Genomic DNA, 111,497 nt, shown 5'->3' with positions numbered 1-111,497 from the left:
GTGGACTGACAGTGATTGGAGACATAGATATTTACATGCACAGCTTGCCAGAATGATAGGGAAATGCATATAGATAGATAGAAAGACAGGCAGATAGCTAGATAGATAGACATGGTTAGCTTGATAACTAGATAGATAGAGAGATATTTAGATAGGTAGACAGATATTCTACTAAATGGTTGATAAACACAAAGTCATTATAGGTGTTTAGAATCAGGACTCAGTGTGCCATACAGAATGTATTGAGCTTCATACCTAGTAATTATTAATTACTTCCTCACCCCCTATCTATCAGCACAATTTTTACAGTCAGAATGAGAAATGATAAGTCACCGCTCTCAGGGCAAAGCGTGCCTGGACGCCCCTCCAGACGGCCATAAAACCATTTCCTGCACTCTCAGGGGTACAGTAAGATACATTTAGCACCTTTTATGGCTTTATGGTTCTGTGAATTGTTGATATATTCCCTTCGCATTTCAGGAGATAAGCTAGAAAGCCGATCTAAGGACTCTCTTGGTTTACAAGAGGTGATTGTATTATTTGTTAGCAAACTGATAATAAAGGCAGACTGCAATATTGTGGATTACACACATAGTGACGCACACATTTTTGCTGAGACTGGAACTCACTTCACTTCTTCCATTTCCAAATGGTAATGTCTTGCAGATCATAAATGTGTTTTCAACAACCTTACAAAACACTTCAAACATTTAACTGAAGATTTCATAGTACATGTTATTTGCTGATGACTGTTTCCTGCAGTTTTCTTCTTCTTTCTTCTTTTCCTGTCTAAACAGGACATAACTGTGGTTCTTCGAAGATGTTTGCCAGTTTCAGACAGGAATATGAAAATAAATGACTGATTTCATGTCTTGCAACAACGGCAGTAGTCGTATCATGCTTACAATCTGAAGGTCCGAGATCTCACTGACAACACAGCTTATGTTTATAAAACAACTATTTATGCTGCAAACTGTTCCCGCCTTGGACCAAGTGTAAGCCCATTCACCTAGGGAATTAGAGCAGAAACAAGTGATGAATGAAGCAGCTCATTATTAACTCTCAATCCGCAGCTCCTGCAGAACGACTAACATGCCAGTTATGTTTTCATCGCTGTCCAGTGCTGCTTTCGTTTGGCCATTGTTAACCCTAAGTGGTCCTGACAGTCAATTCACAAGCAGACAATTGGGCCCAGCTAGCAGATTTAGGCCACTTGTCATCAGGGACTTTCAATAGTTGGGTCCCTCTGTGTTTTCCAGTCCCTCCCAGCTTGAGAGCCACCCAGCCTTCATTTGTCTTAAATTTTGTCTTTAATTGTTCCAATGATATTACAAAACCCTGCCTTTAGGCATCTCTCTGATGTTCATTCTTCAAAGTATTTCATATAAAAGGTACCCAGCCAGAGACTTGTGTTTGTCTGTTCTGACAAACAAAAAATAAAATAGCAGTACACAAGTGTTGGTTCACATTCACTGGGTTTATTTTGCATTTGTACCACTGGCACATTTTAAACATACTTTTAAAATGTATTTTGATTAATGTCAGTTAAAGCCCAGAATAATAACATCAATCTGATATTTCTTTAAATCTGTAAATTCAAGAAGGATTTTATTTCAAATGCTTACTTAGTCCATACAGAATAAAGCTGTATTTTATTTAAATATGTTTGGCATCTTGATCAGTGTAAATTCTCTACAGATAATGTGTATTGATGTGTATCTCTGTTGCCTATAAACACAAAATGGTGCTGACCAGGCCTGACCATATCTAGGGTGGTGGTTTTACATGTTTCAGATTATTTCAACAGCGCACTCACATACATTCAATTTAAAGGCAGCAATAAAACTCCTCTGCAGCCCCAACACACCTGTAAACACATCCAGAAATCTAAATCATGCAAATATGTTACTTAACTGACATGATTCCACAGCCATAAACACAAACCGCTGGCACCAAATAAATACATTCCCAAAGGTCTAAAGATAAAGGGTTACAAGTTTGTTTTTCTCCACGTGAGCAGTCTCCCAAACATGTACCTCCCCATTAGAGCCAAAAACCAAAGCCCTGTTTAAGGGTCAACACAAAAATCTCTCTAAATTGGGAGCAATAAAAATACCAGGGATTTTAAATCCTGTCGTGGTCTGGCCCATTTAGGGATTTTAAAGCAGGTTCTCTGAAAGTGGCTTTCTCTTCAGGACATTCAATCCCTGGGCCCTCCTCAGTGATGCACAGTCCTCTCCACAGACACAGACACTGCTGGCTCCAGGTCCCTGTCAGAGACTGTCACAACAGTTTGGACAGAGGCCGGCAACATCACCACCAATCTGACTGTCCTGGACCAGGAGCAACTGGGGGGGAGGCAGAGAGGAAGCCTTCCGTAGCTGGTGGGAGACAGGCAGACGTTCAGAGGATGGGTCGCCCAAATGCAGACGCCTGGAACTCCACATTAGGAATGGACTTTATTAGCTGCTCCCGGGTGTAAGTGGGTCTTCTTAGTAGGTGGCAGTTTAGGGAATGCAGGAGAGAGGTGCGATCCTTTTTATATTCACATAGCAGGGGTTTCTGAATGCAGAACAGGGGGGCTCCTGTCTGCCACAGTGCTCTGATGATGATTTCTTAATTTCTGACTGCTGCCAGGAACAGAGGAACAGTGCGCCGCTCAGCTTACAGTGGACAGCATGTTATGGGACCAAGCAAATGCAATCCATGCCGAGGAAACTATTGTCATCCAAGTGTCAATCAGCTCCACAGAGTCCAGAGCCGAAGAAGCAGAGAAAATTAAATACTGTTGCTGAGTAGGCAGGGCTGATGTAAGTAAACAATTGCAATCAGCTGTGGTGTTGTCTTTGTATCAAATTGACTTTTGAACAGTGGTAGGACCTCATTGTAGAAGCATTGATAAAGGTCACCAACAATCGAATGCATTACATTGGAAATTCAGCACTCTACCTCTGAGTTTTTCTCTGTCTTCTTTTTAACCTACCATGCTATTAATAGTGAGGAGCCATCAGGTATGATTTGCAGTGTATAACGGTATGTGTCTTACACATATGGTATAAATAGCAAAGCATTCTAAGGTTTCTTTTGTTGTAGGAGATGAAATGTCAATAGGCTGTGAGCGTGAGTGTGTTCGTTTAAATGAAAAAGCCTGCTGCCTGCAGACGGCCTGTGTGTTATTACACAGCCATACTGAAAGTACCGCTTATGGTTCTAAAACATGGGCTTCCTACTCCCTAAACCTCATGGCTGGATTAGATCTAAATAAAACCTGCTTCTGTGAGTCTAATGAAACCATTGCTCTTAATAGAACAAAAAGGTCATTACAAATCATTTTGATCAGAGACTGATTTCATTACTGGAAAAGTTACTGCTTAAGTAAATACAGTACTGTGCAAAAGTTTTAGGCAGGTGTGAAAAAAGAATGCTTTCAAAAATAGACATGTTAATAGATTATATTTATCAATTAACTAAATGCAAAGTGAGTGAACAGAAGAAAAATCTACATCAAATCCATATTTGGTGTGACCACCCTTTGCCTTCAAAACAGCATCAATTCTTCTAGGTACACTTGCACACAGTCAGGGAGTTTGAAGGAATATAGTCAGATGTATGATGAAACTATTATACCAAACAGGTGCTAATGATCATCAATTCAATATGTAGGTTGAAACACAATCATTAACTGAAACAGAAACAGCTGTGTAGGAGGAATAAAACTGGGTGAGGAACAGCCAAACTCAGCTAACAAGGTGCGGTTGCTGAAGACAGTTTACTGTTCAAAGACAGACACCATGGCAAGACTGGGCACAGCAACAACACACAAGGTAGTTATACTGCATCAGCAAGGTCTCTCCCAGGCAGAAATTTCAAGGCAGACAGGGGTTTCCAGATGTGCTGTCCAAGCTCTTTTGAAGAAGCACAAAGAAACGGGCAACGTTGAAGACTGTAGACGCAGTGGGACCCTGGTACACCCATCTACTGTCCGGAGAAGTCTGGTCAGAAGTGGCCTTCATGGAAGACTTGCAGCCAAAAAGTCATACCTCCGACGTGGCAACAAGGCCAAGCGACTCAACTATGGACGAAAACACAGGAACTGGGGTGCAGAAAAATGGCAGCAGGTGCTCTGGACTGATGAGTCAAAATGTGAAATATTTTCCTGTAGCAGAAGGGCTGGAGAGCGGTACACAAATGAGTGTCTGCAGGCAACAGTGAAGCATGGTGGAGGTTCCTTGCAAGTTTGGGGCTGCATTTCTGCAAATGGAGTTGGGGATTTGATCAGAATGAATGGTCTCCTCAATGCTAAGAAGTACAGGCAGATACTTATCCATCATGCAATACCATCAGGGAGGCATCTGATTGGCCCCACATTTATTCTGCAGCATGACAACGACCCCAAACATACAGCGACGGACATTAAGAACTATCTTCAGCATAAAGAAGAACAAGGAGTCCTGGAAGTGATGGTATGGCTCCCTGCAGAGCCCTGATCTCAACATCATCGAGTCTGTCTGGGATTACATGAAGAGAGAGAAGCAACTGAGGCTGCCTAAATCCACACAAGAACTGTGGTTAGATCTCCAAGATGTTTGGTCCAACCTACCTCCTGAGTTCCTTCAAAAACTGTGTGCAAGTGTACCTAGAAGAATTGATGCTGTTTTGAAGGCAACATGTGGTCACACCAAATATGGATTTGACGTAGATTTTTCTTTTTCTTCACTTTGCATTTTGTTAATTGATACATATTATCTATTAAAATGTCTATTTTTGAAAGCATGGTTACTTTACAGCATTTTTTCACACCTGCCTAAAACTTTAGCACAGTACTATAGATTGAATTTTCTCTGTCTCTCACACATCAATATACACTGATCAGCCATAACATTATGACCACCTGCCTAATATTGTGTTGGTCCCCCTTTTGCCACCAAAACAGCCCTGACCCGTCGAGGCATGGACTCCACTAGACCTCTGAAGGTGTGCTGTGGTATCTGGCACCAAGACATTAGCAGCAGATCCTTTAAGTCCTGTAAGTTGTGAGGTGGGGCCTCCATGGATCGGACTTGTTTAGCCAGCACATCCCACAGATGCTCGATTGGATTGAGATCTGGGGAATTTGGAGGCCAAATCAACACCTTGAACTCGTGATTTATCAGACCAGGCCAATTTTGATAGGTACTGACCACTGCAGACCGGGAACACCCCACAAGAGCTGCAGTTTTGGAGATGCTCTGACCCAGTCGTCTAGCCATCACAATTTGGCCCTTGTCAAAGTCACTCAGATCCTTACGCTGCCCATTTTTCCTGCTTCTAACACATCAACTTTGAGGACAAAATGTTCACTTGCTGCCTAATATATCCCACCCACTGACAGGTGCCATGATAAGGAGATTATCAGTGTTATTCACTTCACCTGTCAGTGGTCATAATGTTATGGCTGATCGGTGTATATTTAACAAGCTGGCTAAGTGGCCTAAATATCCTGTACAAATACCTAGGAATCCAGCTCCATAAAGCAAAATCACTCCAGATCAAACACTTATAAACATTTAAACAAACAGTATAAACACATTTACACTGCATTTTTCCATTGGCAATTTTACATCATATATGTGAGTAAATATATTTTACAGCATCACGCTCCATCTGCTTTGTTGCAAGTTAATTTTATACTATATATTTTCATATTATATACACTGAGTATAAAACATTAGGAACACCTTTCTAATATTGAGTTTTTTCTTCCACCCTAAATTTGGAATCACCAATCTTGCTAATGCATCTCGGCTCGTCGCTATGACTCCTACCATGTTCACATGGGGAGGGTGAGGAGGTACAAGCAGGTTCCTCCAAACCTGGCCGTCCTCGAGCCCCCTGTCTCTATTCACTGTACAGGCTACTCAGCCCGCTGAGAGGTTCAGTGCCGTATGGGGAAGATATTTCCAGTTGTTTGGATCTGAAGTTTCTCTTTTCCATGTCACACACAATGTTTATTATTTAATCTTCTCATTTATTATGTGGTCATCTTCTAGGTATATTTTTTAATCTGTTGGTATCCTTTCAATAGCTGCCTTTGTCCATCTTTGATCTGTTCTTCTTGTAGTGTGTCCTGCCCACTGCCATTTTAACATTTAAATTTTTTCAACGATTTTATATTTTCATTTGTTCTTGGATGCATTCATTTTTCTATCTCTTCTTGTTATTCCAAGCATACATCTGGCCATGCTTCCTTGTGTCGTCCACAGTTTCTGTAACATTTTTGCTTTTAGTGACCAGGTTTCCGAGCCATAAATCAGCACTAGTAGTATTCATACTTTTCTCTTCAGGCAAATGGGTAATTATGTGTGCCGTTTCTTCCAAATGCACTCCATCCCATTTTTTTTTCTTCTATAAGATCTCCACCTGCACTATGTTTTCCTACAAGGTAGATATAACTTTTGACTTCAAGTATCTGTTGATCTATATCCATTTTCTTAGATTTGACAAAACTGTTAAACATGACTTTTTTTTTTTTTACTCCAATTTCTTTTTGGATCTGAGAGTCAGTGTCTTGGTGAAGTTGGATTTTTGATGTTGCATTTGTTGCAGATATATTTAATAAGTTATATATGTTTCCTTAATGTTTTGAATGTCTTAGAGCCCTAATGACTGAGTTTGTATATATTGAATTAAATGCTTTCATGTGTTCAATACATGTATGTAAATAAACACAGAATTGTATTAAGGAAATGCAGTAAACAATGACCAAGGCACATTTAATAATACATTACCAATTTATTTGTTTTAGGTTCTGTTAATGTAGCTTTATTACAATTCATTGTGTTTTAAAACAAACAGAATAAAATTAGTATCACATACATGGAAATAAGAATTTGTTTATCTTAAATATCTGGTAATATTTGCTCATTCAGTCTGGTCTAAGGTGCTACAGATATTTGACTATAATGCTGACTTAATAACAAGGCCATTGGATTTATTTTAGTTTATTACCAACATTAAGTTTAACATCTTACACTACTTATCTATTTTTGAAAATAACAATAATTGAAATATTTGGACCATGGCACATTTCTTAAGAAAAAATAAAATAAAATAAAATAAAATAAAATAAAATAAAAACACTGATTAACAAAAAATTAATGTCCATATTTCACATACAAAATATATTGAACTCAAATTACTTAAAGACTTAGAAAACATGACTTTAAATATTAGTGTTTCTGATCCAAGAATCTGTGACACAAGGAGTTTCTCAGTCTCACTGTCATGTTCTGTTCATTTGAATGTATTATAATTATCACTTTTTTTTAATCAGCAAATTAATTTTATAGCATTTAGCACAATTAAAAATGAAATAAAAATATAATAAAAATAAATACTACATTTCACATCACACCCAAAAAAAGGATTTAAAGTAATTTCTACAGATACAAATCTTTAGCATTTGGTGAAAATTCTATAACACAGCAGTACCTATTGATTAAGTTATTTTGATATTGTATTATATGATAATGTAAAATATATAGTGAACATTGACGTAAAAACACACTGCAATCATTTAAAAATCAAACAATACAAAAATCATATTTAACCTTTTAAATTTAGTAATAAAAAACAAGACCACCTTCTATTTCGGTATACTATTGACACTGACAAAATACTCATGAACTGTGCCACGCTCAAGGTAGAAAATTATCAAAAATATGTTTGTTTTTGTTAGGAACAGAAAATTTAGCAGGCTGGGCTTTGGTATATCATCGCCGGTCTTTAAACAAAACATCAGGCCTATGCAAACACACAAGTGTTTTTCTAAGGTGTTTCTCAAACAGGATTATACTTTCTCTTAGATTACTGTAACATTAAAAACCCGGTAAACGACAATGCTTAGTACATGTCTATGCCACTCTAAGGCTGGCACTGCTACTCAGCTTGCTCACACTGTCTTCCACTGGAGAGATGTACAGTGTGTATCGTATGCTGTGTCAGAGGTGGCACAGGTCTCATATTTCGTTCTAATAATCAGGTTCGAAGGCATTGTTTGTTTGTCCTCTTTTTGCGACGGGTTTGCCTGGGATGTTCGCTCTCTTTTTTCTTGCAGGCAGCGTCAGAAGCACCGGGTCAGATGCTGCAGCAGTATCACTAGCAGCTTGGGACTTGCTTTCAATGGACTTCTTCTTTTTCTTCTTCTTCTGGACACTACAAGAGATACAGATTGATGTTGTGAAGAAGGTTAGTGGTTTACAGACAGAAAGTCCATTATTTAGCGGGACAGTATTATTAATGGGAAAACAAACAAACATATATATGCAAACATATACTCTGCAGTCTGGAACTCCCTGTCCTTGAGAATCACTTGAATCCATGATACGGTCTACATTTTAGAGATGGACATGCACTTTTCTTAATTTTCTGGACTACATTAAGTAGTAATTACATGTGAATAAATATACTGATGGCAGCAAGAAAAGAACTTTGGCCATTCTTTAAGACAACTGTAAATATCTAATTTGAAATTTGTTAAAGTCGACAATCCGTTTTGACTTCTTCACACACTGGATTACAAAATTACCTTTGCAATGTATTGCACTTTGAAAGCAGCTCCAAATTTTAATATACAATGTTTTATGCAAAGTTATATAAATATAAATATATAAATCTATGGGTTATATTAACTCAAACCACTAAAAAGAAAGGAGCAAGTTGGAAAACCATATTTGCTTATAAAAGGATATATTTCATGTGTGTGTATTGTAGTCCTAAATTCTGTTATTGGGCTCAGGCTAACATACAGTGAGGGAAAAAAGTATTTGATCCCCTGCAGATTTTGTACGTTTGCCCACTGACAAAGAAATGATCAGTCTATAATTTTAATGGTAGGTGTATTTTAACAGTGAGAAAAAAAAATCCTGAAAAACGCATTTCAAAAAAGTTATAAATTGATTTACATGTTAATGAGGGAAATAAGTATTTGATCCCCTATCAATCAGCAAGATTTCTGGCTCCCAGGTGTCTTTTATACAGGTAACGAGCTGAGATTAGGAGCACTCTCTTAAAGGGAGTGCTCCTAATCTCAGCTCGTTACCTGTATAAAAGACACCTGTCCACAGAAGCAATCAATCAATCAGATTCCAAACTCTCCACCATGGCCAAGACCAAAGAGCTGTCCAAGGATGTCAGGGACAAGATTGTAGACCTACACAAGGCTGGAATGGGCTACAAGACCATCGCCAAGCAGCTTGGTGAGAAGGTGACAACAGTTGGTGCGATTATTCGCAAATGGAAGAAACACAAAATAACTGTCAGTCTCCCTCGGTCTGGGGCTCCATGCAAGATCTCACCTCGTGGAGTTTCAATGATCATGAGAACGGTGAGGAATCAGCCCAGAACTACACGGGAGGATCTTGTTAATGATCTCAAGGCAGCTGGGACCATAGTCACCAAGAAAACAACTGGTAACACACTACGCCATGAAGAACTGAAATCCTGCAGGGCCAGCAAGGCCCCCTGCTCAAGAAAGCACATGTACAGGCCCGTCTGAAGTTTGCCAATGAACATCTGAATGATTCAGAGGAGAACTGGGTGAAAGTGTTGTGGTCAGATGAGACCAAAATCGAGCTCTTTGGCATCAACTCAACTCGCCGTGTTTGGAGAAGGAGGAATGACCCCAAGAACACCATCCCCACCGTCAAACATGGAGGTGGAAACATTATGCTTTGGGGGTGTTTTTCTGCTAAGGGGACAGGACAACTGCACCGCATCAAAGGGACGATGGACGGGGCCATGTACCGTCAAATCTTGGGTGAGAACCTCCTTCCCTCAGCCAGGGCATTGAAAATGGGTCGTGGATGGGTATTCCAGCATGACAATGACCCAAAACACACAGCCAAGGCAACAAAGGAGTGGCTCAAGAAGAAGCACATTAAGGTCCTGGAGTGGCCTAGCCAGTCTCCAGACCTTAATCCAATAGAAAATCTGTGGAGGGAGCAGAAGGTTCGAGTTGCCAAACGTCAGCCTCGAAACCTTAATGACTTGGAGAGGATCTGCAAAGAGGAGTGGGACAAAATCCCTCCTGAGATGTGTGCAAACCTGGTGGCCAACTACAAGAAACGTCTGGCCTCTGTGATTGCCAACAAGGGTTTTGCCACCAAGTACTAAGTCGAAGGGGTCAAATACTTATTTCCCTCATTAACATGCAAATCAATTTATAACTTTTTTGAAATGCGTTTTTCAGAATGTTTTTGTTGTTATTCTGTCTCTCACTGTTAAAATACACCTACCATTAAAATTATAGACTGATAATTTCTTTGTCAGTGGGCAAACCTACAAAATCAGCAGGGGATCAAATACTTTTTTCCCTCACTGTATATGTTTTCAGCATATGGCCTGGCCAGTTAGGAGCAGCTCCTGAAGCGCTAACCATGATGAAGAAGCTGTTAGCTGTGTCGGGGAGGGACTTGGGAGCTTTTGGGCTCAACCTGTATTTAGCACCACAACAACAGATGTAAAACATGTCAGGTATGATTTTCCTCCAGCACTTTTTCCTATGACTTATATACTACATTCAATTGAAGATATTGCTTGCTTAAATATGAGCAATCTGAGCACATTTGTAGTTGTATATATGTATAAGAAGCACACAGTGATTCAAAATGTAAGCACAATAAACAATGCTTTGGTTTATGAATACAGATATGAAACAAACCACTTCACCCTGGCATGAATCCTCTGAATACAGTTTAAAGGTTTTGATTTTATTCTATAATCTTCAATTTGCTGCTTACTCCAGCTCTTCTAATACTCAGATCAAAGGGATCTGACTGAACAGGGATTGGATAAGAAAGCCATGACTCCTTCTGATATCATAGCATATTCCACAGTGTCAGCATAGCCTTAGGACTTGCATATGAGAGAACAAACTGCACACAGATTAAACCTTGATGTAGAAGAATTCCATCACCATTTGTGGTTAATTAATGGAGCAGAACTGATCTTACAGACCAATGACTGGAATGGAAAAACATTTTTTGTCAAGCAAAATATAACATTTGCAATAGAATTGTATTTTTATATTTTATAATGATTCGGAGGATACAAATTGAACAGTATGATTGCAGACATGTTATCTCTGAGTTGCCACATATGACAGTTTAAGTGCACAAACAAACAATTAAGTAAATACATTCATACATAAAAGTAAAAAAAAAGTATATATATATAAGAGCAAGAAGAACACTAAATTAAAATGAAAGAACAGTGTCAACATGATAAAATAATACAAACTTCCTTTTATACTTATTGATTTAGTAATTACTGAAAAGTAAAAACACCTGTACAGGGAATTATATTATACATAAAAAGATTACTAAACACCTGCCACTTTAAAAGATAAGAATTCTTATCAGGATTGTGAATTGCCCTTGTAATATTTTATACCCTCTATCAGGCCTGTTTTGCAAGTTCACTTAAAGCAAGCTGATGACAGTCACTCTCCTGTATCTTCCTTTTGTACATTAACTCACTGCATCATCTGCCCTCGTGTCATAAACCCAACACTGGACGTCTGTCATAAAACACATGAGGAATGTACGGACCAGGGCCTTTGTATGGAGAAGCTGGAAACTGGCTCAACTTTTCTACATATGGTCTCCCTGTATTACTTTACTGTTTTTACAGCCATCTTGAAAAAGGGTTAAAAAGTTTTGAAACATTTTTAAACACCTCCCAGTGATTTTTCCCATCCTTATATTACTTACACTGGCACTGGCGAATCTGTATCTGTATCGTGATCAGAGATGAATTTGAGGTCACCAGACGCACTGATCACTGCTGACATCTGCAAGAGAGAGAGAGGGTATCAAATGTAGAAAAGATACTCATGAAAAGGAAACAATGGGGAGAGTGCACTATGTGTGAGGGTGTGTACACAACCCTGTGACATCCTGTTCATTCTGTTTCTTTAGCTCTTATCACACGGCTGTCTGTCACCTATGGAGCTGTGCGGTTACAAACAAACATGCTTATAAACAATTGTAGAGAATATGAATCCTCCAAAAGTTTTCTTTTGGGGAGGATGAATAGGACGTGTCCTATTTTTCTATATTTCTGCTGGTTTAATACATCTGTGTTAGACCTGCAGCTTCAAATGAAAGAATTTGGATGTAAAATTAACTTCAGTAAAATCAAAGTCATATTTAACAGCTTTGTTAGAACTAAGAAATCTGAAGTAGATCAACAGATACTTGAAGAAATCAAACATTATGTTTGCCTTGTACAACAAATCAGCACAGGTGCAGATGATATGGAAGTAATAAAAAAAAGCATGTAAATTACATGGAGCTCATTTAGAAGAAACGGCATGTTGTTGAAAGAAAATCTGCCCATTTGCCTGATCACTTACAGCTCTGAAACATTGGTCACTAAATGCATAAATGTTATTGAAACTGCAAACAACACAAAGAAGCATGGCAAGATGTATACTTGGAATCCCAAGTGATGAAAAAAGACCTAGAAGATGACCACATAAATGATGGGAAGATTAAATAATAAACTTAGCAGGCATGACATGGAAATAGGAAGCTACAGATCGATGCAAGAGGAAACATCTTGAGGGGGCTTCATCCAGCAATGGATCGATATAGGCTGAAGATGATAATAATGAAATAGGAACGGCCAAATCCCATATGGCAAACCCAACTCATACAGCCAAAACCTGATGCCAAAGAAGCTGAATTATGAAATGCTTAGGAATACTGTATATATATATATCTAGATAAATACAATTACATCATATTTTTTTATTTGAATAACATGTTTTTAGTAATTGTGAATATTATTTATTTTTGTGCTGCACACATGATGTCCTGAACAACACAAAAGCTGCAATGCAACTACTTGTTACTTCAATCAGGCAATGACAATAAGTGTGGCTTTGAGGTCAGGTGTATTTTGCGCCTGGCTCTTTTAGCTTTATTATAATTATCACACTTGAGTGAAATGTATATTGAGAGAGGCTTATTGCTTGCATAGAGATCTACAGTCAGTAGAAGTTGTTTGTATTCAGCAATTATAAAAGGACATATTTCAAGATGCAATATCAATTTGCTAAAAATGACTAAATATGACACTGTGTCGGCAAACTGAGGATGTATGCCACCTTTCACATCAGTCATGTTATTTCTTTTCAGAATGATAAAACAACATCCTTGTAACAAGAAAAATAAGAATTAATATTAGTATTAACAATACTATTGATAATGATAATGATAGTAATCAAGAATGCCTAGGATGGTCAGGAAACCAAAAAGATGTCTGAAGACAATTGGATAAGGGTGTGACAACCATATGAATCAATGTGTGAATACTTCTGCTGGCAGAGAAAATAGAGAGAGGTTGTAAAAAGGCTGTATGATGCTGACAAACAAAAAAGTACATAAAACAAAAGTACAGTATTACTGCCTTCTTCACCATTTGGCAATACCCAGAGGAGGACAACTGGTGGATGAAGGGTTTCTATTTGAGCATGACAATGACCGCAGACATACAGCCAAACTACATCTAAATCCGAAGAATGAAAGAAAGAAAACAAAAGAAAGATAGAAAAAGTGTTTAGGAGGGCTCATTCGTTGAGCAGTGAAATGAAAGTGAAAGGAAAGCATGTAGACAAAAGGACGTGAAAGGATGAAGACAAAATTAGTTTACAGGTTTTTCGAAAAGTGATCAAGGACATTGTCGGAGCCACGACAATTTGATTAAACACCGGAAAACAGATGTTACTCGGTTGCTGAGAGATGTTGTATAAGGGTGATTAGCACTGGCAAGTTGCAAGGACAACAACAACAAAAAAACAATTAAAATACTTGTGAACCTGCTTTTTTGTCCCTCAATGATTTCCATCAGAGCTGATTCATGATTAAAGGTACAAAACTATTTTTCATGTGACCCTATAGTTATGGTAGCAAGAAAACTGACAAGCTACCGAGAGGAAAGACTCACATGGAGGAAAAGTGTGAGTTGATTTTAACCTTTACAGGACACTATCAAAGATTACCTCTAGAGTCTGGAGGACATTTCCCCGTACTTTCCAGGTGTGCCTGGATATGATATGCTGGAAAATTCCTCAATAATGGCAAGGCTAAAGCTCAACTAAAGCATTTTTAAAGATACCTGCTATTTACTATTGCCATGTGCTAAATTGGATAGTTGAGCTAGCCGATGAACACCATCAATCAAAGACACAAATAGTTAGCTTTACAAACATTAACAACTGGTTGTGGGTTGGGGGAAGTTTAGAATAATTAAGGCAGAATATGTAGCTTTATTACTGTATAAGAAAAAAAGTTACATCTGTGAGCTCATTTCTTTTTGTTAAAAGTGTAAGATAAATGTGGCCAATTCATTACGTAACGTTGATGTTACACATTCATTTAATTCAGAAATTAGAATAGTAAAAGCAAAATCAAGCTATCTGGGATTAACTGGGGTTAATTATGAATTTGCGTTTTAGACTGTCTGCTGTGAGGGACCTCAAGAGGTGTTTTGAGTATCAGTTGTAGTGCTGTACATAATAAATCGTCATCTCCTTTCACATAACCCAGCCCTGCTTTCCTAGCCCCCACCTCTATATTGAGCCCAACCCTGTAGACATCCCCCCACAGTGACAATATATATATATATATATATATATATATATAGATATAGATCTACATATACACTCACCTAAAGGATTATTAGGAACACCTGTTCAATTTCTCATTAATGCAATTATCTAACCAACCAATCACATGGCAGTTGCTTCAATGCATTTAGGGGTGTGGTCCTGGTCAAGACAATCTCCTGAACTCCAAACTGAATGTCTGAATGCGAAAGAAAGGTGATTTAAGCAATTTTGAGCGTGGCATGGTTGTTGGTGCCAGACGGGCCGGTCTGAGTATTTCACAATCTGCTCAGTTACTGGGATTTTCACGCAACAACCATTTCTAGGGTTTACAAAGAATGGTGTGAAAAGGGAAAAACATCCAGTATGCGGCAGTCCTGTGGGCGAAAATGCCTTGTTGATGCTAGAGGTCAGAGGAGAATGGGCCGACTGATTCAAGCTGATAGAAGAGCAACTTTGACTGAAACAAGCACTCGTTACAACCGAGGTATGCAGCAAAGCATTTGTGAAGCCACAACACGTACAACCTTGAGGCGGATGGGCTACAACAGCAGAAGACCCCACCGGGTACCACTCATCTCCACTACAAATAGGAAAAAGAGGCTACAATTTGCACAAGCTCACCAAAATTGGACAGTTGAAGACTGGAAAAATGTTGCCTGGTCTGATGAGTCTCGATTTCTGTTGAGACATTCAGATGGCAGAGTCAGAATTTGGCGTAAACAGAATGAGAACATGGATCCATCATGCCTTGTTACCACTGTGCAGGCTGGTGGTGGTGGTGTAATGGTGTGGGGGATGTTTTCTTGGCACACTTTAGGCCCCTTAGTGCCAATTGGGCATCGTTTAAATGCCACGGCCTACCTGAGCATTGTTTCTGACCACGTCCATCCCTTTATGACCACCATGTACCCATCCTCTGATGGCTACTTCCAGCAGGATAATGCACCATGTCACAAAGGTCGAATCATTTCAAATTGGTTTCTTGAACATGACAATGAGTTCACTGTACTAAACTGGCCCCCACAGTCACCAGATCTCAACCCAATAGAGCATCTTTGGGATGTGGTGGAACGGGAGCTTCGTGCCCTGGATGTGCATCCCACAAATCTCCATCAACTGCAAGATGCTATCCTATCAATATGGGCCAACATTTCTAAAGAATGCTTTCAGCACCTTGTTGAATCAATGCCACGTAGAATTAAGGCAGGGGGTCAAACACAGTATTAGTATGGTGTTCCTAATAATCCTTTAGGTGAGTGTATACACTACCGTTCAAAAGTTTGGGGTCACTTAGAAATGTCCTTGTATTCCATGAAAACATAAATGAAATGAGTTTGAATAGGAAATATAGCAAAATGAACAGGAAATATAGTCATTGACAAGGTTAGAAATAATGATTTTTAATTGAAATAATAATTGTGTCCTTCAAACTGTTGTATGAGGAAATTGGCTCCAATCAAGCGCCGTCCACAGGATATGGCATGGCGTTGCAAAATGGAGTGATAGCCTTCCTTCTTCAAGATCCCTTTTACCCTGTACAAATCTCCCTTTTTACCACCACCAAAGCACCCCCAGAACATCACATTGCCTCCACCATGCTTGACAGATGGGTCAAGCACTCCTCCAGCATCTTTCATTTGGTCTGCGTCTCACGAATGTTCTTCTTTGTGATCCAAACACCTCAAACTTACATTCGTCTGTCCATAACACTTTTTTCCAATCTTCCTCTGTCCAGTGTCTGTGTTCTTTTGCTCATCTTAATCTTTCCTTTGGCCATTTACAAGTTAAATTAATGAATAAATTAATACAGCAGATCTGGCTTCCCTCTAAAACATAAGGACTGGTTTAATAAATGCGTCCATAAACGCCATGACTGAGACGCACACTTTAGTTCAATTAAACCAGCTATATTGTATCTGGATGATTAATCGTGAAACGTGTATTTTGTTTCAACTGTAACTTGCTCGGGTTAAGGACGTCTGATAAGTACATTATAAGTAATACGACAAAAAGTGTTGTTTGCAGTTACAAATCTGTAGTAAGTGTAATAAATGAAGGGAGTCACGCTGTGCCGTTTAAAATACATATATACTAGCACAAATGATGATGATAATAATAACAAATCATATTCGCTATTTATTTTATTGTTGCGCATGGAACCGTATTCATATGTGAACATGCTTGTCTGAATATAATGTTGTCTCTACACGTTCAGCTCTTCCTAATATCTCTGAACAGAAACGTGTATTTATTACGCTGTTAAAGCACAAAGAATAAAATAGACACACAAGTCCTTTCCACGTCAGGCTGTGTCGCTCGTAGCGTTTCCTGTCTGTTTTTAAAACGAAACACAAACCTAACCCACAGTCGCTGCTCCTCCATCAGAGGGCCACACAGTAGCCTGGTTTTGCAAAATAGCTCTGGGACGCGTCTGAGGACGGATGCGTCCGGCACGGCATGGCACGGCACGGATGCTTAAGCCAGTGGAAAAGAGGCATTAGTGACTCCAAACTTTTGAACGGTAGTGTGTGTATATATATATATATATATATATATATATATATATATATATATACGCACACACACACACACACACGCATACACATAATTCTAACCTCATATTATACTGTGGTTTAATGAAGGATGTCCCAGTCTAGCAGTGTCGTGTATCGCTGTGAGGCCTGCCTAGCTAAGCTGCCTGCAGTGGATCCTCAGCACTACTTAGTGGCTTGTTTAGGTCCTGACAGTACCATTTCTGCCTTGAAAGACCATGGGGGATGGAAGATGCGGGTCTGGGGGCTTTTCCAGCAGTGGATTCCACCATTACTTCAATGGTGTTGTTGGCCACACTGAAGGATTTGTATTGTCCTAATAGACAGTGTTGGACCACTAAGGTGTTCATCAAGAAGTTGACATACTTGCCAACTTGAACAACCTCTTGGCTGTATTCAAAGCATATCAGAATTGGAGGCCAAGTGTGACCTCTGCACTACCACTGACTCCCTATTAGATGTCATGCGGTTCACTGGTATTGGTCAGGGGCCTGCTTAGACTCTCCATAGCCAGGGCAGATGAATGGAGAAAGGGGAAGGTTAATTGGAAGTGAACCAGGCTTGTCTGAGTGTCATTGGATACTCAGGAAGCCAGCAGAGGAGTCGCCTAACTCAGCCCAGTTAAGTGTCGTTTTTTCGCGTGTCTCCTAGTTTTGCCAAGAGATACATCAATTGTTTACGTGGTTACTTGTTTAGCTAAGAGTTAGCTATATTTTGCACCTGCATTGTAGTAATGACAGTGACTGTTTGTTAGTAAATTAGCAACTGACTTAATTCACTTTGTCCTTTGATTTGTCATCCTCCTTGATCTCTTTGCAGCATTTGACACTGTCTCCTGCCTCGCTGACCTTGGAATCTCTGGGACTGCTCTCACCTGGTTCTCCTAATAACTCAATGACCGGAACTATCAAGTGACATGGCGAGGTTCCTCATCCACCCCCCAACCTCTCCTCACAGGCGTACCCCAAGACTCCGTCCTGGGCCCCCTCCTGTTCTCTCTCTACACTCGCTCCCTGGGCCCCCTCATTGCATCCCATGGTTTCTCCTACCACTTCTATGCAGATGATGCCCAGATCTTCCTGTCTTTTCCCTCTTCTGACCCTCTCATCCCCTTCTCACATCTCTTCCTGTTTGTCTGCTATCTCCGCATGGATGCACTCACACCACCTCAAGCTCAACCTCTCCAAATCGGATCTCTTCTATTTCCTCCGCTCTTCATTACCTTCTGCTGATCTCTCCATCTCAATCCCCTTGGAATCTACGTCACTCTCTCCTTCTTCTTCCGCTAAGAACCTAGGAGTCACCCACGATCCTGCGCTCTCCTACACTCAGCACATCACCACACTGACACGCACCTGCAGATTCTTCCTGAGCAACATACTCTGAATCCGTCCCTTCCTCACCGACTACTCGACTCCAGTCACTGGTCCTCTCCCGCCTGGACTACTGCAACTTCCTCCTGGCCAGCCTGCCTGCATCTACTACCCGCCGCTCCAGCTCATCCAGAACTCTGCGGCTCGTCTGGTATTCTCTCTGCCCCGATTTGCACACGGTACTCCACTGCTCCGCTCCCTCCACTGGCTCCCGATACCGACACACATTCAGTTCAAGACACTGACCCTCACCTACCGCTGTCTCGACCACACTGGACCTTCAGACCCTCGTCTCCCCATACATCCCCTCCAGACCGCTGCGGTCTTCTGGTGCCAGAAGACTAACTCTGCCTCCTCTGCACTCTCCTTCCTCCAACAGCAGAGTCTCTGACCTCCTTCCGGCACTTACTCAAGACACATCTTTAATTTTGTCATTTACTCTCCTGTAAGATAGCACTTTACAATGTTTTATCATAATACTTGCCTTGCGTTACTAGTACTCGTATTGTTATTTTGATTTCCCCTTTGCTCCCTTTCCGGTGGCCCTTGACTGTGACCTAACATCTTGTCTGCTCTCAGCTCTTACAATCCAGGATGTAAGACCTCATATATTGTATACACTTGTGTAAATTGGAATTTGTAAAATGTATTATGCTTTGAATTGCACTGTATTTTTGCACTTTGTATTGCACTTATATTTTGTAAGTTGTCCTGGATAATGGCATCTGCCAAGAAAAAATATTAATAATAATAATAATAATAATAATAATAATAATAATAATAATAATAATAATTGGAGTGACTGCACACAGGGGCCTATCGGCAGCTTTGCTATCAGTTGTCAGCATTTCCAATGTGTGATGCAATATCTCACACTCCCTTTGCAAATTATTTTCTCTCTCAGATAACCAAGGTTGCATTTTGAATTCCTCATTTGTGTTCATTCTCAGTACAGCAAATTATGTGCTGAAGCAAATTATTTAAAAAAGCTATGTGGTTTTGTGGTGAATGGATAATATGCTGATTTATTGGTCAAATTTGTTATCGTAGATTTTCAGCTGTTTTTGGGATGTCCAAGAGATTCCTTACTCAGAAAGGGTTTCTTTGGTGGTTCCAGCTCCCCATATCCTATCACACAGGTGGTCAATGAAAAGTTACTTGCCACTATCCCACCAAGTTTGAATGGGGTATCCTATGCTGGGATGGACACACACAACCTGTGGAAAACCACCATCTTAGTAAAACAACGATATAGCTCTATTCATCTGCTTTTGCGCCATTTTGTGCCATTTTGCACTTAACTGTTTACAGATGTATTTTTATTTTAAAAACAATTTAGTTATAATTCCATTAATATTACCAATAACAATATAGCGAGTCAAACGTAACTGAACTAAAACGTAGGTTAGCCTAGTAACATTAAGTTAAGTAAATATATCTTTAAATTGGTGTGAATTGCTTGGCCATGAGCTGTGTAATCAACACTTCTGAAGCACATTTTTACACATCCTCTAGTCTTACAGTGCAAAGTGTTAACTCATTTTCCTGCTATCGAGTGTTTAAAAAAAAGGTCCACAGTGGCGTAATTAATACTAACGCTGATGAAAACACACAGGAAGAAGGACAGTAAAGTATGTGTACATGCTGTAAATAATATTAAGTCAATAAAAAAAATAAAAAAATATATGAATAGTTGAATTTTTTTTAAGCCCTTCACCCTCCTGAGGAGTTTTTCTAAAATTGGTATAAAAGCATCAACTTTTTCCATTCTTAAATTAATGTACTTTTGGGGTTTGTACTACGCTTAATCAATTTCTTTCCTGTCAGGAAAGTCTACATTACCACAGCACGGAAGTAATCCTGTGCAAGTACACTCCTGCAGTTAACTGTAAAAGCAGTTACAATTAATTTGTGAGAGAATCTTACAAGAAGCAAAATGCATTAAATAATGGGCTAAATTATTAGCTTCTAGATTGTTTCACGTAGGTGTTTTGAAATTAGTTGCAAAGATTAACTAATGCTGTAGCTACCAGATTAGATGACGCAAAGAACAAGGAGAAAAACTAAGTGTCGAGCATGATAAAATCACATGGCTAGGAAAACACGTGTGATAGCAAGTTGCATATATGTTCTTATTTAGGTGTGAAAGAAAGAAATGGCAATACGACAGACCAAATCATACTCATAAGTGGAACTCACAAAACACAAATCAAAAAGGAAAGAAAAAGCATGGACTGTACAATTAATTAACTAATTGTTTTTTATCTTCAAGCCTTGCATTGTAATTCTGATGTATTTTTTCACATCAGGCTTGGTTTAGGAATTAATGGATACTAATTTTTTAATGTTTTTTTAGAATTTAATATTTAAATCAATGTTTGGAGTTAATTCGGTTTACAAGGTAATTAGAAGCCATTTCGCTTCAGAACTCGGGAAATCTGTGCATACTTCAAAATCAAACTTGAGAATTGGTAATTGAGACATCTTTGGGATTATTGCATCCAGTCAGGATTAGTTCAATTAAATTAAAAATCCTATCTGATCAGATGAAAAGTTACTTGCCACTATCCCATCATGCACTATGTTGTTTTCACAACCTCAACACCCATGGACCTGCTACTGCAAAACATGTAACCCCTGTCAGCAGTAACTTCTATCTGTTTTATTTCCCAAAAACTTTAGTTTTTTTTATAAATGTAACTGAAAAATCAGTTCTCTGATTCTAAGACTCCATAACAACATTCAATAAAAACATGTTTTTTTTATATTCCTCTTTAGAATAACAGATTGTTTACTTGCACAAGCCATCTCCACTGTGCATTAACCTCCTCTGATTTTGGAAAGGAGAAAATAATAAATCTGTCTTCACTGTTTTTCCCACAGCCGTGGACACAGTCACACCGCAAGTTGTCTATAGAAAGTTTAATAACTATTAGGAGTAAGAATATGAAGCAAGAAACAATAACACTCAATTGACTTGATCATGATTTGAGTTGTCGGGGGGAAGACAAATCTGTTGTTTTTGTAGTTTTTCCGTTATCCAGGAAATTATGACACAACACATCCTGAAACCCTGAAGGAGCATAGCCTACATGCTGGCTTTTGACATCTGCCATTATTTGATTAGTTCTACATTTTATACTTTTAAAAGATGCTTAGGTCTATATGGTAGAATCAATCTGGAAGCATGCTATAAATCCTATTTGTACACCATTATACGCCATAAAAACACAAAGACACATAAAACAACAATTTAAGGAACTGCGCCAGTCTCTCTTTACTTAGATGTATACCCGAGTACCTCCTAAAGAGGTCTCTAGCATTAACCTGTATATGTATTAAAAGCACCAATTTGTGGAGTGGTTTCCATCACCAGGATGGACAAGGCCTTGTGAAGATTCTGCAGAAAATAAACTTGAAAAAAATCAGTCAGTCAAGAACCGATTTCTAACTGCTCTGGAGTATACTTATATTTCTCTGCCTCCTCATCCACACTTAATTGTTAACCACTTTTGCAAGTTAACTTAACTAGCCACGAAATGAATGATTTGCATTTAATTGGAATCCTGGTCATGCGATGTGCCAATCATAACTTCCACATCCAAACCGTCAGTTAAACATGCCAGTGAAAGCCGTTTTGTTTCCAGTCTTTACCTTTGCTGGGGTCGGAGATTGCTCAGCTGTTTCATTTGTCTGGTCATTGGACTCTGTGTGGGACAGCTCCTCTTCAAAACCCCCTGAAATAGCAGCACAGATGTTGTTTGAGTGCAAAACCACTGCGTCAGCATCAGCAGTTCTCACTAAGCGTAAAACCCACTCCCCCCCAGCCCACCCCCCCAAAAGTACTTACTTTCATCGGCCACATAATTAGCTGGGAAGTAGCCTTGTTGTCCATTTGCCAGGCAGCCAAACCACCAGTTCTCATTATCTTTGTACAACACTTGGATAATGTCACCACGGTGTATGGTTAACTCATCTGATCGATTTGCTGTGTAGTCATAGAGGGACACAACCTATGGGAGAGATAAGCGCACCACAGCTTTATCAGACCTGTGCCACAGAGAGAAACCCTTAACATTCACTTCCTCCTGCAGTAAAGCAGCAGAAACCAAAGCTGCTCTTCTGGTGAGAGCTGAGGCTGGCTAAGGTTTTTTGAAAGGGATTCAAGGTGGTGGGAACACAGCAGGAGTAGTGAGATAAAGAACTTGTGGCACTGTAGAAATAGTTAAAAAAAAGAAAGAGCCTAGCATTGCACTAAGATTAGTTTTCAGGCAGCTGCTGGCCTTCATTAAATGATTACATTTTGGAAAGTAAGATTAAAAAGCTCTAAGCACATACATTCTTAGAATTCTGACACCACCTCCTGGACCACATGCTTTTGTTGTCAATCTAACAGCACGGTTAACCCTTTACAAACATTGTCACATATGCTGGAGGATATTTTTGAGTTTAGATAATTATTTTTACAACTTAAAAACACACACACACACACAAACATACAACAAAATAAATTACAAAATACAACACTTGATTGCCAATTGGAAGTTGCCAGTGACTGATATTAAACTGTTAATTAACAAATATAACAGAGTAATTGCCAGTGATATAGAAACAACAGCACAACAATCTATCTCACATAGAGTTCATACTATAAGGCTCTATAATGTGTTGACGAGATTAGAACATGAACATAATATATCAAGCTATCAGCACAGATATAGCAATAGGCAACAGGCAATAGCAAACAGGGGTTTTCAAACCGGTCCTGGAGTACCCCCTGCCCTGCTGGTTTTTGTTCCAACTGAGGTCTTAATTGCTTAACTGAATCCTTAATTGACCTAACAAAGCAATATACCATTCAATTAAATAATTAAGAGCTAGGTTGGAACAAAACCAGCAGGGCAGAGGGTACTCCAGGACCAGTTTGAAAATCCCTCCAATAAGCTAGTCTGTCATTTTCACTTTATGTTGATTTGTTATTGACATTTGTTTAAACGCCCATGTGACAAATTCTGTCACCAGTGATGGAAAATCTGAGTCACTGTTTCAAAGTTTTGAAAAAATCCCTGCAAGTACAAGTAAATTACCAAACTCTGTACAACGCTTATAAACACTTATAAACACAGATTTACTTAAATTTTTATGTCTATGTACTGTATCTTTAAATCAAAGACTTAATTAAATATTTTAATATGAATTAAACATATCTTAAGAACAGCTTAGGCTACTAAAGTAAGAGCTGAGTCTCCATATGGAAACATTAAGCACGCATATAAAGCATTCATTAAAAACCAAACAATTAAAAAAAACTTACTGTATGCTGGACTGGCACAAAGGAATCGGCCTGTACGGTAAGAACTGAAGCTGAAGGATCACCAAAACTCTATGTAAAAAATGAAAAAGGGACCCTTGTAAACATTATGCAAAGTACTACAGAAAGTGGCATTGTAAGATCTCTATAGCGGTCATATACAGTAGCGTGCAAAGAGATTCGAACACCCTAACACCCCTGTAGTTTGGGTTGGTAGTGCCTGTGAAAATAAACTTAGTTTCAAGGTGAGTTTTCAAAAATAACTAATTTCTGTAGTACCAAGACATTTATTTTTAAGCAAGGCTCAATAAATTACTAAGCCTATTACAGGGTCCTACTACACGACAGTATATAAACCTAAAAATATCAAACAAACTATAAATCAGATAAGCACACCCAGCTAAATATAATCTCAGGTTTTAATATCTCCCCCCCATCCCCATGACATACACTTTAATACTGAATCTCTTATCAATTTTAGTTTAAACTCAAAGCAATTTTAGATTCCTGCTGGAACACAGGCTCCATTAATGCAGGGATGGCAAACTCATCTTGAGGGCCACAGTGTCTTCTATCAATTACTTAATTGCTATAGCATTAACTGGGTACATTTAGGTGCATCGTTTCAATCATTAGCTTCAGAAGAATCTTAAGTGTGTCAATTAAGTACCTAATTAGAATGACTGGAATGAAACCTGTTGCCCTCTACAATGGCATTAAGTCATGAGTAAAAGGATTCCTGTCTATATATTTTTATTGTTTACATTGTTTAATACATAGAAACACAGTTTCTTTAACTCTGAAACATTTCACTCAGTGTCACTCAGAAGATCAAAGCAAGCAACTAGGAGAGGGAGGAAGTGAAGTGAAAGGGAAAGTACCTTGTATTGTATGGGTATAAACAAAGACTATGTATGACATCTGTATATATAAAGAACTCTATGAAATAGCAATCACAAATAAACAAATACAGTATTATTAAATGTCCTTCCAAAGAAAATAAAGCAACAATTGATTACAGACTGCTGTTTAAAATGAGTGACTAGTGGGTTTTTAGTTATTGCTGGTTTGTATTTGTTTTTGTTTAGTTTTTTTTAAGGGGTGTGCTGAGGATCCCTCATAACATGTGCCAGCTGTTTTTCAGGCCATTTCATTTTTTTTTTATACATCTGAGACAAGAAAGTATATATAATTTTAGTATTTACATCCAATATAGCTTTTACCACTTTATAAATGTGAATGATTCAAGCAGATAACCTGCACTGTACATCCCCTGAAGCTGTGTGGAGAATCTTTAAAAACAAGTGGTGAATCAATATGGCACTCCTTTAGACTCAGTACTACAAGAAAGAAAACAAGGCCCATCAATACTTTGCATGGTTTTAAATCATTTGTGTAAGATATACAGTAGACACATATATAGTGGTAATCAAATGTATTCGCACCTTACACAGGTTTGTCTGTTTCCAATATTCCACTAATTAAAATTCCTTACCGTTTGTAGTTTAAGAGAAGGGGCACGACTGAAGCGTTGTCCTACAGGGCTGAAACCTCCTGGGGAAAAAAAGAGAGGAAGAAAAATATACTTATAATTAAAATTATCTAAAAGTTTAGTGTGTAGAAATCACCCATTTAAAGTTAATGAAAGTAAAGCAAACCTCCACATGTTCGAATACTAGTAAAAACCATAAGAGGACCATCTTTGTCTTTACTGATGCTGAACATTGTAACATGTATTGAAATTCCTCAACTGGCGTGAGTGTTTGGCTAAGATTTGTTGCTAAGTGACCCAGCCTGTTTTAGCCTCGTTTAAAGGCCGAGCAAAAGCTGTAAGCAACAGATTGAGAACTATTTTTTAATTAGACTGACCTTAATATTCCAGGGGAGGGTTAAGCACAATAGATAAATACAAATAAAACAACAGAGTTCGTTGTTGTTTTATTTTTCCACAGTACACTTGGCTTCCCTTATGAAATTTACTACAGTAAATAAGTAATTTCACCGTGATCTCTTTGCATTTCAATACCTTACTGTGTCTTTAACACTATACTACAGCCAAATATAATTTACCTTATATTTTAAAGAATAAAATGTCAAACTAAGATTTTTGAACACTTGTTTAGTAGAGTCTGTAATAATACGAACATGACTATGAATTCAAGTTTTCTAGATAATGTATATTTCTTGTACAAGGGTTCTCTGTTACAGTATTAACCTAACTACCCATAACTGTTAAGCACAAATAACAATTTCCATTGTAAATGTAACACTAACCCCACCCCTCCGGCATCTGAGATGAACCATAGCATAGGATTTTTAAGGCTGCCAATGTAGGCTAGTGACACAGTGAGACTATGTTAAAAACAGAAGTATATCTTGACCACAAAACTTGCAATGAAAGGTATGTGTGGATAGTAACACACAGTACTTGTTTCCCTCTAACACTGTAGTTAGTGGGCCTAAAAATAGGAACTCTTTTGATGTTAACATATTCTTCTCATATATATATATATATATATATATATATATATATATATATATATATATATATATATATATATATAAATATATATACACATACACACACACACACCTCTTTTTTTGAAACTGTCAAATGTTAACACAATACATGTTGCTCTCTTACATGCCATTAATACATTCACACATCTTATTGTAATCTTAATGGCAAAGGGTGGAATATGTTAAAACTACTTGTAATGCTTTATCTGATTCAATTATGAAACTGAAGTGCTAAAATAACACTGCCTTCATTAGCATGTATGCGGCTCCACCCTGGTGTATCATGTTTGGATAGGAAGGTGATGCAATTCCTTTGTTTCTGATATTGATATCCGAGTTTGAAAGAGTCAAATATGTCAACAATAAAAAAATTAATTGGTTATTTTGTTCAAATACGTAAATACTTATTTAGCCTTCTTTAAATACTTCCTCTGACTGAAGTTAGAGCCATGAGATACATCTATGAGATACTACTTTTTCACATCTCTCTGACTTGGAGTTCTTCTGCTTCAAGGCTACAAACCCACTGCTTGTGCTTGTGCCCCCTTTGATGCCCTCCACACTGGACCTGCTCCTCCCCCTTCATCTCCTCCCTCCTCAACACCTCCCTCCTCTCCGGCTGTTTCCCCTCTGCTTTCAAACACGCTTCGGCGATTGTACTTCTCAAAAAAACAACCCTCGACCCGACTTCTCTTCAGAATTAGCCTCCTGTCTCCCTTCTCCCTTATTAAACTTTTGTAATACTTTAAAATGTTTCTTGTGTAAACTATGTCACACTGGATAAGGGAATCGGCTAATAAATAAAAAATATATACATTTGGAAAATGTAGGCAAAAAGGTTTATTTTCAGAAATATATATATACTACCATATTCTTTGTGTAATAAACCACAGAGCATCTTGTGCTTAAAGTAAACACATGAGTATGTATTGGAATATGAATATAAATTTGATCATAGCTCTTTGCAAATATTTACTATGTAACAATTATAATTTTAAAGAGAATATTATTAAATATTATTAATAAGTATACACCTTCATAAGGAACATCAGCACCAATAACTGCTTACATTTGAAAACATACTACTTATTATATTATACAAGATCAAGCAAAAACATATAATTTACAAAATAACATTTTACATTTAATATAGATTAATGTGTTCTACTATTGTACAGACTGTTGAGGAATTTGTGAACTGTGCCAGAAACATTATAGTAACATAATATAATTGGAGAACACGTGTGTGCAGTTCACACTCTGCTGTAGATGACACGGCAGTGCCTGGAATAAAATAATCACGTAAAATAATAGTTCTGGGTGGTGAAAAACTTTTTATGACTACAACCAATGGATCTTTCAGAAAAATAAGGTGATGGGGCCATCAAACATTCATAAAATGTGTTGTTTTAATGATTTTCAACATTGGCTTCCAGCAGAGCAGCTCCAGAGTTAGCACTCTGGTGACGACACGGCATATTTTTCGATCTACGATTTCTGGTACATAGAATGAGCTGGACATGAAAAACTACTTACAGAATAACCTCATTAACATTGCAACTGTCTTTATGCTGCACAAAAGACTGGGTCCCCATTTCATCATGTTTACATGAGTGGGATGATGATCATCAGGAGTAATCAGAAGCTTTCTTGTGTCTTGATTTACAAAATGCACAAATTGGTAACAAACCAATTACACCAATTACTTTTTGCAGATTTAGGCCCATATGGCCAAAAATAAAGGCATCCCAGCATGGTACTGTCACCACAATGTTGTTGTTCACTTTCACAGATCTCAGATTTCTCTGCTATACATGTGCCCTAACATGATAAACTGATAAACATAAGGAAACCCCATCCTATATAAATATCCAGGAGGCTGTTGCCCATGCTGATCTGCCAACTGCTAGAGATTATTGATGATGTGATGGATTGACCCTCAATGCTCCAGTGACTTCATGTAGCAAAGTCCCTACCTGCAGTGTTCCCGGGCATGTTCCTCCTCTCTATTGCAGTATGATGGAAAAAACAAAACAGTGTGGTTTCACGTATGTACACCCTACATTGGTGGCATGCGGGATAGGCATTTGAAACCATGCCTGAGAATCCTGTTCGCACCATTTGGACTGTACACACTGCTCAAATATCAAAAACTATTTCATCAGGTAAATCACAGCCTTTCATAATAACATACTCAGTTGGTTGTGTTGCCAGGATTGGACCAGTGCAGGATTAACGTGAAAAAGATGTGCCAAAATGACTTCAAGATAAGAGACGTGCTAAGAAAAAGCGGTTGCTACTGTAACTATTAAGCACCCACATTTTAACACACTTGACCAGACAATGTACTGGACTCTCTTGAGAAAAATGAAACACCACCGGAAGTGAACCACACAAATTAACCCTAATCCATTTCCAAACAAACTCAGCACATTCGTACCCAAGGCAAGTGTAAACACTCAGTACATTTATAGATTGTTTTAAAGCAAACTAACCGAACTGAGAATGTTAGAAACACACCCATTGTCAATACTGCCTTCATGCCTCTTGTAAAGTGAAAACCAATCATAACTATACTCACATAATCTAAATATCCAGTTAAAAATATTTAGAAATTAAGGAAACAAAGCTCCAGACTATTTTCCCCCTGATGGAAACAAATGATACAATCCATTGAATATGTTTTTTTATCTGTCCAGTGTAGTATCTGTGTTCTAACATTTTTAATTTCTTACCTAGTGCTACTTTATACTTGGTTATCTGAGACTCGTTGCTTTAGAAAAAAAAAAAAAAAGGCTGGATTATTCTGCAACAACAGTGCTATTCTTTTAATTTCCCATGTCTAAGGTTGTTTGTTTGTGTTTTACTTTTGGTTTCAGTTTGCTGAACTGGAGCTCTTAATTTTAATACATCTAGTCTAGTTCTAATAAGAAATGGAAGCAATAAGAAACTCCACTCTTCAGCTCTCTCTAGCTTGAGAGGTGTTTCCCATTTGGCCGAAAAAACTGAATTTATTACTCACGGGACTATATTCGGAGATAAAGATTACAATGCATTTCTTATGGTTTTTGTTTCCACTGTGATTTCCGACATTTTAAATGTTTGCCAAGTATACAATTCTCTCATTATGTGCCTGATTTTCCAAGACTGGTAAAGATTTCCTATTGAGTAACGTTAGTACGTGTGCCTATCAGAGTTACTGTAACATTCTTACAGCTTAATTTCTCACACAAGATGGTTGCAAAAAGTCCCCACAAATTATCTAAATTTGAAAAACTTAAAAGTATAAGAAACTGAATTCAAAATGCTGATCTTACTCATGAGAAAATAATTCACAAACTATGGGAAAGCAGGCCCCTTGTCTTGTCTTGAATATAATCGTTTTACTGTAAGGTTTTAAACAATATCAAGGAGTGTTTCTTAACACAATGATTTAATCTGAGGTTGAACAAAGAGTGCTTCTAAGAAAAGTGCAAATACTTCAATAACGAGAAAAACTTTGAGAAACAATTGTGTGTTTACATTCAATTAATGTAATAACTATATTATTAAAACTATATAGACAAGGACACAGAAACAGTATCATTAATCATGAGGTAGTCATTTCCACTTATTTTAGTTAGTGTAATTGGAATATATAAAAAAATACCAAAAACACAACTAAATAGGTGGGAGGTATACGCACAAGTTAAAAATGAAACATAGTTATTAATCAAACCCATCGAAGAAAAAAACATTTGCTCATATTACAGCATACTTATTTTGCAAAGCATTATTAAAAAGGTGAGGAGATTGCTGATTGTAATGTATTTGTCCTCTGTGTATTCTAGCCTGGGCAGCCCTGACATTAGCCTTTTAGTAATGACAAACAAAAGTGCCACACTATTTCAAAATGGTTAACTTCTACTGTCTAATGCACACTAGGGGGGTAACAGGTAACCAAGCCATAAAATCATACCGATATCTTTCTTACAACCTGGTGCACAACACATAGGTCAAATCAGTGCAGATAAGATAAAAAGCACTTATAAAATAACCAATCCCTAGAAACATGACTACCGGTATATACAAAACTAGTCCTTCAACTGATTTTGAAAACAACCATCTACCATGGCTCTGAAAATCTGATCAAGCCTTATATGTGCCAATCAGTATCTGACAATTTAGGGGAATTACCACATTTTGTTTTCAGCGCAATTCGAATCGCTTCACACAGCGTTTTGCATTGCCCCAGATGTGGAAGGCAATAGGAGGCGAGGAAATGAATTTGACAAGGGGCGCCTACCTGATTTCTTCCATACATGCATGTGCATTTGAACATGTTATAAAATGAACGACACAAGAGATTTTGAGTACTGAATGCAGTAATGCTGTTGAAAAGAAGAACTTGTTTGGAAAGTTCATTGTGATTGCTCAACAGGAAACCAACCATTGATAAAATATATTTTTTTTTCATTTGGAGAAGAGGAGGCAGCAGCAAAGGAGTGAACTGCTCTATGGCGAGGCGTGTGCAACAGCCTCCTTCAAATTCAGAAACCAGTTCATCAACAGAGGAATTATTACTTAACTGGGAAAAATGTATGTTCCTTCCTGGAAGGAAGAACAGTGAATATTTCAGGTCTAAATAAGCTAAATACATAAAACAAAACTGAAAAAGTAAATTACAAAGCATAGTTTTTCATTAGGACACAAATTAAATGACTGAGGTTGTGTTACAGCAGTGTGCTTTCTGCATGTGGGAGTTAATGCTGTTGACAATGTTTGCACCTACTTTAATCCTTTGTCTCCAGTAAAAGCGTAAGCTGCAATGGTTTAAGTATTAATACAGTGCTGGGTGGGGGTGATAAAAAGGGGCCATTCTTTCAGCCTAAGCTGCAGCTCACCAATTCTCTGGCTGAGCCTACTTCATTTGCAATGCAAAAAGTATTGAGGTTAAGCAAATTTCTGGCCAGTACCTTAGTCTTTAACTTGTATTTGTCATCAGCAGTGATCAGTGCCTTACACTGCTGACTGAAATCACAGAACATTGATGTGCTGACTAAAACCTAAAAATTAAGAACAAGCAAAAGGTTTTTACACATTTCACTCATAGTCACTTGAGGTAAAAGCTTGAGTTTCTGATAACCAAAACGTCTTCTGGAAAGTTTGCATCTCATCTCAATTTCTCTGAGAATAACCTGCCACAACGGTGACCACTGCTTCATTGCCAAGTCTGCTTTAAGCACTGCATTTGCAATGTTTATCAGGAGAGTCAAATCGATTCCAAGGATTGAAACACGAAACTGATAAAGTTAAATAAAACTTACAGATGAGATGCTTTTGATTACTTTACAAAACAATGATTAGAAACACTCTAATGAAGGGCAAGGCTGATGCAACATTTTTGAAAAAAATAAAAAAAGTACTGTCATACCACACACACACACTTAGTTTAAAACTGGGGTCCTCTTTTTTGTAGGTACGTATTTGACTTTCTATGAATGAATATGAAAAGATGCACTGATTGTGAATTGTAACTGTATTGAAACATTCTTTCAGTCACCTACAAGCATCGAAGTACAAAAAAGACAAAGCACCCAAAGATGAAGTTTGATTTAGTTGTAAAGCTCATGTTATACTAAATGGACATTCATCAAGACAGAAAGAAGAATACTATACATCTGAGTGAAGGGGCAAGGCCAGGCAGATGTGTCTTTTCCTGAAGTCAAAGGAATCGCTAGTCCAGACGTATCTGAGATTCCTTTGGAAAAAGTCTTGAATCCTGGGAACACTAGGAATAGTCCCAGAGCTAGACAATTAAACAGACAAGCAGATAAAGTTATCCGATATAGGGCATTGCTAGTCATTACCTTACTAAGATGTGTTTCTGGTAGAACAAACTTCACTCATCCTCTCTATTAGTTTGGTTTCACTCATTCTCTTAGGCATGCACATTTATAAATTTACATAATTTTATTAGACCAGGGTGCTTCTTTTTACCCTAATAACCTGTCATTGCCATGTATGTCCATGGACCCCAGCAGGTGTTATGACAGTAACTGTTTAAAGTAACTGTGAATGCTAAGTTATTAAAAAATGCAGCAGAATAGAATGTAGGTACATTTAAGAGAAATGCAATGGGCATTTTCAATAAGTTTATCTGAAGATAGCTATCTGTTCGAAAAGCTTTGAAAGTTTTCTAGACATTGAGACTGCAGGGATGATTTCAGCTATGCAACATAAGTCAGTACCTGTAAGAATTTCAAATCAGCCTATATTGACAAATTTAGAATTTAATATTAGAAATTTCTGGTTTTAGAAAGTCTACACCCCCTTTCAAAATATTCACCTTTTGTTGCCTTATAGCCTGGAAATAAAATTATTATTATGTATTTATTTTTCTTGGCAGATGCCCTAATCCAGGGTGACATTTTATTACAAAAGTGCAGTAATACAATTTTCAAATTAAGAATTATTACAAAATACAATTAAAAAATTACAAAAGTGCAGTAAAATAGATCATATTTTTTGCATCTACACATCCTACCCCACAACTTCCAACTGAAAAAAATAATCTAGAAAGTTGAAAAATCAAAGGCCTTGAATATCCCTTGGAGTATGGTCTAGATGATTATTAATAAGTGGAAGGAGTATGGTAACCACCAAGACCCTGCCTAGATCAGGCCATCCCTCCTAACTGGATGACAGAGAGGAGACTGATCAGAGAGGCTACCAAAAGGCCAATGGCAACACCAAGGAGATTCTATAGCCATGTGACAAAATGTTTTGTGGTCTGATGAAACTAAAATGGAAGCTTTCAGCCTACATGGAAAGCGTTACATTCGGCACAAACCCAACACAGTGCATCACCAGAAAAAAAACATCCCTACTGTGAAGCATGGTGGTGGCAGCACCATGTTATTGGGATGTTTCTCAGTGGAAGGAACTTGACAGACCTTGAACAGTTTTGTTTAGAAGAATGCCCAAACATTATGATTATGATATTTCAGTTTTGTATTTTTAATATATATATATATATATATATATATATATATATATATATATATACACACTCACCTAAAAGATTATTAGGAACACCATACTAATACTGTGTTTGACCCCCTTTCGCCTTCAGAATTGCCTTAATTCTACGTGGCATTGATTCAACAAGGTGCTGAAAGCATTGATAGGATAGCATCTTGCAGTTGATGGAGATTTGTGGGATGCACATCCAGGGCACGAAGCTCCCGTTCCACCACATCCCAAAGATGCTCTATTGGGTTGAGATCTGGTGACTGTGGGGGCCAGTTTAGTACAGTGAACTCATTGTCATGTTCAAGAAACCAATTTGAAATGATTCGACCTTTGTGACATGGTGCATTATCCTGCTGGAAGTAGCCATCAGAGGATGGGTACATGGTGGTCATAAAGGGATGGACATGGTCAGAAACAATGCTCAGGTAGGCCGTGGCATTTAAACGATGCCCAATTGGCACTAAGGGGCCTAAAGTGTGCCAAGAAAACATCCCCCACACCATTACACCACCACCACCAGCCTGCACAGTGGTAACAAGGCATGATGGATCCATGTTCTCATTCTGTTTACGCCAAATTCTGACTCTACCATCTGAATGTCTCAACAGAAATCGAGACTCATCAGACCAGGCAACATTTTTCCAGTCTTCAACTGTCCAATTTTGGTGAGCTTGTGCAAATTGTAGCCTCTTTTTCCTATTTGTAGTGGAGATGAGTGGTACCCGGTGGGGTCTTCTGCTGTTGTAGCCCATCCGCTTCAAGGTTGTACGTGTTGTGGCTTCACAAATGCTTTGCTGCATACCTCGGTTGTAACGAGTGGTTATTTCAGTCAAAGTTGCTCTTCTATCAGCTTGACTCAGTCGGCCCATTCTCCTCTGACCTCTAGCATCAACAAGGCATTTTCGCCCACAGGACTGCCGCATACTGGATGTTTTTCCCTTTTCACACCATTCTTTGTAAACCCTAGAAATGGTTGTGCGTGAAAATCCCAGTAACTGAGCAGATTGTGAAATACTCAGACCGGCCCGTCTGGCACCAACAACCATGCCACGCTCAAAATTGCTTAAATCACCTTTCTTTCCCATTCAGACATTCAGTTTGGAGTTCAGGAGATTGTCTTGACCAGGACCACACCCCTAAATGCATTGAAGCAACTGCCATGTGATTGGTTGGTTAGATAATTGCATTAATGAGAAATTGAACAGGTGTTCCTAATAATCCTTTAGGTGAGTGTATATATATATATATATATATATATATATATATATATATATATATATATATATATCTCTTTCATAATAAAAACTAATTTCCCTCCTTAACATTGTGGAGTATGGTTTGTAAAAAAAAATCATTTAAATGCATGAAACTCTGAGGCATTGACATTGACAAACGTTCAAGGGGTTGTAAGACTTTCTATAGCCTTTGAAAAATAACTCCCTATGTAAACTCTCTCATCCTCATACAAAAAGCCACACAGTGATTGTGAATATACAGGACTGGAGTAACTTATTAGTAATATATATGCATGTCTAATACTAATGACCATTATATACGTATTCTAAACATCAGAAAAAGGAGCAATAATACTGAAACTATGAAGACTGATACTAAAGGTAGTACAATATAAATGATGACATCACATTAGAAATAATCTGCAATGAGTCAAGAAAGGTGGGAACTTGTCTTTCATATGTAGGCCTGCAGATATAACACGTGAAGTCTGGACATGTTGAGTCTCGCACAAAATCCTATTAATAAGCACATTGTAGTGCGTGACATGTGAACATGAGAAATAAAACTGGTTCTACAATTCAGTGGAAACCACAGTAAAACAGGTCTTTTTAGGTGTGAGGTAAACTCGACTGGTTGGTGTCAAGATGATGCTTTGACATATTAAGCAGCATTATATATCAATACGTATACAAACAAAAAGCAAAACAAATTTGAAAATGAACAGCAAGGCCAAGGTGATAATCATATCATAACATTTGGTGGTGAAATACAGGAAAACATATTTAGCTTGGTGCATAGCTGGAAAATTAATCATTTACACAGGCAGAAAAATGCCCTGAATGGTTTTCTGTAAACAGAAGTACTTGGCAAATGTATCTTTCCTTTTTACATACATTACCTAATTTGTGGCAAAGTTATTACATTTGAAAATGACTCAAGTGTCTCATTTCCATCATCTGATACTGAGCTGAACTATTCACTTTCACACTTAGACAGGCCAATAGTGGATCTGCACTTCTGCATGCAGTATCAGATGCTGACAAACAAAAAATAAAAAAGAACATCTCATCAAAATTGTAAAAGAACTGCATATATTCACAAAATTGTAAGTTTGCTACACATAGAGCAAAAAAGTATTGTTATCTATTACTTTTTTGACTTTTAAACTACAGAGCACATCCACATGGATCTACTGCTCAGGGACTTTTGCAACATGGTTTTATCAAAACCTGTGGCAGAGCAGGAAATCAAAAAACAACTTGAGACATTTACAGAACAAACTTGGAAATGTGTCATCCAAAGGTTATACATCCAAAATGGAAGCTTGGAGGTATAAATAAAAAAAAGGGTGTGGATCAATGTAAAACTTGTTTAGTGCTTTATATAATATGCCATATATAATAATGTACTCCATTATACTGCACATTACAAAAATTGTTAATATATAACAGCCTGAGAAATGTTTTGTTTGTAATAAATTATATAGTGGTATAGCATTATACATTCTAAAATATTATTTTTATAATATTTCTGAGCAGACACCCTTATCTGATTTGTTATATACTGTTACAATATATCACAATAATTTCACATACAATTAGCCACTTATACAGCTGGGTTGCTCTAGGGAACAACAGCAGTGTCCCCCACTTGGGATTGAACCCACAACCCTCCTCTCAGGAGTCCAGAGCCCAGAGCCCTGACCCCTACTCCACACACACATACAGGGCATGGTGACCTTGCCAAGCAGTTAAAAATGATCAAAATCTGATTTGGTATAACTAAAACTGTAGTTGAAAAGGTTCCACATATTGAATTGTACAGGCTCATAAAATGCGATAAATCCATGTGTGCTTCTCACAGAAAAGCGAGGGAACAGGGAGTGTCGTGGGGGGTTCCTTATCTTTATTAGTTATTTTAAATGATTCATTCAGTTGTCAAAATATTGCTGTTTTGCTAGTGAGTAAAACCAGGTAGACAAGAATGAAATATGTTTGTATGTGTATACATTCTACTAATTAGGACACAACCTTTAACCGGTTTAGCAAAAGAGGTGCATCCTATGAAACAAGAAAGTACTGTAAATGCAGAATTACTGCCAAATAGGAGCAGCAGGTGAGAAAGAAAGTTACATCACACTGACTTAAGTAACATTTATGGGGGATATCTGATATGACTGCCAAGTGGAATTATGGTAATGCATCATTTCATCCACACCCTTGTGTAGGCTGACAGATGGTGTTTCCCTTCACTTTAAACCAGAGCAACATCTGCCACACCACTGTTCACTTGTCCTTGTTCCACAATTCAGGAACTTTATAGTTCCTATGTCTGTCTTTTTTGTGTTCTACACTTCCCAATGCCAGTTTTGTGTTAGCAATGGGTTTCCTCATGTGGTCTTGACATTTTAAAACAAATACATTTACTTCCTTTAAGATTAAAATGCTAAAATTGCTTCTATTGGATCAAATCTGTTTGTTTTTGTGGGGGACCTGTTTGTTTATGTTAGGACAAAAAAAGCTGGTCTGACAGGAATCGTAAATGCATAAAGAATGAAGTAGTACTTAACCACATCACTGCCTACACATTAAATTACAATTAGAAACCAAAATCTTTTAATTTCAATGCCAACTTTCCCTGCCATGTTAATGTGACAGAGCTGGGTTTTGGAATGGACATTTCAAAATTAAACAAAAGCAAGCTACAAGGAGAATTCAGATACCTGCATCCACTCAAAACCTGCCAATACATAAAAAAACCTGCAGCTCCTTTTCCAGCCATGGATCCAAGTATTCAGTCACTCAAAGTTTGCCTAAGGTTTTCTCGTGGGAAAGTTTCTGGGAAGGTATGTAGCATAAAAAAGAAAAAGTAAGGTCCTGTTTGGAATCCTGAATTTCAAGTTACTCACATGTTCATTCCATACGTAATAATAAAGATTACTCAGAATGGCTCAAGTTTTAACATGTGAATTGTTGAGAAACATGTTGATAACAAATATGCATTTCGGGAAGAAAAATAAAAATAAAAAGTACTGACAAGTTGCACCTATGCCTGCTATCCACTTATATCTGCTTATACATGCTTCAACAGGCTTGCTCAATGCAACCTCAAGCTATCCTAGCCTTCTCATCCTTATATTATTTAATTAATGATATCTTATACTCTTTCCATATTGGAGTTTATAAGATTATTAACATACATGTGTTTGTTGTTCAAAACATGAAAATTTTAATATTTGATCATTGTTTGTTTTTCATCCTCTTATAGAAAGGTCTGCTTGGGTCGTATTGTTTAATTGCTGGTACGTCTTTATTAATACTGAAACTGAATCACTGTAAGAAGGAATTCTGAAACAGCTTAACTACTAAAACCAATCACAAGACAAAAACACATTTAAACTGCTTTGATTTTATCTAAAATATATTTCCTTTTAAGAATCCAGCTCCACTCTTGTTGTAGAAACTAATGAAACCTGCAAAAAGCTTTGGCTTCTATTTACTCGATGTAGATCTTCTGATAGATCCTCCAAGTGGCCAACAGGATCATTAAGACAGAATAAGGCAGGGTGATGTTTCCTTATACATGAAAGAGTGCTCAATTGTTGTACCGATCTTTATAGACGGAATTAATTTAAGCAAATACAATTAGTTTTATTTTTAAATAGCATTGTAAGATTCCCACAATGAGTTGATCAACAATGACATCTGTTCTCTACTTCACCTATTCCTCGCAGATTTAGCCCTCTCTCCTGACTCCACCTACCTAGACTTTCACTTTCCACTGTAGCCTGTGCGCTATCTGGCCTGCTGCTCTTGCTCACGTCCCTGTTGACTCTTTCAGCCCTCCTCCTTCCAGACTCTGTACGCTCCACCCTCCACACCCCCTTCCTAAGTCCCCTCACCTCTTGACCTACCCTCTCCTCCCCAACCCTGTCTTTCCTCCATCCTACGCTTTGCTAGATCCAAACTGAAGAGCAGCAAACTCCCTGTGGCCCTAGACCCCAATCGCTCTTTTATCTCCTCCTTCTCCTCTAGTCCCACCTGCGCTAAACATTTTTACATACAATCCATCTCGCCACATTCTTGTAACAAACCTCACAAACTATGTCCTACCTTCTCATAAACCCTTACCCCAGCCCTCTGTCCTCTCCTATCTCCTCCGATGACTTTGCATCCTTGTTCTCCACTAAAATCCAAAGTCCAAAGTCCAAAAGCTGCTCTGCACCACGTCCTGCTCAAACCCCATCACTGTCTACGCTTCATACTAAGACACCCTATTGGTTCCCTTTGACTTCTAGCTCTCCTACTTGCTCCGGGGCCACAAGCTCCTCACATGCACTCTAGAAGATTCTGCTGTATTCAGTGTTGACAATTAATTATTTTATTTATAAAAACATTCAGATGGTGTCATTTAAACCAAGCATGTGAGAAGGGTCAAGAGGGGAATTTGAACATTAGAATTAAATAGAAAAAGAGAAGAAAAACGAATTAAAATGCAGCAGTAAGGTATATTCCCAGAATGATTAAACACACTGTAACTAAACACTCTCCATGGTAGCAAATATTTAATCAATGTCCACATATGACTGCCAAAACCAACAATGGTTGTTATAGATACATATTCAACATACAAAAGCCATGCTTAACATTTAAATCATCAACAAAATATCAACATTATTTTTAATCATAAAGCAAATCATTTTAGCCATCATTAAAGTGATTTACAAAATATGGACAACATGTCCTTGAATGGAATCTCTGCAATTTATAATAGTGAATTGCAAAAATTACAACTATAAAATGAACAAACCAAAAAACTGAATCTGTAATCCTCTAGTTGGATCACTATTATTTTTTAATCAGCTGCTCAAATGTTGAATACAGAATACAGAACTTAACCTCAGATATCTTGCTATCTAGCCATTGGTAATAAATGCTGAACTATTTTGTTAATACTTTTACTATTTTTAAAGTGTAATTTGTAACACAGTAAAAACTCCAACCATAAACCTCAAATAATCTAAAGACACCCCCCACCCACCAAAAAACAAAAAAAAAAAACACGAAAACAACTCTTTCTTTAACTGTAGTCCTTTATTACTACTTAGACTGGAGTAATAACCTGACAATTGCAAACCAGAATCACATCATTTTTTGTTTGACAGACAACTCTTCCTTCTGTCTCATGCCTACCTGCACTAACATTGCATTCTTTTTCAAATTTGCTATTACTTTTTCTAGAAAGCTAGTATTGTGGAATATTAAATTAATGTGTCAATATGTAGACTCACTTTCTATTGCCACAGTGAGAATATAAAAATGTCTACAGTAGACAGTGCTCATGTGTTGTAATACCACTGATATTAAACATATTTTGCAGGCTCTCTCAATGCTGGCCATAAGGACCTATTCTGTTTTCTGTTCCAACTGTGTTCTTAATAAAGGTTAAATACTTTATTTTTAAAAGTCTGGCAACATTTCACATGAGAAAAAAACATCAAACCTATAAGAAAGGCAGTGTTTTAGAATTCCCCTTATTTCACTGGTTAATGTGACCAGGTGTTTGAAATTTAAGATGATGGACTGAAGACCTGAGAATGCTTATAAAAGGAGTGTTTTTACACAGAGTGATTGGAATTAATTTCAATGCAAACATATAAAGGCTTGTTTAAGTAGTTAGAAGAATAAGAGTTATGTTTGCTACATATCTTGAAAACGATACATCTAACACTGAGAGTATTCAAATTAAAAATAATTGCAATAAATCAAATAAAAATAAATAAGTCTCCTAAGTATTTTTATTCCATTGACTAGTATAATCAATTTAATATTCTTTAACATACTTTGAAGGGAACATTGTAAAAAACAGTAGTAGGCCTAAAATATCCAAAACCTCTGTTTACTCCTTGTTCGTTACTTTGTGCTTGTCCAATATAATTTTGCTCATCACCTGAACACCAATGATAGTGTCAAGTCTGGCTAATGTACTTGTAATAACTATTCTAATGGTAAATTAGATCTCCAAAGATCAGTACAGATTGCTAAAAAATAGTTATGCTACTGTAGTCTGCTACTTTTTCAGTAGCTTTGGCAGTACGTAAGCTTTTATCTTACTAGTGTAGCTTTTGATGCTATCAAGCTACTTTTGAAACTTTATTATTTATGTGTTTGTTTTGGAGGGGGAATCCACTACTGCAAGTAGCCTACATTAATATTTTTTCCATATTAACTTTTCATAACTTTCCCTGCTAACTTATACCACCTTAGTTATAATCAAATACTGGTTCAATTTAAAATTAAGAAAAAAAGGTAAAATAGTCAGAAAAGTTTAAAACAATAGCAGGGGCAACCTAATCTCTGAAAGCGCAAATTAAGTCCTGCGAATCTCGTCAGGAGCCAGAGTCGAACCTTGGCTGCATTTTAAAAAACTCAAAAAGTGCGTGTGTAATGAAAAAGTTGCTTGTGAGCATTGTAAACAAAATACAAATACCTGTAAATGCCAAAACTAATAGCACATATTACAGTGGTTTAAGCTTATTTTAAATAACATTCTTGATTCTGACTTTTTAAAAACATTTTTAAAATTGTATGTGCTGTGAATTATAGGTGTAGACTTGAGTCAAGTGACTTGGTACTCAAGTTAAGTCAAGTCAGAATTTATGAGACTTGGGACTTGACTTGAAAAAAGCTGAAATGACTTAGACTTGGCAATCACTGGCTTGTGACTTGACTTGACTTGGGTGTTTTACTTGGCATGACTTGAAAAAAGAAACTAACTTTTTAAATGTTTATGTTGTTTGTTATTGTACATTTTTTGTTACATTCAATTGGATGCATGGCAGTCCGCGGATGAATACGGCGCTAATTGTGTCAGGGCCTGTCATAGCATGTGTCCTTGCACACAGACTCTCAACAAAGACAATAGAAAGCCAAAGTGGTGTCGTCACTTTGTAGGCACTAGCTTATGCAAATTAATTTCCGTTTCCTAATGCAAAAATCCCAACAATTTTTCCCATAGATTTTCCCATTGATTCAGAAAAATCGCTCAAATAAGGTCTACAGGTTTAGGCCATTTTATACGTTTTGTTGTGGAAGTTACCGTCTTTCAATACATTCGGCCATTATAGGTCTTGAAGCACAAACTGACCGACAGCAAGGAAAAGCTAACAAAATGCGAACTTTTAGAAGAACAGGACTACAGCACAGGCGCATGCCTGTGATGTCCCCTAACGCGTCCTCGCTGTCCCAAGCACAATCACCTAGATAGCTAAGTGGCAACTTAGTACATTCTAGCACAACTGGGCAGTGTTTATTTTAGTAGTTAGCTAGCCAGTTATCTCTAAACGGAGTTATAAACTGTATAGTTGCTTAAAATATTAATCAAAATGTATCCCCTGCCTCTCAGCTCAGCCAGTAACTCACAATGTGTGAAGGATAAAACAGTCTCCTGTTCTGGGCTATGAATAGGAAAACTCTGCCATCACTCTTTAGTGTGGCAGTGAGGGCATAAGCTGTACCAGCAACAAGTGCACCTATTGAGTGGGTTTTCAGCCATGGTGGACTAATTTTATGACCACATTGTGCACAGATGAGTGACAGGGTTCTGTCCAACTTGATATTTTGCAAGTGCAATCCTCTGTAGTACAAGTACAATACTTCATTGATGCATGAAGACATCTAGCAACATGGTTGATGTAATTCTACTTATGTTCGAAGTAAGGCTCAGTTGTAGGAGTGTGCATTTTCTGCTATGGACCAAAAAGAAAACCCATATTCATATTTGTGCCTTGGATTTTGTCCCATAATTCACCAATATATATAGGGATATATCCTACTACTACTATATATACTATATACTATCGCACATTATTTTGGTGATATATGGACAATAAAAATGTTTTTGAAAATATGCTGTGTTATGTACTGTATTACTTAAAGTATAAAAAAGATCACAAGTGGTCATTAATTATAAAAGAGATTTGAAGACTCGAAGCTCAAAATTGAAGACTTGAGACTTGACTTGAAGCTCAGTTACTTGGGACTTACATGAGACTTGCTTAATACCGACTTGGGACTTATTTGGACTTGAATCAAAAAGACTTGGGACTTACTTGGACTTGCAAAATAATTACTTGTTGACACCTCTGCAAAATACCATGAATTACTTAATCATGTCCAAATTGATATGACTGAAAGGTGTGTTAGACCAAATTCTCAAAATATTTTAAAACGAAGGTAGCAGATGCTGTCAACTATGGTACAGAAGTTGTAAATGCAAACATCTAAATGCAAAGATATATTTTTAAATTAACATAATTAACCTAAAAAAGCTCTAGTGTGAGAAGAATGTGTTCATCAAGTTCCAGTGCAGCCTGTGAACACCTTCTCAGATTCCCGCTTTGAAAGGTTATGATGTTGCATAAACAAGAGCTTACAAGACTAGATTTTGAATCTCTGTACAGTTGGAGCTGTGTGACAAGGAACTATGGTTGCATTTTAAGTATCTTTGACATTTCACAACTTCTCCTATTGTAAGTTTTGTTAGTGTATTCAGGCATGGAATATTATAAAATCAGGGTCCCTGCAAATGCACATCATTCTTTGTGTGAAGGATTAAATTGCCTGTAATTACTTCACTGTATTATGCCTGTTATTGTTTTCAGTTTGATTTTGTATTTCAAAAACACTGCATATATATATATATATATAGTGTATATTCCAAAATTAAAAGTAGTTTTGAAAGTAGGTTTAACTTACCACTCCCCTCCCTCCCCCCTAAAGTAGCTTTAGCTAGCTTCTTTTTAAAAATAAGAAAATAAAAACAAATTACACAACGTTATGGAACAAAACCATCCTATTACAAAATTTAGCTAACTGGATATATTGAGATAATAAACATTGCAGACCCTTTAGGAACATTAATTCATAAATATGAACTGTTACTCTATGGCAAACACATTTCCCATTTTGATCATTAAGTTAAATTGCTTAAGTTCAAACACAGTCATATTTTCAATTAAGAATGTGGTTTGGGATTTATGCCATTCAAAGGGAAATTGGGTTTTTCATACTTGCAGTTCCTCAGCTAGATACAACTGAATACTTGTAAATCCTGAAGGTTTGGCACAATGTTCTAGAAGAACCAAAAAATAAACCATAAGTAAGGCATGACCTCACTGTAAAACCAGGGAGAAACCTCTTTGAAAGTCAAATTATATACGAAAAAAAATCAGGAAACAATTTCTGGAATTCAAAAGAGCATTGTTTCATTAGTAACATGTTAGTGCACTGATCGTCTTCTGCTGGGAAAATTATTGCTTAATTTACTGAAGGGCAAATATGTATATATATATATATATATATATATATATATATATATATATATATATATATATATACACACGTGCACACACACACATATATATATATATATATATATATATATACACACGTGCACACACACACATATATATCTATATATATAGACTTCACGCCAGCAAACCACAACAGATATATGCACCACCAGATGATTTCAGTGATTGACCATGAAACATAAATATATGTATTTGTGTGTGTGTGTATATATATATATATATATATATATATATATATATATATATATATATATATATATATATATACACAGCTCTGTAAAAAATCAACTTAAAAAAAATAACTCTGAACTTAATTGTCTACATTTTTTCCAGAGCTATATATATATATATACATACACATACACACACATATATACACACATACACACTCACACATATACATGATATAGTATTTACTTTCATAAGAACACACACAAGCATATGAATAAAGATGTTCACCAGCATTATACAGATATTCAGTTTTCTAGAGTTTAAAGTAGTTCTCTTACCCGTAGATGGACTGTCTATCGCTGCATGACACTGTCAGTTCAGGCAATAGCGCTGAAAAGGCATATGGCTGCCTGAAGTAATAATCAAATGAGAGAAGGTACTCACGGCTGTGTGAGGTCAGGGATGGCTGTGAAGTCAGCTGAGTGCCCAGAGAGCCGGGGAGCCTGAGCTTTGAGTGTGGTGAGAGCAGCGATGGAGCAGGAAGCGAGAGATTTGAGACGACCTGCAATAGGGAAGGCAAATAAGAGCACAAACCGTAATTTCCTGGGTCGCACACTGATGCAAGACTTGGGAAAAACGCAGAGGCTTACTGTAAATGACCGTGCAATCCAATTTCTAGGTGGACACAATAATCAATTATAATATTGCCTTATATATTATATGATTTATATATATATATAAGCCAATATGATAACCCCTCAATATATTACAAAGCAGAATGCTATGCTTCAGCAGGTATAACATCATTATCACTTAAAGTGTTAAACTGTACAATTGACTGAAAAGGAAGGGCAATCCAACTTAGTTGATCTGGTAAACCAGTAAGTGTAAATAAGGAGGAGTAAACTGGTCAATCACATTTTGTCTTGTATCTTCAATCATTCTTTATATGAAGCTTTAAGAGCAATCGGTAAGCATAACCATTTTATTTCAAATAAACGTTTATAAAAAAAAAATTCTGAAAGGCATATTAAGAACTACCAAATAAGTAAACTATGAGTTATCAAAAACGGGCTTATAATGTGGAGTACAGTACATCTGAAAAAGACTTGTATCTATGGTTAGATAGAACTGCTAATAGGATTAGACAGACAGAGACTTTACTTTGAATATAAGATTATTAAATATAACTTGACGGTTACATTAACCTTTACAAGGCAGAAGGGAAAAGAACTTCCTTCAGGCAAAGAGCACAACAGCTCTCTTGTGTGCTCTGTGCAGTCATTTTCATAAATGCCTAGATAAGATTACTATGGTTTGTGTTGCTAGGAGGAGACAAATATACAGGTTAAAAGAAATAAAACGAGGAAGAAATAATAAGAGGAAGAATGAGGTAATAGTACAAATTACATTTGTACTTCTTCAAATTACTTATTAGCTTTAAATACATTAGCTCTACTACTGATAGTAAAATACACTCATTAAAAAAATGAAGACAGAATAAACCATCTCAAAATACTAGTATATGATCGTAAATGTATGCATTCCAGGCCACTGGCTTAGCACACCACACTATTTCAGAAAACAAAACTTGACATAGTATTATAAATTAGGTATAAATCCCCTTGGAATAGTGGTTTAGAAAATAATCTGGTCAATAGCTCAGATGCTAGCTGATGCTGGAATTTAAAATTGTATTCAAGTTACTATATGATATATAACCTGAGACAAAATGGGAACATCATGAAGCTAACATGTAGACCTACATAAAAAAATAAATAAAACCACTGATATAAAAGTACAAAAAACGGAGTCATACTTAAAAGATTAACTTAATTTCCTGAATATATGGAAGTGGGACAAAGAAGAAATGCTTCAAGAACTGCAGTGTGTGTATAGATATGCATGCTGATGGTGAAATATATATCTATCATCGTCACCATCAGCCTATATCAATCCACTGCTGGATGAAGGCCTCCCCAAAATGTTTCCACTTGCCGATTTACAGCTTCTCTTTTCAAAGTCATGCCTGCAAAGTTTGTTTCAAACTTTTAATTTTTTATGTGGTACTCTTCTAGGTTTTTTTTTTTTTTCATCTCTTGGGATCCATTCAACAACTTCCTTTGTCAATTTTGTATCTACTCTTGCAATGTGTCCGGCCCATTTTCACTCTTTCAAATATGTCACATTTTCATTTGTTCTCTGATCCATTATTCTTATTCCAAGCATATATCTTTTCATGCTCCTTTCAGTCATCCACAGTTTCTGTAACATTTTGGCATTAAGTGACCATGTTTCACAACCATAAGTGAGCACTGGTAGTATGCACTGATCAAATACATTTCTCTTCAGGCAAGTGTGTAGATTTCCTTTAAATAGCATGTTGTTTCTTCCAAATGCACTACATCCCATTTTAACTCTTCTTAGGATTTCTTCCATTTAATTTCCATCTGTGCTGCTTTGTTGTCCAAGATAGACATAACTTTTGAGTAGAAGTATCTGAGTATCTGTTGAATTTTAAATTTCTTAGATGTAACAAAGCTGTTAAACATGACTTCTGTTTTACTCAGGTTTATTTTAAGTCCAGTTTTCTTGCTTGCATCTGAGTTTTTGAAATTAAAGCTGCAGGTTTTCAGGTGCTTTTGAAAATATGATGACATCAGCAAATCATAGGTTTTTAAAATAAGCTCTGTTTAACTTGATTCCTTTTTCTTCTTGTGTCTTCATGACATTCTGCTTTGCAGATCTTGATCTTGTCAGTGTCTTCGTGGAGTCGGTTGTTGATGTAGTATTGTTATAGATATATTAAATAAGAAGTGTATAGGGTTCCTCAATGTTTTGATTTCTTAGAGTTCAAATGACTGACCACACAGGCCAGCCTTCGCTCCCCACGTGCATCAATGAGCCTTGGCCGCCCATGACCCTGTCGCCGGTTCACCGCTTTTCCTTCCTTGGACCACTTTTGATAGGTACTGACCACTGCAGACCGGGAACACCCCACAAGAGCTGCAGTTTTGCCAGTTTTTGCACATCAACTTTGAGGACAAAATGTTCACTTGCTCCCTAATATATCCCACCCACTGACAGGTGCCATGATAACGAGATTATCAGTGTTACTCACTTCACCTGTCAGTGGTCATAATGTTATGGCTGATCGGTGTATTTCACAATATTCTCTAAGCAGTGGTTTCCCTATGTCAGCTACCTGTATGACATCATTGTGTATATTTAATGGAAATTTTCATTTTAAGAAAACTATATTTTTATACATAAACACTAAACCACGTGATACAGGCATATTCTATCATGAATAAAACTTTCTTAAAACATGCTCGAAATTAAATTAAAAAAAATACTTAAAAAATTGTAATGTGTGTCAAATTAGGTTGATAGGAAAAAGGAAGGGGTCATTAAAGGTTCAGGACTTTTTTTTTTCTAGTTGTTGTATGGTACATTTTGATTTGGAATTTGAAGTTTGAGAAAAAGTCTTGGCCCAGGGAGCTTGAATGAATTATATTATTTTACTAAGTAACATTCAAAGTATTTTTTGCCACTGATCAACACAGAAAATGTCCATAATGTCAAAGTGAAAAATATAATCTGCAAATTGTTCTAAATTAATTACAAATACAAAACAGAAAATAATTGTATGCATAAGTAATCACCTCCTTCAGTCAATATTTAGTAGAGGCACCTTTGGCAGCAATTACAGCCATGAGTCTATGTGTATAAATCTCTACCAGCTTTGCACATCTGGACACAGCAATTTTTGCACATTCTTCTTGGCAAAATAGCTCAAGCTCCATCAAGTTCGATGGGGACCTTTGGTGAACAGCAATTTCCACCTCTTTCCACATATTCTCCATTGGATAGAGGTCTGGGCTTTGACTAGGCCACTCCTGGACAGGGACGTAGCCAGGATTTCTGGGCCCCATGAAAGAAAACCTGCATGGGCCCCACCAATATGATGTGCAGGGACCTCTCTAGGGCCCTCTCCCTCTCAGGGCCCCCTGAATTGTCACCACCTTTCATCCCTTTACCACACCACTGCTCCACGACATTGACCTTTTTGTTTTTTAGTCACTCCAGTGTGGCTCTGGCTGTGTGTTTGTGGTCTTTGTCCTGCTGGAAAATTAATCTTCTCACAAGTCCCAGGTCTCTTGCAGACTTCAGCAGGTTTTCTTCCAGGATTTCTCTGTACTTCGCTGCATCCATTTTGCCTTCTATCTTTATAAGGTTTCCAGGCCCTGACACAGAGAAGCATCCCCATAGCATGATGCTGCCACCACCATGCTTCAAGGTAGGGATGGTGTTCTCGCCATGGGCCTCTTAGTGGCGTCCCTGACTAGTGCTCCTCTCACCGGATACTCAGTTTTTGAGGACGGCCTGATCTAGGCAGATTCATAGTTGTGCCATATTCTCTCCATTTCTTAATAATGGACTTTACTGTGCTCCGGGGGATAGTCAATGACTTGGAAATGTTCTTGTATCCTACCCCTGATTGGTACTTTTGAAGAACCTTATTCTGGATTTGCTTTGAATGTTCCTTCATCTTCATGATGTAGTTTTGTTAGGAATTGTACTAACCAACTGTGGGACCTCCCACCTGAAATCATGTGACACACCTTAATTGCACAGAGGTGGACTCCATTTAACTAATGACATGACAAATAACTAATGACAAATATTTGTATTTATAATTAATTTAGAACAAGTTGCAGATTATATTTTTCACTTTGACATTAAGGGACATGTTCTGTGTTGATCAGTGGGAAAAACTCATGATTAAATCCATTTTGATTTTATGTTGTATGTTGTTGGAAAAGTCCAAGGGGGGTGATTACTTTTGAGAGCCACTGTACAAATACAGTAGCCTCCAAAATTATTTATATAATATATTATATATATATATATATATATATATATATATATATATTTTTTTTTTTTTTTTTTCACTCAAGAATCAATTGTATAGCCAAGAATATTATATGCATCAATAACCTATCTGTCATTACATATATTTCTAATTACACAATGTTCACATTTATTCAGACCATGGCAGTCTGTATTTTGTGAATCCGCCTTCGGCTTTGATAACTTGGAGGAGGTACTTCCTGTATACTTTTAATAGGTTTCTCAGCTTTCTGAGAGGGATCTGCCCAGAACCTCTCCTGTTCCCCCAGGTTGAGTGACTTGCTCTTGTGGACTGCTTTTTAAACATTCAGTCTGTATGAAGATTGCAATTGCAAATAAAGACATAGATTTTGGATTCCCTTAACCACTGGTAGTGGATTTGTAATTGGGAATATTGTAGTTTCATTATAATGACAGATGATTATACAGTTAAGACTAGAAGCGTCGACATTTCAAACTACCTACAAGAGCCAATAGCTCTTTAAACGCTGTGGTATAATGAAAGGCAAATGATCAAATAAAACTAGCACAAATGGAGTAGTATTTAAATGTAAATATTAACATAAACATTAAAATGACTGCTATAAATAACAAAGCACTTTTTTAACGGGTACACAGTCAAAACACATAAATGAAACAAGTGTTTATTTGCAGCGTAATCACTCACTGTCTAATCAATCTGTGTACAGTTGTAAGAAGACCCTTGTAATGCTATACAATGCATGTGTTTCATGCACAAAGACCATAGACAGGTGAACTTGAACTTGATTTGCGTTTATGCAGCTAAAATTCAGTACACATATTTAAAACATAAATTTAGGAAAAGTCAAGAACGGTTATGTAATTAAATCGTTCAAACTGACCAGCTTAGTGCTTCCAGTGTGAAATTATAAAGGCAAATCACTCAAGATATCACATCAAGAGAACTACAGTACAGTATCAGCATACAATGGAGGGTGACCACTAAAGGAAAAACTACAGCTTTGGATTCAAACTGGATTCGGATGGAAACACTGAAGACAAAGTAAAGGTTTTCTGTTTCGTTTGCAAGCAATGCTTTTCTTACAAGGGCAGTGTGAGTAGTTTACAGTACAATTTGTGAGCAAAACATCTGTTTATTGCAGTGATTATAATTTAGTTTGATGATTATAAAGATTTATTTTCACCATTCCCGTTCAGCATTGTTATACTGTAATATCACTGCCTAGTATTTATTAAAAGTATTACTGTGTGGCACAACCACTTCAAGACTGTTACACTTATTTTAATAAGTGCCCGATTAATCTACCGATATACTGTCACTATTAGTATAATAAAATAAATAATGTAATAAACTAAATAAAAAAGATAGGGGTGTGGATAAGACCAGTCAGTATCTGGTGTGACCACCATTTGCCTCATGCTGCATGACACATCTTCTTCACATAGAGTTGATCAGGCTGCTGATTTTATCCTGTGGAATGTTGTCCCACTCCTCTTCAATGGCTGTAAGTTGCTGAATATTGACAGGAACTAGAACACGTGTGTCGCTGGCATGATTACGCAAGGTCTGATGTTCTGAGGCTGGTTGGACGTAATACCAAATTCTCTAAAACGACATTGGAGGTGGCTTAAATTCACTGGCAACAGCTCAGGCAGACATTCCTGCAGTCAGCATGCCAATCGCACACTCTCTGAAAACTTGAGACATCTGTGACATTGTGGCAAAACTGCACATTTCAGAGTGGCCTTGTATTGTCCCTAGCACGAGGTGCACCTGTGTAATGATCATGCTGTTTAATCATTTCTGGGATCCTTCATTTCAGCTCATGAAACATGGGACCAACACTTTACAGTTTAAATTTTGGTTCAGTATACACTAACCAAATAATCCATCAAAATAAATAATGCTTCTATTAAGAGGAAAGTCAACCCCACTTTGAAGCACTGAGGCATTTCTGTTTTGTATCCTGGGTCCCAGGATATTTTAGCTAATAAGCCTGGTGTCCTGTCAAGAAAGCTCAATCTTAGTTGCAACTTTCCATACCAATTATTATCCAACATAAACATCCAAGCCTAAATAAACCTTTAATTGCACCTCATCAAGGGAGTATACATTTGGCAAATATATGTATATATGACTGTATATATATGTACACCAATCAGCCATAACATTATGACCACCTGCCTAATATTGTGTAGGTCCCCCTTTTGCCGCCAAACAGCCCTGACCCGTCGAGGCATGGACTCCACTAGACCTCTGAAGGGTGCTGTGGTATCTGGCACCAAGACGTTAGCAGCAGATCCTTTAAGTCCTGTAAGTTGCGAGGTGGAGCCTCCATGGATCGGACTTGTTTGTCCAGCACATCCCACAGATGCTCGATTGTATTGAGATCTGGGGAATTTGGAGGCCAAGTCAACACCTTGAACTCGTAATTCATCAGACCAGGCCACCTTCTTCCATTGCTCTGTGATCCAGTTCTTTCGGCAGTGGACAGGGGTCAGCATGGGCACCCTGACTGGTCTGTGGCTACGCAGCCCCATACGCAACAAACTGCGATGCACTGTGTGTTCAGACACCTTTCTATCAGAACCAGCATGAACTTTTTCAGCAATTTGAGCTACAGTAGCTCGTCTGTTGGATCGGACCACACGGGACAGCCTTCACTCCCCACGTGCATCAATGAGCCTTGGCCGCCCATGACCCTGTCGCCGGTTCACTGCTTTTCCATCCTTGGACCACTTTTGATAGGTACTGACCACTGCAGACCGGGAACACCCCACAAGAGCTGCAGTTTTGGAGATGCTCTGACCCAGTCGTCTAGCCATCACAATTTGGCCCTTGTCAAAGTCGCTCAGATCCTTACGCTTGCCCATTTTTCCTGCTTCTAACACATCAACTCTGAGGACAAAATGTTCACTTGCTGCCTAATATATCCCACCCACTGACAGGTGCCATGATAATGAGATTATCAGTGTTATTCACTTCACCTGTCAGTGGTCATAATGTTATGGCTGATCGGTGTATGTATGTGTGTGTATAATGTGTTGCATGTGTGTATTTTGCTAGCTTTCAATATGATAAAGTCCTAGAAATGTGTAGTTACTATTACCCAGAATAAAGACTATTCATGTATGTTCTAGACTGTTCTTAAACTGTTTTCTTCTGTGAGTTCTTGTTGTATCCTATTAGTTTCAATTATAGTTTGGCTTTACCAACATTGAATTGTACAGAAAAATGTAGAAGAATTCTCTTAATATGGACATACGGGAGCTAGTTAGTCGTTTTAGCTATATAGAAATGCAGTCTTCAGCCTTATGTACAGAGTTGTAGAAAAGTTGTTGTTGCGAAGAAGTGAATTGAAGGCTGCAGAACTTCACAGTATAAAGAATATTAGTAACTGCCAAAGCAGCAGCTGACAGAATCAACAGTAATAACTATGGTAGCGAACACACTGAAAATTGCTACAGCTAAGATTCACATTTTAGAAGTTACTATTTTCATTTTGGGCCTCCTAGCCTGTTATTATGTGTTTATGTATTTAGAGAATTCAAGTTCCTCGTTTAATTTTATTAATTTGATTTAATCCCGATTGCATCTGAATATGTACAACTGGATAACATGTAATAAAAAGTATTAAATATGATGCATGTATGTTCATAACCTCCATCAGTATTTATTTTTAAATGATAATTTATTAAATAAATTTAGATTTTTCTATTGTTATTATTTAATAAAAATGAAAATCAGCAGTAACACTTGCAGAAGAATTGGATTAAAATCAACTAAACAGATATTGATAATATGTAGGATATACTGTAAATTAATAGGACTTAAAAACTGGAAACATTTTAACCAGGTAACAATTAATAAAACTTCCCCTTGGCTATTCAAGATAAGAATCTTTGCCACTACTGAGACTGTGCCACAGAAGAAAAAAAAAAAAAAAAAACTTCCTCCCACTTCCAAAGTACAAAAAACAAATAAAAAGATACAGTAATTCTTTTGCAGATTTGCAATTGTTAAGAAAAATATTACGTTGCTGTAATTAAACATTCGGAACCCGATGGCATGTTTCTATTTGTTAGAAACAAAATGCCACAGCTAAAGAGAAATCTGCCAAAACGTATTAGGTTTGTAATTTGTGATTGGAGGGTGGGATAAAGTTTTGATGTAATTTGGGCTTGTCTGAAAGTGTCATCACATGCTCTGAAAGTGAAAGAAATAAGCCACAGATGTACAAAGAGGTTTTCTTCAGTTCATTGCATTTCTAACATATACTTACATGTTTAAGCATTCTTGGGCTCAGATTCTAGCATTAGACTTTTCATACAATATATGTATGAAAAATAAGCCAATAAATGTATTAATAATGAATGCTAAATAGTATAGTATAGTAATATTATTATAGGAACTTAAATGAATCACATTCAATAGTTAAAAAATAAATAGTCTACTGTTTTTAAAGCATACTTAATATTATTCACTTCTCAACATAGAGAATATACAAAACTTCAAATGTTTTAAGACTTCCAAAAATAAATTCTTAGAAATTGTATTTCAGGGTTTACATTGTTAATGGGCGATCATGACTCGGTGGTTTTCAGTGCTGTTCTCGAAACCCCATAATGCCTCAGGCAAAGACTCATCCCAGTGAGGGAGAATGGCAATCTATATCTTGTACATGAGCATTTGAGTCTGTGCTTTAAAGTGTATGACAAGGGAGGTTGGTCTTGTGTAAAGATAGCTGTGACTGACTGAAGCTCTGACTAATGCCGAGTAAAGATTAAGTTCACACTTTGGGAAACATTTCTCAAAACTGTTATAAAGTTTTGATGGGAAACCATTACATGGTTTTATGCCAACTTCCCTTACCATTACGGAAATTAAAACTAATTACTATACTTGCATAATGTTTGTATTTATCTCACAAAGATTTAAAAATCCCTCCCTAGAAGGCCACCTTCCTACTGACTTTATTGGCATGCCAAAATTATCTGTTGTGTACCTTTCTGCAACCACTGTTCGTCATAAGGGAAGTCAGACCACCCCCTACTGGATTGAGTGGAGAATAAAACTTGTTTTGTTTCAATGCCCCCAGATAAATTTTGTATTATCATCATCATCATCATCATCATTATTATTATATTATTATTCACCAATCTAAAAAGTAATAAACTGCCATACACATCGAGAGCTCTACTCAACACATGCAACTTCTCAAAAATTGAAAGCTATGTACCATGTTAACATAACTTTGTCAGCCTCAGATGGCTTTTTCTTTTATTTTATTTTATTAATTGGAAAATTAATGTATTCTGTTTTCAGAGGTTTTTGCCAGGTTTCACAGCTTGACAGCATAACATTTCCCCTTAAGCACATAAGATATATGCCATTTTCAGTTTCAAACATGATGAGATCAAATAAAACAGTATGCTGCTGCAAAACCTTATAACATATTTCAATATTAATGTGTGTGTGTGTCCCAAAAAATGAGGAATATACTGTCACTGAGCAAAACAATGGTCAAAGCAATCTTTTATTGCACATTTCCCTAGCTACCCTTAAGCTTTTACAACTTCCTCAAAATCGTGCCTCAGTTCATGCTCTGTGATGAATGAATGAAGCAATGTGTGTTTCAAAAGCAAAAAAAGCTATGTAAAGATATTGCACTAAGAGAGGTAATGAGGGGCCTTCCCATTTCACAACGTGCAGTGAAAGGAAAAAAAAAAAAGACCACATCTTTCTCTGTTTACTAAAGGTCTGGTGTTATGCAACAACAGAGTATAATCAGGTTGCAATAAAAAGGAACAAACCAGTGAAAATAAGAAATCCTTGCCAACGTCTACTTTGCATTACTTTTCTTATCCACGTCAATCCTATGCAAATTATGTAAATATACGGATATTTCTTAGATACAACATTTCCATAACAAAACAATACTTAAAGTGTGTAAGGAGAAAAAAAATGGATTCAAACATGACCCAACAAGAAGGCATCAACAGAGCCCTCAATGAGCATTCTCGAGCCATGACCCTGGTATCACATAAAGGGTATTTGCATAAACATTTGCAAGCCAAATAAGATCACCGTTCCCACTACTTATCAGCCCATCATTTATTCAGTCTCTAGCAGGGGCTTTCTGCCTCCAGGTTATTCTGCATTCAAATAACCCCTGTAAAGTTGCATTCCTTTATTTAAAGTAAAAGGTGGCAAAAGAAGCCCAACAACAGAGAAATGTGCTGACCCAAAATAAAGGTTTCTAGGTTTCATTCCCACAAGAAAACATATTTCCATGTCACTTGTGGAAACCGCAGATAACTCACATCTTCTATGTAGCATCAGATTTAATATAGAAATAAATTATGAGTGAAAGATTAGTCTATATAGTATGACAGAAATGCAAAAAGAAGGAAGAAAACTCTAAGAAGCTTTTTCCTCTTCTTTAAAAAATATTTGAAAGTATATTTCAGTGTTTGTCTTTTTGAAATACATAAGGAAAAAACAAACAAAAAATATATCTATAACATTTACAATCAATAATTTCATACAAATATTTAGCCATTAACAAATCATAACCTTACATAAAATACCTAGCCTAATACTCATAACTTTGTTTCTAAATGTTTGTTTCTTATGTATGCTACTATAATGTATTATTCTGAAAACGGTAATGTGAACTAATAAAGTAATTTTTGACTGTGGTAATCTCATATTTTCTGCCTAGGTGCCCATCATTTCTCAAATATGATCTTAATAAAAGATATATAGGTATACAGAGTGTGGTATAGGTAACAAATGTGACTGTGCGGTTTTAAATGCATTGTCATATGAAAATTAATCTTAGTTGCAGCAGGGTTTTGAAATGGTAAAGCTTTTTATATTGTTCTATGAAATAGTGAGTTTAAACAATTTTTCAAATAAAAAGAACTGCATACAAGAGGTTTTTTTTGGTTGTATTATTAAAGATGGGTTTAGCTGTTTTTTGAATGCTCTGAAACTTACCGTGTTTATATAGGTACTGCTGATTGGACTTATGACTCCAGTCTCTTGGGTCAAATTCCTTGCTGTATAAGTAGCTCCACCTGGGTTTGAAAATGAAACAAGAGGAACAGCTGCTGATTGATAGGCTTCATGTCAACATGTTATGTGGGTTGAACATATAACAAGTACTTAATTTGAAAATAATAGATTGAAAAATGAAACACTAGAGGCAATTTCTGCCTTAGAGTAATTTCTATTTCAAATGAGTTTGAAAATATTTCATTTTTTTCTAATCATTATTAATATAATTTATCTTGAAAATATACATGGAAAAAGGGAATATCTGTGAACACCATCAACAACAAAACAATACTACAACTACAAAAAAGGATTATGTAAATTACTGCAATATAAAGCAAAAATGTTATTATTATTATTATTATTATTATTATTATTATTATTATTATTATTATTATTATTAAAATACCTTGATGTTCATACAGGTAATCCATTGCTGATGAGTTTTGATGCATTGGCTCCTAAAATTAAATAATAATACATTCAGGAATACATCTAAAATATATTCTGTAATGCAATGTAATGACTGAAAGCCATTTAGAAGACTAAAACTGACAAACAAGGTTTTACACTTACACAACATGACTAAGTAAAAATAGATAAATCTAAACATAATCCACAAAATTAAATTAATAAAATAAGAATTCTAGAAATGTAGGCATAAGAGAACAGATTCAGGTTTCAAGTCTGAAGCATCACCTACTTTTAAAAATAAATTCTATTTATGTATCCATTTTAATTTATATGTGCAAACTTTTTTTTTTTTTACTACAGTTATAAAAACAATAAATGAGCTGCTTTGTAATGTCTGATCACGTTTGTTTTCATAGTTTGCCGCAGACTGTATTACTTAGTTACGGTCACAGTGCTGTTTAGGAAAAGGCATTGAACCTGCCCATATAACTCTTAAATCAGCTTATTATATGATAATTTACATTGTGCTGTTTTCTGGAAAGGAAAATGATAGGTTGAGCATTTTTTAACAAAACTTTAATGTTATTTTAGATTGTTTTTAAAGCTTGTTAAAATATATATAACCATTACAATATGAAAGGAAATATTACAAGAGGAAAGTTCCAGTCGAATACATAGCACAATAAGCTTTAGTAAAATGCTGATAGAATCTTTTACTAATGTGAATAGAAAGCCTGTTTATTGTGGTTATAAAACACAAAGCCAGGTGCAGAAGCTGCTTCACCTGGCATAGAATCAAGTTAGTAATAAAATAGCAAGGGCTTATAAAATCCAGCTAAAGAACTGAGAGATAAGACAGCCATCACATATTGAGGGACAGACATGATTACAAAAGAAAATGCCAGCCATATTAAAATGAGCAGCCTTCACATTGAGATAATACAAAACACTAAGCACAAAATGGATCTGAAGAAAACATGCCCGCATATGATTGCTTGGCCTTGTGCATGCAGTAGGCATGTGTTTATACCACATTTATAGAAGTATCGTGGGGAAATGCGACATTTTGGGGGGGTTCTCATTTTAATAGGCAGGTTTATGCAGTAAGAAGAACCTGTTTTATAATTAATACACCCAAGAGACAAAAACATTCAAGATTCTAAATATTGTGTTAATGGCATTACAAAATTCTGTATGATTTCAGTAGGCATTTTATATCTATCTATCTATCTATATACACTGCTTAAAGGCCCGTAAATAAACACAAACAATCACAAGCATTAAGCATTAGGCCTACATCTTTTTGGATAGCTTTCAATTATATACATAACATTCTAGGTTGAGGACAGTTATTAGGCCTATATTTCTTACCAGACACTTTTATCCAGGGCGACTTACAATATATCACATTATTTTTACATACAATAACCTATTTTTACAGCCCGGTTTATACTGGAGCAATCTAGGTAAAGTATCTTGCCCAAGGGTACAACAGCTGTGGCAACTTAGAAAACAAACATCTTCCTAGGTAGTAAAATGAACAAATATCCATGATATAGCAAAATTATATAACATACATTTAACAAGCACAAGGAAGCCCAAAAGAAGCATATCATTCCATCAGGATTCTTGGGAACTTGCAATGCTTGATAAATATTGATTGGAAGGCATTACTAACCTTGTTCAAGGCTTCTAATTCAATATATTTCCTGTGTTCATGTAGCTAGATTTATTTTGGTTGGGCAGCAAGTGAAAGGATAGTGATTAAAACAATAATCCCCAGAAATAAGAGGGATACATGCTCCACTCAAGGCATGGGGTTAGAAGAATCATGTTTTCATCATGTTCACAATCATATTTTGCTGCCTGGAAGGCTAAGAGTCATAAGAGTATTAATATGACTCACTCAGTGATAAAACAGTGAATAATAAACACAGTGTAAGGCACATTACTCTCCAGTGTTTTTTTTTTTTTAACCTAGTTGTATGCCAGTGGCTTCCCTTGACTTCCCTCGTTTAAGTGTCTGTCTGTGCTAGGTGTGTGTAGTGTAGGGAGCAATATAGTGCATTAATTTCACTGACAAATGCAAAACCTAAAGAATGACCAAAATTAGCACCACATAAATTGGGAATTATTAGTAGTACACACTTTATCTGTATGTCAACCATAAATCTGGAAAACAAATACATTATTAATACTAATAAGAGCCACTACAGCTATGTTTTACCATGTCAAGAACATGGTTAAGAAAATATATGTATAATTTGTAAAATCATAAGTAAGAGGGTGGTCCATGTAGTGCATCCTGTTTGTGCAGCAGTTTAACTGTACTGAAAGAAAAATGATGGCACATTTTTATTGTATGAGTTAAATTTTTTTAAGAAAAAAGCCATGGGCATGTGGGTCATTTTTTTTAAATTTAATTACAGCCTTTTGTTTCAGTTTTTAATACAGCTTGATGCATGTTGATGTTATTTCCAATTACTTATTTTGATTGAAGTACCAAGATCTATCTTAAGATCACCAATTTATTATATTAAAATAATATTCTTCATGACTGCATTTCATATTTGAATCCAAGACCCCTGCTGGCCAGAAAGGCCTGTGTATGTCTATGTTTTGTATGAAGACACTGTCTGCAAAAGGAGCTAATGCAAAAGGCTGTGTTTCACTTACACAATGGGTGTTTCACGATTGAAACCCTCCAGTCATCACATTGGTGGCCATCTCAAAGCGCATTTCATCCCTGACATAGGGACGGTGCACATCGTGTATGAGCTACTGTGGTGCTTGATCGCCCACATTCCAACACGAGATTAATGTGACTAAGGCCAAACCTTCTCTAAAAAGATGTGTGTGATGGAGTCTCCTTCTGAGAAAAAAGGCCTAGAGCAGTTATGCCTATTTATGAAGACTTCAGCTCCAATCCTCTAACAGGGAACTCCCTCTAGTCTTTCCGACTGCAAAATCAACCCCACAGTCGGACAAGTAATGGAAAGCTTCCAGTCACACTTAGTTTAGAATGTTTACATGGCAGACATGCGTTCTGAAATGGACTTAAGTGATGTCATGTGTCAGACAGCACTATTCCCCTCTAAAAAAACAACAAAAAAACAACAACAACAAAATGATATAGCATGGTGACAGTTGCACTGCTGTGAATGGGAGACAGGTCGCCCTTGTCAAGGCAAGGCTGTCAGTGGGGGCGGTGGGATTGCGCTGCTGTGCCTCACCTTACTTAACTCCTCTCCTTTTTCTTCAGTAGACCAACACACAGTGGATGTGCTGGTCGTGCTTTTGAGCATCCAGAAAAGCCCCTGTCTGCAAGAAGCCCTAATTCGAGAGCCCCTGCCTTGTTTGTTGCTTTTGTCTTTCCTTTTTTAGTTTATTACTAAACTATTGTCGGGGTGCTTTGCAGAGGGTGGAACATGTGCGCTTGTGCTTTAAAGTTTATTTGTATTATTATTTTTTGTTCACGCATATGTTTGAATAGCACTGCGGGAATCCCTGAATCAATTTCTACTGAATAGAAGAGTATGTGAAATGCATTTGGTGTAAGTCAACCGTTTCAGCATGTGGGTTGTGACTCACCAGTGGGGCGTTAGGTATGGTTGTGTGGCCGTGGTTTGGCCATTGGGAAGATTACATTTGAAACCGTTTTATACTATATATTTATTGTCTTTCTCTGCAATCCTAGATCATACTTCAGTAGTAACTTATGCAGTTACTGTTGTTGCTTTGATCTACAGCAGTGTTATTTATGTTCAGAGCAGCTTCCTGTGCAGACATCATGACAGGTACTGTAGGCCACTAGCGTTCAAAAGAAAACTGACTTCACTTTCAAACAGCCATTGCTTTGTATAAATGTATCTAATCTCAAATTTGTCTAAAACTACACAAAGTTTATTAATGTTTAAATTTAAACGTAGCTTTTATTTTTGCTATTATAATCTGAACTATTCCTTAAAAACTATAATTTAGACATGTCTAATTCAGCTTCTGTCTTTAAGATTAAAAACCACTAGAATACAATACATACATTTTAATTTGCTTTAAAATGCATTTGACCCTATGTCTTCAAGTTGCTAAGATCATGACTTACATAAGACCTGATGTTACTTTTGGTTAGTTACAGTCTAAGGTGATTTGTAAACTAGAAAAAAATAAAAAATCACTTACCAAAACAGAATCTAGTTTCTGTTGAACTCTTTGCAGTTTTAAAGACAACCTTGCTGCACTTGCAAAGCAATCCACTGAAGAGATGGTTGAATCTTGCAAACCTGCAGCATCAGTGGTGCCGCATATTGTCTTCATCTCTTTTGACCTGAACAGCGTTGGCCCCTGCATGCTTTCAGCTTCCATTTGAGCAACTATGGCAGAATAGCAAAGATATGTATTATTTATTCTTATATAAAAGGAAAAGGTTACATAAAAAGGGACACATTATTCTTATTTTAACAGTGTCACTGAGAAGGTTTGTGTGTACTACACTGCATCACATAAACGTGTGTTAAGATGGGGACAGAGGTTAGCGCATCATTATCTACATAGAACAAAGGTTTCAGAGCATGGCAAACAGTATCTAAATACAGTCATGGATATTTTGGATCATTTGGTTTTGATTAAATCTAAAATACAAACATACACCTAAACGATTCCCTCAGTAGGTGGTCACAATCAGAATGATGACTACAATTGAACGGTTGAAAATAAAGTATTATAGATGATTAATGATTTGAGATTGCCTCTAAAAGTAAAGCAGTAAAGCAGAGTTACACCAGGATATCTTGATGTAGCACATGACTCCACATATTGTTTGGAATTAAAACATTAAGAGGCAGATGTAGCATCGCTTCTCTTGGGGATCACACTGCAGGGTTTTTCTTTTTATCAGAAAGCAGCTCAATAATAATGGATGGTCTGGGTGTATGTGGGTCTGTAAGGCAAATTTATGCAAACACTGTTGTTTTTTCATTATTATTATATTTTTTTTAGCAAATGAGAGCTCTCCTGTATTGTTATTAGTAGTATTAGTATAAAAGCACTAGTACTACCAATAGGAGTAGATGTATGTATATAATAAAGTCTGTAGGTCAAATTTCTTGATAACATTAATAAAAATGGCTATTTACACTGTATGTCAAACTGGATAAAGGCATCAGTCAAATGTATGAAGTAAGTCAAATGAGTATACTCAGCTGCGCATAATTTAGGCTTAATTTAAACAGAATAGAGTAATGCAGGAATGAAGTAAACACATCACCCTCTATAGTCTCCTTGCTAAGATTACAGTAGCAAAAAGTTTAATTAATACAGTTTAAATAATACTATCAGATGTTCTTAGAAAACTTTGCAAGTAGTTTTTAGTTTTTAGACTAAGTGTTTTCAACTGTCAGCAGCCTTAGTGCATCTAATGTTTACAATATTGACCCTATTTTAGCAACAGTACGGAGGAATGCCAATGAATACACAGCCCTCAAAGGACAAACCAGAAAGTTTAAATTATTTTTAAAAGAATTTCTAAAACTCTGGATAACAGTATTGCATTTAGTATATTTCATTCTAGTCTCATTTGCAACTATTTTGTGACTACAGTGATGTCCACAATATTTTAGAACATCTATCGCGCAAGACCATGACTGTGTTGAGATGTGCGTGCGTACACACACAGATTTTTAAAAGTAAACAGACAGCTCCTTAGGTAGGTACAGTATGCAGGTTAAATTAATAGCTATGCATTAAGCACAATGCATAAATGAGTGTTTGTTTAAAAAAAGCTTTAATGTTTGTGTAATATATATATATATATATTGCATTATTCTACCTTGCACTTTATTAAAGAGCACCTCATTATTTACCTTTAGGTTGAGTCTGGTTAAAAGTAACATTTACAACAGTTACGGTAACTTTATTCTTAAGAAAAAAGGGACAAATTTAATTAGCAATAGCAGTACATTAGTTAAATAAACCAAATGTATGGCAAAAGAAGGATGAGAAACATAAACCAATATATATATACTGAAATTATCCAACTGCAAACTAAGTTGGTATACATTATACATTTTACCACTTTCATTTAAGAAGGCCAACTCGTTTTTGAGAGTTTACCATAATATAGAATATCATTCCTGTTTGAGCCAAGACACAGAATGTTCATGTTTTTCTTTGATCTATCTGCTGTCCTTAAAATAGACATTGCAAAACCCGTTGGCTGCACAAGAAATCTCATTGCCTTTAGTCATTTGATGTTTTTTTACCTTCTGTGCCCTCACCCTGTTCACTCCCCACCCCCCAAAAAGCACATGACACATTTTCACTCTGAGAGCTTTGTATGGCGCCTTTTTCAAACATTACATTTACTGTTCATTATATTATTAGAAGCATTCAGAAATATAAATATGGAATGTGGGACATCTCATTTAAATTTAGTAATATAACATTTGTGTTAAATCTTAAAGAATCAATGTTAATTTAAACATCAATTACATTTTCTTTCAGACATCTTGTATGGGGGTGTTTAATGAATAAGATAATTCAATATAGAAAAATAAATTAACCCTTTAATTTCCCCACTGCAGTTATACAGTCATAGTAGAACTAACTTGCTTTCTATTCTTGTTCAGTTTACTGTACAATCATCTGGAAACCACCTGCTTCAGTCCCACAGGTCTTTGTCTGAGAAAGTTCAGCTCTAAAAGCATTCTTCCTCCTGAACATCTGGTCTTGCATGTATTGCCTCAGGCTCATATGAAAAACAACTAGCTGAAGAGCACAATATCTTTTGCAATTTCACAGAGTTTACTATAATAAGTAGCCTAAATGTATAATAAGGATCAGGATGCATCACTTCAGCTGTACTGACTAAAACCTTTGACACTACAAGCAATCAATGTGCATCGTGAATTAAAGGAGTATTGGAAAGGCTTGAGAGAAAATGTAACGAGACAAAGGCTAAGATTAGTAAAAACACCAAAGGAACCTAAGTTAAATTGATCTGATAAGGTTCAGAAGAGGACATAAAGGAAAACATATTCCTAACAGCTCTATAGTCCGTTATGTTTTTAAAGCTTTTGAAAACAGTTATTTTAAATTATATTCCATCAACAGTTACAAACTAATACTTGTATATTTTCCAAAACTTCCACAAATTGCTTCTGTCAGACACCAATAATTTGACAATGAATAGAAATGCTCAATTATGTATGCCAACCACTAAAGGTAACTTTACAGTTATAAACTGATTCATATTACTTACAAAATAATTGCAAAAAAGACTCTATACTTTCTTTCTACAACTTGTATACCATGCACGTCAATGGTTAACAGAGACGAGTCATCCTTTTTTGGTGTGCAGAATTCAAAACACAATTAATGCAAAGTCAACTTCATGAGCAGCAGCAGTAATCAGAAAAAGCCCTAATTTAGGTATTACTCATGACTAAAATTAGGAGTACTATATGATTAACCCTTTCAACACCAGACACATTTTAACTGTCTTCTGAAAGCAACTTCATCTTTTTAAATAATACAAAAATGTAAGATTTCTCTTGGCCAAGATGACCACAACTGTCACTAATTATCTATGCAAGAAATCCACACGTATTGCTTTTGATAAAGTAAGTAATAACGTGGGCACATTATGATGCATATTGCTTAGAATGTGGTACTTTGGGGAAGAAAAAATACTGGTAAAGAAAGAGTTAATCGTAAAAGGCATTTACACCTTCATAAGACGTGAAAACCAACTTTGCAGAACTGACGTAGAGAACATTTGGAGAAGTAATACAGTATAAAGATTTCAATAGCGTATCATTTGCAAATTGTAAAATGTGAAAATGAAGGGGGAACATTTTTTAATAGCTTACTTTATCTTAATATAAATAAATACATAAAAATCTATATTTTTTGTGAATATGGGGCCTTCATTTTAAAATTTTTCCCTTGTTTTTTAATCCCAGTTTTTGACACGACTGCTTACCTTTGCGGTCATAGTGGTACACATGCACTGGCTGATTCTGTCCAAAGGCACAAAAAGCCACCATGTGCTCATGAGGGTGAAAGGCTACATCTCGAAGGGCTGTAGGGTAACACAGCTCAGAATAAACAGCAACCTGGTCCCCTGCAATAAACCAAATATGGTAAGAGCAATTCTTCATTCTAATTTACAGGACAGGGCCTAATTTTGAAGTTCATCAAATAATATACTGTAGTTTCCCATGCTCATTAAAAGTGGTACAGCAGCAATAGAAAGTGTTAAAGACCATAACCTGATCAAATGTAAATTAAACAAATATCTTACTTTAATCATACCAGCATTTTTAAACTTGACACTAAAAACATCCCTTCCATAATTTCAATGAATGCACGTCAAGAAGTCTCTCTGCTAACAAGTACATTGCAAGGCACTATCCCACACTAATCATGGCTGTTGCTGTGCAGCGGTGCACTTCTATATTTAATAAGCAAGCATTAGAAAAATCCCACTACTAGGCAAAATGAGTCTGCTAAGAAATAAAAAAAAATGGCATGATGTGGTTTATGACTTAATAGAGGGATTGCCCCAAGATTTATATCCAAGCATTGATGGAAATTTAATAGATTCATGTTTTAAGGGAGAAATGAGAATAAGAAAAAAAAATCGTTTCAGCTTACTGGTAAAACTTGATTCAAAATAAACCTAATGTTGTTCTTGAAAGTTAATTTATAAATAAATATATATATTTTATGGTGTTGAAAAGCCCTTATTTAAAAGATGGCTAGTTCTATTTTTTCACAATCTTAAGTGCTTCAGGAAAGACTTCATCTTACCCGTCTCTGCATTCCAGACATAACACATCCCATCCTCACTACCTGAAAAAATAAAACTGCCACACGGTGTGAAGGTGCTGTGGATCTTCTCTCTGTAATTGGTGGCACCTGTGTATTTTTTGGTGGCCAGCCTATAAAGAACCCCAAAATACTACATTGTATAACACTGTTGATGATCAATTTGCATGAACAACACACACACAAACATAAATCTGTCAGTCAACAGTCCTGATCCTAAAGAATACACTATAAAATGTCATCATGCTCTTTAGAGGTTTTGTATTTTAGATTACAATTGCAACAGATATATAATTTCTTTGTGCAGAACTGAACCCATTCCAGGTAAAACTGTAACTGTATCCCAGATTGAAGGTGTATGCAGCATTTGTTGTAGGAAACGTCAAGCAGGATAACCATTTTCAACACAGTGAATTCAAGACAATACATAGATTAATCATCCAGGTGTTTTCAAGCAAGATGGAGTATTTGTTCTATTCTTGTGTAAATGAAATATAAAAGGTATTTACATTCTCAGATCCATGACTCTGACAAGACTGTCTTTTGCATGGATTAGTAAACGACGGCCATTAGGATGGATTTCCAAATGATTGACAGGAATACCCTTCAGATCACCCTCTATTTCCTGTGGAAAACAGATATATTAATAGAAAGACACATATACACTAAACTAAAAGCTTTAAATATCAAAAGTATAAAAAAAAGATGAAATCCTATAGACCACTGTGTGTGTGTGTATATATATATATATATATATATATATATATATATATATATATATATATATATATATATATGCCTTTGACATGTATTCCAAACAAAGCTATCTACTGAACATCTGCTTGGGTGAAGAGCAAAAATATTCAAGCATCCTTTTCAAATCATTATTATTATTATTATTATTATTATACCGTAAGTTGGAAGGGGGGGTGGACATTCTGATAAAGGTAACTCAATAGCCTCATAATGAACATTTTAGCATTCGAAAGAGTCACACCTGATGGAGAAGATATACTGGTAATGAAACCAAGTTTAATAAATTCTTCCACACTTCACAGGAATTTAACCAAATAACAGTAATATACAAACTGCGAGATGACAGAATTCACAGCTATTTTTATGCCAAGAATACTTATTTGTCTGAGTTTCTGTACTTATATTTAAAGATGAATCAATTCATCCGATTCATCAACCTGCAAGATCAGGCCCTACTGTTTACATGCAGAATTGCTGTTCTCTTCCCAAGCATGATAAAGGGCCCCAGCTGACAGTGAACAGGGATCAGATACCTAAGATTTGCACTTCGATTGAACTTTTTACAAAAGATGGTTCAGAAGGAACAATTCTGGAAGTTGTGTAATGTTTTAAACTAAAAGAACTACAGAGATGATCAGAAACTGGCTAAAATAATAGGAGCTTGCATGAATGAAGTTTAGATGTGAAAAGTCTCTAGGCATTTGACCCACAGCTGCAGTCTAAAGACCAAGTATTGGAGGGTTAAGCTATGTTGTTTCAACCTGCATATGCAAAATGCTACATATTGTGAAAGAGATATTTTCGAGGTGGAGTTAACGCCAATCAAAAGTACAGCATGCATCTGGTATCAGTAAGACCTTGTGGAAATCACAGCATCACATGATAAATCATGATTTTATTTTTCCTGACTAGGCAAAATAAAGCACTGTATTAAACTTTCACTGACATGCATAAGGTTAAAGTATACTTTTAGAGCACTAATGATTGCAGACAATCTTAATTCATACCAATAGCACAGCACTTCATTTTCAAGTTTTAGGGGAATTTCCTTTGTGATCTGTATACAGTACTCTAAAGGTGATTGTTCTCTCAGTTATTCACAAACCTGATTCCAGTACAAACCGAGCTGCTGGTAAGATTGTACTGGCTGATTTTCAGAGGTGTGCCAGGGAAAATAGGCCGGGGAACCAGGTTTGAGTCTGACCGTGGGTGTCTGTCTGGAGTCTGCATGTATTTTTTTTGCAGGCTGCTCTGGTTTCCTTCTATATCCCAAAGATCTGCTTCTTAGATTGACTGGCTGCTGTAAAACTGGCCTGTAGTCATGCGAGTGTGGTATATGCCTGTGTTCGTACTATCATGCGATGGGCTAGCATCCCTTCCAGTGTGCACCCTGCCTCCCACCCTGTGTCTACTGGGTTAAGCTCAGACTCACCGGGACCCTCAACTAGATGCAGGTAATTGAAAATGGATAGATGGATGGAATATTTTTAGTTTTTTTCTTAACTGTATGGAAGATCACTAATCATCCTGAAATTGAAATATTTATTAAACTAAGTTTCAAGCACCTAAAACCCCAGAAATGTCAATGTCACAATCCACCAACCTCCTGTTTATCAGGTTGTTACTGAGCTAATATAATACAACATATTGTATATTTAAATTGATTCATTTAAATGTCAAAAAGACATTAATTAAATTAAATATCTGTTTGTGTTCTTCAATCCTGAAGTAACTTGAATCATTGTCACCGACTCAAAGACGCCCAATTCAGAATGATTAGTCAGGTTTTTGCTTTGTTTTGCTCCACTGTACACGGCAGCAGACACCCTTCTGAAAAGAATGGCTCGCACAGGGTGTAACCCCTGACAGATCTGAACACTACATCCTTGCCGTGGTTTACCTTACCGAAACACTGATCAATATATTGAAACGGTGAACTTCTATTTCCAACCACAAAGGAAGAGACGGCGAGACACATTAGGTTCTAGGTCTGCAAAAGCATCCTAGGTACCTTTTCAATGCACCACTGCTGAGTTGGGTGTTGATCTGATCCTGCAACCACATTCCACATAATGATCAGACCTGAGCTGTCACCTGAAAACATCCGCAGACCTAACAAGGCAAAATAAACATGCATGGGAATTAGAATAATACTACCATCACTCCTGCTACCAATAAGATTAATAACAGACAGACAGATATGGAACAAGTAGCATTATTCATGTCATTTTTTTTTTTTTATAATAAGAGAAGGTAGTGACCAAATTGGATAGAATGCAGTTTATATTTTGTTGGTACATACAAAACATGTAGGTTCACATGGATGTCATGTTATCTGAAGCGAGAGGACTTATATAAATATATTTTATAAATATAAAATTGTAAGTATTTAAAAGCACTGGTTCTTACTGTGCACAGATCATGAAGTACACTGTAAACTATGTATCCTTTCCAATACTTTGTTGTTTTTAATGATATATCATTTAATATTGTTTTACTGTTTAAATAATCGGATTTGAGCGCAAGAAGGCACAGATTGTATGTTTTACAGCCACAAATCTGTTCAAATCTTGATTGTGCGTTCAGCTGCAGCAAGGACATTCCAGATTCAATATAAGACGAGTGTAGAGCAGAGAAGACTGTCAGGTGGGATTTAACTGGCATTTCATGCTCATGTGACCTGTGGGGCTCAACAGGGGAGCAAGGGGAACTATGATCTTCTTGAACCAATATCTAAGCCAAACCTTTTCCATACACGTGTGTGTGTGGGTGGGTGTTTGTGTGTGTGTGGGGGGGGGGGGGGGGGGGGAAGGGGCATGAATATATACAGCAGCTAAAAATTGAAAAAAGAACAAATCACATACCTTCTACATCAAAACACAGGGTATTAATGAAGCTCTTATGTCCTTCAAATTCCTGGAGCAACTGACCATTGATATCTTTTACATTCACATCCCATACACGGATGACACAGTCATAACCTCCCGTTACAACTAAATACTGTGCAGAGGGGTGATATCGCGCAGTGTAGATGAATGCAGGGTGGGGGAGAACCTTCTCAGCTAGGCCCTGCAGTGTTTCAACATTCCAGATTCTAAAAACACACAACAACAAAAGACATGCATTCATTAACATGGAATACAACCAAGTTTAACAAAACGTAATCCAAGCCATAAAATAAAGAGAGATTAAATACAGACAATTCAAATTGTCTGGAAAGTTGGCCTCCCCAGAGACTCAGTCAGTAAGAGATCTCCTACTAAGTCTCCTACTGACTTCCTGGGCACCTGCAGGCGTACATTACCACTGGGAGGGATGCGTCTCTCCTCCACTCGGCACTGAACCTCTCATGTGGACTGTGAAGCCGGCACCGTGAACAGACGGGGGGGCTCGAGGGCGGCCAGGGTTGGATGAGCCTGGTCGTACTTCCTCACCCTCGCCAATTGAGGTGGTGGGAGTCATGCTGACAAGCTGAGATACATTAGCTCAATTTGTAATTCCAAAAATGGGGGGGGGGGGGCGGAAACTACAAAAAGTAATTGGCGATTACAAATAATAATAATAATAATAATAATAATAATAATAAATAATAATGGGAAGTTGATTATTCTTAATAATTTTATTTCACCTTTTCATATCGTTTTTTGGTATTACATCTGCAGTCTGTACAATAATATTGTCTTTGTACCTAAATGCAAACATGTTTTGTACTTTGTTGATTTGCACGATTGACTCTTAAAAGGGCATTTATTAAAATGTTAGAATAAGCAGTGCATAACAAAAGTAAACTCTGGACTTCCTTATTTCACTCCTCTGGCATTTCCTTTTTGTTTCATTGTGCTTCTCTTTCCAACACTACTACAGTATAGAGGCTGGAAGACCTTTAATTGGTGGAGAATCTCCACTCCCAAAAAGAAGCCTTTTGTGATCCGTCCAAATCTGTGTCTAGCAAATTTACCTTGCAAAACAGCTCAAAATGCAAATTACACATACAGAGCTTAAAGTAGTCCCTGGTTCACAGAAACAATAATTCACATAAAGTAACCTAATATAAGTAGTAATTAGGGATTCACATTTGTGGGTTATTTTTGTATCCAAATGTGGGTAAATATTTTAAATTGACTGAATGTGAAATTGGGGTGTATTTTTTGATATTTGATTAAAAAGAAATATTAACTTGGAAATTGGGTCTTATTCAGAAATTAAAAGATAAGCACAATATGCCTAAGGAAATAAAGAGAAAACTGCTACACTAGGTTACAGATACCTCTAACACATAGCCTCCCAAATTCAACATAACCTCGATGAGGTGTTGAGAAGCATGAACATTCAGTAGCAAATCCTGCTAAATCAGAAAACAAACTACTACTATCATAACTCTTAGTAATAATGAGTGCCTATATGCCTTAAAGAAAGGCTGAAATCCTAAATAAAATATTTAATTTGTGACTAAAATTAAAACCACTGATTAACCCTTCATTTGAAGGTTTTTTATCATTCAAAATTACATCAAGATCAACATATATCTCAGAAATATCCCTTTAAAGGTGTGACTACCTTTTTCAAGCTGACTTATTAAACAATTGTTGCTCACAGAAGCATTCATTCAAGTTTTGACATTCAACAGGAATTATCTAAATTATATCATGATTCACAACCCTATTCACATTGCATGTATAGTCTGCAATGTATATATGAGATGCACTTTTAACCTTTAATATATTTTATTAATTTATAAATGTACTATTGGATGTACAAAGGCTATATATGAATTCCCAGCAAGTGAAGGTTAAATGTCAAATATTGAATTGGTTTGCTTTTGGTTAAAATAATAATAATATCATCCTTATGAACTTATACTGTTGTCTCTCCCATCCACCAGTTTTAGCAGGCATACATGAACAGGATAGCCATGTCTTTTCCCAGACGTAGTGACTCAGAGTGGTGGTATTAAATGGCTTTAAATTGATCATTGTGAAGCACTGATGCCCTCTACTGGTGGTCTGCAGTAAGGGCTGCAGGATGTGGGTGTTTAGTCTGCACCTCACACAGGTCTTTCAAAAGAACTGAGACAAAGTTTTGAAAGGAACAGATCAGGGGATGGGTCTAATAAAATATCAATGGCCTTGAATATCCCTTGGAGCACGGACGGTTATTAAGAAGTGGAAGGTGTATGGCACCACCACGACCATGCCTAGATCAGGCCGTCCCTCCTTATTGACCAAACAAGAAGGAGACTCATCAGTTATCCAGTGATGATATTTCAGTGTTGTATTTTTAATATTTTTGTTTATCATATTAAAAATGTTTTTCCCCTTAACAGTGTGGAGCATGGTGTTTAAATAAGTGGAAAAATGCATGAAACTCAGAGTCACTGAAAACAAAATGCGAAAAACATTCAAAAGGGGTGTAGACTTCCCATAGGCACTGTATATATATATATATATATATATATATATATATAAACATAAAAAATAACATTAGTTGCTGATAAAAGTTTAGAAATCTGTAATTAACACAAACCAAATGTATATTTCATGACAGATTCAGTGATTTTCTGATTTTTATTTAATTCCTGAAACTATAACAAGTTCTGTGGTTATTATATATTTTTTGTTATTAAAGGTTTGTACAAATGTTTAATGGAGCCACAATAACACCATACATTTTACTACAAATAATGGGGTTAAAAATATATTTACCTAACAGTTCCATCCGAAGATGCTGATAAGAGGTTCTTGTCATCTCTGGACCAGCAGAGATCATACACAATGCACAAGTGCCCATTAAAAGCGCCAAGAACTTTGCCTGAGGAGATTTCATACACTAAACAGTAAGAAAAAAAGGGTTAAGTAAGTAATGCAAGACACTGGAAACTGTGAATGTTAAACGCCAAGGGTAATATTTTATTAAATTTAGTAGCTACTTTCAGGGTTGGCATTAATTCCAATTCCCTTTTTCAGACAATTTCCAATTTCAATTATTTTTAGCTATTGACATAATAGGCTTTACTGGACTGAGAACATAATTAAAAAAGGAATTACAAAAACAATTGTAAAGGAAAAAAAATGTATTTGACCCCAACCCTGGCTACTTTAAAATTCCAATCACACTGAAAAAAGTTATTGCATAATATCTACCAATAATAGGGTACCCATCCCTATCAGCACAAGAAGTGGCTAGCATTCGTCCATCGTGAGAGAAACGCAAACCAAAACATCCCATCTGACCCCCTCGAAAACAAAACATAGGCTTGTTCGGTATTCGGCAAACCTGTAAGAAAAAAATATATATACAAATGAGATCCCAAAGAAGATACAAACAGTTCACATTTGTGTTTCATCAAGTTTTCCACTTGTTTCAATCTACAGCACCTCTTTTACAAAGATACTGCAGCAAGCTTTTTGATTTCCTGCTCCCACTTTCCATGTGGTCGCCTTTTTGGAAATTATTCATCTCTCATTCCATAACTTCTTGAATACGTCTCTGATCTGCTCTTCTTGCAATGCGTCACTGTCTGGCCCATTGCCACTTTAACTTCTTCACTCTTTCAATTATGTCACACATCTTACTTGTTCTCAGATTCATTTCTTAGTTTTTCTATCTCTTCTTGTTATTCCAAGAATGCATGTCCCCATGAAAAGGTTTCAGAGCCAGACCATTGGTAGGTTTTCTTAAAGCAAATGGGTAGATGTAATTTAAATATTGTGCTTTCTCTTCCAAATAGACTCTCTCCCATTTTTAAAATTATATTGACATTTAATCAAATACTTTCTGCTTTAAAGAGTCCTCACTATTTAAATTATAAGCATTTGCTGTACAGCTTCAATTTATTGTATAATTGATTTTCAGATGTATGTGTTCATGGTAATAAATCATTGATTTACACATTGTTTAAATAATACTGATTGCAATTAAATACTAACAAAAACATGATTAAATTAACATGTACTGCAATATGTGAATGCACACAAATTTGTAATAATAAACTAATGGGACAATTGATCATGATTGTTCAGTAAGTGGATAAATGAGGAGCTATACTGGCTGGGGGCAGTTTAAAAACCCTTATCATGAAAAATACCCAAAGGCCCAACATACCATGAATGTTTTAAAATCCACAAATACATGGTCAGTGACCTGTGTTTACTCAAATTATGAAATTGCCTATAGGGTTATTCACTGTGTGTATATCCTACTGTCTCAGCAAACACTTCCATCTATAAATATAATCACAATAAGCTGCATTTATTGTAAATACAATCATACCAGTCAACCTTAGTTCTATGCATGGATTCCCTTGTACTTCAGGATATCTTGAGATCATAGCACTATAATTAAAGCACATTAACACTCTGCGAAACCTGTTATTTTTCACAACATGGGTGTTATAACACAGGCTTTTTCAAAAATGGAACCAAGTCTGATGTGATAGGTGCCTTGTAGCTATTCCTGTTTCCATTTCTTGTCACCCCTCCCAGCTATGACTCAGAGCAGAATGTCTGCGACCTTAAACCTGTACTCTCTTATCCTAAAATTGAACGCAATAGCTATCATGAGGTGGAAACCACCGACTGTCTTTTGCAAGCACAGAACTGGCAAATTACCATTGTGTGATTCAGGCATAGCCACCCACACACACATTGTATATAAACATGCACTTCAGAAGTACAGATGATTCCACTGGCTATACACGCACAAATAATTCAAGCTAAATGGATACATTTTGAAAAAAGTCCACAGCACTAAACACCAAACAAAACAGATCAATATTTAAAAAGTGATTATGTACAGCATTCAAAAACTCTCATATGATTATGTCACATGGCCCGCATAGCATACTCAAACAACCTTGCAACTTTTGTACAGAATATATCTAAACAGTATTTTTTAAAATGGAAATGTTGCTATAAATTAAAAACAGTGACCTGTCCAGGCAATCTGCTCCACTTTAGAATATCTGTTCTTTTCTGTTCCAGAAGCTGGTGAGCTCCTTTCCTTGTGACCTCACTCTGGAGTTCACTGTATGAGGTACTGCCCCTCTCCTGCTGAAGGGCCATCATAGAGCGAACGCAAGGATCCACCTGGGGGAACACAGCATAGACTTGAATTTGTCATCACAAAAGCTCTTTCAAGCGCAGTGTATTCAGCTACGATAAAATATATGGCAATCTGCTCAAATTAGTCAAGGGTTTTTGACAGATATTTCAATTTGCATATTATACAGCAAAACAAAGGACTCAAAGACTGTTTAAATTACTGTTACTAACTTGATTAGTTTTAATTTAGGCAGATGTATAGAAATAGAGCTTTGGTATAATGCTGAAGGAATATCAATGTATTTAAAAGGAAATATTTTAATACATGTTTCATACAACATCTTTTGAAAAGATCAGTAAACATCTCATAACTCTGTTGTAGCAGTTAGAATACAATTGATCCTTTCCTGTGTAATTTGATTAAAACATCAATTAGCTGGTAATTGTTCTGCCCGTTTATTTCTTCAAAACAAGGAAGATTGCTCTAATACATTTAAAACAGAAACTCACATAATCAGGCAGCTTTAAGCCTTTGATGGTGACATATAGTGTTGATGAGTATCTTTGCCTTGGGAACTTTTTCCACCAGTTAAACACCTCCACAGTGTGTGACTGTTTTCTCACCCTAGGAGGTGGGCAATACAGCTGCAGTCTGAGTTTTCCATTCACATTAAGAACACCATTAGTACCAACAAGCTAGAACAAAAGAGAGAAATACAATGAATATAAAAGGTATAGGATATTTAAAGTTAAACTTCCAAATTAAGTTCAAGAAACAAGTCAAAAGTGACTAACTGCCATGCAATTATTTATTTTTAAATGGTTTATTATTGCTGTACTCTACCTTTAAAAATGCCCAGGAGATTTTTCTGAATCCCCGTTCATGTCGGTCTGCTTCAACATTGGCTCTTGCTTCATACATACTCATAATATCCAAAACCTTGAGCATAAAGGATTTTTGTATTTAAGATCATAATACAGAATATAAGGCCACATTAAGCCATAAAGCATAATTGCTTGTGTACCTGCCAGTCTACATTCCTAGTGATAAGTACTTTCATTTAATTTCATTAGATAATGTTTGTGCTTTGGTGTGAACTGTGTGATATAAGGGCTATGCACATCACTGAAAAATTAATTATGCTCCGTAAGTAAGATAAACTATTTTCCAGATATAACAGATCAGGTAATACAAACAAAACCTTCTGGACTTCTACCAGTTCCAACCTTATTTTAAGAATCTATTAGTGTATCCCAATATCAATGTAGGATCCTTACCTCGAAAAACAGCATGACTTTTGGACTTTCTTCAGTTTCTTGAAGGAAGTATCCAAATCGCTCATTGAAGACAATTTGTTCCTCCCATTCTGGCACAGTGGACTTATTTTTCTTAAAATCATAAGGTTGGGTCATGATAGGTAGAATATGATCCACTTTCTCTTGCTCATAAAATGAGGAGACTGGACGGTTACTGTTAAGCAAATATACCAGATATAACAATAAAGGAAGCATTAATTATACACAGGAATAAAGAAATCTTTAAAAAGTGTTGACAATTCCCCCCCACCCCCCACACACTTGTACAATTTACAGCAGATAATACATTATCAACAGGGCTGTGTGCTAAAAGACATTTGCTTTCAAAATGTATTTTCCCAAGTTAAATCACACAAAATTGTAATAAATGTGCCCATAAATTATCCTTATTATAATTAAGTAATTTGCTGTGCTATATTAAGTGCTGTGATTTGTTTGTGAGCCTAGTACTCTGAGGGTTAATTGTGAAGATATATTGCAGTTTATTATCTTGCTTAATCAAAAATGGACATTCAACACAGATTAAAAAACAAACAAGAAAAACACTAAATAATTTGATCAGTGACACGTATAATGTATGATCAGTTTGGCCAATAATGATATTTTCCACATATAGACATGGTGTAGAATTTAACCTTTACCTGTTTTCTTTTCTCACATACTGCTCCGTCATTTCATCAATCACATGAACTTTCACCATGGGATGTGAAACCAAAAGGTCTGTCTTCAGTCTGTCTGTTCGGTGAACATAAACGCCCAGAACAAGGCTGTCATCAAAAGCACGCCTCTGCAGACTCTGATGGGCCTCACTGTCGGCAGTGCTGACATCGTCGCTCCCCCCTTTATTTTCCTCTGCATCTGAGTCAACCAACAACAAATAAGAAGGGTTATATTTAACAAACTTAGGAGACAATTTAAGACAAGTTTGCCAATGAACATCTGAATGATTCAGAGGAGAACTGGGTGAAAGTGTTGTGGTCAGATGAGACCAAAATCGAGCTCTTTGGCATCAACTCAACTCGCTGTGTTTGGAGGAGGAGGAATGACCCCAAGAACACCATCCCCACCGTCAAACATGGAGGTGGAAACATTATGCTTTGGGGGTGTTTTTCTGCTAAGGGGACAGGACAACTGCACCGCATCAAAGGGACGATGGACGGGGCCATGTACCGTCAAATCTTGGGTGAGAACCTCCTTCCCTCAGCCAGGGCATTGAAAATGGGTTGTGGATGGGTATTCCAGCATGACAATGATCCAAAACACACAGCCAAGGCAACAAAGGAGTGGCTCAAGAAGAAGCACATTAAGGTCCTGGAGTGGCCTAGCCAGTCTCCAGACCTTAATCCCATAGAAAATCTGTGGAGGGAGCTGAAGGTTCAAGTTGCCAAACGTCTGCCTCGAAACCTTAATGACTTGGAGAGGATCTGCAAAGAGGAGTGGGACAAAATCCCTCCTGAGATGTGTGCAAACCTGGTGGCCAACTACAAGAAACGTCTGACCTCTGTGATTGCCAACAAGGGTTTTGCCACCAAGTACTAAGTCGAAGGGGTCAAATACTTATTTCCCTCATTAACATGCAAATCAATTTATAACTTTTTTGAAATGCATTTTTCTGGATATTTTTGTTGTTATTCTGTCTCTTACTGTTAAAATACACCTACCATTAAAATTATAGACTGATCATTTCTTTGTCAGTGGGCAAACGTACAAAATCTGCAGGGGATCAAATACTTTTTTCCCCTCACTGTATGTACCATGCAGAAATATACAATAATAAAATTGTGAACAGAAAAATGGGAATAAAACACCTGCTGAACATTCACTGAAAAGATTACAATTGTGTAATGGTTGAGAGCGTCAAAAAACTATCCATTCTACACACATTTTTAATATTTTAGTAACCTTTAGCTTTCTTTTTCTTCTTTCCTTTTGTTTTAGTTTGCACATCTCTCTCCTCCTTCTCAACTGTCCCATCTGCTTCCTCCTCAAGTCCTTCCCTCTCCTCGTCAGAGGTCACTATCTTCTGTTTCTTCTTTTTCTTTCTGCCTCCTCCATCCTGTTGACTGGTTTGCAGTTCAGAAAGGGACATTAAACTGAAAACAAACAAACAAATAAAAGGAATAAGGAAAATAAATGTTGGAATACAGGAATGGCAAGTTTAGGATAATACATGTATTAAGATTTTATTTTAATTTAGGACATTTTCAAAAACATAATGTCATTTAATAGAAGAATCGTCAAATACATCATACAAATTCAAATACAAAGCCATACAAGTGGGTTTTTAAAGTTAAAATATTTCAGATTTTTCCAATTCCCCAAAAACATTTATGTCACCTCCATCTACATTGCCTTGGTTTTACCTTGTTTCTTGTTCAGCTTCATTTGACTTAAGCGTTTTCTTTTTCTTCTTTTCCACTTGGTTGTTTAACGTGACATCTTGATCGAAATCCATCATAGCAGCAGCCGCCGACATCTTTTCAGCATTTTTTTTTCTTAGTTTAGTCTTCATCGCCTTCTCTTCCTCCTCGGCCATTTGCCTCGCATAATCTTTGATCAGTATTTCATCCTCATCCTCCAGGTCATTGTTTGAATCTTGTGTACTTTTAGGTTTTCTTCGTTTGGGCTTCTTTTCTGTGGCATCAGCCTGAATCCCAGTTTCAAACTGTTCTGTCATGGCATTTTGCTGGTGCTGTCCCTCTGTTGTGATGAAGCGCTGGAGTCCCTCAACCTGGACTTGATCCTCAGTGCTCTTCTTTTTCTTCTTCTTCGTCTTTGCTGGTTTACTCTCCCCCTCAGTAAGATCATTGTTGTTGACTTTTTCGACCACAGCTCCTCTCTCTCTCTGCTTGTTCTTTGTGTACCTCGGGCTTCCCTGCTCTCGGTTATACGTGTTGTTGAGGATAGTCTCAGCATCCTCCGCCTCCTTGTGCAGGTCAAGGTTTTTCTTCAAGCTTTCAAACTGGGATTGAGAAGATAAATGTGCAGTTTAAATATCAAATAGAACGAAGTTAATATGAAGTACCATTCCACATTTTGTTTTAGTTGACCATGCAATGGGCTTCTACAATGAAGTGCTTAAAACCTCACATTAGACAATAATACAAAATAAAACAATACACATTTCAGGTCAAAGAACAGGAAGCAAGAAAATGACCTCCATGGTGACTGGGGTTGAAAGCTTATAGATACTGCTAATGATAATGATGATACATTATGTCAAGCTTTTACCAGCAAAGTTTTACGTATTCGTAGTAGTGTACAGTCAGTCCATTTGTATGCAGTTTCTACTTTTTGTTTCTGCTTCCATATTTGTTCTTCTAGGAAACAAATATGTATGGAGTGGCCAGTGCTGAAATGCAAGTTCACAGTTACAGAGATCTAAAAAAGTAAATAAATAAAACCATGCTTACTTTAAATACATTTCTGTTTGGTAATTCATTAACATAACTTGGCTTAACAGAGACTGAACGAAAGTAAGAAAGTATTTAATAGTTTGTTTGCGCAAACCATTTCACAATTTTCATTGAAACCCATTTTCCTTGTTTCAAGAAAATTGTATTTATTTTACTGGTGAAGTACTTTTGTGACCAAAAGTGTGGACAACCACTGACATCATTTCTTGCAAAAAACAGGATTGTTAATTAAGTCTCCGTCAAGAGATCGTCTGATATCAATGTTACCATTTTGCAGAGGATTTGACAATTAAAAGGCATGATCTGGACATTTGACATATAAAGATCATGATAATGTAAAACATTATTAACAAAACACTGACCTTCCAGACATGATATATATATATATATATATATATATGTTTGTTTGTGTATGTGTACAAATAACAGATTGTGAAACACGGCTCTTTGGTCTTGGCCATGGTGGAGAGTTTGGAATCTGATTGATTGATTGCTTCTGTGGACAGGTGTCTTTTATACAGGTAACAAGCTGAGATTAGGAGCACTCCCTTTAAGAGAGTGCTCCTAATCGCAAAATGCGAATTATGTTGACGAAATGTGAATGCGACACGTTGTTGAGATTTCAGAGGAGTGCGCGTCTGCTCCTCTGCGAGCCTCTGCGGCTGCGGTAAACCAGAAACCCTACAGACACTACAGGTATCTACGCAGAAGCATAAATCGGGCTTTAGCAGAGCCAGCGCATTCGCCATTACTGAGCCTGAGAGTGAGGGTCAATCTACACATTCTACAGCTAGAATTTATATCTGAAAATAAGTAAAGTACCCAATGTTTATAGTATTATTTATAACGTTATTTTCATCAATGATCTAAAAAGGGTAATGTTGAATTTATGCAGCAATTTTTTCAAAAACCTAAATTCTTTATCCAATTTTCACAATTTTCCAGAATTTGGACGGTTATTATTTTGTCATTTATTTTGAATTGATCAATGTTATTTATGTTATTTATATTCATTTTATACTGTTTTTACAATAAAGTTCAAACTGTTGCAATTTTACATTAAGTGCTGTATATTTTATACAATATCTACATTTTATTGATAAAAAAATAAAAGTAATCAATAAAAAATAAAATCGTCCAATTAATCAGAAATTGGCTTTACCCCCCCACCCTAATTGTTACCAGTATCGGTTTTGAAAATCCACTATCGGTCGTCCTCTAGAAGAGAGGGTACACTCATAGCCTGGAACCAGACTCGGACCGTCTGTGCACCAACCAATCTTATTTCTGTATCAACAAAAGATGCTAAAGATTCTTTAGACACACTCCAAGGATATGCACATGATAATATAAATGCGGCCTTGCATATAAACAATATAGTTAAGCTGTAATATAAAAGATCTATATACTCCAGTCTGTGCTATTAATGGGAAAATATATTAAATTATTTGCTAATTCTTCATTAAGAAATGTTTCCTGGGATTATTTAAATAAAAAAAAGACAGCTGAAGTGATTGTAGCATTTAATTTCAAATAAAAAAATAATTAAAACAATGGACCACTAGGGTAAACAGAAAAAAAAAATATATATGATACTGCTTTTCTTTAAAACAAAAATAACGGTGTTACAAAACTAGTCATTTTCCAATTGGTTGTTAATTACTCAGTTTTCATAACTAAAAACAACTAGACCTCATAATGACAAGAATCAATAACTTCACCCATGGTGTGCCTTGGTTCCAAGCCAGACACAGATAAGCTGAAAGGCCAAATATTCACACTTTCACTTGGTTTGGTGCTAGTTCCTAAAACTGCTGTTACTGTTGAAAAAACAGCAGTACTGTGTGATCACTTGGTCCTCAAGTTTCAGATGCGCCAGTTGGGGGGCAGGGAAGGTGAATCTATTCAATAAAGGGTTAATTGGTCAAAGTATGTGTGGAACTCTCTTTGTTATTATATAAGCAATTGTTTTGAAAACAAGGAAGGCATCAACTATAACAGCTTACAATAAACTGTAAATACAGCCTCATTCAAAAAAATAAGCATTAGCTTATTATTTAAAGTTTTTATACTTTGTAGTTTACACATTTTATTACTGAAAACCGGTGGATCTTTTGGAAAAATAGGGTAATGGGGCCATTAAACGTGTATAAAATGTTATTTTTTTTATGATTTTCGTGACTTTTCTGATTTTCCCCATTGATTTCCAGCAAAGCAGCTCCAGAGTTAGCACCCCCGTGATGTCACGGCATATTTTTCTATCTTTGATTTCTGGTACATAGAATGAGCTGGACATGAAAATTTCACTCTGCAGAATATGTTTCTACTTATAGAATAACCTGAGAAAATATGGATTTTCGGTGGAGTTCCCCTTTAAACAGACTTAAAGAAAAAAAAGGTATTACATGACATAAAAACATTATATTCCTTTACAAAAAGGATAAACCACCGTGAGAATTAAAGTATATATATAAAAAAAAGGAATTTAAAGAATAAATGAACCATTGGTGTTTAACCCTTTCCTGCCAGGGTAGACCAAGCATATCCGTTTTGTGCAAAAGTTTGCAGACAATAGGATGTGGTTTCTCAAAGATGATAAGTGCAGATTTTCAGATAAGGCAATGGAAGAAGGCAAAATACAGAAAAATGATACATTTAAACAAATGGAAAGAATTTACTGAATAACCCCAAGTGGAAAATACAGTTTTGAAAAAACAGTGAAAGTTTGGCACTTTGAGCCTTATCTCAAGTTTTACAACACGTACAGCCATTCTCCATGTAGTACCAGTCAGTTTAATTGTATACAGGTAAACTGTATAAATACAAAGGTAGAGGCATGTCTTTTTAACTTTTTTATTTATTCACATGAATGCATTAGGCCGATATAATTGTTTACTGGTACTTGATTTTCTACACAGTTTGGGAGCAAACCAAAGTTATCATGTGCAGTTGCATGTTTCCAGTTATTTTATTGGTTTCTTACTGAATACCCTATTTTTTATAATTGTAATTATTTCTTGTTACTGTTACGTATAGTGTTATCTGATTATTCATTAAATATTAACCAAGATGATGAGTAACTGCTGTAATTAAAGCAAAACAGCACTGCATAATGCTAAAGAGAGACCACTACTTCCACATCCAGTGTTCTTACATTAAACTGAGACACATATAAAAGAAAGAACAGTAAAACATAAGTGAGTTTACTTATCTATACATATTAATATTTATTTAAATAAGTAATATGCGTATGCTGTGGGGTTAAAGAGACACCTACTGGACATAATTTAGTAAAGCAGGTTATACCTTGAATTACTATTACTATGAATTACAATTATATTCATTTTAACCCCTAAACTTAATAAGGTTTACTCAGGTCTTGAACTAATGACATATATTTTGATTAAATATTTTAACTAATATTATGTTTTTTCAAGTAATAAACATTCCTATTCAGCAGTAACTGATGCCTGTTTTGATTTGGACTCAACTTACCACAATACTATCGTCAATGTGAGTACTTTTCTTTTTAGACTTCTTTTTATCAGTAGGGAGGTCTGTATAGGACTTAAACACTTCTTCAAAGCGAGCTCTTGTCTTTGCTTTTGCTTCACTCTCCCCTAGAAAAGGAAATATCGTTATTATGAACAATAATATAGAGCCAATTTATAATCGGTAATAGAATTTCAAGGCAGCACAGTTCCTTACAATATGTTACACATTATACATCCCTACATTTTTCTGCAAGGGTTACATCAATTTGTCTTGTCATTGTTACAGATGTCAGACCATAGACATTGAATTTGTGCACCAAATGCTTGACTTTTGGCATCTTGACAATGTCATTAGCCTACTGTTGTAGCAGTGTCTTGGGAACCAAGATCAAGATAGAGTACTCCTTCTGCTCTCAATGAATTGAGGAGATTATGCTATGGCTGTTTGTTCAAATCAACAAATTAATCGAGATTTCTAAGAGAAATTTCTACATCAACAATCAAGACAGAGGGATACAACTCTGTTTCAATTCAAAATGTATACCCATCATATACAGTGAGGAAAAAAAGTATTTGATCCCCTGCTGATTTTGTACGTTTGCCCACTGACAAAGAAATGATCAGTCTATCATTTTAATGGTAGGTGTATTTTAACAGTGAGAGACAGAATAACAACATAAAAATCCAGAAAAACTCATTTCAAAACAGTTATAAATTGATTTGCATGTTAATGAGGGAAATAAGTATTTGATCCCCTATCAATCAGCAAGATTTCTGGCTCCCAGGTGTCTTTTATACAGGTAACGAGCTGAGATTAGGAGCACTCTCTTAAAGGGAGTGCTCCTAATCTCAGCTCGTTACCTGTATAAAAGACACCTGTCCACAGAAGCAATCAATCAATCAGATTCCAAACTCTCCACCATGGCCAAGACCAAAGAGCTGCCCAAGGATGTCAGGGACAAGATTGTAGACCTACACAAGGCTGGAATGGGCTACAAGACCATCGCCAAGCAGCTTGGTGAGAAGGTGACAACAGTTGGTGCGATTATTCCCAAATGGAAGAAACACAAAATAACTGTCAGTCTCCCTCGGTCTGGGGCTCCATGCAAGATCTCACCTCGCGGAGTTACAATGATCATGAGAACGGTGAGGAATCAGCCCAGAACTACACGGGAGAATCTTTGTTAATGATCTCAAGGCAGCTGGGACCATAGTCACCAAGAAAACAATTGGTAACACTACGCCATGAAGGACTGAAATCCTGCAGCGCCCGCAAGGTCCCCCTGCTCAAGAAAGCACATGTACAGGCCTGTCTGAAGTTTGCCAATGAACATCTGAATGATTCAGAGGAGAACTGGGCGAAAGTGTTGTGGTCAGATGAGACCAAAATCAAGCTCTTTGGCATCAACTCAACTCGCCGTGTTTGGAGGAGCAGGAATGACCCCAAGAACACCATCCCCACCGTCAAACATGGAGGTGGAAACATGATGCTTTGGTGGGGTTTTTCTACTAAGGGGACAGGACAACTGCACCGCATCAAAGGGACTATTGGACGGGGCCATGTACCATCAAATCTTGGGTGAGAACCTCCTTCCCTCAGCCAGGGCATTGAAAATGGGTCGTGGATGGGGATTCCAGCATGACAATGACCCAAAACACACAGCCAAGGCAACAAAGGAGTGGCTCAAGAAGAAGCACATTAAGGTCCTGGAGTGGCCTAGACAGTCTCCACACCTTAATCCAATAGAAAATCTGTGGAGGGAGCTGAAGGTTCGAGTTGCCAAACGTCAGCCTCGAAACCTTAATGACTTGGAGAGGATCTGCAAAGAGGAGTGGGACAAAATCCCTCCTGAGATGTGTGCAAACCTGGTGGCCAACTACAAGAAACGTCTGACCTCTGTGATTGCCAACAAGGGTTTTGCCACCAAGTACTAAGTCGAAGGCGTCAAATACTTATTTCCCTCATTAACATGCAAATCAATTTATAACTTTTTTGAAATGCATTTCTCTGGATTTTTTTGTTGTTATTCTGTTTCTCACTGTTAAAATACACCTACCATTAAAATTATAGACTGATCATTTCTTTGTCAGTGGGCAAACCTACAAAATCAGCAGGGGATCAAATACTTTTTTCCCTCACTGTATAGTTATAACTATCATATAGCCTATATATTATGTATATGTGTATATAGCATATATATATATATATATATATATATATATATATATATATATATATATATATATATATATATATGCTATTAACATATATAAATAGACTATGGCAAATATTGAAGAATAACTGAATTAGAAAAATGTTGATACTTATTACAATTTCTTTTTCAGTAAGGGCATTGTAATTTTAAGATTCTTGCTTCAATAATGTTTATAACATTTGGAGAATGTGTTTAAGATGAGATATTAATCACTTCTCTTTAAATGGCATGATTGTGTATCTCTTATTTGTGTATTCTACCTGCTGATATAAAAAATAAAGGAACTAATGTTTTTTCTATTACAAATATATCTATCTTTAACCAACAAGCTTAGCAGTTTTGTTTATTTTTTTCTTTGTGGATGTTGTGCTTATCAACTTATTTAAAACCTGATTTCTATCCAAATATTTATTCTACTTTTTATTTAAAAAATGAAACTTCCACCTGATTTCAACTCATTTTAACATTCTACCAGTTTTTTTTTTTTTTTTGGTGTCATTAACCCATATATGGAAAAGAACTTCACCCGAAAACCAAAACACACTAAGGACCCCCTAGGACTGCAGTTTGACACCCGTGAGTTAAACCAGGAATACTTACAACATCCACAAACATAAACATAAACCTCCTGAGCGCTTGTACAACTTAAACAAGTTAGTCTTTTTTTAGTTGTTTTCCACCGCTTGGGGTACAGCAATAACAGAAGCCAAAAGCCAAGATATTAAAAAATATATTGATCAAAGGACACACCCTAGTGCACAATACAGACATCTTGAAGAGATCTTTGTGATCAACTTTACATTTTTAACAGTGACAGGCACAATTTCTAATCAACAGGAACAAAAGAGGACATACAGCACAGTTGTTGGTAGAACCCTGTTATTTTATATTAAACATCAAGCAGCAACTGTTCTAAATGAATTCTCAACTAGCTAAGCAGGAAGTAGGCAAACCGTCAAGGGCAGAAAGTACATAATTAGAATGGCAACATTTAATTTAGATACTTCCTGTTAAGATAGATCATTGCACTTGTGCAGTAGTTAAATAATTTGCTGGTTTGGGGATGCTAATTCACTTTTAAAGAATGGTCTTCCCCCCAGAAAATAAAATACAAAATATGCTCATCATATCTTGGCAGATTATCTCATTCTTAATAACTGTTTTCATACACAACACTATATAGCCTATTAGTTACAGACCTGATAATGTGTAGTGCAGTGGTGTTTCAAAGCAACAAAAAACATATACAGTGAGGGAAAAAAGTATTTGATCCCCTGCTGATTTTGTACGTTTGCCCACTGACAAAGAAATGATCAGTCTATAATTTTAATGGTAGGTGTATTTTAACAGTGAGAGACAGAATAACAACAAAAAAATCCAGAAAAATGCATTTCAAAAAAGTTATACATTGATTTACATGTTAATGAGGGAAATAAGTATTTGACCCCTTCGACTTAGTACTTGGTGGCAAAACCCTTGTTGGCAATCACAGAGGTCAGACGTTTCTTGTAGTTGGCCACCAGGTTTGCACACATCTCAGGAGGGATTTTGTCCCACTCCTCTTTGCAGATCCTCTCCAAGTCATTAAGGTTTCGAGGCTGACGTTTGGCAACTCGAACCTTCAGCTCCCTCCACAGATTTTCTATTGGATTAAGGTCTGGAGACTGGCTAGGCCACTCCAGGACCTTAATGTGCTTCTTCTTGAGCCACTCCTTTGTTGCCTTGGCTGTGTGTTTTGGGTCATTGTCATGCTGGAATCCCCATCCACGACCCATTTTCAATGCCCTGGCTGAGGGAAGGAGGTTCTCACCCAAGATTTGACGGTACATGGCCCCGTCCAATAGTCCCTTTGATGCGGTGCAGTTGTCCTGTCCCCTTAGCAGAAAAACACCCCCAAAGCATCATGTTTCCACCTCCATGTTTGACGGTGGGGATGGTGTTCTTGGGATCATTTCTCCTCCTCCAAACACGGCGAGTTGAATTGATGCCAAAGAGCTCGATTTTGGTCTCATCTGACCACAACACTTTCACCCAGTTCTCCTCTGAATCATTCAGATGTTCATTGGCAAACTTCAGACGGGCCTGTACATGTGCTTTCTTGAGCAGGGGGACCTTGCGGGCGCTGCAGGATTTCAGTTCTTCATGGCGTAGTGTGTTACCAATTGTTTTCTTGGTGACTATGGTCCCAGCTTCCTTGAGATCATTAACAAGATCCTCCCGTGTAGTTCTGGGCTGATTCCTCACCGTTCTCATGATCATTGAAACTCCACGAGGTGAGATCTTGCATGGAGCCCCAGACCGAGGGAGACTGACAGTTATTTTGTTTCTTCCATTTGCGAATAATCGCACCAACTGTTGTCACCTTCTCACCAAGCTGCTTGGCGATGGTCTTGTAGCCCATTCCAACCTTGTGTAGGTCTACAATCTTGTCCCTGACATCCTTGGACAGCTCTTTGGTCTTGGCCATGGTGGAGAGTTTGGAATCTGATTGATTGATTGCTTCTGTGGACAGGTGTCTTTTATACAGGTAACAAGCTGAGATTAGGAGCACTCCCTTTAAGAGAGTGCTCCTAATCTCAGCTCGTTACCTGTATAAAAGACACCTGGGAGCCAGAAATCTTGCTGATTGATAGGGGATCAAATACTTATTTCCCTCATTAACATGCAAATCAATTTATAACTGTTTTGAAATGCGTTTTTCTGGATTTTTTTTTTGTTATTCTGTCTCTCACTGTTAAAATACACCTACCATTAAAATTATAGACTGATCATTTCTTTGTCAGTGGGCAAATGTACAAAATCAGCAGGGGATCAAATACTTTTTTCCCCTCACTGTATATGATGGGTATACATTTTGATAATGAATTGAAACAGAGTTGTATCCCTCTGTCTTGATTGTTGATGTAGAAATTTCTCTTAGAAATCTCGATTAATTTGTTGATTTGAACAAACAGCCATAGCATAATCTCCTCAATTAATTGAGAGCAGAAGGAGTACTCTATCTTGATCTTGGTTCCCAAGACACTGCTACAACAGCAGGCTAAAGACATTGTCAAGATGCCAAAAGTCAAGCATTTGGTGCACTGTTAAAATACACCTACCATTAAAATTATAGACTGATCATTTCTTTGTCAGTGGGCAAACGTACAACATCAGCAGGGGATCAAATACTTTTTTCCCTCACTGTAGCTACTATGCACATAGGCCTACCTGAAGCACCAACTTCTGCCTCTTTATTCTTTCAATTCAAATATTGTCTTGTTGTTATGATTAAAACTACTTTTTTAAAAGGTAACATTTTAAAAACACGTTACATCAAATCAAGTTTCAATATTTCATGATCTCACCTGATGGCATTTTCAAGAATTGAGGTGAAATTCATCCTGCACTTTTAGAGAAACACTGTGATGTCCATCAAATGACAGATGAAATTGCAAACTAAAAGAAAGAATGAAAAGAATAAGGAAATTCAAGATATAAAAATATTGAACAATATATTTGAATGATGCCTGCACAACCTCAGATATAAAGGCTGTTCCACACAGCTGTATATATTTTCTAGTTGTTTTAAAATGCTGTTATGCACACATTTTCCAAATAGCAGGAAGATGTAGGTATTGTGCTAACCACACACACTAACCATAAAAAGTGGTAAGAGCTTAATTTCATACAAACATCATTTTTAATGTTGTACACAACTTAATTGTTAAATCTTGAATAAGTCTTTATTCTACAGAAAATATAAGCTAATAAATTGGACTTTTATGCAAAACGTGAGGAAAGAAAGAAAGGTTAGCCAAACACAATTGCACACTACATTAAAAAATTAACATTTTCTAGCCTCTAATTAAGATAGAGTTCATTAAAGTTTTATTCAGATTTCTCAAATTATATTATATTATATTAAATACAGGTATTATTCATCTCGTGTTTATAATTAATATTTATTAATAATTAAAGGGAGATAAACGGTGACTTTATCTTTTTATTAATTGCAAGCAAAGAGGATGAATATGAATGTGTTATAAGCTTATGTAGCTACTCATATGCAACTCATGGCCTGATTAAAATGTTAATGCCTTTCGTTTAAAGGCTACTTTACAATCCCGTCTGGTGTCAAAGTGTCCCAGTCAACACAAAGCCTTATGATCAGAGCTGCCACAGACCACAGCTATTTCTTATTTCATACGAAAGTTTACAAACAAGAGGAGGCCATTTGACCCATCGTATTCAAGCCCTTTGCTGTGGCAAACCTAAAATAATTCAGGTGAACAAAAAGTGCTTAACGAGCCACACAATTAGTTGAATGGCCTCTGTCTGTGTAATAATGGCAATTTGCAAGATTTCAGGATACAAACACCTGTCTCTGTGAGGTTCCTTGATCTGGTAAGAACATAACATAAGAAAGCTTACAAACGAGAGGAGGCCATTTGACCCATTGTGCTCATTTGGTGTCCATTAATAACTAAGTGATCCAATTATCCTATCCAGTCTGACTTTAAATGTTCCCAAATTTTCAGCTTCAACCACATCGCTGGGGAGTTTGTTCCAGATTGTGATGACTCTCTGTGTGAAGAAGTGTCTCCTGTTTTCCATTTTGAATGCCTTAAAGCATTTGTGTCCCGGGTGCGTGTGTCCCTGCTGATCTGGAAAAGCTCCTCTGGTTTGATGTGGTCGATCCCTTTCATGATTTTGAAGACTTGGATCAAGTCCCCATGTAGTCTCCTCTGTTCCAGGGTGAAAAGATTCAGTTCCTCAGTCTCTCAGTAGGACATTCCCTTCAGACCTGGAATAAGTCTGGTTGCTCTCCTCTGAACTGCCTCTAGAGCAGCGATATCTTTCTTGAAGTGTGGAGCCCAGACCTGTACACAGTATCCAGATGAGCTCTAACTAGTGCATTGTACAGTCTGAACATTACTGCCCTTGTACTCAATTCTACACTTTTGACAATATACCCTAACATTGTGTTTGCCTTTTTTATTGCTTCCCCACATTGTTTGGATGGAGAAAGTGAGGAGTCCACATGGACTCCTAGGTCTTTCTCATGCGTTACTTCATCTAGTTCTATTCCTCCCATAGTGTAATTATAGTGGACATTTTTTGTTACCTGCATGTAATACCTTGCACTTGTCCACATTGAATTTCATCTGTCAGGTGTCGGCCCACAACTGAATATTATCCAAGTCCTCTGAATAGCCTGTGCTGCTGAGATTGTATCTGCTGAGCCACCTATTTTAGTATCATCCGCAAATTTGACAAGTTGGCTAACTATCCCAGAGTCCAGATCATTAATATAAATTAGAAAAAGCAAAGGCCCTAGTACTGATCCCTGTGGAACTCCACTAACAACCTCACTCCAGTTAGAAGTGACTCCTCTAATCGACACCCTCTGTTTCCTATACAGCAACCAGTTCATAATCCTTCTACTTACATTACCCTGAATGCCTACAGCTTCCAATTTGAGGATCAGTCTTTGGTGTGGAACCTTATCAAAAGCTTTTTGAAAATCTAAGTATATCATATCATATGCTTTCACCTGATCTACAGCTGCAGTTGCATGTTCAAAAAATTCTAATAAATTAGTAAGACATGATCTGCTTCGTCTAAACCCTTGTTGACTATCTCCAAGAATATGGTTTTCATTAAGATGCTCCTCTATTTTCTGTCTAATCATTTTCTCCAACATTTTACAGGTGATGCAGGTGAGACTGATTGGTCTGTAATTTCCTGGCTCAGTTTTGTCCCCTTTCTTGTGGATTGGTTTGACATTTGCTGTCTTCCAGTCAGTTGGCTCATCCCCTGTTCTAAGTGTCATTTGGAATATTTGAGTTAGCGGCCTATAAATAATTTCCCTCATTTCTTTAAGTACTGCTGGAAATATACCATCTGGCCCAGGTGATTTGTTTGTTTTTAATTCTGCTAGTCCCTTTAGTACCTCCTCCTAATTTATCCTGATCTCTCTTAGGGTATGACTGGACTTATTGTTAACCTGTTAATCCATTTCTTCTTTTGTAAGAACCTCCGTGAAATACTCATTTAGAACATTTGCCACATCTTGTTTGTTTTCCAAAATACTTCAGTTTTTGCCCTTTTTCTGTTTCACTTCCTCCTTTATTGACCTCTTGCTGTTGTAGTATTGAAAAAAAGCTCTTTGCATTAGTTTTAGCTCCAAGAGCTATGCGTCTTTCTATTTCCCTCATTGCTTTCCTGATCCCTTTCTTAAGATCTCTTTGCAGCTCAACATATTCTTTGTATTCTTTGTATCAAGCAACCAAGGACCTTCCAATGCAAGTCAGGGATAAAGTCATTGAAAAGTACAGGTCAGTAGAAGGGTACAATGAAAATACTCGGAATATCCCTGTGAGCACATTCTACTCAATCATCAAGATTTTATGGTGCATTGTATCACCCAGACACTGCCTAGATCAGACTGTCGCTCCGAACAGCAGCCTGGCAAGGACGAAACTGGTGAAGAATGCCACTGTGAGGCCAACGACAACTTTGAAAGGGCTACAGAGTTCAATGGCTGAAATGGGAGAATAAGAGCTTCAGTCAACAATATCTAGAACATTTCACAAAACTAGCCTGTAGGGCAGTGTGGCAAGAAAGAAGCCATTACTTAAAATAAACTATCTCAAAGCACCTGAGTGTTCCTGCAAAAATATGTCAAGCAGGTTTTGTGGTCAGAGGAGACCAAATTGGAAAGTGCTACATCTGGCACAGACCCAACACAGCACAGCTCCCAGTCAACACCATCCCTACAGTCAAGCCTGGTGGTGGCAGCATCATGCTATAGGGTTGCTTCTCAGCTGGGACTGGAAAGCTTGTTAGGATTGAAGGAAAAATGGATGGAGCAAAGTACATGAAAATACTAGAGGAAAACCTGTTTCAGTCTGTTAAAGACTTAAAACTGGGGTGAAAATTCACCTTTCAGCAGGACAATGATGCAAAGCACAAGGCCAAAGCTACACAGGAGCTTAAGAATAAGAAAGTGAATGAACTTGAGTGACCCAGTCAGAGTCAACATTAATTCTCTTTAGTCCTTGCTGATGTTTACTGCAACTTCTCTTACTTAAGTCTTCCGTTTGAGCACTCAGGTTTTGGGAGGATTTTTTTTTTGCATTTAGAAATTTCACAAAATGGTACTGGGACACCAAAGGAAAGGTCCGAATACTTCTACAAGGCACTGTATAAACCAATCATTTTAGTGTGTGCGCTGGTTGCCCTTTAAATTGTGACTTTGAACATCCTACCAGACTTGTTTTTCACTCTGCTTCAAAACTACCAGACTAAAGTTTAAACATTTCATAAAAGGTGAAAATTGAAAAGAACTAATAATGCAACGTGTTTGGGAACAATGTTAACAGTGTACGGACCTAGGACTAGTACTGTATTGTCAACATGCAAACCGTTAAAATGGTGCTTATGCAAAGAAATGAGTTAAAATAATCTAATTCATAAATAATCGGACCTGAGACCAGAGGGATCCTCTAATCTCATACTCTAGATAATAACGTCTGTAAAGCAACAAACTGTTCATTTCATTCTCGCTGAAATCCAGCTGGACTATATCTCTATATAGACTGTGCTTGGACAAATCAAGATCTTTATGTTGATGTGCGGTGTTGTTCTTCTGCAAGACAAAACTTAAGCTACTTATCAAACAAAAGCATCTATCTGATCTTACTCGCTATACCGCATCTCTTCATACTCGTGGCGTTTGGCGCTGCAGTTTCCTGGAGAAGCTGTCAAAACCACGTGGCTTTTCTCTCCCAACTTAAGTTTTAATAGGAAATGTGATGTGAGTAATGTTTTACCACAACACAGCTGCCGAGCTTCCTAGCAACAAAACACAAGCAGCCATGCCACTTCCCTCCAGCAAAGATGCTCCACGACAGAGCAATCAAGTGTGAAATCATTGCTCGTTCGTTTATTCTTCACATTGATTGCCGACAGTATATGCACATACCTGTAAATGCCGCTATGCTGGTTGCTTTTGTCTTGTATTGTATTGTCTTTAATGCGATTTAAATGCTAATATCAATGAAGTTCACTGTATCAATGGAGGCAAGGCTTTACGATGGTTATCAAACAACAACACAGAGTCCTGGCCCTCGGCGACGTTTCTGTTCGGATGCTGATGCTCAGCCAATCAAAATCCACGTTCCTTACGCAGCAGACGTGGTGACGTGTTTCCCTTCTGTAAAGTAATCCGTGCAGTTGGGCACCTAGCAAGCGACACAGCTGTTACAGATGTGGGGTTCGGCGCACTACAACATTGACAAAAATGCTCTGGAGGGAGAAAAAAAATATTACTTAAGGAATATTATTTCTTCTGCAGATTTATTTATAAACAATTAGTAGATAATTACCCCCCCCCCCCCAACAATTACAAGCAAAGATAGATAAATAGATAAACAGACATATACACAGTAGCCTTCAGATTTATTCTTGTTTGGATGTGGAATGGTGATATGAAAGGTGGAATTAAACAGCCCCTCTGTGTTTCTCCCCAAAAACAGAAACATTTCATAAGATTGCACTATTGTGTTATTTTGTTGGGGAAACACATTTAAGATTAATCTTCTGTTCCTTAAATTCAATATCAATAGCAAATCTGTCAAAAATATTCACACATTTAAAAATGCAGAATGTTCAAATATATTCATGCCCTGTCATTCAGTACTTTGTAAGTCTACCTGTGACTTCCTGTAGCCTATTGATAGCCTGTTGATAGCCTGTCAATTTCACTTTTTCAATTCCATTTTTTTTCAGATCCATTCCACACTATTTTTGCTGTTGACATAATAGGCTTTACTGGAATTGAAATTGTATTGAAAAAGTAATTGGAATTGAAATAATTGGAATGGAAAGTTATAAAACCCTGATTATAAAATGAATCGTAGATTAATATGTTTAGCATCCCTCCATGCAGAATGTCTTCAGATCCCAGGTTAATTTGAAAGAATTATGGATTTTTGGAAATCTTACATGTACTACTCTATGCGAAAAACAAAAATAAAATGGTATAATTATAATGTATCCTTTTATGTAATGTAGTACTAAAATGTTTGTACATCTGTAGCCACCAGAGGGTGGTCAAGGATTACAAAATGAAGAAAGGAAGTGAATGATATACACTCACCTAAAGGATTATTAGGAACACCATACTAATACTGTGTTTGACCCCCTTTCGCCTTCAGAACTGCCTTAATTCTACGTGGCATTGATTCAACAAGGTGCTGAAAGCATTCTTTAGAAATGTTGGCCCATATTGATAGGATAGCATCTTGCAGTTGATGGAGATTTGTGGGATGCACATCCAGGGCACGAAGCTCCCGTTCCACCACATCCCAAAGATGCTCTATTAGGTTGAGATCTGGTGACTGTGGGGGCCAGTTTAGTACAGTGAACTCATTGTCATGTTCAAGAAACCAATTTGAAATGATTCGACCTTTGTGACATGGTGCATTATCCTGCTGGAAGTAGCCATCAGAGGATGGGTACATGGTGGTCATAAAGGGATGGACATGGTCAGAAACAATGCTCAGGTAGGCCGTGGCATTTAAACGATGCCCAATTGGCACTAAGGGGCCTAAAGTGTGCCAAGAAAACATCCCCCACACCATTACACCACCACCACCACCAGCCTGCACAGTGGTAACAAGGCATGATGGATCCATGTTCTCATTCTGTTTACGCCAAATTCTGACTCTACCATCTGAATGTCTCAACAGAAATCGAGACTCATCAGACCAGGCAACATTTTTCCAGTCTTCAACTGTCCAATTTTGGTGAGCTTGTGCAAATTGTAGCCTCTTTTTCCTATTTGTAGTGGAGATGAGTGGTACCCGGTGGGGTCTTCTGCTGTTGTAGCCCATCCGCCTCAAGGTTGTACGTGTTGTGGCTTCACAAATGCTTTGCTGCATACCTCGGTTGTAACGAGTGGTTATTTCAGTCAAAGTTGCTCTTCTATCAGCTTGAATCAGTCGGCCCATTCTCCTCTGACTTCTAGCATCAACAAGGCATTTTCGCCCACAGGACTGCCGCATACTGGATGTTTTTCCCTTTTCACACCATTCTTTGTAAACCCTAGAAATGGTTGTGCGTGAAAATCCCAGTAACTGAGCAGATTGTGAAATACTCAGACCGGCCCGTCTGGCACCAACAACCATGCCACGCTCAAAATTGCTTAAATCACCTTTCTTTCCCATTCAGACATTCAGTTTGGAGTTCAGGAGATTGTCTTGACCAGGACCACACCCCTAAATGCATTGAAGCAACTGCCATGTGATTGGTTGGTTAGATAATTGCATTAATGAGAAATTGAACAGGTGTTCCTAATAATCCTTTAGGTGAGTGTATACCTTCCACTGTTACCTTGACTATAACATTTAGTCCAACACATTTCATAGGTCAAACGGATGAAATGTTAATGCCAAATTTGAATACTAAAAGTAATGTGCAAATTAAGTGTTTGTTTTTCCTATTGTTTAAAACCAGTATTGTTAATAATACATTTTGTAACTACTGGTGATGGATAAAAACAAAACAACAAATAAACACAAAATCTAACAACAATACAGCAAAAAAGGTTAAGACTAACATGAATATGTTCATTGTTATGTGTAAAACAACTCCAGTGTTAACTTTAATCTGATTTAAACTGCTGTTTCAAGGAGATAATAATCTAATTTGAAAAAAGAAAGGCTACTGTGAAATGTCAGATGTATTACATTATTATTAATAATAATAATTATATTATTATCATTACTAATATTGTTGTTGTTGTTGTTGTTGTTATTAAACAATTTACTATAACACTGACTTTAATAAGAATTGGTCATACTGTGAATTGGTCATACTGGTCATGGTGTTGTAGCAATTTGCTCCTTTCAGTGAGAGTGAAGTCATCATCAGCATAGTTCAAGTAATACTTGAAAAATACACACATTCAGTTTATTGCTATCATTAATGTATGGTTTAATTAAATAATGTAATCTAATGGCAGTTTCTAAAGACAAAGCAGTCAGAAATATTAACTATAGCTGTACTGTGGAGAAATAGCCAAATTATAATGTAATGATCAAGAGTAATCAGAAGAATCATTCTCTTCTGGCAGCATAACTCACTTTCCAAGGCTGTAAGTGTGTGCTTCAACTCCTTTCCTATTTTAGATGTGTTATGTTTCTAACAGCCTGCAGGAGATCTCACCCCCCTGTACTTGAAAACAAAATGTAATTCTTGTGTGGCTTCTGACAGCAACGCTCATGGAATGCCTTGCTGGGTAGACAACCAACGGAGACCTAGCTGTGCCAATGAAAGGTAGGCCTGTTTGTGCTTAAAGAGAACGGATGGTGTTCAGGGCCTTGATTTAGCCATTGCTAATATTAGGGTTGCTGGTTTTGCAGCATTCATAGTGTTTTTGTTTTGTGGCCCCAGATCAGAATAAGGTCTTTCCTTGTGTGATTTCAGTAAACACATAACATACATTTTACAGCTACTCAGATCTGCTACATAGCATGTAATGCTGATGTGCAACGCTGTCTTCTTGCCCTCTTTTCACTTTTTACAGATGCAATAAAATGCATGAGCCGATAAACCTGCCATAATGCATTTCACCCTTATTTGTATTTTTATTAGTATTATTGTTATTTTTATTATACTTTATATATTTCTATTTTCCTAAATATGTACTGTGACTGATAACATACTTAGTAAAGTGTTGTCAATTGCTATTATTATTCAACATTGCAAATCTGCTCTTTAAAATAAAGCTTGGTCTATTGATTGAAATGCTTGTGCTCTAGTAGCAGCTCACACCACAGCTTCACTGTTGGCTTGGCTGTCATTTGGTGGCTTACACTTACTGTATGTAATGAGAGTGCCTCTGTTATTGATAAAGATTGACCACATGCTTCTTCACCTTCCCAGAATAGCTGCACTGTTATTTCAGAAAAGAAGGAATGCATCTTTAAATACAGTTTGGCAGTAGTTTATTAATAGGCAGTAGACAAATCCTTCTCCACCCTTTCCATAACTTTAGAAGGTTAGCGCTTACTTTGTTATTAGCAGGGGCTACCGCCAGTTCACTGATTCAGGCTGACTCCTTCCTTCCTGCCTGGGTCATTCACTGAGTTTATCATATCACTTGTGTCACCTCTTTCTATCTCATAGGTTGCATGCAATCTGTTCATTAACTCTTTTTGTTTGTCACGGTGGGTGTTTCATGTAATTGGGGGCAAAGTTAAAATCCATGACCCATGCTAATGTATGCCAGGGTTTGAGGTAATGAGGCATTTTTTAAACAACTCAACAGAATCCAAAAAGAACAACAGAATAAAAAGTCAGAAAAGGTAGTAAGTTCAACACAGTCTTAGACATAAGAAGAGATATAGGAATTAGAGCATAAAAGTCCTTTTAATAAAATATTTACCACCGGTGGAGTTATGTAATGCATAATAGAAATCTTTTAACTTGATTTAAAAATCTAATTGGGCAATGTAATCTGTGTAACACTGGATCTTCTCATTAAAAATATGATTTAAACTTAGAATAGCAGACAATACTTTATGAATGCATGCCAAAGGTGGAAAGTACAACTGTTACTGTATATGTGTGTAGTCCAAGCTGGCTTTTGATGGACTTTGTAGTGAAACCATTATCCTTCTTTCTTTCTTGAATGTCTGAAGTACTGTACAAAAGACAATGAAACATACTATATTTCACAAAAAGTAATGTTTGAAAGAGAACATACACGGTTTATGTAAATACTAAATAGTTGTATGTATGTTTTTGCTTTAACGTTTTAACTCTTCCTTTGCGCAGACATTTCCTTGCATCTCAGTTCAAACATGGCAGCACAACATGAGTCTGACCCTTGAGTCCAGACAGTAATGTAGTGACGTCACTCCTTCTGGCTTGAGACATTCCTTGATAATTGATGAAACCGTTTGTTCCTGTGGGAAAGACAGAGAGAACAGATGAGAATCACGAGCCTTTCAAAGTTTAGTTTGACAGCCACGTGCCGTATCCTTAAGTTCAATTATGGTGTCAGGAATGTGAAACACATTTGCCAAACAAAATGAAGCCGAGTTTCCAATAATTACTGTAAAATCTGAGAGTTGTATTGCATTAAAGAACTATATTTATGTAACTAAAATGTGTTTGCAAGGCCTTAATTGGGACATTCATGTAAATACCAGATGCATTTGAAACTAAGAATCAATAAATATCTGTATCAGGACATAATGCACAATTTCCTCCTTTGGTTTAAAACAGATCTATTAATAATGTTACTAGATACTGTTTCCTGTTTCAATTTTAATTAGGCATTGGCTGACATTATTGTTTGAAGAAGTACTGTAGGTTGATTTATGTATTTCAAAGTGACAAGACAATGACAGATTGTGTTCACCCCTCCCAAAACAAAATAAGAATGCTGAGTCAAACAGCCTGATCAGTAAAGGATGACTAAAACAGGCCATCAGATCCAGAGAGTTGACAGTATGATTCAAATATTCTGATTCGTGGAATGGCAAAGAGTTGAACATAATAGGTCAATCATGTAACTATTTTAAGACTGGACATTACAGAAATTATAACCACTGTAACAATATAACCACAGGCTTCATGTATTGTCCACGTTCTTCTTGTGAATGGGATGAACCTATTCAATCAGGGTGTGAAATTGTCCTGTCAAATTGAACGCTGTATTTACTAAGGTATGTGTAAAAACAAAATATGAGGATGATTTTGTGTGTGTATTTGGTTCTAACTCATAGGGGCAAGTGAGGATAAGGAGAAAATGGGAGATCTGAGAGAGTCTGGAAGCTCTATCTAACCAGTAGAGGAATTGAAGAGATGCAACAGGTATATGCAAGAGAAGTGAAGCAAAGTTACAACTGGCTCTAAAGTGTTGTATTACAATTGGGGAGCATGGAACTATTATTTGTTTCTCTTCCTTACTGCATGTTAGCAAGACATTTTATTTTTTAATATGGTTAAGTGGCTAGTATTTCTTTGATATAATTGACAGGAATTCCTTAGCATTATTTGAAGAAAGATTTCCTTCCTCTTTTAAATATAATAGGGAAATGGAGAAATGACAAAAGGCCAAGACATTATTGTTTATAGAACTGAGCTCTTGACCAAGAGGATTCATGAGTCTTGAGAGAGGCATAGCGTGCGAAAACTACAGTATTCCACACACTACCTGATCTTCAAATTATTTTTTTAATGAAGTGAGGGAGAAAAGATGGAACACAATATATATTTTATTAAGCAAAATATAAATATATTTCAATGTCTGTCATTCCATGAAGTAAGGAATACTTTAACTCAATCCTTAGTGTGTATTAATCTCTTGTGGGGTGTTATACACTCACCTCCAAAATGATTGGCACCCTGGATGTATAAAATAATCAACATGGATTATAAGCTATATTGTAATTTTCCAAAATGTTGAGTGTATTGTATTTTATTAATGATTCAAGGGAATCAACCAAAATTACACATTTCTCAAACTATAAATTTCTCAATTATTGGCATTCTTGTTTTCAGTACTTTGCTTTTGATGCAGCTATAAGTATCTTGTTAAGCATAACACCATTTATAGATTTCTGCAATATGCTAACTACACAGCTGCATCTCATTGTTGAATACTATTGTAATTTACAAATTCTATATTAGACCACGGGTCTAGTCAATCTCACATAGGACTTTGATGAAACTGACGTAGTAATAGGTTACCAAACTAAATCAGAATAATTAAAAATCAATAAATCCATCAATCTTGATTTGATATAGTGTCATTAATAAAATAATTCCCTTAGAGCACTCTAAAACATCAATGTATACACCATCAAGATGTACAAGTAAATGTATACATGTAGTAGTAAGCAGATAAATGATTAAGCAAGGAGGAGAGAAATACAAATATTTCCACTGGAGAATCTTTCTGGGGGTCCAAGGCCTTATGGTCACCTTCCCTTCAGAACAGAATCATAAATAGAGTTAAAGCCCACCAATGGAGGAAATCCACTGGCTCAGGTCATCCAACCCAAGTTGAACATCCTGGGGCCTTCCCAGGTAGGAGTTAAATGTAACCTGCTTTTGTTTCTGAATGCTCAGATAGACCTGCTGATAGTTACATATGTTATCTGTATAGGTATACACTCATAAAAAAATGAAATAAAAACACATGTAATATTGCACTGCAATACTTGTCTCTGGTGAATAAATAATCACCTTTTCATTAAAACAACATATATGCAAGCTGAATGGAGCATAATATGGAAAGGAAAACTTTCTGGCTGAAAGAGTTTAGCTTTTGTCTATCTAACAGTGCAAAAAAATAATTTACTTTAGGTCTGACTCATCTGAAGCTATTTTCAAAGTGAGTTTCAAGCACCTTTCAGGATTATTGAAACGGGTAAACGTTACTATCTGTGTTCTGTCTGTTAAATGCCTATATAATAAAACAAAGAACTATGTTTGCTGTATAAATATATTTGATACTCTGAAATTAGAATGCTTTTGTCACTATGAAGTTGCTTGGTTTATAACAGATAAAGCCTGCTATTCAAAACTGCAGAGTTTAACTTTGCTGATCTGAATATGCAAAGCAGCTGCAAGGTGGCTAACATGCAACCCATTTACATTCTTTACCACAGTCACTGCTGCTCAACCCGAATGACGCAAATCAGCATCTGATAAAAAGTAAGGTGACAAACAGGCAGGGGGGCTACTTCCTGAGATAATGTGTGTGGAATGAACACAGATGACTGTTTGTATTTTTTTATATATTATATATATATATATATATATATATATATATATATATATATATATATATATATATATATATACACACACTGATCAGCCATAACATTATGACCACCTGCCTAAAATTGTGTAGGTCCCCCTTTTGTCACCAAAACAGCCCTGACCCGTCGAGGCATGGACTCCACTAGACCTCTGAAGGTGTGCTGTGGTATCTGGCACCAAGACGTTAGCAGCAGATCCTTTAAGTCCTGTAAGTTGCGAGGTGGGGCCTCCATGGATCGGACTTGTTTGTCCAGCACATCCCACAGATGCTCAATTAGATTGAGATCTTGGGAATTTGCAGGCCAAGTCAACACCTTGAACTTGTGATTCATCAGACCAGGCCACCTTCCTCTATTGCTCCATGGTCCAGTTCTGATGCTCACGTGCCCATTGTAGGCGCTTTCGGCAGTGGACAGGGGTCAGCATGGGCACCCTGACTGGTCTGCGGCTACGCAGCCCCATACGCAACAAACTGCGATGCACTGTGTGTTCTGACACCTTTCTATCAGAAACAGCATGAACTTTTTCAGCAATTTGAGCTACAGTAGCTCGTCTGTTGGATCGGACCACACAGGCCAGCCTTCGCTCCCCACGTGCATCAATGAGCCTTGGCCACCCATGACCCTGTCGCCAGTTCATCGCTTTTCCTTCCTTGGACCACTTTTGATAGGTACTGACCACTGCAGACCGGGAGCACCCCACAAGAGCTGTAGTTTTGGAGATGCCCTGACCCTGTCGTCTAGCCATCACAATTTGGCCCTTGTCAAAGTCGCTCAGATCCAACTTTGAGGACAAAATGTTCACTTGCTGCCTAATATATCCCACCCACTGACAGGTGCCATGATAACGAGATTATCAGTGTTATTCACTTCACCTGTCAGTGGTCATTATGTTATGGCTGATCAGTGTATATATATACTCAGCAAAAACAGAAATGTCCTCTCACTTTCAACTGCTTTTATTTTCAGCAAACTTAACGTGTAAATATTTGTATGAACATAAAAAGATTCAACAACTTAGATATAAACTGAACAAGTTTCACAGACATGTGACTAACAGAAATGGAATAATGTGTCCCTGAACAAAGGGGGGGTCAAAATCAAAGTCTTGCAGGAAATCACATCCAGCAAAGGTGGGTTTGTGCACATAGGTGATGTCTGGTAAGGACATGCCTTACAACAGGCCTACAAGCCCTCAGTCCAGCCTCTTTCAGCCTATTGTGGACAGTCTGAGCACTGATGGAGGGATTGTGCGTTCCTGGTGTAACATGGGCAGTTGTTGTCATCCTGTACCTGTCCCGCAGGTGTGATATTCGGATGTACCAATCCTGTGCAGGTGTTGTTACACGTGGTCTGCCACTGCGAGGACCATCAGCTGTCCTTCCTGTCTCCCTGTAGCACTGTCTTAGGTGTCTCACAGTACAGACATTGCAATTTATTGCCCTGGCCACATCTGCAGTCCTCATGCCTCCTTGCAGCATGCCTAAGGCACGTTCACGCAGATGAGCAGAGACCCTGGGCATCTTTCTTTTGGTTTTTTTCAGAGTCAGTAGAAAGGTCTCTTTAGTGTCCTAAGTTTTTATAACCATGACCTTAATTGCCTACCATCTGTAAGCTGTTATTGTCTTAACAACCGATCCACAGTTGCATGTTCATTATTTGTTTATGGATCATTGAACAAGCATGGAAAACATTGTTTAAAACCTTTACAATAAAGATCTGTAAAGTTATTTGGATTTTTACAAAATTATCTTTAAAATACAGTGTCCTGAAAAAGGGACGTTTCTTTTTTTGCTGAGTATATATATATTGCCTATAGAAAGTCCTTGGTGGAAGCACCTTTGGTAGCACCTTTACAGCTGTGAGTCTGTTGAGATCTCTGCCAAATTTGCACACCTAGGTTTGACAATATTTGACCATTCTTCTTTACAAAACTGTTCACACTCTGTCAAGTTCCCTGGGGAGTGTTCATGGACAGCAATCTTCAAGTCATGCCACACATTTTCAATTGGATTTATGTTGATTCAGATTCAGCAGGCTTGGCCGATGTGACTTGCTTGCTGTCCAATGGCATCAGTCAAATACATTTTACAATGTACCTCCCTTTCCGTAATTGCTTCTGAAAATGCTTTATTTTTTCAGCAGCTGCACTTTAGGGCCACCGTAGTTTGGTCTGTTGGTGTCTAGTTATACTCTCTAAAATGTTATCTGATCGGATTACAGTAATCCATTAAAGCAAAGCTTAAATTCACTTTTAAAAGAGAGCTCTTAATATGAAAATTTGCAATCTGCAGGGATTTTAATTAGTGCATAGAGTTAATTAAATAATGTTTTGCTTTTTGTTCCAGAAGCATGGCTTTGAATTTGCAACAATAAATTCAGTAAACCTCTGTTTGCATAGATGACTGCACAGCTTTCAAATACTCTGTCCTTCTGCAGATACATTTAGGATTGTACATTTAATAAGTATTAAATAGTGAAGTGATGACTTAAATTTGTTTCATATAATTAAATTATCATGATTCCTAAAATCAATGTTTATGCAACTTTCTGTGTTGTTCTAGTGCATAATATATATACCACTCTTCTTGCTTTCTTACTTCATTTGTTTTCATTTCAGTTTTATGTGGGTGTTTTTGTAACAGGACTCATTGTGTACATGAGATTGTTACAGGTGACTTATAATGCCCCTGTGTTGGAGAACCCAGTCTTTTGGCGTGGCGTTTTGTTCGCTCTAATGAGGGGAGCTGCTGCGGTACTGAGCGCTAGGGGGAACGCCTGTGGGGCACGACTCGAATCCCGAGTGAACAAGGGATGGAAATCCCTGAACAGCACTGGCTACATTGGTGCTGTAACCCAGATTTAATCAGACTGATCAGTTGCTGTGGGTTGCTGCAGATACATTTTGGAGGAGTTTAGAGGGGCAGAGTGTAACGAGGCTCATGCATGTAAATGTTGGTGATCAATGAAGAGTGCCGTTTGACTTGATATCAGTTGCCCTGGGGAGGACAAATCTGGTGATTCCCATAGTTTTTCTGCTATCCAAGAAGTTATGAAATGAAACATCCAAATCAACTGAGAGAGTGAACATACTGAAATTTGACATCTGACATTATTTGGTGCGTTAAAAAATGTTCATATTTAAAAGTTGCATATACAATTGTTTTAATCTGGAGGAGTGGTATGCATCTTACTTATTTATACACTATAAAAAACAGAAATGCATAAAACTGATTTTAGAAATCATGTTAGTTCTGGTTTAACTGTTGTATATATTTTATTGAAAGACTTAAACTCAAGTTTTATTATTAACTGATATACTAGTGGTATACTAGAAGATATCTTGTAACCTTTCAAATATAAAAATAAGTTGATTTCCCATAAGACATCCTGTTTAACATTAGCAGCAAATGGGGACTTACAACATTATAACACTGTAAACAGTGCTAAAGCTATAATCTACTAAAAGTAGGACATTGTCTCGGACACCATGTACCCTCAAGCTTTTAGCAAGCTATTACATTCACTAAGTACATTTTTATAGACAGCTGGTGAAACCAGCAACAACAGATTAGGCCTCCAAAACTGAATATTACTATTTGGTGTTAAAACATAATCTTTAACTTTGTGTCCATGCTTGTTTGTGTAACATTGTGAGACATTGCATCTACATTTCTTTCTGCTTAACACATTTCAATGCATACAACTCAAATGTTAACCATATCTGTTTAATTATTATAGTGTGGTATATTATTATTATTTTATTGAGTGTTGTGTTAAAAAGATCATCATTAGTAATATTAATAGTAGTATTACACATTCAAGTTCGTGTCCCTTTTCATATTACATCCATAAACATTTTTGCATGCAGATTTGATTTTGTAATTCCCCAGACTGCGATACTATTATAACATTTTGGTTTTGTGAGGGCTGGGAATTGGAATGCTGGGCACTGTACTGTGGGTGCGTAAGGTTGTATGAGTATCCCTATTTGATAGGCAGCCTTTGGGAATGTCTTCACTATGAAAGTCTCTTCATTTCCAAAAGTGGTAACGGATACCGCAGGCATTTGTTCAGAAACTTAGGATCAATCAGAAGGCTATGCATGGTCTGTATTGTTGCTAATGAGAATCAGGCAAAGTACTGAGCTCGGAAAATTACCCCCTGCATTTGTGGGATAATTCCACGGTGATTGAAGATGAGTCACTGCTGATTACCAGTTGTTGTGCCATTAATGGGGGCTGGGTGGGGCTAAATTAACAACATAAATTCCAGTAATGTTTTACATTTGTATAGTTTCACCATACTCAAAAGCATGTGGTACATGGGCTCCTGAGTGGATCATGCTGTAAAACTGCACAGTGTCCTTTAGGCAAAATGCGTTGGTCTTCAATCACACTAGTGGCACACAATGGCCCAGCTGAGGACAATTCATCTCACCACACACACGTGATTCCTGTGGCTGCTCAGTCACCTGCACATTCATAGTGAGAATTGCTATTTTCCCAGTACAACATCTCCATAGCATCTCTTTACCATGTTACTACAAAGCTTCTGAACTCATCCTCTTATCTGGTATGTGGTCTCCTTCTTGGTCATTTGTCACCTGTTGTGTTGTTTGACGTTTATGTGTAATTTTTGATTTAATGACCAAGTTTCAGATTATCCAAGATTGACATAAAGTATTGACAATGAAGTCAGGAGTTTGTGAAGATATTTGGATATCATTCCACATGATGCTAGATTAATTACAATACATGGTTAAAATATAATTTACTACATATTTATAAGCAGTTATAACTAATGAAATACAAATATGCAGTTCCCTGAGTAGAAAATAACATCTTCATTGCATTGATAAAGATACCTCTTAGTATGCCAAAATGCTTTACATAATAATATTGTTGAAAAAAACAACATTAGGCCTTATTACAGCTTATTGACCTTTATTGTGTATTTCCGTGTTCAGACAGAGCTGAGATGTGACAATAATTAACCTTAGCTGTCACAACTGTGGTCCCTGATCTCAGCCGGTGCCTAGGAAGTACTTGCTGTTCCAGTTGCCACCCTCCTGGTGTGCAAGATCCACTCCTCACCCCAGACAGCGAGGCAGACAAGGCCATGCCCTCCTCACACATTCCCAGACATCCTGCCACCATGGCACCAGGACAGTTTAACAACAGAGCAATACTCTGATACCACCAGCAACAATTACTATAACAGCTGTAAAAAAGGGATTGTTGTTTCCCCCTTGTTTTCCTTCAATGGTTATCATTATACTATACAGAATTTCATATCAACATAACCAAGACATTTTTCAAAATGATACTCAGCTTTCCTTCAGTGTATTTATAGTTTTCAATTAACATATATCACGTTTCAGTTGCTTTAATGGTCTGAATTGGATTCGTCAACAGAAAGTTACATTGCTTCCAGTGTGCATGTTTGCAAACTTCATAAAGAAAAAATAAAGTTTCAAGACATAAATAGGATAATAACTACATGAACAATTACATTAACAAATCATTTTCAATGTAATATGTAAAACTCACTATCAGTATTTATTATTACATCTAATGTTTTATTTAATTGTGGTCATTGTGGTATTTAGGTTTTGTTAGTTCTGTATCTAACTTTTTCAGTGTACTTTCTAACCATACTTTGAAATCATGATCATAGATTCAAACAGATTAATTGGTTTTATCACTTGTATGTTTTCTTTGGTTTGAACTGAGCAGAAGCACGGTGAGGCACAACTGAGCTGGAGTAGGCTGTTGCAAAGCCTCCACTAAAGAGGGCTTTCCACACCTGTACCTCATCCTCTACGAAATTAGCCAGCTGGTTTTAAAAGGGAACAGCTGGAGCAGCAAGAGAGAGATGAGGCAGACAAGAGTAGGGTTTTCAACAGAGCAGCAGCGTGGGGACAGAGCTGACATCAAGGCAAGCACAGATGGATACACAAGGCATTTGGTTCTTTGAATACTCCATGGCTGCAGAAACCAGGAAGGAGGTAAATGCTGCGAGGGATGAAGGTATAAGAAGTGAAGTAATATTGTTGGATTGTGATCAGGCACAAGTTAAGCTCAGTTAATACCTCACCAACCAATTTGACAACCACAGCATATAGATGTATGTGCTTCTGTGCCATCTTGTGCATCGTTGCACACGTTGGTCATGCCAGCATCTCTGCCTTCCAGTATCATCTCTTGCTTTGTCTCGTGTACTGGTCATAGTAGGTGTGTATGCAGTCTAATCTTTATTCATGTCGCCTACATGTGTGATGAGTAAATCAAACATTTTTTATTATAATTGTATTTACATGTTGCATTACAGAGTATGTTATAGTATTTGCATTATTTTTGTTGCTGTATTTTTTTATTTCTGTTTAGGAAAATGAAACTTTGACAAGTGTAACTGTGGCCATGGGGAACCTAACCTCCTACTTCCCATGAGCTCTAGCATTTACCAACCTCGGTTTTGTCAACCACGGGGGTTTTCAAGAACCTAACCCCTGCGGTTGCAAAGGGATTACTGTATCAGTGACTAAAGGGAAGTCAAGAAACTGAGACAAGGCATTTGAGTAATTGTAACTTTTATTGCTCTCCCTGCCTGTGCTGATTGCTGAAGAAGTGTCCTCCTCCTACTGTGATGTTGAAGTTGTTCCAGCCTTACAAAAGTAGAAAAATATCAGGATATTGACTATGATCAATTTGATAATAGTGTGTCTCACGTGCCATAGCTCCTAGGTGGTGAGGTCCCTCCAGCCAATTGCTCCGGGATAGAGAAGCAAAGCAGATCCTGAATTAGTTTTGGGTAGCATTTTAGTATTTAGGGTAGGTTTTTTTTTCTTTCATATTTTTGTTAGTTAGGGAATTTTATGCGCCCAGATATTTTAATAAACTAAATATTAGACTTTTTTATTTTTCCAGTTTCATCATTTCTGGTTGAGTGTATGAGTGTAAACTACATACCCTGTGCTGTAGTATTGCATAGTGAAAGACCTGTGGATGAAAATAAAAATCTAGAATTTTACAACCTGTAGTAAAGTTTGTGTGCAGCTGTCTTGAGATCCTGATAGTGAAGTTAGTGATGTTCCCCACCCCCTTGGCGTGGCATAGTCTGATTTTAGTCTTATATTACCAACGACACCTGTTAAATGTCTGTCTGTAATAACAATGTCTGTAATATTTGCCTTTTTTCCCAATTGTCTCTACCTTTAATGCAAAGAGTTCTTGGACTTCAGTGCAAAAACACTTCTTCAGAAGCATACTGTTTTGGACAAACTGTTGAGTATACAAAACTGTGCATACAAGAGAACATAAAGCTCCCTTCACTGATTCTCTAAGGAACTCTAAAGATGGCGACCATAATACCTCCACCACGCAAGGGAGGGCAACAAAGATTTGACATAAAAAAAAGCATTATCATTCAAAGATTACTGTAATGTAAAACATTTGTTTAATGGGCAAACTGTTTGATCTGACCTTGATGTTCTTCTAGATTATATTAAAAGAACAGCCAGCATCTGTTCAAACCGTTCCAAGTAAGGTGTATTGAAAACAATGCAACTAACCCAAAATATAATCTCAAGATTCAGTGATTGATTGAAGATCTCAATCTTCTCTGAGCCTCGTAACTTAAAGCCTGCAGATAGAGAGTGGCGTCTCTGCAGTTATTGTTGTGGTTGTCCTGATCTGATCTGAACTGCTAGTGCACACAAATCCGTACAATGGAATCCATTGTGCTAAAGTTTCATCCAGAGGACAGACACAGCACCCAATACATAAAGCAAAGTATAGCTGGTAACCAAAACATTATAGCCCATGACCCCTACCAAACCATGCAGCTCATGGGCAATTTAGTGGCTCATCCTACACGCCAAGATAAGGCTTATACTAGACAAGCCACTCGACTAACAGATTTATAACACAACTATGTGGTAGTCAATGTAGTTTCAGTGAGTGGCGTATATGGTCAGATCTTGGATCTAAACCACCATTCCAGGATACCTCTTACTGCCTAATCCACACAGCCCCAAACAAGCAACAAACCTGCTGTGCCAAAACAATTCCAGTGCCCTAAAATGGTGTGGGGTGGGGGGGGTTGTATGCTCTTTCGAGTTTAGTAGAGAAATGTCATCATAACAAGCTTCTGTACTCAATGAACCTTGTTTCACTCTCCCCCTCTTGTCTCTGCAATTGCATCAGCAACCAAATACTTATTGTCAGTCTTATTGGCACTTGTTGTATGTGGTCAGGCCTCTGACTTGAAAGGCACGAGCCAATTCCAAGTGCCAGGTCTGCAGAGCCCCGATTGAACAACAGACCTGCAACACCACCTGTTGTGGAGGGATTGAATGCTCTACCGAAATCCTTGCCTTGTAGTAAGTCACATAATTATTTTTGAACATCATAAAATCTGGGGCGTCACCAGGATCTTCCAGGAAAGTTTGTCTGCAAAGGTGAAGCCGTAACTATTTAAAGGATATGGATAGCCTTTCTATTAGTTATAGAAATCCCTATTGGATTTGTTTTCAGGGCTGAGGTGAATGACCTCCTTTCTATTCATTGGTCACAGGGGGCAAGGCTTAATCAGCTTTGTTTCTGAAGTGAGTGCTTGTTTAAGCAGCTTTGTGGCAGACTTTAACTTTCTCATACAGGCAGCTCTAAGTTCTTATAAATCAGTCAAACTGGTGTAAATAAGGTCACAAGGGACACAGGATCATCTGCAATCCATTATCCCTGGCTTTCTAGGAAAATATATCACAATGCCTTTTTAAAAAACAAGTCATATACAAAATGTAATGAAAGTTTATACTTGCGTTAGTTTAGATGTTTGGATATTTGCTGCAAAAACTGGAAGAAGAGCAATGGCTTAACAAGTCTCTCACCTGCAGTAAGTCTTCTCCTATCACTCTGTGCTGCTTTATTTGTTGTTATTTGAACCTGTATCATGGCGCAATGTTTCACCTTTCTTAGAAGTACTTCTGCGGTATATTGACATTTTTTCATTTTTAAAAAGGTTTATAAATAATCATGTTAGTATGTTCTCGCTTGATCATTTTATGTATTTTATAAACCTAATATGCAATAATGAGATGTGCATTAGGTTGAACAGTTCAGCTATGGAGTGGGATGCCACACCACAACCCTGCTGAAACTGTCTCCTGAACACCTAGTGTCTTATTGCTTACGTATGTTTTGAATGTTTAGATCCTGGCAGCTTGAATTGGTGCATGCAAGTGTGTGAATTACACATCTGTGATATATTTTTGAATAATATTCATATATTCCGTAAAACTTCCAATACTCAGTAATTCTATATACCGCATATTAGTTTAAAAAACACCATCACGTGTGTTTGATTAATTTATTATATATATATATCCTACATGCCAAGATGAGGCTTATACTACAATATATATATATATATATATATATATATATATATATATATATTGCTGTATATTTATACTGTTGTTAATTGTAGTGATTGAACTAACTGTCAGTTGTGACATAAACAATGCATTAATGAAGTATAATGTTGATGGTTTGGTTTAAAGCATATTTCCACAATTTTGTTGAAGCTTTTTTGTTTATTTAGCGAGAGTTCACAGTATATCGAATCTTAGACTGCTAACAGAATTACCGGTATCTTGTTTTCAATCCAGTATATAGTTCACCATACATTGAATGTGATTTGTTTGCATCTTTGGAATGCAGATCATTAAAAAATAATAATAATTTTAAAAATAAATACATAAAAGGCTGGCCTTTTAGTACTTCTACAATGAAGCAATGTTTCCAGGCTCTTCTTACCCTGCATGAGTCCGGGTTTATTTATTAATGTTTAATACAATCGCTGGTCTCCAATTGACGCCGGGGCTTCTTGCAGTTATTTGGAATAAATGCTGGGGGCGTTTAATTGAAGTTTTATGGTATGTACAGTGAGGGAAAAAAGTATTTCATCCCCTGCTGATTTTGTACGTTTGCCCACTGACAAAGAAATGATCAGTCTATAATTTTAATGGTGGGTGTATTTTAACAGTGAGAGACAGAATAACAACAAAAAAATCCAGAAAAACTCATTTCAAAAAAGTTATAAATTGATTTGCATGTTAATAAGGGAAATAAGTATTTGACCCCTTCGACTTAGTACTTGGTGGCAAAACCCTTGTTGGCAATCACAGAGGTCAGACGTTTCTTGTAGTTGGCCACCAGGTTTGCACACATCTCAGGAGGGATTTTGTCCCACTCCTCTTTGCAGATCCTCTCCAAGTCATTAAGGTTTCGAGGCTGACGTTTGGCAACTCGAACCTTCAGCTCCCTCCACAGATTTTCTATGGGATTAAGGTCTGGAGACTGGCTAGGCCACTCCAGGACCTTAATGTGCTTCTTCTTGAGCCACTCCTTTGTTGCCTTGGCTGTGTGTTTTGGGTCATTGTCATGCTGGAATACCCATCCACGACCCATTTTCAATGCCCTGGCTGAGGGAAGGAGGTTCTCACCCAAGATTTGACAGTACATGGCCCCGTCCATCGTCCCTTTGATGCGGTGCAGTTGTCCTGTCCCCTTAGCAGAAAAACACCCCCAAAGCATAATGTTTCCACCTCCATGTTTGACGGTGGGGATGGTGTTCTTGAGGTCATTCCTCCTCCTCCAAACACGGCGAGTTGAGTTGATGCCAAAAAGCTTGATTTTGGTCTCATCTGACCACAACACTTTCACCCAGTTCTCCTCTGAATCATTCAGATGTTCATTGGCAAACTTCAGGCGGGCCTGTACATGTGCTTTCTTGAGCAGGGGGACCTTGCTGGCCCTGCAGGATTTCAGTCCTTCACGGCGTAGTGTGTTACCAATTGTTTTCTTGGTGACTATGACTCATTAACAAGATCCTCCTGTGTAGTTCTGGGCTGATTCCTCACCGTTCTCGTGATCATTGAAACTCCACGAGGTGAGATCTTGCATGGAGCCCCAGACCAAGGGAGACTGACAGTTATTTTGTTTCTTCCATTTGCGAATAATCGCACCAAC

At 37.0% G+C, this 111,497-nt stretch overlaps 1 protein-coding gene across 1 annotated transcript; it reads right to left on the bottom strand.

The window, feature by feature from the left end:
- Window positions 1-6,751: 6,751 nt before the first annotated feature.
- ahi1 (Abelson helper integration site 1) lies at window positions 6,752-92,772 on the bottom strand. Its single transcript, XM_066700086.1, has 27 exons — window positions 92,607-92,772; window positions 87,985-88,075; window positions 82,423-82,547; window positions 77,875-78,473; window positions 77,414-77,604; window positions 76,153-76,369; window positions 75,473-75,665; window positions 75,039-75,134; window positions 74,705-74,890; window positions 74,084-74,239; window positions 72,296-72,428; window positions 71,858-71,981; window positions 69,020-69,249; window positions 68,167-68,267; window positions 65,909-66,024; window positions 65,382-65,512; window positions 64,552-64,692; window positions 60,753-60,943; window positions 56,569-56,620; window positions 56,103-56,182; window positions 44,648-44,765; window positions 25,385-25,443; window positions 23,893-23,961; window positions 22,429-22,591; window positions 22,233-22,315; window positions 11,751-11,830; window positions 6,752-8,193 (listed from the first exon to the last, which is right to left on the bottom strand). Exons 2-27 carry the CDS (start codon window positions 87,992-87,994, stop codon window positions 8,010-8,012), a joined length of 3,828 nt encoding a protein of 1,275 aa, XP_066556183.1. The 5' UTR covers window positions 87,995-88,075; window positions 92,607-92,772; the 3' UTR covers window positions 6,752-8,009.
- Between the last annotated feature and the right edge of the window lie 18,725 nt (window positions 92,773-111,497).

The sequence above is a fragment of the Amia ocellicauda genome, chromosome 1 (assembly GCF_036373705.1).
Source record: "Amia ocellicauda isolate fAmiCal2 chromosome 1, fAmiCal2.hap1, whole genome shotgun sequence".
NCBI lineage: Eukaryota > Metazoa > Chordata > Actinopteri > Amiiformes > Amiidae > Amia > Amia ocellicauda.
The sequence above is the reverse complement of the archived record's forward strand: the minus strand, read 5'-3'. Positions and strand labels throughout refer to the sequence as shown.

Excerpts from the sequence above, each read along its gene's own strand:
- ahi1 (XM_066700086.1), bottom strand. Across the intron at positions 74,240-74,704 it reads GCTTAAAGCTGCCTGATTAT|GTGGATCCTTGCGTTCGCTC; the intron begins GTGAGTTTCTGT and ends GTGTTCCCCCAG. Across the intron at positions 22,316-22,428 it reads TAATTATGTGGCCGATGAAA|GGGGTTTTGAAGAGGAGCTG; the intron begins GTAAGTACTTTT and ends CTGCTATTTCAG.